At 47.3% G+C, this 144,179-nt stretch overlaps 2 long non-coding RNA genes across 2 annotated transcripts; both read right to left on the bottom strand.

The window, feature by feature from the left end:
* Positions 1–1,882: 1,882 nt before the first annotated feature.
* LOC119965592 lies at positions 1,883–3,124 on the bottom strand. The gene is made up of 2 exons (XR_005460557.1): positions 3,078–3,124; positions 1,883–2,608 (listed from the first exon to the last, which is right to left on the bottom strand). It is a non-coding gene; the product is annotated as an uncharacterized LOC119965592 (long non-coding RNA).
* A 27,036-nt stretch (positions 3,125–30,160) lies between these two features.
* LOC119965593 lies at positions 30,161–93,099 on the bottom strand. The gene is made up of 3 exons (XR_005460558.1): positions 93,037–93,099; positions 92,793–92,879; positions 30,161–30,231 (listed from the first exon to the last, which is right to left on the bottom strand). It is a non-coding gene; the product is annotated as an uncharacterized LOC119965593 (long non-coding RNA).
* Between the last annotated feature and the right edge of the window lie 51,080 nt (positions 93,100–144,179).

A 144,179-nucleotide genomic window follows, 5' to 3' on the forward strand; every position in this document is an offset into this window, starting at 1 on the left:
GGGCCGAAAGGACTTAGCTGGCCGGCGTAAGTCCGCGCATGCGTCGGAGCGTCAGCCTTCGCCATGGTGAAGACCATGGCGAAGGCGGAAAAAAAAGAGTGCCCCCACGGCACAGGCCCACCTGCCGATCGGTGCACCCCGATCGCCGGCCAGGCCACTGTGGGGGCACCCCCCGGGGTCAGATCGCCCCCTCCCCCAAAGACCCCGGCGCCCGCCCGTGCCGCCAATCTCGCTGGTCAGGTAGGTGATTTAATCCACGCCGGCGGGAGAGGCCTGTCAGCAGCGAGTCTTTGGCCCATTGCGGGCCGGAGAATCGGCGCGAGGGGCACACCGACCGGCGTGGCATGATTCCCGCCCCCGCCGAATCTCGGGGGGGCGGAGAATTCAGGACATGGCGGGGGCGAGATTGATGCCGGCCCCGGGCGATTCTCCGACCCGGCGGGGGGTTGGAGAATCCAGCCCCAGTTGTTCTTGAGGTCTAAGGGGCGATTGCTTTTTTAAAAAACTTGCTGACATCTTATTTTAAAAAGGTTGAGAACTTCTCTTATTTTGATTGAAGCCCATCAGTGCAGGGATTGCTGCCACAGAACCCACGCAGACTCTCCTCCAATCACGCGGGAGCTTGTCAGTTTCAGCCCCTTGATTGTTCCCGAGTTTCTGGACACCTCACTGCGTCTCCCTTTGGCCATTTATTATTTTCACTTAAAGCACTGTGGGCGCGATTCTCCGCAAATGCGGCGAGTCGTAAAGGCTGCCGTAAAACTGGCCGTGTTTCACGGCAGCCTCCGTGCTCCCTCCCGGGACCCGATTCTCCCCCCCGGGCGGGGCTAGCAGTGACTAGTCCATTTTTTTTCTTCTTTTTGATGTGCAGTTCTTCTTTGTCAATTTCACTTGGAGACCATGGCCGGGAATCTCCCCGTGAAGCACGGCATCGCGGGTTTAGCGACCGTCGCTAAGCCCGCGCGCCAAGCGTCACGGCGGCTGACGCGCACGATGACGTCAGCCGCGCATGCGCGGGTTGGACAGCTCCAACCCGCGCATGCGCGGATGACGTAATCACGCAGATGCGTCAAACCCGCGCATGCACAGGCCGTCATGCCCCTCAGCCGCCCCTCAGACTGATGCTGCGGGGCGGCGGAGGAACAAATAGTGAGCGGTATCGGACCCGCTGCCCGTGATCGGTGCCCACCGATCGCAGGCCCATGTCACCCTTCGCACGGCCGTGGTGCGGCCATGCCAATCGGTGCCATGGTTGTCCGGGACGGCACTTTGCGGCCGTTTTCACGAACGGTGAGAGCAGGTGTGTTTGGATTCGTGAAAACGGCTGTAAAGGCCTGGGAACTCGGCCCATCAGCCCGGGGAGAATCTCTGTTCGCCGTAAAAAACGGCAAGCAGCGATTCGTGTCGTGGGGCGGCTGTGGGGGGGGGGAGGAGAATAGCGGGAGGGCGGGAAAAATGTCGGGAAGGTCCTCCCGCTATTCTCCGACCCATCATGGGCAGCGGAGAATCGCACCCACATGTGTGCTTTCTTTGTGAAAAAATACTTTTACAGCAACTAAATTGTTTTTTCTTAAACTTAAGTTCCATTTTTTTCAAACTTAAAGCCGCAGCTCTTGCTTCTCAGCGTCATTTTCTCTTCTTTCGTTCGATACATTTCAAAACTTTTGACTCTACCGGCCAGTTCAGATTAGCTTTGCTCCTGTCCCTCAGGGTCTGGTATTATCTCAATATATCAGATATATCTATTCACCCAAAGAGAGGCATTCGGGTGAGTAAATTATGAGACTTTGATTAAAACAGGATACTCAAAGGTGTTGGGCTGTGTAATCATAATCCCATCCTCATCGCCATGTGTAATGATGCACTTTCACAGACTTCATTAGAAACACAAAAGGTATTTATTAATAAGAAAAACTGTACAGCAGCACAGCAGCCATACAGCTGCCCTAGTCCCCTATAGGTCTTCCAGATGTCTTCTGCCAAAGAGAGGGCTCCACCCGTGGGGTGATTACCCATGGTGATTCCTAATTGGTTCACCAAGCTAGGTTACCCTTACTCTGCTGTGTTGCCCTTAAGGGGACAAAAACCACACACATCACCGTCTAATATTGAGTGATGTTTCAACATCAGGGAGTTAAAAAACATGGAAATAAATTGCAAGCAATAAAATAGAAGTGCATTGCAACATTGACAAATCATCACAAATGTGAAAATATTTAAAGTTTCATCAGAGGTTGCAGGGCTGTTATTCCAGGTGAATGCATAATAAGATATAAATCGATATTCATACATATAACATTCCTGGAGTGGAATGTCGAAGAGTGTTCCGTAAAGGCAGGCAAAGTAGTACAAAACCTGTTCAAAACAGTCCAAATAGGACAGTGGAAGCTGAACAACGCACAGCAATGCAAAATGGAATCTGTTGCGGCAACTGGAAAATGCACATTCCCCATTGAATTCACAGACATGTAACAATCATCAGAGGACAGCAATACTTCACAGGAACCCACAGAAAGATGTCCCACTAGACAGCATCAGATCAACTTAGCTTTATCCTTAGAATCATAACAGGCAGCTAGACGTTACCCTTGATAGTTGAGCTTTATTCCTAAGGAAAGAAAAAATAGAAAATCTTTACAGAAGTACAAGGTCAAAAATGAGAAGGTGCTGACAATAATGGAAACAAAATGTAAGAGGCTGCTCGATGAATCAATGAATACTGAATGCTCTCCAGTACTTTAGAGGTGCGGGAAATAGGGTGGATATTCATTCTTCTTATTCATTTTAATATTTAAAAAAAACTTATTTGATAATAACCATCTACATATTGTGGCTACAAGAGCAAGTCAGAGGCTCGGAATCCTGTGTAACTCACCTCCTGACTCCCCAAAGTCTGTCTACCGTCTGCAAGGCACAAATCAGGAGTGTGATGGGATACTCTCCACTCGCCTGGATGATTTCACCTCCAATAACACTCAAGAAACTCAACACCATCCAGGACAAAGCTGCTCACTTGATTGATCAACACACAGTGGAAGCCGTGTGTACAATCTAGAAGATACACTACAGGAACTCACCAAGGGTCCTTCAGCAGCACCTTCCAACCTCATGACCACTGCCATCTAGAAGAACAAGAGGTTCAGACACATATCAACAACATGACTGGAATGTTCCCCTCCAGGTCACTCACCATCCTGACTTGGAAATAAATCATTATTCCTTCACTGTCGCTGGGTCAAAATTCTTGAACTCCCTAACAGAACTGTGGGTTTACCTACACCACATAGAGTGCAGCGGTTCAAGAAGGCAGCTCACCACCACCTTCTTAAGAGGAATTAGGGATGGAAAATAAATGTTGGCACAGTCAGCGAAGTCCACATCCCAAATATGAACAATAATAAAAAAGCTGTTTTGGCAGCTAGGACAAGAACACCAATTTAAATCTGGATTTATTTCCAACACCAGTTGGTTTGTTCATGCAGTTTTAGTACGTTTGTTCATGCAGTTTTAGTCAGAAGTGGAACATGCATATTACCTTCCATGATAACAAATAAACTCGTGTGAGTTATGAACAGGAACACCATGCATGTATGTCACCTCTCCATATTTCATATTGATGAAACATTATCAGTTGGAATTCCTTCCATAAATAGTCTTGTTTATTGGCTCATGTCAGTGTTTATGTTCCGTATGAGCCTTAGAATAGAATCATAGACTTGTTCCACATTCTTCATTGAACCCATCAACACATTCTTCTATTCTTGTCTCTGTAGTAATCCAGGAGACACAAAGACGAAACAGGTCGATTTCAGCTCAAAAGATAAAGCCGCTGCCTCAGCGTACAACACAAATGTCCCCGCTCGGGATTATCGCAATTCCCGATCCAGGTTTGGGAGCACCATTTATAGGGTTCACTAACGAGTCCCAGCTGGGTGGTCCTCTGCCCGCTTCCATGGGAACACGTACTCTATGAGCCCCACATACCCCACCGTGCTTCCCCCAAGCCCTGACCATTTGCCCCCCACTCCCACAACGATGTGGCCTCCTTCGCTTTTTGGCCTCGGGTAAATAAGCAGTGGGGCCAGAACGAGGAGAGTGAAGAGAATGGGGGATAATGGTTTCCTGGCAGAGCGCCGAAGGGCTACTGATGGGGGCTCCCCTTTGATGTTAACCTCCAGCTCAGGGTCAACTGGTCCCGAGTCTCCGTCTTTGAGGAGAATGACTCTTGAGATTCCCGTGGACTGAGTCCCCTGCCTGGAGGTGGGTGAAAAAGACATTGGACGCTTTGTCCCATCCAGAGCCATTTTAGCAATGTTCCCTGCTCCTAAGATGGTTCACGTGCTTCCATGTGGCCTTCCCTTTCGTCTCAACCTTGTAAAAAATGGGCCAGTCTTTTAGCCAGTTTGGTATCTAAAGGACAAGCGTTGTGGTTCTTCATGCCACTGTTAAACATTTGGACCACCTGTTCATCTGGGTCGTTGGAGGATGGATAGAATAGCGCTGTTCAGGTGGATAGCATAGAGCTGTTCAGGTGGAGAGCATAGAGCTGTTCAGGTGGATAGCATAGAGCTGTTCAGGTGGACAGTATAGCGCTGTTCAGGTGGATAGTATAGAGCTGTTCAGGTGGATAGTATAGAGCTGTTCAGGTGGATAGTATAGGGCTGTTCAGGTGGATAGTATAGCGCTGTTCAGGTGAATAGTATAGAGCTGTTCAGGTGGATAGTATAGAGCTGTTCAGGTGGATAGTATAGAGCTGTTCAGGTGGATAGTATAGCGCTGTTCAGGTGGACAGTATAGCGCTGTTCAGGTGGACAGTATAGTGCTGTTCAGGTGGATAGTATAGCGCTGTTCAGGTGGATAGTATAGGGCTGTTCAGGTGGACAGTATAGAGCTGTTCAGGTGGATAGTATAGAGCTGTTCAGGTGGACAGTATAGCGCTGTTCAGGTGGACAGTATAGAGCTGTTCAGGTGGATAGTATAGGGCTGTTCAGGTGGATAGTATAGAGCTGTTCAGGTGGATAGTATAGCATTGTTCAGGTGGATAGTATAGAGCTGTTCAGGTGGACAGTATAGCGCTGTTCAGGTGGATAGTATAGCGCTGTTCAGGTGGATAGCATAGAGCTGTTCAGGTGGATAGCATAGAGCTGTTCAGGTGGATAGTATAGAGCTGTTCAGGTGGATAGCATAGAGCTGTTCAGGTGGATAGTATAGAGCTGTTCAGGTGGATAGCATAGAGCTGTTCAGGTGGATAGTATAGGGCTGTTCAGGTGGATAGTATAGCGCTGTTCAGGTGGATATTATAGAGCTGTTCAGGTGGATAGTATAGAGCTGTTCAGGTGGATAGTATAGAGCTGTTCAGGTGGATATTATAGAGCTGTTCAGGTGGATAGTATAGCGCTGTTCAGGTGGATAGTATAGCGCTGTTCAGGTGGACAGTATAGCGCTGTTCAGGTGGGCAGTATAGGGCTGTTCAGGTGGATAGTATAGAGCTGTTCAGGTGGGCAGTATAGGGCTGTTCAGGTGGACAGTATAGGGCTGTTCAGGTGGATAGTATAGCGCTGTTCAGGTGGATAGTATAGAGCTGTTCAGGTGGATAGTATAGGGCTGTTCAGGTGGATAGTATAGAGCTGTTCAGGTGGACAGTATAGAGCTGTTCAGGTGGATAGTATAGGGCTGTTCAGGTGGACAGTATAGCGCTGTTCAGGTGGACAGTATAGGGCTGTTCAGGTGGATAGTATAGAGCTGTTCAGGTGGGCAGTATAGGGCTGTTCAGGTGGATAGTATAGAGCTGTTCAGGTGGATAGCATAGCGCTGTTCAGGTGGATAGTATAGAGCTGTTCAGGTGGACAGTATAGGGCTGTTCAGGTGGATAGTATAGAGCTGTTCAGGTGGATAGTATAGGGCTGTTCAGGTGGATAGTATAGAGCTGTTCAGGTGGACAGTATAGGGCTGTTCAGGTGGATAGTATAGAGCTGTTCAGGTGGACAGTATAGGGCTGTTCAGGTGGACAGTATAGGGCTGTTCAGGTGGATAGTATAGCGCTGTTCAGGTGGATAGTATAGGGCTGTTCAGGTGGATAGTATAGAGCTGTTCAGGTGGATAGTATAGCGCTGTTCAGGTGGATAGTATAGCGCTGTTCAGGTGGACAGTATAGAGCTGTTCAGGTGGATAGTATAGGGCTGTTCAGGTGAATAGTATAGAGCTGTTCAGGTGGACAGTATAGAGCTGTTCAGGTGGACAGTATAGGGCTGTTCAGGTGGATAGTATAGGGCTGTTCAGGTGGATAGTATAGAGCTGTTCAGGTGGATAGTATAGAGCTGTTCAGGTGGACAGTATAGGGCTGTTCAGGTGGATAGTATAGGGCTGTTCAGGTGGATAGTATAGGGCTGTTCAGGTGGACAGTATAGAGCTGTTCAGGTGGACATTATAGAGCTGTTCAGGTAGACAGTATAGCGCTGTTCAGGTGGATAGTATAGGGCTGTTCAGGTGGATAGTATAGGGCTGTTCAGGTGGACAGTATAGAGCTGTTCAGGTGGATAGTATAGAGCTGTTCAGGTGGATAGTATAGAGCTGTTCAGGTGGATAGTATAGAGCTGTTCAGGTGGACAGTATAGCGCTGTTCAGGTGGATAGTATAGAGCTGTTCAGGTGGATAGTATAGCGCTGTTCAGGTGGATAGTATAGAGCTGTTCAGGTGGACAGTATAGCGCTGTTCAGGTGGACAGTATAGAGCTGTTCAGGTGGATAGTATAGGGCTGTTCAGGTGGATAGTATAGGGCTGTTCAGGTGGATAGTATAGAGCTGTTCAGGTGGACAGTATAGGGCTGTTCAGGTGGATAGTATAGAGCTGTTCAGGTGGGCAGTATAGGGCTGTTCAGGTGGATAGTATAGAGCTGTTCAGGTGGATAGTATAGGGCTGTTCAGGTGGATAGTATAGCGCTGTTCAGGTGGATAGTATAGGGCTGTTCAGGTGGACAGTATAGCGCTGTTCAGGTGGATAGTATAGCGCTGTTCAGGTGGATAGAATAGGGCTGTTCAGGTGGATAGTATATGGCTGTTCAGGTGGATAGTATAGAGCTGTTCAGGTGGATAGTATAGGGCTGTTCAGGTGGATAGTATAGCGCTGTTCAGGTGGACAGTATAGAGCTGTTCAGGTGGATAGTATAGGGCTGTTCAGGTGGATAGTATAGAGCTGTTCAGGTGGATAGTATAGCGCTGTTCAGGTGGATAGTATAGCGCTGTTCAGGTGGACAGTATAGAGCTGTTCAGGTGGATAGTATAGGGCTGTTCAGGTGAATAGTATAGAGCTGTTCAGGTGGACAGTATACAGCTGTTCAGGTGGACAGTATAGGGCTGTTCAGGTGGATAGTATAGGGCTGTTCAGGTGGATAGTATAGAGCTGTTCAGGTGGATAGTATAGAGCTGTTCAGGTGGACAGTATAGAGCTGTTCAGGTGGATAGTATAGGGCTGTTCAGGTGGATAGTATAGGGCTGTTCAGGTGGACAGTATAGAGCTGTTCAGGTGGACATTATAGAGCTGTTCAGGTAGACAGTATAGCGCTGTTCAGGTGGATAGTATAGGGCTGTTCAGGTGGATAGTATAGGGCTGTTCAGGTGGACAGTATAGAGCTGTTCAGGTGGATAGTATAGAGCTGTTCAGGTGGATAGTATAGAGCTGTTCAGGTGGATAGTATAGAGCTGTTCAGGTGGACAGTATAGGGCTGTTCAGGTGGATAGTATAGCGCTGTTCAGGTGGATAGTATAGAGCTGTTCAGGTGGACAGTATAGCGCTGTTCAGGTGGACAGTATAGAGCTGTTCAGGTGGATAGTATAGGGCTGTTCAGGTGGATAGTATAGGGCTGTTCAGGTGGACAGTATAGAGCTGTTCAGGTGGACATTATAGAGCTGTTCAGGTAGACAGTATAGCGCTGTTCAGGTGGATAGTATAGGGCTGTTCAGGTGGATAGTATAGAGCTGTTCAGGTGGACATTATAGAGCTGTTCAGGTAGACAGTATAGAGCTGTTCAGGTGGATAGTATAGAGCTGTTCAGGTGGACAGTATAGCGCTGTTCAGGTGGATAGTATAGAGCTGTTCAGGTGGATAGCATAGAGCTGTTCAGGTGGATAGTATAGGGCTGTTCAGGTGGATAGTATAGGGCTGTTCAGGTGGATAGTATAGCATTGTTCAGGTGGATAGTATAGAGCTGTTCAGGTGGATAGTATAGAGCTGTTCAGGTGGATAGTATAGCGCTGTTCAGGTGGATAGTATAGGGCTGTTCAGGTGGATAGTATAGCGCTGTTCAGGTGGATAGTATAGAGCTGTTCAGGTGGATAGTATAGAGCTGTTCAGGTGGATAGTATAGAGCTGTTCAGGTGGATAGTATAGCATTGTTCAGGTGGATAGTATAGGGCTGTTCAGGTGGATAGTATAGAGCTGTTCAGGTGGATAGTATAGCGCTGTTCAGGTGGATAGTATAGAGCTGTTCAGGTGAACAGTATAGAGCTGTTCAGGTGGATAGTATAGAGCTGTTCAGGTGGATAGTATAGAGCTGTTCAGGTGGATAGTATAGGGCTGTTCAGGTGGATAGTATAGAGCTGTTCAGGTGGATAGTATAGGGCTGTTCAGGTGGATAGTATAGAGCTGTTCAGGTGGATAGTATAGCGCTGTTCAGGTGGATAGTATAGAGCTGTTCAGGTGGATAGTATAGAGCTGTTCAGGTGGATAGTATAGGGCTGTTCAGGTGGATAGTATAGCGCTGTTCAGGTGGATAGTATAGAGCTGTTCAGGTGGATAGTATAGGGCTGTTCAGGTGGATAGTATAGCGCTGTTCAGGTGGATAGTATAGAGCTGTTCAGGTGGACAGTATAGAGCTGTTCAGGTGGATAGTATAGAGCTGTTCAGGTGGATAGTATTGTGCTGTTCAGGTGGATAGTATAGGGCTGTTCAGGTGGATAGTATAGAGCTGTTCAGGTGGATAGTATAGAGCTGTTCAGGTGGATAGTATAGGGCTGTTCAGGTGGATAGTATAGAGCTGTTCAGGTGGACAGTATAGATCTGTTCAGGTGGATAGTATAGAGCTGTTCAGGTGGATAGTATAGAGCTGTTCAGGTGGACAGTATAGAGCTGTTCAGGTGGATAGTATAGCGCTGTTCAGGTGGATAGTATAGAGCTGTTCAGGTGGATAGTATAGAGCTGTTCAGGTGGACAGTATAGGGCTGTTCAGGTGGATAGTATAGAGCTGTTCAGGTGGATAGTATAGGGCTGTTCAGGTGGATAGTATAGAGCTGTTCAGGTGGGCAGTATAGGGCTGTTCAGGTGGACAGTATAGGGCTGTTCAGGTGGATAGTATAGCGCTGTTCAGGTGGATAGTATAGGGCTGTTCAGGTGGACAGTATAGCGCTGTTCAGGTGGATAGTATAGAGCTGTTCAGGTGGATAGTATAGCGCTGTTCAGGTGGATAGTATAGAGCTGTTCAGGTGGATATTATAGAGCTGTTCAGGTGGATAGTATAGCGCTGTTCAGGTGGATAGTATAGCGCTGTTCAGGTGGACAGTATAGCGCTGTTCAGGTGGGCAGTATAGGGCTGTTCAGGTGGATAGTATAGAGCTGTTCAGGTGGGCAGTATAGGGCTGTTCAGGTGGACAGTATAGGGCTGTTCAGGTGGATAGTATAGCGCTGTTCAGGTGGATAGTATAGAGCTGTTCAGGTGGATAGTATAGGGCTGTTCAGGTGGATAGTATAGAGCTGTTCAGGTGGATAGTATAGAGCTGATCAGGTGGATAGTATAGGGCTGTTCAGGTGGACAGTATAGCGCTGTTCAGGTGGACAGTATAGGGCTGTTCAGGTGGATAGTATAGAGCTGTTCAGGTGGGCAGTATAGGGCTGTTCAGGTGGATAGTATAGAGCTGTTCAGGTGGATAGCATAGCGCTGTTCAGGTGGATAGTATAGAGCTGTTCAGGTGGACAGTATAGGGCTGTTCAGGTGGATAGTATAGAGCTGTTCAGGTGGATAGTATAGGGCTGTTCAGGTGGATAGTATAGAGCTGTTCAGGTGGACAGTATAGGGCTGTTCAGGTGGATAGTATAGAGCTGTTCAGGTGGATAGTATAGGGCTGTTCAGGTGGACAGTATAGGGCTGTTCAGGTGGACAGTATAGGGCTGTTCAGGTGGATAGTATAGCGCTGTTCAGGTGGATAGTATAGGGCTGTTCAGGTGGATAGTATAGAGCTGTTCAGGTGGATAGTATAGCGCTGTTCAGGTGGATAGTATAGCGCTGTTCAGGTGGACAGTATAGAGCTGTTCAGGTGGATAGTATAGGGCTGTTCAGGTGAATAGTATAGAGCTGTTCAGGTGGACAGTATAGGGCTGTTCAGGTGGATAGTATAGGGCTGTTCAGGTGGATAGTATAGAGCTGTTCAGGTGGATAGTATAGAGCTGTTCAGGTGGACAGTATAGAGCTGTTCAGGTGGATAGTATAGGGCTGTTCAGGTGGATAGTATAGGGCTGTTCAGGTGGACAGTATAGAGCTGTTCAGGTGGACATTATAGAGCTGTTCAGGTAGACAGTATAGCGCTGTTCAGGTGGATAGTATAGGGCTGTTCAGGTGGATAGTATAGGGCTGTTCAGGTGGACAGTATAGAGCTGTTCAGGTGGATAGTATAGAGCTGTTCAGGTGGATAGTATAGAGCTGTTCAGGTGGATAGTATAGAGCTGTTCAGGTGGACAGTATAGGGCTGTTCAGGTGGATAGTATAGCGCTGTTCAGGTGGATAGTATAGAGCTGTTCAGGTGGACAGTATAGCGCTGTTCAGGTGGACAGTATAGAGCTGTTCAGGTGGATAGTATAGGGCTGTTCAGGTGGATAGTATAGGGCTGTTCAGGTGGATAGTATAGAGCTGTTCAGGTGGACAGTATAGGGCTGTTCAGGTGGATAGTATAGAGCTGTTCAGGTGGGCAGTATAGGGCTGTTCAGGTGGACAGTATAGGGCTGTTCAGGTGGATAGTATAGCGCTGTTCAGGTGGATAGTATAGGGCTGTTCAGGTGGACAGTATAGCGCTGTTCAGGTGGATAGTATAGCGCTGTTCAGGTGGATAGAATAGGGCTGTTCAGGTGGATAGTATATGGCTGTTCAGGTGGATAGTATAGAGCTGTTCAGGTGGATAGTATAGGGCTGTTCAGGTGGATAGTATAGCGCTGTTCAGGTGGACAGTATAGAGCTGTTCAGGTGGATAGTATAGGGCTGTTCAGGTGGATAGTATAGAGCTGTTCAGGTGGATAGTATAGCGCTGTTCAGGTGGATAGTATAGCGCTGTTCAGGTGGACAGTATAGAGCTGTTCAGGTGGATAGTATAGGGCTGTTCAGGTGAATAGTATAGAGCTGTTCAGGTGGACAGTATAGAGCTGTTCAGGTGGACAGTATAGGGCTGTTCAGGTGGATAGTATAGGGCTGTTCAGGTGGATAGTATAGAGCTGTTCAGGTGGATAGTATAGAGCTGTTCAGGTGGACAGTATAGAGCTGTTCAGGTGGATAGTATAGGGCTGTTCAGGTGGATAGTATAGGGCTGTTCAGGTGGACAGTATAGAGCTGTTCAGGTGGACATTATAGAGCTGTTCAGGTAGACAGTATAGCGCTGTTCAGGTGGATAGTATAGGGCTGTTCAGGTGGATAGTATAGGGCTGTTCAGGTGGACAGTATAGAGCTGTTCAGGTGGATAGTATAGAGCTGTTCAGGTGGATAGTATAGAGCTGTTCAGGTGGATAGTATAGAGCTGTTCAGGTGGACAGTATAGGGCTGTTCAGGTGGATAGTATAGCGCTGTTCAGGTGGATAGTATAGGGCTGTTCAGGTGGATAGTATAGAGCTGTTCAGGTGGACAGTATAGCGCTGTTCAGGTGGACAGTATAGAGCTGTTCAGGTGGATAGTATAGGGCTGTTCAGGTGGATAGTATAGGGCTGTTCAGGTGGACAGTATAGAGCTGTTCAGGTGGACATTATAGAGCTGTTCAGGTAGACAGTATAGCGCTGTTCAGGTGGATAGTATAGGGCTGTTCAGGTGGATAGTATAGAGCTGTTCAGGTGGACAGTATAGCGCTGTTCAGGTGGATAGTATAGAGCTGTTCAGGTGGATAGCATAGAGCTGTTCAGGTGGATAGTATAGGGCTGTTCAGGTGGATAGTATAGGGCTGTTCAGGTGGATAGTATAGCATTGTTCAGGTGGATAGTATAGAGCTGTTCAGGTGGATAGTATAGAGCTGTTCAGGTGGATAGTATAGGGCTGTTCAGGTGGATAGTATAGAGCTGTTCAGGTGGATAGTATAGAGCTGTTCAGGTGGACAGTGTAGAGCTGTTCAGGTGGATAGTATAGAGCTGTTCAGGTGGATAGTATAGAGCTGTTCAGGTGGATAGTATAGGGCTGTTCAGGTGGATAGTATAGAGCTGTTCAGGTGGATAGTATAGAGCTGTTCAGGTGGATAGTATAGGGCTGTTCAGGTGGATAGTATAGGGCTGTTCAGGTGGATAGTATAGAGCTGTTCAGGTGGATAGTATAGCGCTGTTCAGGTGGATAGTATAGAGCTGTTCAGGTGGATAGTATAGAGCTGTTCAGGTGGATAGTATAGAGCTGTTCAGGTGGATAGTATAGGGCTGTTCAGGTGGATAGTATAGAGCTGTTCAGGTGAACAGTATAGAGCTGTTCAGGTGGATAGTATAGAGCTGTTCAGGTGGATAGTATAGAGCTGTTCAGGTGGATAGTATAGGGCTGTTCAGGTGGATAGTATAGAGCTGTTCAGGTGGATAGTATAGGGCTGTTCAGGTGGATAGTATAGAGCTGTTCAGGTGGATAGTATAGCGCTGTTCAGGTGGATAGTATAGAGCTGTTCAGGTGGATAGTATAGAGCTGTTCAGGTGGATAGTATAGCGCTGTTCAGGTGGATAGTATAGAGCTGTTCAGGTGGATAGTATAGCGCTGTTCAGGTGGATAGTATAGAGCTGTTCAGGTGGATAGTATAGAGCTGTTCAGGTGGATAGTATTGTGCTGTTCAGGTGAATAGTATAGAGCTGTTCAGGTGGATAGTATAGAGTTGTTCAGGTGGATAGTATAGGGCTGTTCAGGTGGATAGTATATGGCTGTTCAGGTGGATAGTATAGCGCTGTTCAGGTGGATAGTATAGGGCTGTTCAGGTGGATAGTATAGCGCTGTTCAGGTGGACAGTATAGAGCTGTTCATGTGGACAGTATAGAGCTGTTCAGGTGGATAGTATAGAGCTGTTCAGGTGGATAGTATTGTGCTGTTCAGGTGAATAGTATAGCGCTGTTCAGGTGGACAGTATAGAGCTGTTCATGTGGACAGTATAGAGCTGTTCAGGTGGACAGTATAGAGCTGTTCATGTGGACAGTATAGAGCTGTTCAGGTGGATAGTATAGAGCTGTTCAGGTGGATAGTATAGGGCTGTTCAGGTGGATAGTATAGCGCTGTTCAGGTGGACAGTATAGAGCTGTTCATGTGGACAGTATAGAGCTGTTCAGGTGGATAGTATAGAGCTGTTCAGGTGGACAGTACAGAGCTGTTCAGGTGGATAGTATAGAGCTGTTCAGGTGGACAGTACAGAGCTGTTCAGGTGGATAGTATAGAGTTGTTCAGGTGGACAGTATAGGGCTGTTCAGGTGGACAGTATAGAGCTGTTCAGGTGGACAGTATAGGGCTGTTCAGGTGGATAGTATAGAGTTGTTCAGGTGGATAGTATAGGGCTGTTCAGGTGGATAGTATAGGGCTGTTCAGGTGGACAGTATAGAGCTGTTCAGGTGGATAGTATAGGGCTGTTCAGGTGGACAGTATAGAGCTGTTCAGGTGGATAGTATAGAGCTGTTCAGGTGGATAGTATTGTGCTGTTCAGGTGAATAGTATAGCGCTGTTCAGGTGGATAGTATAGGGCTGTTCAGGTGGATAGTATAGAGTTGTTCAGGTGGATAGTATAGGGCTGTTCAGGTGGACAGTATAGAGCTGTTCAGGTTGATAGTGTAGAGCTGTTCAGGTGGATAGTATAGAGCTGTTCAGGTGGATAGTATAGGGCTGTTCAGGTGGATAGTATAGAGCTGTTCAGGTGGATAGTATAGGGCTGTTCAGGTGGATAGTATAGAGCTGTTCAGGTGGATAGTATAGGGCTGTTCAGGTGGATAGTATAGAGCTGTTCAGGTGGATAGTATAGGGCTGTTCAGGTGGATAGTATAGAGCTGTTCAGGTGGATAGTATAGGGCTGTTCAGGTGGATAGTATAGAGCTGTTCAGGTGGATAGTATAGAGCTGTTCAGGTGGATAGTATAGCGCTGTTCAGGTGGATAGTATAGAGCTGTTCAGGTGGATAGTATAGGGCTGTTCAGGTGGATAGTATAGAGCTGTTCAGGTGGATAGTATAGGGCTGTTCAGGTGGATAGTATAGAGCTGTTCAGGTGGATAGTATAGAGCTGTTCAGGTGGATAGTATAGGGCTGTTCAGGTGGATAGTATAGAGCTGTTCAGGTGGACAGTATAGATCTGTTCAGGTGGATAGTATAGAGCTGTTCAGGTGGATAGTATAGCGCTGTTCAGGTGGATAGTATAGAGCTGTTCAGGTGGATAGTATAGAGCTGTTCAGGTGGACAGTATAGGGCTGTTCAGGTGGATAGTATAGAGCTGTTCAGGTGGATAGTATAGGGCTGTTCAGGTGGATAGTATAGAGCTGTTCAGGTGGACAGTATAGGGCTGTTCAGGTGGATAGTATAGCGCTGTTCAGGTGGATAGTATAGAGCTGTTCAGGTGGATAGTATAGGGCTGTTCAGGTGGATAGTATAGAGCTGTTCAGGTGGATAGTATAGGGCTGTTCAGGTGGATAGTATAGAGCTGTTCAGGTGGATAGTATAGGGCTGTTCAGGTGGACAGTATAGAGCTGTTCAGGTGGATAGTATAGAGCTGTTCAGGTGGATAGTATAGGGCTGTTCAGGTGGATAGTATAGGGCTGTTCAGGTGGACAGTATAGGGCTGTTCAGGTGGATAGTATAGAGCTGTTCAGGTGGATAGTATAGGGCTGTTCAGGTGGACAGTATAGAGCTGTTCAGGTGGATAGTATAGAGCTGTTCAGGTGGACAGTATAGGGCTGTTCAGGTGGACAGTATAGAGCTGTTCAGGTGGATAGTATTGTGCTGTTCAGGTGAATAGTATAGCGCTGTTCAGGTGGACAGTATAGAGCTGTTCAGGTGGATAGTATAGAGCTGTTCAGGTGGACAGTATAGGGCTGTTCAGGTGGACAGTATAGAGCTGTTCAGGTGGATAGTATTGTGCTGTTCAGGTGAATAGTATAGCGCTGTTCAGGTGGATAGTATAGAGCTGTTCAGGTGGATAGTATAGGGCTGTTCAAGTGGATAGTATAGCGCTGTTCAGGTGGACAGTATAGAGCTGTTCAGGTGGATAGTATAGAGCTGTTCAGGTGGATAGCATAGAGCTGTTCAGGTGGATAGTATAGGGCTGTTCAAGTGGATAGTATAGAGCTGTTCAGGTGGACAGTATAGAGCTGTTCAGGTGGATAGTATAGAGCTGTTCAGGTGGATAGTATAGGGCTGTTCAGGTGGATAGTATAGAGCTGTTCAGGTGGACAGTATAGAGCTGTTCAGGTGGATAGTATAGAGCTGTTCAGGTGGATAGTATAGGGATGTTCAGGTGGATAGTATAGGGCTGTTCAGGTGGACAGTATAGGGCTGTTCAGGTGGATAGTATAGGGCTGTTCAGGTGGACAGTATAGGGCTGTTCAGGTGGATAGTATAGGGCTGTTCAGGTGGATAGTATAGAGCTGTTCAGGTGGACAGTATAGAGCTGTTCAGGTGGATAGTATAGGGCTGTTCAGGTGGATAGTATAGAGCTGTTCAGGTGGACAGTATAGAGCTGTTCAGGTGGACAGTATAGCGCTGTTCAGGTGGACAGTATAGCGCTGTTCAGGTGGACAGTATAGAGCTGTTCAGGTGGATAGTATAGCGCTGTTCAGGTGGACAGTATAGGGCTGTTCAGGTGGATAGTATAGCGCTGTTCAGGTGGACAGTATAGGGCTGTTCAGGTGGATAGTATAGCGCTGTTCAGGTGGACAGTATAGCGCTGTTCAGGTGGATAGTATAGAGCTGTTCAGGTGGATAGTATAGCGCTGTTCAGGTGGACAGTATAGAGCTGTTCAGGTGGATAGTATAGAGCTGTTCAGGTGGATAGTATAGAGCTGTTCAGGTGGATAGTATAGAGCTGTTCAGGTGGATAGTATAGCGCTGTTCAGGTGGACAGTATAGAGCTGTTCAGGTGGATAGTATAGAGCTGTTCAGGTGGATAGTATAGAGCTGTTCAGGTGGATAGTATAGCGCTGTTCAGGTGGATAGTATAGGGCTGTTCAGGTGGATAGTATAGCGCTGTTCAGGTGGATAGTATAGAGCTGTTCAGGTGGATAGTATAGGGCTGTTCAGGTGGATAGTATAGAGCTGTTCAGGTGGATAGTATAGAGCTGTTCAGGTGGATAGTATAGGGCTGTTCAGGTGGATAGTATAGCGCTGTTCAGGTGGACAGTATAGGGCTGTTCAGGTGGATAGTATAGAGCTGTTCAGGTGGATAGTATAGAGCTGTTCAGGTGGATAGTATAGGGCTGTTCAGGTGGATAGTATAGAGCTGTTCAGGTGGACAGTATAGAGCTGTTCAGGTGGATAGTATTGCGCTGTTCAGGTGGACAGTATAGAGCTGTTCAGGTGGATAGTATAGAGCTGTTCAGGTGGACATTATAGAGCTGTTCAGGTGGACAGTATAGAGCTGTTCAGGTGGACAGTATAGAGCTGTTCAGGTGGATAGTATAGCGCTGTTCAGGTGGATAGTATAGCGCTGTTCAGGTGGACAGTATAGGGCTGTTCAGGTGGATAGTATAGAGCTGTTCAGGTGGACAGTATAGATCTGTTCAGGTGGATAGTATAGGGCTGTTCAGGTGGATAGTATAGGGCTGTTCAGGTGGACAGTATAGCGCTGTTCAGGTGGATAGTATAGCGCTGTTCAGGTGGATAGTATAGGGCTGTTCAGGTGGACAGTATAGCGCTGTTCAGGTGGATAGTATAGCGCTGTTCAGGTGGACAGTATAGGGCTGTTCAGGTGGATAGTATAGAGCTGTTCAGGTGGACAGTATAGAGCTGTTCAGGTGGATAGTATAGAGCTGTTCAGGTGGATAGTATTGAGCTGTTCAGGTGGACAGTATAGAGCTGTTCAGGTGGATAGTATAGGGCTGTTCAGGTGGACAGTATAGAGCTGTTCAGGTGGATAGTATAGAGCTGTTCAGGTGGACAGTATAGAGCTGTTCAGGTGGATAGTATTGCGCTGTTCAGGTGAATAGTATAGCGCTGTTCAGGTGGACAGTATAGAGCTGTTCAGGTGGATAGTATTGCGCTGTTCAGGTGGACAGTATAGAGCTGTTCAGGTGGATAGTATAGAGCTGTTCAGGTGGACATTATAGAGCTGTTCAGGTGGACAGTATAGAGCTGTTCAGGTGGACAGTATAGAGCTGTTCAGGTGGATAGTATAGCGCTGTTCAGGTGGATAGTATAGAGCTGTTCAGGTGGTTAGTATAGGGCTGTTCAGGTGGATAGTATAGAGCTGTTCAGGTGGATAGTATAGGGCTGTTCAGGTGGATAGTATAGAGTTGTTCAGGTGGACAGTATAGAGCTGTTCAGGTGGATAATATAGAGCTGTTCAGGTGGACAGTATAGAGCTGTTCAGGTGGATAGTATAGAGCTGTTCAGGTGGATAGTATAGCGCTGTTCAGGTGGACAGTATAGGGCTGTTCAGGTGGATAGTATAGCGCTGTTCAGGTGGACAGTATAGAGCTGTTCAGGTGGACAGTATAGGGCTGTTCAGGTGGATAGTATAGAGCTGTTCAGGTGGACAGTATAGGGCTGTTCAGGTGGATAGTATAGAGCTGTTCAGGTGGACAGTATAGGGCTGTTCAGGTGGATAGTATAGAGCTGTTCAGGTGGGCAGTATAGGGCTGTTCAGGTGGATAGTATAGAGCTGTTCAGGTGGACAGTATAGGGCTGTTCAGGTGGACAGTATAGGGCTGTTCAGGTGGATAGTATAGCGCTGTTCAGGTGGATAGTATAGAGCTGTTCAGGTGGATAGTATAGAGCTGTTCAGGTGGATAGTATAGAGCTGTTTAGGTGGACAGTATAGAGCTGTTCAGGTGGATAGTATAGAGCTGTTCAGGTGGATAGTATAGAGCTGTTCAGGTGGATAGTATAGAGCTGTTCAGGTGGATAGTATAGAGCTGTTCAGGTGGATAGTATAGCACCGTTCAGGTATGTTTAAACCCATTGGACTTCACAAATGCCTGGAATTCTCCACGGGTGAAGCGGGTCGCGCTGTCTGACACAAGGATCTCCTGTATCCCATGGATACAGATGATTGCCGGAGTTCCTCAGTGTTCACATTGGAAGTTGTGGTGGACATCCGGTCTATGTTCATCCATTTAGAATGGGCATTGACCAAGATTAAGAATATCGATCCCATGATCGGCCTGGTTATGCTTGCAAGTACCCTCACCCCCAGTATCCCCGGCCATTTCCACTGGTCCAGCGAGGTCGAAGGTGGGAACCTCTGGTTCTTCTGACTCAAAGGGCTCTGTTTCTCCAAGTTCTCAATATCAGTTTCAAGCCTGAGCTACCAGACGTAGCTCCTTGCGTGTGGAGACACCTGGGTGACCGCTGCTCTGTTAAAATTGGGCGCTAACCTGGGCGCGCGATAACCACTAGGGTTTCCAGTAGAACATACAGTGCAGAAGGAGGCCATTCGGCCCATCGAGTCTGCACCGACCCACTTAAGCCCTCACTTCCACCCGATCCCCGTAACCCAATAACCCCTTCTTAACCATTTGGGTCACTAAGGGCAATTTAGCATGGCCAATCCACTTAATGTGGAAGGAAACCGGAGCACCCAGAGGAAACGCACGCAGACATGGGGAGAACATGCAGGCTCTGCACAGACCGTGACCCAGTGGGGAATTGAACCTGGGACCCTGGCGCTGTGAACTCACAGTGCTAGCCACTTGTGGTACTGTGCTGCCCCGTAGGATGATGCCAACTTCCACGTTCAATTCATGGTGTTTGGATGTGGAATGTTTCATCTCCTCTGTGAGGTGTCCTCGAATTCCGCCACTTAGGATCACGTGATGGAGATTTGCCAGCGTAGTGTCCTTCTGGGCCCACACCTGGACTTGTTTCACGGATACAGACAGGGTATCCTATTACTGGTGGAGTGGTAAGGCATGTGGGCAGTGGTAGGTAACTCAAGGTATCAGCATTGGTGATGTTTGTCCCAGGATTGTGCTCAAAGAAGTACCCATAGGCCACCAACAAGAGTGCCCAGAGTTGGATCCAAGCCAAGGCAATGAGGAGGATCACTTTATCCTCCTTAAAAAGGCCTAACAGGGATTTATGGTCTGTGATCATCGTGAGGTGCTAGCCGTAGACGTACCGGTGGAATTTTTTTGTCTAAATATCACAGCCAGTCCCTTTTTCAATTTGGTCACAGTGTCTTTCCGCATGTGCTTTGGTTTGGGATGCACTTGCACTCAGTCACTCGATGCCATCATCCCATTGATGGGGAAGGACTGCCCCTAGTCCGCACGGAGAGGCATCGCACACTAGTACCAGCTGTCTTGTGGGATCATAGTGCACCAAGATGTTGTTTCACTTTGTGAATGTTCATCCTGTGGTATCTGCGACAAACACTTCTGGTGCTTCATCATCAGTTCATGCTGGGGTGCCAATAAAGTAGCCAATTTGGGGATGAATTTCCGATAATAATTTCTGAGGTTTAGGAATGACTTCAGTTGGGTTGTGTTCCGCAGGGTCGTCATTTTGTCCTCTGCAGGGTGTCTGCCGTCTTTATCGATGCGGTACCTGAGGTATGTTAGCGCGCCCATTTGGAACACACACAGTTCCCCTTTGAGGCAGACGCTCGCGTTATGGAATCATCGTCGGACTTCCTCCAGGTTTGTCAGATGTACGTTCTTGGTGGCTCCTGTGATTAACGTGTCATTTCGGCACACTAGAACATAGAACATAGAACGATACAGCGCAGTACAGGCCCTTCCGCCCTCGATGTTGCACCGACATGGAAAAAAAACTAAAGGCCATCTAACCTACACTATGCCCTTATCATCCATATGCTTATCCAATAAACTTTTAAATGCCTTCAATGTTGGCGAGTTCACTACTGTTGCAGGTAGGGCATTCCACGGCCTGACCACTCTTTGCGTAAAAAACCCACCTCTGACCTCTGTCCTATATCTATTACCCCTCAATTTAAGGCTATGTCCCCTCGTGCTAGCCACCTCCATCCGCGGGAGAAGGCTCTCGCTGTCCACCCTATCTAACCCTCTGATCATTTTGTATGCCTCTATTAAGTCACCTCTTAACCTTCTTCTCTCTAACGAAAACAACCTCAAGTCCATCAGCCTTTCCTCATAAGATTTTCCCTCCATACCAGGCAACATCCTGGTAAATCTCCTCTGCACCCGTTCCAAAGCTTCCACGTCCTTCCTATAATGAGGCGACCAGAACTGTACGCAATACTCCAAATGCAGCCGTACTAGAGTTTTGTACAACTGCAACATGACCTCATGGCTCCGGAACTCAATCCCTCTACCAATAAAGGCCAACACACCATAGGCCTTCTTCACAACCCTATCAACCTGGGTGGCAACTTTCAGGGATCTATGTACATGGACACCGAGATCCCTCTGCTCATCCACACTACCAAGAATTTTACCATTAGCCAAATATTCTGCATTCCTGTTATTCTTTCCAAAGTGAATCACCTCACACTTCTCCACATTAAACTCCATTTGCCACCTCTCAGCCCAGCTCTGCAGCTTATCTATGTCCCTCTGTAACCTGCAACATCCTTCCACACTGTCTACAACTCCACCGACTTTAGTGTCGTCTGCAAATTTACTCACCCAACCTTCTGCGCCCTCCTCTAGGTCATTTATAAAAATGACAAACAGCAACGGCCCCAGAACAGATCCTTGTGGTACGCCACTCGTAACTGAACTCCATTCTGAACATTTCCCATCAACTACCACTCTCTGTCTTCTTTCAACTAGCCAATTTCTGATCCACATCTCTAAATCACCCTCAATCCCCAGCCTCCGTATTTTCTGCAATAGCCGACCGTGGGGAACCTTATCAAACGCTTTACTGAAATCCATATACACCACATCAACTGCTCTACCCTCGTCTACCTGTTCAGTCACCTTCTCAAAGAACTCGATAAGGTTTGTGAGGCATGACCTACCCTTCACAAAACCATGCTGACTATCCCTAATCATATTATTCCTATCTAGATGATTATAAATCGTATCTTTTATAATCCTCTCCAAAACTTTACCCACCACAGACGATAGGCTCACCGGCCTATAGTTACCAGGGTTATCTCTACTCCCCTTCTTAAACAAAGGGACCACATTTGCTATCCTCCAGTCCTCTGGCACTATTCCTGCAGCCAATGATGACCTAAAAATCAAAGCCAAAGGCTAAGCAATCTCTTCCCTGGCTTCCCAGAGAATCCTAGGATAAATCCCATCAGGCCCCAGGGACTTATCTATTTTCACCTTGTCCAGAATTGCCAACACTTCTTCCCTACGCACCTCAATGCCATCTATTCTAATAGCCTGGGTCTCAGCATTCTCTTCCACAATACACTGTCACCCTTGAAGGATATTTTACATTTATGCGCTGTAAATGGCGTACACTGATGAGACTCCAAAAGGCAGGTGAGTGTATTCATACAAGTCCTCATGGGTAATGATAGTTACGTATTTTCTGGATGCCGTTTCAAGCTCTAGCTGGAGGTACACGTGACTCATATCAAGCTTGGTAAAACTGGAGTCTCCTGCAAGCTTTGAATAGAGGTCCTCGATGCATGGCATGGGGTACTGGTCTAGATAGGAGGCTCTGTTAACAGTTGGTTTATAGTCCCTGCAAAGGTGGTCCAACTTGTCAGGCTTGAGCACTGGCACGACTGGCATGGCCCATTCCGCACATTGAAATGGGAGTATGATGCCAAACACGCAAAACACTTGAGTTCGATCTCCACCTTGGTGAGCAAGGCATAGGGGACCAGTACTACCCCTAAAATACTAATGTAGGGCATCGGGGTATACATCGAGTTTTGCCCTTGCTCCCTTGATTTCACCTTGGCCTTCCAGAAATACTTCGGTGTATTTTCTGATGACCTCGTATAGGCCTGCAGTTCTCATTTTGAAAATTTGCCGGCATCCAAACAGATCCATTTGAGCCCGTCTCTGATCAGAAGACTAGGCCCTGGCACTCGAGCGACAATCAGAGGGAGGCGGACCATTTGCTGCCCATGGGTAACCGGGCTTAGTGGTCCCTACAATCCATAGAGGTTCCCGTATACGTGGCCAATCGGGCCCTGGGGTTTCACAGGGTTAGGGGAACGAGGTGCCTGAAAGTCTATTCCCCGACAATGGGGGCTCCTGTGTCCACTTCCATTTCCAGGGAATGACAGTTAACCTGGAGTTTGATTTTATTCGGGCAACCTTGAGGCAATAAGACAGTTCAATCGATATAATTTTGCCCTGCTGGAGCTGGTGGATTTGTAAGGCATGGGCCTGAGGTGGCTTTCTGCCTGGGTAACACGCGTACTGTCGATCCTGGCAGCCTTGCAATTATTCCTTGATGTCCTCTGGAGAAGCGTCCCTCATATTTCTGGGATTTCTTTGCCGTCCATCCATATTCTTGAGTTCCGAGTGATGGCCAGGCAGTGCGTGGGGCATGTGAATGCTCTCGGTGGGGACACTGGTCTTCCCCGTCACTGAGCACATTACCATCCACTGACTCTTGCAGGCATGAATTCCTTTCTCGGTATTCTACAGGGACAACACCAGTTCTATGGCTCCTTTAAGGTCTAGGGTGTGTTCTATTAGTAGCTAATTCTGTGTTGTGACGTTGTTTATCCCACATACCAATCAGTTCCGTAGCATCTCAGGAAGGGATAGCCTATGCTCAGTGTTCGACCAGTCTCCTGAGCCTGCTGAGGAATTCTGCACAGATTCTCCAGGGATCCTTCCAGCCATGTTGAATCTGTAATGCTGGAGAATGATTGCTGGTCTTGGGTCATCGTGCTTTGTAACTAACTCGACTCGTTAGTTAAAAGCACAGTCTGGGGTTGCAGAGTAAGCCAAACTCTTAACGATGCCAAACGCCAGGACTCCACAGGCAGCCGGAAGGATTATCTTGCGTCAGTCATCACCTTCTATGCCATTGGCACGAAAAGAAAAGTACATTCTTTGAGCATACTGGGGCCAGTATGCTGCTCGGTTCAGCTCCCCGGTCGGGGCTAGCATCGCGCGGCCGTGAACTCCGGCATCACGGGCTTAACAAATTTCGTTAAGCCCGCTAGCCAGAGTTAGCGATGGCTGACGCGTCAGATGACGTCAGCCGCGCATGCGCGGATTGGACGACTCCAACCCGCGTATGCGCGGATGACGTCATCACGCATATGCGTGAAACCCGCTCATGCGCGGGCCGGTATACCCCTCAGCCGCCCCGCGAATGGATCCAGCGGGGCGGCGGAGGGAGAAAGAGTGCGCGGGTTAAGTACCCGCTGCCGTGGTACTGCCGTGCCAATCGGTGCCATGGTTCCCCAGATCGGGACTTTACAGCCGTTTTTACGAACGGTCAGACCAGGTGTGTTTTACGTTCATAAAAACGGCCGTAAAGGCCTTGGAAATTGGCCCATCGGCCAGGGGTGAATAGCTGCTCACCGTAAAAAAACGGCGAGCAGCGATTCGTGTCGGGGGGCGGCTGTGGGGGGGGGGGGGGGGGGGAGAATAGCGGGAGGGCGTCAGACCAGCGTGTCCGTAAAAATTTACGCCGCCCGCTATTCTCCGAATTTTCGTGTGAGCGGAGAATTGCGCCCTTAGTTCCTTACCAGAGTTCCAAGGAAGGCTATACAGAATCTCGTACTTGATTCTCGACACTAATGTAGTCACCAGGGAGACAAAAAGAAGAAGGCTGAACAAGTTAATTCTAACTCAAATGATAAAGACTCAACAACACTAATATCCCAACTCCAAACTATTGGGACTTTCGGTCTGGGTCTGCAAGCAGCACTTAAAGTGCTCACTAACAAGTCCCAGCTGGGTGGGGATCTACCCACTACCACGGGAACCTATACTCTACAAACCCCACAGGGTGATGGGTTTGTGATCCCCTGTGGATCTTGTGAGAGTTATCACATTTCTCACTCATTGTTTCTTTAACTTTCCTTTAAATTCGTCTCTGCTGCTCATCTCAACTCCATCACCACCAGGCCCCACAAGAATGTTGGCAACCATGGACCTCCAGTGCCACTATCAGCATCCTTTTCAGCCTTGATCACCCCCACTTACATTCCCTTTGTCCTTCTGTCCACGACAGCCCCACTGCACCACACACACACACCCCCTCACACCACCCGTCCCCCTCCCACCCACTACAGTATAAATCTGACCATGGGCGGGATTCTCCCATTTGGCGGCAGAGTGTCCACGCCGTCGGAAACACCGTTAGCTCCATTCTTTGTCCACAGGGGCACAGATTCAGAATCAAACCTGGGTCCCTGGTGCTGTGAGGCAGCAGTGCTAACCACCGTGCCACCATGTGCATAGTCTATTACAACTGTAAGAGGCAACAGGTTATTTACAGAGTCCTTTGCTCCTCTACATATCAGCAAATCACAAACACATCATTGCTCATTGAGCGCAGGAGACTAGTTGTTGGGGTTTATTGGCAAAGTCATTTGCAAGTCACAGAGGTGCTATTGGCCTGTGCATTAAGGTTTATGACAGGGTTTGGTGACTTCACCCAGCTCCCTATCAGTCTAATTCACCTGGCTGGATTAATTTTGACTAAAGGTTGTCACGGCAATTCATTCATAACAGAAACAGGGAGAAATCGATCTGAACAAAAAACAGGGAATACAGAATTAAATTGGAATGCGGATGGGGGAGATTGAAATTCAGCAGGTGAGACACGACATCAATGGTATTATTTCGATAGAAATGTGTAGAAGATAAAGATGTTATCTGTGATGGATTTATCTTGTGATCACTGATTAATGATTCGATCCTGCATTGCCCTGATGTGTAAATACAGGATGAATATTTATATGAAAATATGTTGTGTAGATACACCGAAGATTGCTCTTTCATACTTGACTGGGGATGGCCATCATGCGCTCGCGTCTGTTAGCGTTTCTAAACTGTGCTCTCATATTGCTCTCTGTTTGGTTCAGGACAGTACAATTCCAAAGTTGGGCCAAAAATAATGCCTTCAATGTATCTCCACAGTGGAGGCGAGCAATTGTTCAATAAGGTTTACACAGCTTCACTCAGTTGCAGAACGATGTGTAGTGTGTGCGACGCGAGTTAACACTCCTGCCCTTGCATGACAGTGTATCAGTCAAACCAGATGACCCAGGTAGTATTATTGTATATGCACACAGTTGCATTGTATAAATCAAAAACCCATTTAAAAAATGAATGAAGGAACAAAGGCAATTATTAACAATGTCGGGCAAGATTCAACGTTAACCTTTGAAAGGGAATTTGCAACACCTTGAGTAGGAAGACTTTCCAGTGCTCCAAGGTTAATAAGGGGGTGTGACTAATTAGATAGCTCTTTGAAAGTACCAGCAGAAACACAATGGTTGAATAGTCTCCTTCTGTGTTGTGCAATTCCATGAGGCGATGGCGTCTGCCAACTCTTCCCTTTCCTGATCAGCGGCAACTTACTGGGCTAAATAAACTTCAAATTTCCTTTTTGAGTACACTGTCAGAAGTCGCAACTGAGCTGCTGATGGGGGAATAAGGATAATCAATTTTTAGTCTACTCAGTTTCTAAACCAACTATTCCTTCAATTTGATTTTGGCAGTATCTTCTTCCTTACGAGGTAGTCATTTGTTACCTCAGCCACGCCCTCTGCCTCCACCCGTGGATACACTTTCTTGCCCCCACCTCGTTACCCTTTTACTATGAGTGGGATTTTCGGGTCATGCCCGCCCCAAGGCTGGAATTTCCCACCTGTGGTCAATGGACCTTTAAATGGTCAGCCAAAGGTTCCATCCCACCGTGACAATGACCCCGATGGGCAGGACGAGAACATTTGCCCCAGTGTATGCATTTATAGAAGACGTTTGAATTCCTTTTTACACAACCAAACATCACTTCTCATAGATCTTACTGGTGGGGTTTTCCAACCTGTCCCTTGCTTCTTGGATTGCCTGGTCTTGTGGACAATTAGTGGACTATTGACTGGGCTGTTGGATCTTCTCCGGCGTGTTCCACCAGACAGGGCTGGAAAAGCCTGGCCTTTGCCTCTCTAATTTATTTTATCACTTCCCCACTCAAGTCTGATTCTCACTCGGATTTTCAGCCTGACATCTGTCATCTTCCCCCTGTTTTAGGCTCACCTTAACCTCTGAGCTCAACTGGACCAGCCAGTGTAAATACTTTGGCCCCAAGAGCAGGTCAGAGGCTGGGAATTCTGTGCAAAGTAACTCACCTCCAACTGGCCAAAGCCTGTCCACCATCAGCGATGCACAAATCAGGGATGCAATGGAATACTCTCCAACAACCCTCAAGAAGCTGAGCACCATTCAGGGCAAAGCAACCTGCTTGATTGGTTTTGTGAGGGCCACAAAGAATCCAGCACGAGTTTGTATAATAGAAAGAAATAACGTTTATTTACAATGACAGATATATACAACAGCAGCAACAGTTCCCTCTTGCTGCTCACTCCTCTCTAGTTGGTTCCATATTGGCCAGCTCTATTTATGCAGGGACACTGCTAATGATTTCTCCGCCGAAGCTCATACTCCCGAAGGATTGTGGGATTGCCATTAGTCCCCAGCCAGTAGTAAGCAGGCAGGTTATAACAATTGGCATCTCATCCACCTTAAACATTCACACCCTCCACCACCAGTGGCAGCAATGTAAATGATCTACGAGATGCAATGCAGCAACTCACCTTCGATAGCACCGTCCAACCCCACAACCTCTGTCACCCAGATGGCAAGGGCAGTGGATGCATGGAAATAGCATCACCTGAAAGTTCCACTCCAAGCAAGACACCATCTTGACATGGAACTATATCACTGCCCCTTCACTGTCATAGGGTCAAAATCCTGGAACTCCCTTCCTACACCACATGGACTGTAACGGTTCAAGAAAAAGCAGCTCACCACCCCCTTCACAAGGGACAATTAGGGATGGGCAATAAAGGCTGCCCTAGCCAGCAATGCCCACCTCCCATCAAAGAAAAAAAATAAACCCGTTTGTCATTCTGGGATAAATGCAATGGTTATATATCATTGCAATATTTCCACTACCAGCAAGTGCCGATTTTCACAACTTTGCAATGCATTTCCAAAAGAAATGTGAACCTGTGTGAAATTACTTTTACATCATTATCACTAATCAGAACATAAATGAATTAGAGCTGCATAACAGGCTCCTAATAACATAAAAATATGTCACCAAGCTCTGCGATCACAACAATGGAATTATGATAGCAAATTGCAGATATAAGGCTCATGTCTTCTTGCATTAAAACCACCCAAGGAGACTATTTATTTTTAGGCAACCTGAAAAGTTTCACCAGTAAAGTGCCCTCCATTTTACCTGTGCGTCACTGTTGCACTAAGTTGAAAAAACATATTCACGCCATGCTATCACATGAAAGGGATTGAAAGTCAGTGAGGTTTTTGATTCACAGAAACACAGAACTCCCTGAATGGTTAAGTGGGCAATGATTCACAGAGCTGGGACATCCCAGGGTTTGGATTCTGCTCTCTCTACGACGTTTGCTGCTCCCAGCAGGTGAAAACACAAAGGTGGTCCAACTCATTTCATTGACCCTGGCATTAAAGGGGGAGATTTAACATGTCGGTTAGCCGCACGTGTAGGTCCTGTAATGGCCACAAAATATCGCAGGAGGCCAAAAATGGGATTTCTGAACGCGATCTTCCCAGGCCCTCCCCTACGACGTGATCAGGTTCACATCCAGGAAGGGGAAAACTTGATTTTCACCAATTTGAATGCATCAGAATCTACTTCGCGAGAGTAAAGTTGAATCTCGAGGCCTCATTGAATCTCACCACCCACTAGACCGTGGGCTGTTTTAAAATGGGAACCAGGCGACACAGTCTCCGAGAAGGAGGAAGCAGGTGAGCGCCCCTTTTCCACCAATAACAGGGAGTCAACTTTTGCCTTTTTTACCTACTGTGAATCTGGCAATTAATGATGTTGCCCTTCTTTCTTTGCATGTCAATATTATATTGCTCAGAGTCGCCAGGTATCAAATGATACCAACACAAGGGTCAACCTGGACTTAACTTCATGCGTCCAGCTTAGGTCAGAGGAACAATGGCCTTTGTTCGAGTTTGAAAGTATGGGTCTGTAGAAGTAATTGCTGCTCAGCTGGGCTCATCCGTCTGGTAGCGGGCGGTGAAGTTGAACTTGCTTCTGGTGGCGCTGCAATTGGAGCGCCAGAGTCCAAGAGAGACCGAACACATGGTGGTCTCTCTTTTTATCCTTGGGGGTTTTTGCGCTCTTCTGGGCGGTCCTTCAGTTTGGACCCCACTAATTGGGTAATTCCTGATCATTGGATTTGATTTGAACCAAAAAAGGGGCGGGTGCCGTGATGGCTGGGCGTGTCCTAAGCGGTCATTGACCCTGTTGTTTACGCTTCCTGAGTACAGGGAGTGGCGCCGTAATGTCTAGGATTGTATCGGTCGCTCGAGTATCAGTCCTTTGTCTGACGGAGATGGGCCATCAACATGCTAATCGGTTGGGGGTTTCGATACCGTCTGGATTGTTCGCTTACAAATAGGCATTCAGGCTCTGAGCCTGCCTGAACCATGCATTGTCCATTTTTCCCGTAATGCTTTGCGTCCGTCCATGTTCCTTATTGTAAGTAGCCATTCCAGGAGCCTCCAGCTTAGCTCTGTGGGGTAGGGGTGTTCAGGGGTTTCTGGGATGGGCGTCAATGCTGGTGTGTGTGGTCCTGAAGCCTGCTGCCTGTGTTGTATCACAAGTTCTCGGAGCGCTGTGTGATTCAGCTCATCATGACATGGAGGTAGGCGTGATGAGAGGAATGAAGGCAGGCCTTCCGGGCTGGGTGCAGGATACCTCGAAAGAGAAGGCAACATGGTGCCCGGCCTGAGGGAGGGGTGGACGCACAAATAAATCATGGAGTGGTGTCTGGGAGGCTTAGGTGTAAAGGCCTGCCAGGAATGAAATCCTGGAATGATGCAGCCTGAGTAAGCAGGGTTCCTATTAGCTTTGCCTATCCTTGAAGCAGAAAATAATTGTGTCCTCTTACATTCCTGAGACACATGGGGCGGGATTCTCCGCCAACCGGTGGGGCGGCTGTACCGGCGCCGAGGAGTGGTGTGAAACACTCAGGCGGCGGGCCGCCTGCAAGGTGCGGAATCCCCCGCACCGTCAGGGGCTAGGCCGGTGCCGGCGGGCTTGGCACCCGCCAACTGGTGCCGAAGGGCCTCTGCCAGCCGGCGGAAGTTGGAGCATGCGCGGGAGCGCCAGCATGTGCTGGCTTCATCCCAGCGCATGCTCAGGGGGGTTCTTCTCTGCGCCGGCCATGGTGAACCGTTACACCGGCCGGCGCAGAGGGAAAGAGTACTCCCACGGCACAGGCCCGCCCGCGGATCGGTGAGCCTCGATTGCGGGACAGGCCACTGTGGGGGCTCCCCCCAGGGCTACATGCCCCCACGCCCTCCCAAAGACTCCGCAGGCTGCCCGCAGAGCCAGGTCCCGTCGGTAAGGACCTGGTCTAATTTATGCCGACGGGACCAAAAATACACAGGACGAGCCCATTGTCACCACCCAAACCTCTTTCCAACATGCTAATTGGTACTGAGGACAGAGGTCTGTAGAAATAGAAGAAATGAAAAAATAGAAGAAAAGTGGGTCAAAGTGCATTTGAAAGCAGGAACAATTGGAAGGACGAGGTACCAGAGGACATTAAATAGGAACAGAAATCACTTGCCATACCTGCAAGAGAGAATTGTCGGAGCAATGGAATATTCCTGAATTCTGGTGGTGATGAAGGGTTGGAAAATATCTGGAACAAGTACTTTGTTGGAGCAGTTTTGCGTCAGTAAATATCACTGTCAAAGCAAGCAAACTTCTTTAGTACAGGGTTCTATCCTACAATGCTCTATAGTACAATGCTCTATAATACAATGCTCTATAATACAATGCTCTATAGTACAATGCTCTATAGTACAATGCTCTATAGTACAATGCTCTATAGTACAATGCTCTATAGTACAATGCTATATAATACAATACTCTATAGTACAATGCTATATAATACAATACTCTATAGTACAATGCTCTATAATACAATGCTCTATAATACAATGCTCTATAGTACAATGCTCTATAGTACAATGCTCTATAGTACAATGCTCTATAGTACAATGCTCTATAGTACAATGCTATATAATACAATACTCTATAGTACAATGCTCTATAATACAATGCTCTATAATACAATGCTCTATACTACAATGCTCTATAGTACAATGCTATATAATACAATGCTCTATAGTACACAGCTCTATAGTACAATGCTCTATAATACAATGCTCTTTAGTGCAATGCTCTATAATACGATGCTCTATAGTACAATGCTCTATAGTATAATGCTCTGTAGTACAATGCCCTATAGTACAATGCACTATAATACAATGCTCTATAAAGCAATGCTCTATAATACAATACTCTATAGTACAATGCTCTATAATACAATGCTCTATAATGCAATGCTCTATAATACAATGCTCTATAATTCAATGCTCTATAATACAATGCTCTATAATACAATGTTCTATAGTACAATGCTCTATAATACAATGCTCTATAGTACAATGCTCTATAATACAATGCTCTATAATACAATGCTCTATAGTACAATGCTATATAATACAATGTTCTATAGTACAATGCTCTATAATACAATGCTCTATAGTACAATGCTCTATAATACAATGCTCTATAGTACAATGCTCTATCATACAATGCTCTATAATACAATGCTCTATAATACAATGCTCTATAATACAATGCTCTATAATACAATGCTCTATAGTACAATGCTCTATAATACAATGCTCTATAATACAATGCTCTATAATACAATGCTCTATAATACAATGCTCTATAATACAATGCTCTATGGTACAATGCTCTATAATACAATGCTCTATAATACAATTCTCTATAATGCAATGCTCTATAATACAATGCTCTATAATACAATGCTCTATAGTACAATGCTCTATCGTACAATGCTCTATAGTACAATGCTCTATAGTACAATGCTCTATAATACAATGCTCTATAGTACAATGCTCTATAATACAATGCTCTATAATACAATGCTCTGTAATACAATGCTCTATAGTACAATGCTCTATAGTACAATGCTCTAAAATACAATGCTCTATAATACAATGCTCTATAATACAATGCTCTTACCTGTTACTGAGTGCGGCAGAACTCAGGGATGCCAATAACAGAAGTGAAATGGAATCTCACAATTTGTAATGTCTAAGGGCAGAAGTGGGCTAAAAGCTTGAGAGAATGTAAGCCTGTCTCTGGGACTGGAAATCTAGGTACTATTAATCTAAATTGATGGTTAGGAAGACCTCAGAATCTCTTGGAATGCCATTTGCTAAATAACGCTCTGCTGAATTCAGTGGCGTGTGGATTCAGGCAAGGTGTAAGAACTAATGCTTAACCCGATCCTGTCGCATTTCCAACTGGTGGTTTAGGTTAAATCGATCACATCAGACCAAACATGCAAGGGCACCACACTGAGCTTTAAACATGCTTTACTCTTCCAGTCGTTAGCAGAGCGTTTGCACATTGGATGGTTTGAAAAGGGGGCAATTATAACCTGAAACCCAGGTTGGGAAACAAAGACAATGCTAGTTTTGCACCCCACTCGGTTTTAATCTTCATTATTGTTACGACACCCTGGGCCAGTGCGTGGTCAATTCCAGCCCCACTTGACCCAGAGTCACAACACAAATGAAAACAATATTTCAGGGTCTCGAGGCTTCTCTGCACTAAGAAACAGCAGGTAGGAAACATTTGGGAGAAAGAGAGAGAGAGAGACACACACGCACACACATACATGCTCTTCTCTCAGCGTCAATGCACTTTCTGCTGAGTTCTCTGAAATACCCAAAACCCTACCTGTTAGGACCTGGTCGCTGTTTGTCGCCAAGCAAGACAGAGTCCTTGGCTAATTCATTGGCTATGATGCAACCATAGAACATAGAACAGTACAGCGCAGTACAGGCCCTTCGGCCCACGATGTTGTGCCGACCACTTATCCTCATCTAAGATCAACCTAACCTACACCCCTTCAATTTACTGCTGTCCATGTGCCTGTCCAAGAGTCGCTTAAATGTCCCTAATGACTGACTCCACCACCTTCACTGGCAGTGCATTCCACACACCCACCATTCTCTGTGTAAAGAACCGACCTCTGACATCTGGCAGCACGGTAGCATTGTGGATAGCATAATCGTTTCACAGCTCCAGGGTCCCAGGTTCGATTCCGGCTTGGGTCACTGTCTGTGTGGAGTCTGCACATCCTCCCCGTGTGTGTGTGGGTTTCCTCCGGGTGCTCCGGTTTCCTCCCACAGTCCAAAGATGTGCAGGTTAGGTGGATTGGCCATGATAAATTGCCCTTAGTGTCCAAAATTGCCCTTAGTGTTGGGTGGGGTTACTGGGTTATGGGGATATGTTTCCTACCTGCTGTTTCTTAGTGCAGAGAAGCCTCGAGACCCTGAAATATTAGGGTGGAGGTGTTAACCTTGGGTAGGGTGCTCTTTCCAGAGGCCGGTGCAGACTCGATGGGCTGAATGGCCTCCTGCTGCACTGTAAATTCTATGGTTAAATTCTATGATCTCCCTTATGCCTTCCTCTGTTTAGCACAAGGCTAAATCGCTGGCTTTGAAAGCAGACCAAGTAGGCCAGCAGCACGGTTCGATTCTCGTAACAGCCTCCCCGAACAGGCGCTGGAATGTGGGGACTAGGGGCGTTTCACAGTAACTTCATTTGAAGCCTACTCGTGACAATAAGCGATTTTCATTTCATTTCATTTCCTTAAAATTACGTCCCCTTGGTGATGGCCATTTCTGCCCTGGGGAAAAGTCTCTGGCTATCCACTCTATCCATGCCTCTCATCACCTTGTACACCTCTGTCAAGTCACCCTTCTTCTCTCCAAAGAGAAAAGTCCTAGCTCCCTCAACCTTTCTTTATAAGACATGCCCTCCAGTCCAGGCTGCACCCTGGTAAATCTCCTCTGTACCCTCTCCATGTCCTTCCTATAATGAGACGACCAGAACTGTGGTCTAACCAGGGTTTTATAAAGCTGCAGCAAAACATTGTGGCTCTTAAACTCAATCCCCCTGTTAATGAAAGCCAACACACCATATGCCTTCTTTACAACCCTATCAACCTGGGTGGCAATATTGAGGGATCTATGTACGGGGACTCCAAGATCCCTCTGTTCCTCCACACTTCCAAGAATCCTGCCTTTAACCCTGTATTCAGCATTCAAATTCGACCTTCCAAAATGAATCACTTCACATTTATCAAGGTTGAACTCCATCTGCCACTTCTCAACCCACCTCTGCATCCTGTCAATGTCCTGTTGTAACATTCAACAGCCCTCAATACTATCTACAACTCCACCAACCTTTGTGTCATCGGCAAACTTACATAGAACATAGAACATACAGTGCAGAAGGAGGCCATTTGGCCCATCGAGTCTGCACCGACCCACTTAACCTTCACTTCCACCCTATCTCTGTAACCCAATAACCCCTCCTAACCTTTTCTTTGTGGTCATTAAGGGCAATTTATCATGGCCAATCCACCTAACCTGCATATCTTTGGACTGTGGGAGGAAACCGGAGCACCCAGAGGAAACCCACGCAGACACGGGGAGGACGTGCAGACTCCGCACAGACAGTGACCCAGCAGGGAATCGAACATGGGACCCTGGCGCTGTGAAGCCACAGTGCTATCCACTTGTGCTACCATGCTGCCCCTTACTAACCCACCCTTCCACTTTCTCATCCAAGTCATCTATAAAAACCATAAAGAGCAGAGGTCCCAGAACAGACCCATGCGGGACACCACTGGTCACTGACCTCCAGGCAAAATATTTTCCATCCACTACCACTCGCTTTCTTCTTTCATCCAGCCAATTCGGTATCCAGGTAGCCAAATTTCCCTGTATCCCATACCCCCTGACTTTCTGAATGAGTCTACCATGGGGAACCTAATCAAATGCCTTACTGAAATCCATATACACAACATCCACTGCCCAACCTTCATCAATGTGTCTCGTCACATCCTCAAAGAATTTAATGAGGCTTGTGAGGCATGGCCTGCCGCTCACAAAGCCATGCTGACTATCTTTCATCAAACTATGTTTTTCTAAATAATCAGAAATCCGGGATTCTCTGAGCCTCCGTACGGCAATCGCTCTCAGCGCGGGGGCGGAGAATGGGGCGTCAGACCTGCGATCGGGTCCGACGCCTTCCGGTGATTCTCCAGGAACTGTGCGCCCGGTCAATGCAGTACCGTCGGGGGGGGGTCATTGAAAGAGACCCCGCGATGATTTTCTGCCGGCAACTGCTGGCGTAGTTCACTCATGGTTCCACCCGGCGGGAGCTTGCAGTGGGGGGAAGGGGGGATCTGTCACCGGCCGGGGGGTGGTGGGGGGTGGGGGGGAGGCTCCAGGATGGCCTAGCTCGCAATCGGGGGCCAACGATTGTCGGGCACGCACGATCTTGGTGGAGGGCGGGAGTCTATATCGTCGGGGCCCGGCCGCCGTGTGGGACCGCCATGTTGCTTAGGGCCACCGCCAGAGGCAGCCACCGTGCGCATGCGCAGACCCGCTGCCGGAAGTGCAGGGGCCCCGTATTGGCAGCCGGAGCTGGGAGGTGCAGTCGGGTGTCCTGCTGGCCCCCTTCAAAACGGAGAATCCGAGCCCGTTTTCTAGCGGGCGTGGGGACATAGCCCATTTTCAGAGAATTCCGACCCTTACTCTCAGAATCCTATCCAATATTTTGCTCGCCACAGACGTAAGACTGACTGGTCTGTAATTCCCAGGGATTTCCCTATTCCCTTTCATGAACTGGGGAATAATATTTTCCTCCCTCCAATCATCCGGTACTACTTCAATGGAGAGAGAGGATGCAAAGATCATTGCCAACGGCGCAATAATCTCCTCCCTCGCTTCCCATAGTAACCTTGGGTCTACTCCATCAGGCCTAGGGGACCTATTCTATCCTGATGCTTTTCAAAATTTCCAGCACATCCTCACTCTAAATATCAACCTGTTTAAATGTTCAAAACCAATGAGAACTGATTCCCTCCAATCTCCCGGGTGCCAGAAAATCTGAGTTCTTTTCTTCAAAATCCAAATCTCCAATAGCACAGTGTATCATTTTGCAACTTTTGAGTTCCTCACTTCCTCTACTTGACTTAAAGGGTGGATCAAAAATGATAATGACAAAATGAAAGATATAGGAATTAAGGGAATCAACAGTTGATTCCCTTCCAATTGATGTCGGCCGACCTTGTGAACAGTTCGGTTAAAATTGCTTCCATTGCTGCGTTATTGATTGGTATTGTGTGCATTTTGGAGATTAGGGGTGAGGAATATGAAGAGAAACTAACAATTTGCAAGTGCAGCATCAAACAAGTCAATGGTTCGAAAGGAAATTACAGCGGAGCATCTTCTTGCAGCCACAAATCATTCAATCATAGACTCAGCTCAGAGGAGATGTTTCACGTCATCTTATTTTATCTTTATTAAGGATGAGATACAATACTTCAAAGGTGAAATCTGTTACAGCATCTCAAACATTCTGTTTTGTACTGTGAGTTTTAGATTGCCTCACATAATCAGTGAATAAGAATGCAGACCACATCTCACAGCAGCTCGAATTCAGCACTGAACAGAGCATACGCACAACAACCCATAACAGCCGGTTTCCGCGGGTTACTCTCTGATTTCTGTCTGCTCTTAATCAGGCTGGCAAATGAAACCATGGTGTGATTCACCGTACCCAATCCCTCACTTTCAATTACAAAAAATAAGCCTCATCTGTACAGAAAACAGGTTTTGAAGTATCAGTGCTACTTGGCGGAAAACACGGCCCCAAAACTGGCTGAATATGAATACTTTCAGCTCTGAAGTGCACATCAGAATAACATGACACAGCAGCTTGTGGTATTCACCAAAGTAGGGATTTTACATCTTTTTCTAGGTCATTTTGTGCTTTGTAGAATGCTGCCATCGGCTTGAAATTTCCGGGATGGAGAGGAGGAGGGAGTAAAAAGGAATTTTCAAACGGAGGGTCAGGAATGTGGGGTTGAATCCTGTCACGTCTCCATCCTGCCAAATGGTACCTCATTCTAAGTTGTGGGAAAGAGCTAGGGACCCTCCCTTCCCCCACGGCCAAAGAGTGTGACGGAGTAATCCCATTCTCAGCCTAGGCCAAGCACAATGTGAAGACAGTCAATCCCAAGCTCCTTAAAAAGCTGTAGTACCGAAAACATTTTACCTTTGGGATAAAGGGGCTTGTGATTCACCCCTAGTCGTGGAACCTGAAGACTATTTCCCAGATGTGGCCACTTTAAGCCGGCTGTGGTAATTATTTGCTGGATTTAGCTCATGAAGTTACTGAATATTGGATTTTGTTTGGGGAAACGGGGGGCTGTTGGGGTTCTCCGTTTTGCCGGCAGCCCGGACGTTTCCTGATGCACTGATTTGCACATAGTTCCTCACATTATATAGAAAGAACACATACACCGCTTCAAACTGGGATTCCAAATTACATTTCTGGGTTTTGGGATACCCTTGCATTTAACGTCGGCATGTTTTAGAATAGAGCTAATAATTCAAATTGATGCAAATCAGATTTGCTCCCTTCCTGGAGAGGGCCCAGTAATATTGTGATCTGAAATATCGCTGGCACAAATCCTATTTGGCCTCGAGTGAAATTTTGTGGACATGACATGTTTTGCGTTCATGGCTGACGGGACCACTAAATAGCGCCCCTACTTTTGAGATTCTGTCTTGCTGAAACAGTTGACTAATTTTTGACTGTAGGGGGAAATGTAGAGTAAGAGGTGCTGAGTAGTTAATTCTTTCCCTCACCCCATCCCTTCTTTCCACCCTCTACACGCCTGGAAAATAACAACAGAACCCTTGTCAACAGGCAGCTGGTGTAAACCCTACTGCATCCCAGGGAACCTTGTCAGCCGAAGGTCACCCATAATGGAGGGAATCTATTAATTTAAATTGTGATGCAATTTCCCTTTCGAAACAAGCTTTAAAATTTTGGCCATAGGCCACTGAGGAGCTTCTGGGACCAATGGTGTGAGCTACGGCCGATTGTCCGGATTGCTGCTATAGAACAATATTGAGTCATTCTTACAGACGTGACATACTTACTCTGAGTCTAGTGACAACTTACTCCCTTAACTTGGACTTGCACAATGTTGAATGCTACACTGATCTACTTGGATTTGCAGGTCCTGGCTGCTTGAAGCACGTTGAAGGTTCTTCTATCAGAAATCTTCCTATTGGTCTCTTATGTGAATGTGGCGACTAGGGGCTTTTCACAGTAACTTCATACTTGTGACAATAAAAGGTTATTATGTTATTATTATTATGTTAATGAATTATTCCATATGGTGACATCAGCTTTAGGTGGTCTGGGGTAGTGAATTTGTCAAAACATCAACTGTGTTGGACAACTTAAGTAGCAATTTTAACTGGCATCACTGGATGAAATGCTATGCGCACTCAATGGAGACAATTTGAGTCCATCCTCCTGGTCATGAAACTGACTTGGGGAGTTAGAGTTAAATTGTTACAATTGCAGTTGGGTCTCGGTCGCTTCAATCTCAAGACGTATTTTTAGCACTTTAATTGGAAGTTTGAGCTGTAATCTATTTGCTTGGTGCCTCAAAATGGCATTCCCTTGCAGAATGAGTGTTTGCCAAATCTTCAGGATTTTCCTCTGGGTGAACAGTTATGGTTTGAGTTCTGATTGCTCGCTTTCTTACCCTTGTGCATTTTACCGATTGTTCCTGTTGTGTGTCACTCACTCTCCTGGCACAACTGGCAGTCATTCTTTGGTGCTGTGATTGGTCATTCCCTGAAGTTTAGTATTCAAAAAATTCAAATTAAAAAGGAAGAGGTGTATATGGTATATACTGTTGATAAGCTCAAGATATTCCAACTGTATCGATAGAAAATGAAGTACGCTCGTAATGTAGTCACTGTTGTAAACTCAGGATATGCAGCAGCCCATGCACGCACATGCAGCAAATGTGGCACATGCAGCAAATGTGGCACATGCAGCAAATGTGGCACATGCAGCAAATGTGGCACATGCAGCAAATGTGGCACATGCAGCAAATGTGGCACATGCAGCAAATGCAATTAATGGTCAGATAACCTATTTTTTTGAAGTGGTGTTGGCTGGGGCGGGAGACGAGGAACCTTGTTCCGTACAGCAAAGGTTCACTTCAGACTGCCAAAGTTATCGTGTTGGTACCACAATGCACATTTTTGCAGGCATAAAGATGTACAGGTTTTGATTGTATCAATTTTTTTTTTTAAAATTCACATTGGAGAATTTGCATAACATGGAGCAATGGTTTCAGTTGCATTAATTGTTTCAATAATTTTCCCTTGGTCTATTGGAATGCAAATATTATACTTGCAGAATTTTTTAGCATCATCAAATATTCAGTGAGCATTATTACGGCTATTAGGCTGTTCCGATTCTGGGAGTTTCCAAGAATTTCATAAATGCATATTGTTGAATTATTTATGAAAGCACATCTATTCTGTAACATTGCCCTCGTATCAAACACAGTGCCGACATGTTAAAATTAGTGGTTCCATTTTCCTCATCACATTCAAATGAAGCTGAGGCGACCAATAACTCAAACACAAGAGGAAAACCATCGCCGCCATTTTTTAGCAAATGTTTAAAGCAGGCGACGCAGCTGGAAACACAGTTGCTGTGTGTTTAAACTGCGAGCCTCATCACTAGTAAACTGAACAAAGATTCATGACACACGTAGCTCTGAGCAACCCAGCTGCACTGCTCAAAACAACCTGTACGAACTGCTTTCAGCCATCGCTTACCTGCTTATCACAGAACTGTCATGGTGCAGAAGGAGGCCATTCAGCCCATCTTGTGTCAACGGCTCTCCCAATGAGCATCATGATTTAATGCCATTCCCTGCTTCTTCCCCATATCCTAATGCATTGTTTCTGTTCAAATAATCACCTAATTCCCTCTTGAATGCCTCGATTGAACCTACCTCTTTTTTTTTATTCGTCATGGGATGTGGGCATCGCTGACTGGGCCAGCATTTGTTGTCCATCCTGGGGGCATTTAAGAGTCAACTACGTTGCTGTGGTTCTGGAGTCACATGTAGGCCAGACCAGGCAAGGACAACAGATTTCCTTCCCTAAAAATGAAAATGAAAATCGCTTATTGTCACGAGTAGGCTTCAATGAAGTTACTGTGAAAAGCCCCTAGTCGCCACATTCCGGCGCCTGTCCGGGGAGGCTGGTACGGGAATCGAACCGTGCTGCTGGCCTGCTTGGTCTGCTTTAAAAGCCAGCGATTTAGCCCAGTGAGCTAAACCAGGATAGCCTAAAGGACGTTAGTGAAGCAGATGTTTTTTTTACAATCAACAGTGGTTTCATGGTCATTATTAAGACTTCTAATTCCAGTTGTTTTTATTGAAATAATCTTCCACCATCTGCCCTGGCGGGATTCGAACCCTTTGCCCCAGACAGAGCATTACTCTGGGTCTCTGGATTATTAGTCCAGTGACAATACCACTACGCCACTGCCTCTCCACTGCCTCTACCACACTTCCCGCCAGTGCATTCCGGACCCCAACCACTCGCTGTGTGAAAAGTTTTTTCTCACATCACATTTGCTTCTTTTGCAAATCATTTTAAATCTGTGCCCTCTCGTTCTTGATCCTTTTCTGAGCGGGAACAGTTTCTCCCTATCGACTCTCTCCAGCCCCCATGATTTTGAACATCGCTATCAAATCTCCTTTGGTATTCCTCTCTCCGAAGAGAACAGTCCCAATATCTCCAATCTATCCTCATAGCTGAAGTTTCTCATCTCTCAGAACCGTTCTTGTAAACCTCTTCTGCGCTCTCCCCAATATGTTCACATCCTTCCTATAATGTTGCATCCTGAACTGTACAAATTATTCCAGCTGAGGTCTAACCAGTGCCTTTTATAAGTTCAGTATAACCTTCTTGCTCGTGTGCTCTGTGCCCCTATTAATGCTTTATTAACTGCTTTCTCCATCTTTCAATTATCTATACACATATACACCCAGGTCCTTCAGCTGCTGCACCCTCTTAAGATATATACTCCTTATTTTATACAGTCTCTCCATGTTCCTCCGACCAAAATGCATCACCTCACACTTTGCTGCATTGAACATCATCTGCCACCTATTTGCCCACTCCACCAACTTGTCTATGGCCTTTTCCATGGTTTGCATCATCCACAAACATTGAAATTGACCCCTGCACACCAAGGTCTGGATCATTAATAGATATCAGGAAAAGCAAAGGTCCCAATACCGACCCCCTGGGGAAGTCCAGTGAAAACCTTCCTCCAGCCCGAAAAATACCCATTAACCGTTACTTTCTGCTTCCGATGATTCAGCCAATTTTGTTTCCACGCTGCTGCTATCCCTTTTGTTGGCATGAGATGTGATCGTCAGCTTATGTTTATGTCAATTAGAAAACATGGATTGGATTAGCACTTTGGCACTTCCACTTCCTGTCATTGCTGCTACTTTTAACAACTGTCAAGCATAGACTTACCCTGACTTTATTTCTGAACCAGCATGCCAGATGCTTAATTGGCTGTCAGTGTATAACTGATCAGTCAGTTCCATTAGAACTGATGGAATTTAGTTTTATTGCTGAAACAATAAATATGTTGCTGAAGCTTTTTGACTTGCACACTTCAGGACAAACACAAGAATGGCAAACTTCAAACGATCACAGCTATTTCATACCACAGGTGAATCGGGTGCTGATGCATCGGCAAGTTGACTTTAATCCCCCAATGTTGATTTCAGCCATTGGTGCATCCTGGTGTGTGGTCACTGTCGGAAATGCAGCAATTACTTTCTGCATAATAAGCCTCCCCAGACCAGCAATACACCAACAAAGAGCTCATCTGTTTTTTTCTGAAATTGATTTGAGAAATAAATATTGACCAGAAAACCAAAGGATAACTCTCCTGCCCCTCTTCAAAATACCTCCGTGGGATCTTTCCTGTCCACCTACAAAGGCAGACTGAGCATCGGTTTAAGGGGTTGAATTTTATATTGTAAAGATAGAACAGCCAAACCCGCAGAAGCCTAATGTCCGGCACAATGGCTTGGGCTTGCAAACCCGATGTCATTGTGCCGGTCTCCAATAAGGCCATCGGCAGCCCACATGGCATTTTGAAAGTAATTTTTAAAAAATTGTTTTTATTGGTTTGCATTTTATTGTTACATTGCAGAGGACATTTAAGCAGCATCATAGAAATCTTTAAAAACTGTGTATGTATTTACATATGTTCAGGAAGAGAATATGATAATGACGTACAAGTCCTGGAGGGGGACAAAACCACGCGTGTAAAGGTAATATTGTTGGTTTTGAGCTCCTCCTCGCTGGTTTTGAGGTCCCCCCACCTCGGCCACTCCCTCTGTGCCATTCCGGTGTTGGGCGCATTGCCTCCCACTACTAGAACTGACCAGGGGCCCTGTGGTGCCACCGAGGCATACCGCTGGCGAGGTTATACCTGCATACTTCACTGCTGAGTGTTCCCTCTGGTTCCCCTACCTGTTTGCATTGTGCCCTGGTCCCTTCTGCATCCTTTACCCCCCTCCTCATTCTGCTAAGTCAGACAGCCTGTCTGAGGCCGTGCGTGGTGCCACTGATCTCCAGCAACTCGTTCCCATTCGATACTGAGGGTTGTCCGTCAGTCCCCCCAGGGTCGCTAACCTGCCATCTATATATATATAGGTCCTCTACTCTTTGCGTCCCCTCATCCTGTCTCCACCGTTTAAAGGTGGCGTTTAGTGTCACCAGGGGGGGAATCTATGGTTCTAGAACTATAGATGGGGGCCATAGTGAACATTGCTTTCAGTCTGAAGTGGTTCCTAAGCTGGTTCCTCATTCTCAGCGTGGCCACCACCACTGGGCAGTGGGAGTGGGAGTGGGGCCGTGGCCAGGGCCCAGAGTGATGTTCCCGCACTGGGATGTTCCTCCATCTTTATCCATTCCGCCCCCTGATTTGCGACCCTGCCCCGCACTCGCTCTGCAGTGGCCGCCCAGCGGTAGAATTGTAGGTTTGGAAGGGCCAGGCCTCCCATGTTTCTCCTTCTTTGCTCTTGCGGAGCCAAGGGGTCTTCCGCCCCCACACAAAAGCCAAGACTAGTTTTTCTAACTAGCAAAGAGGGCCTCGGGGATGAAGTCCTGCCCCCCCCCTCCCCCACAGCACACCCCCCCCCCCCCCCCCCCCCGCCCAACCCCTGGGGTTCACAGGGAATATCTCACTCTTGCTCAGGTTCATGTTTGTAATCTGAGAAGGTCATAAACTCACCTCGACGTTGCACTACTTCTCCCATGCTGGCTAGGGAGTTTGTGACATAGAAGAGCAGGTCATCCGCATGGAGTGAGACTCTGTGCCCCCTGACTCCTCTCTGGATGCCCCTCCATACCTTCACAGATCTGAGAGCGACGGCCAGTGGTTGAATTGCCCGAGCAAACAGCAGCGGGAACAGAGGGTATCCCTGCATCATGCCTCTGTGCAGCCAGAAGTAGGCAGAGCTGGTGTTATTTGTCTGCATGCTCGCCATGGGAGCGCTGTACATTAGTTTCACCCACGAGGTGAACCCTGGCCCAAACCAAATCCTTTCCAGTATCTACATCCACTTGGCTCTGTCAAAGACCCTTCTCTGTGTCCAGGGAGATGATCAGTTCTGGTGTCTTCTTCCTGGGTGGGGCCATGATCACGTTCAGCGGGCACCAGATCTTCATCATTAGTTTCCTGCTCTTGACAAACCTCGTCTGACATTCCGTGACTACGTGTGGCACGCGACTCTCCAGCCGCCTCGACAGGGCCTCCAACAGGACTTTGGCATCAGTATCAGGAGTGAGATAGGTTCATATGACCAGCACTCCATCGAGTCTTTGTTTTTTTTTTAGGCATCACTGATACTGAGGTAGGTGCAAACATTTCATTCAAGTCCAGTGGGAATCAGTTCGGACCCGCTCCTTTCCCACCTGCGTGGAGGTAATGATCTCCACGAATCCCCCAGTTCCAGTGGTGCTTCCAGTTCCTGCTCCTTTTCCTTCCCCACGACTGTTATGTCCAGTCCATTGAGAAACTGTCTCACCATTGAGACCCCTACCGGGACTCGGAGGTGTACAGTTCCCGGTAGAAAGCCGCAAAGGCCTCACTGACCTTGTCAGGCTCCGTGACATGCTTGATGCTATTTCCCTCGTGACTGGCTGCTTTCTCAGCTGGTGAGCCTGCAGGCGGCTTTGCCTCCATACTCCTGGAAGATCCCCCATGACTGGCGGAGTTGGTGCACAGCTTTCCCGGTGGAGAACAGGTCAAACTTGATTTGTAATTTTTTTCCTCTGTGCCGGTAGTTCCAGGGTCGGGCTGTGGAGTACCAACCATCCACCTCTGATTTGGAGTTGACCAGCCCTTGTCTAGCTTCCATCTGTTTTCTGTCCCTGCGGGACTTCTACGCTATTATTTCCCCGTTATCACCATCTTCAGTACCTCCCAGAATGTGGAGGGTGAGACCTCCCCACTCTGGTTGCAGTTTATTTAACCATGGATGGCTTGGGAAATTCATTTGCAGAGCGCCGTAGAATCACTACAGTGCAGAAGGAGGCCATTCGGCCCATCCTCTGAAAGAGCACCCTACATAGGCCCACTCCCCCACTCTATCCCCATAATCCTGGACACTAAAGGACTATTTTAACATGGCCAATCCACCAAACCTGCACACCTTTGGACTGTGGGTGGAAACCAGAGCACCCAGAGGAAACTCATGCAGACACGGGGAGAATTTACAGACTCCGAACAGACAGTCACCCAAGGTTAGAATTAAACCTGGGTCCCTGAAGCTGTGAGGCAACAGTGCTAACCACTGTGCCACCGTGCCACCCCCTGTCGGCAAGAAGGGCTGTGTCCTGCCTCCAAGGAGGGCACTGGGTCCAGCCCGTCTCCAAACACACACCCACGTAGTGCGGAGCTTGATCGGAGATTACTATTGCAAAGTATTCCACTTCCACTACCCTTGGAAACATCGATTTACCTATTACAAAGGGGTTGATGCGGGAATATACCTTGTGGATGTGGGAGAAGAAGGTGAACTTGTTTTTCCTCGGATGTGCGAACCTCCACGGTTCCATCCCCTACCTGCTCCACGAAGGATTTTAGTTCCCTTTAGGGTTGGATTATGGGCCCTGTATGCAGTTAAAGTCTCCTTCCCATGATGAGTAAGTGAGTGTTGAGGTCGGGGATTGTTGCCATGGTCTGTGTCATCCCAGTTAGGGGTATACACATTCACAAGCACCACCTCTGCCCCATCCAGTACGCCACTGACCATGACATACTGTCCCCCCTGGGTTTGTCACCGTAAAGGTTGCCATAAAGGTCATCCTCTTATCAAACAGTATGGCCAGCCCCCCTTGTCCTCGCCCCATAGCTCGCTTGGTAGGTTGGTCCCATCCAGCTTTTTCTTACCCTCAGTTGGCCCTTCTTCCTCAAGTGTGTCTCTTGGGGGAAGATTTTGTTTGTGGGCTATCCAAAATGGCCAGCATGTCCGCCAGTGTGGTGGCTGCCCCACTGGGAGCATCACTCTTACCCTTCACCCATTTTGTTCAGCCCCCCCCCCACTTCTCAGCTCAGTATTTTACTGCCCTTCACCCCCCAGAGTAGTGTTCTTTGTTGGCAAATGTCACCCAAAGTGTTTCCAAGTACAGCATGCCAAATCATGTCTTCCTCTTAAATAGGGTTGCCATGGTCATACTGAACTCCACCTGACACTTGGCCAGATTGGCCCCAATGTCCTGGTAAATTCTGATCATGTGCAGGACAGCCTGTCCACGCCCAATTCAGGATACACTTCTCATCATAGAATCTGTGGAGTTTAGCAACGATCGCCCTTGGTAGTTCTCCTGCTCTGGGCCTCTGGTAGATGACCTGCGGGTCCTATCTACTTCTGGGGGCTTGGAGAGGTTTTCTCAGCCAACCAGCTTCCCCAGAATCTGTGCTATGTACAATGTTGGGTTTCTGCCCCGCGTGCCCTCAGGTACCCTGACGATCCTGAGATTTTGGTGGCGAGACCTGTTCTCCCCTTAAGAACTCCCGAGGCCACCACCAACCTTGCCACTTCTAGATGATCCTGTCATTCTGATTGGTGGTCATTTTCTCCAGTTCCCAGACGGTCGCTTCTTAGGTCTCCAATCGCCGTTCCTTCCCCTCCAGTGCCTCCTTAAAGAAGGTCATCGCAATCACTACGGCCGCCTGCACGGTTACCATGAGGTCCTCCTTAATATTGCCCCTATGGCTTCAGGAGCCCTTGCGTTAGAAGGTCCATCGATTATTCTGTCGGTGGGTAGGTCGATGTTTGCGTTGGCGCTCCCTCTTGCCCTGCCCTGTCCTGCTCTACTTTGCTCCTCTGTTCCTCTTTTCTGCAGTTTGGGCTATCCTCTCCTGGCATTTGCTACTTCTCCTGTCTTGTTGGCTTTTCGACTGGTTTGAGGGCTTTCCCTTGGGTGGTAGCTTGTTTTGGGGCGGTGGTGGGGAGCGGGATGGGGGGGGTGGGGTTGATGGTTTTTTTAGCCAATTGTTCAGTTAAAAGGTCCAAAGTTGCAGTTTCTGGGGAGAGCCACCTTTCGTGCAACTGTTCAGCTCATCGTCACCCCCTGAAGTCCCCATTTTGAAAGAGTAATTAAAAACCTTTTAGTTAATGTTCGTTAATGACATCACTAGAAAGGAAATTGAAGACGTTTAAACAGTGTACAGAGCTGGTTCCTTGATTCAGGTGTGTATTAACCAGACCACCAAGCCATAACATTTTGCCTAGCAACTGAGAATGAAGGCCGACACAGGCGGAACACATTAGGATTAACAAAAGAAGACCTAAAGGATCCCAAAAGGTCATAGGGCGGGATTCTGTGGTCGCTCAGCCACGTATTTCTTGGCAGCGCGAGATGGCATGTCATGTCTATTCCCATCGCTGTCAGTGGGAATTCAAAAAATTGGTTTCACACCACCGTGAATTTCCCACAGGATCTTCCGCTGGTGCCTGCAATAGCAGATTGTGAAACCCACGGGAGGCTGCTGTGAAACTGATTTGCATTCCACCAGCGCATCGCGGATGGTAAGCCCGACCAGGCTCTTCCGCCCAATCCTCTCCTGCACCGATGGGAAAACCACACTGATGCAAAACACGTTTGGAACAACGTTACTTGCAGCTGGGTGAATGAACCTGAACAAAGCCTGCGGCTGCCTTCAGATACTGCGGGCCTTCTAGGTTTCGTGTCGTCAGGTAAGGTCCACCTTCCACCCTCGGAATGTCCCTGGAGATCCATCTTCTTTCTTCGGGTGTCCATCTTCATTTTCAGGAGGTTCAATCTACTTTCTTTCAGTGATATTGGACTCCTTTTCAATAGGGTGCCCAGGCACGATGGTGGGCTACGTGCCATCAGGAGACCCCCCCCCCCCCCCCCCGCCCCCCACCAACGGAATACCAGGTGTGTAATGTGTAATTAATGAGGCCATGTTCTGGAGGACATGGCATGGTGTCCTGCTGGCCTCTGCTCTGGAAAACCATCCATATTCCTGCCCCAGTCAGTGAACTTCATCTCCAGATGGTTGGATTCCACCCCAAAGCTCTGTGCAACTGACCTGTCACTTCCCCACTTTTTTTTAAGCAATCCTCTCCATGTGTTTCACAATTGAGGAGGAAGTGAAAAAAGCCAGTGATTCGTTAACACATGCCCAATTCACGTGTCTCGAAAGTGGAAACCATAACCTGAATAAAACTTTAAACGCCTCATTCCTATCAGGGGGTCTATCTATGATTTATTTTCTTTTTAAACTGTTCCTAATCAGATTAATTGCTTTCCTAAATTCCAGCCCATTCCATCCTATTATTTTAGCCACTGGCACTTCTGCTGTACTGAAGGTACATTTCAATTAGCATTTTAATATGTTTCTGAAGTTGCATAATCCCTTGTTTCGATGTGTCACTTGAATATGTGTCTGGCACCATGGCAGACAGAATCACTATTAGTGTCAGTGCTAACACAGAGGGTAATAGTCTTAATAACATTTCGCCAACATGAAGAGAATCCAGTACCAAACGCCGCACATTTCAAAATCCAATTACTTTTATTTAAAAATTTATTTTGGTGAGTGTTTGCTGTAGCTTTTGATTTGCTGATTGAATTATTTAATAAGCTGTGGCATGGACATTTGGAAATTGCATACTTTAACTTCTAGTTAATAAGACTCACAATCAAAATGTAAGATCACTTGTCAAATTAATTCTGAATTTATCAATTTCATTAAAAAAAAATTATTTTAATAATTGTGGGTAACCTTTAGCAACTTGTCACCCGAGCCAAGCCTATCACAAGAATTATTGTCCGAAAGCTTATTGAAAGGGAATAGGTAGTTTAAAAATGAACTTAACGAGAGAATCCTTATAAATAACACCTGCGTATTTATTCAGAATGAGCCTTTTACAATGGCTGGAATCAAATTAGACGAGAAAAAGAGAAATGAGAATATATTTCCATATTGCCAGTGTGCCCAGAGGGACATTTGAAAGTAACGGAGAGGGGTGGCGAAGGCTGTGTGGCATCAACTGCATGTTGGTTCAGAATATCAAGTGATGTGTACCATTGATGTTATAGAAATGAGAAGACCCATTGCTGATGCGTTACTGAAGAAAGAATTATATGTTAACCTGTTGTTGACCATCTTTGACCAATAATGCATTTGTTTCATGGTGTGGTTGATTGTTGAACAATTAGAACATAGAACATAGAACAGTACAGCACAGAACAGGCCCTTCGGCCCTCAATGTTGTGCCGAGCCATGATCACCCTACTCAAACCCACGTATCCACCCTATACCCGTAACCCAACAACTCCCCTTAACCTTGCTTTTTAGGACACTACGGGCAATTTAGCACGGCCAATCCACCTAACCCGCACATCTTTGGACTGTGGGAGGAAACCGGAGCACCCGGAGGAAACCCACACACACACGGGGAGGACGTGCAGACTCCACACAGACAGTGACCCAGCCGGGAATCGAACCTGGGACCCTGGAGCTGTGAAGCATTTATGCTAACCACCATGCTACCGTGCTGCCCCCAATTGATCATCAATTGGGACATTAGGCTGGGTTTCTCCATTTCCCCAGCCACGTATATCTAGGTGGTGTGGGATTCTATCTCCCTGCCACTTGTCAACGGGATTTCCCATTGAATTCACCCCACGGGTGCACTGCCAGCGGGAAAACTGAATCGGAACAATCAGGACATTTCAGCCATTGTATCAGACTTACCCTGATCTCTTCTTCGTCAATCACTTGCTAACGAGTATGATTGTCCACCTTCAAACCTTCATCTTATAGATCTATAGAACACAGGTATGTTCTCAGCATTTGCTTTTCCTTCCTTCATTCATTCCTTCTTGCCTTCCTTCCTTCCTTTCTCCTTTTCTCTCTTCCTCTCTTCCTTTCTTCCTCTCTTCCTTTCTCTTCCTCTCTTTTCTTCCTTTCTCTTTTTCTCTCTTTCTTCCTTTCTCTCTTTCAATCTTTCTCTCCTTCTCTATTTTCTTGCTTTTTCTCTTTCCATCTTTCTCTCCTTCTCTATTTTCTTCCTTTCTCTCTTTCAATCTTTCTCTCCTTCTCTATTTCTTCCTTTCTCTCTTTCCATCTTTCTCTCCCTCTCTATTTTCTTCCTTTCTCTCTTTCAATCTTTCTCTCCTTCTCTATTTTCTTCCTTTCTCTCTTTCACTCTTTCTCTTTGTTAACAAAATCTGAACACTATATTGCTCCGTGCTGGGCATTGAGATGGGAACAGATGTTGCTACAGAGGCAACTCAGTGCCAGGCATCCCAGGAAATCAGTAAAATCAGCCACTGAGCTTCAAGTGCAATTTACCAATGCCTACATGACATGTAACCTTCAAGAAACAATCCACAGTCAATTCGTACAGTCAGATTTTTTTTTAAAAAGCTGCACAAGAGGCGAGCAAAGTTGGTTCTAATATAGAAATCATTTTATGTCAGACATTCTGCACAGAATCCAAATCTGCTTGCTGCTGTGATAATTCCATTTGGAAGCTCTGCATTTCATATATTTAGGAGTCAACAGTCGGAAAATTAATGAATTTTAGCAACATACAACATACAGTGCAGAAAGAGGCCATTCGGCCCATCGAGTCTGCACCGACCCACTTAAGCCCTCGCTTCCACCCTATCCCCATAACCCAATAACCCCTCCTAACCTTTTTGGTCACGAAGGGCAATTTATCATGGCCACTCCACCTAACCTGCACATCTTTGGACAGCATTTCAGGCTGGTAGCCTTTTGTCGGAACTGGGGAAAGTTGGAAATGTTAAAACAAATGAAAGACCAGAGAGAGGGGCAAAGAACAAATGATAAAGGGCAAAATCTTCCGGCCATTGCGATTTGCTTTTGCCGCTGGTAGAGCACCATCGCCAGTGGGTTTCCGGGTGGCGCGGGATGGTTGCAATGGGAAATCCCATTGCTGAGCGGTGTGAAGATAGAATCCTGCCTCCGGCGAATGATGCACTGCCAAGAAACGCGCGTCTGTGGACCTGAGAATCCAGCCCAACGTGGGTAGTAGGCTGGAAAGAAAGAGAGAATAAATAGCAAACAGTCCATATTGTAAGGTCAAAGTGCTTGGCGATAGGGCAAGAAACAAAAGGAATGTCTAGAAGATTTGTGAATGGCCGATTGCTGAAACGCTGTGTGGTAGCTTGGCCCCTTTAAGGGGGCGACTCCAGTGACCATATGATGGGCTCCAGGCCAATCCCGTGGGAGCCCACAAACCCCGGTCAATGGGAAGTTTGCATGTGGCCCTGGGAGTAGGACCCCGGACAGCGTGGCCCCGGAAGCTGAAGTGTAAAGACCCCTGTTGTATAGTTTTGTTTGCCTGTTATATAACTGCCTTTGCCATTCATCAGTAAACCCTTTTGATATTACTCGAAGCTTCCACTGTCTGTCTTGAGCAATTGCGAGGTGAAAATATTTGTTCCTAGCTGACAGTCATTGTGAAGTGAGGAGGGAAGGGAGGAACAATTGAGAAAACAAAGTGGCTCCAGCAAGAGTCGGAATCATTTAAACTGTGTGGAAATGCCTATCATTGGGAAATCAGACCAGTTACACAAGGAGTTCAGTCATGGCACCAGGACAACGAACGCCCCATTTCTTCTTTACCATGAACGCGATCACAAGCAAGGACAAGCAGAGGGTGACACTTCTGATAATCTGCAGGCCCCAGACCTATAATTTGATTGGGAAGCTCATTTGCCCTGATGCACCCGACTCGAAGAACATTGACCAGATAGTGAAATTGGTTAAAGAACATTACAGCCCAAGGTCGTTGACTATCCTCCAATGTTGTAAGTTTAATTCTGCAGTGAGGGGCCATGCACAGTCTATCACAGTCTTCATAGCCAGGCTTCTCCAGCTTGCTGGGCACTGCGAGTTCCAGGATCGCACTCAGTGACACGTTGCATAATCGGCTGGTTTGTGGGATCCAAAATGTTAATCTCCAGATGAAGCTTCTGGTGGAAAACGCGATCACAATTGCTCAGGCGATGGAGTGCACTGAAAAAGGCACCATGGAGCTTCAAAGCACAGCTTAAGGGAGGTTCACCAAGTAAGGGGTGGTACGATCGTGAGGTCTGCGGCAGAACACGATGTAACAGGCCATTACTCTCCAGCTCCATGGTCCAGATTACCCGAGGCCCTGCTCCCAGGGTACCATGCAAACTCCCCATTGGATGGGATTTGCACGCTCAATTGACCACAAGCCGCTAACATGGTCAATAGAGCTTACCCCCTGAAAGGTGCATGTGACCACATTCCGCCCAGTCAGGCCTCCCAGTCAGAGGTCAGAGCAGAGGTCAGGACTGGTCGTTCCAGATGGGAGACCAGTTTTTGGTCCGTGATTTAGCAGCAGGTTCGCCTTGGTTAGAAGGACGGTTGTGGGCAGGTCAGGGCCGGTGTCATATGGGGTTGATGTTAACAGGAGACAAATAAGAAGCAAGTCGACCACCAGAGGAATCGAGGGATGGTAACCCACAGCGTGGAGTCAACAAGTCCGACGAGCACCATGAATATTCCTGTAACTCAGTCCAGCCAGACACTTCCGCTTGTGTTCAAGCAGCTGTGTCTGTCGAGGGGGGTGAGGCTAGTTCACTCTTCGGTGAAGTGGTCATGCCCGAGTTGGCATCAACTGTGGGCCACCCAATCACCTAAAGGAGTGCCAAGCCAGTAGCAGCTGTTCAAGCAGCTGTGTCTGTCGAGGGGGGTGAGGCTAGTTCACTCTTCGGTGAAGGGGTCATGCCCGAGTTGGCATCAACTGTGGGCCACCCAATCACCTAAAGGAGTGCCGAGCCAGTAGCTGGTCTTCGGAGGACCCGGAGTGATCCAGACCGACTGACTTTTTTATGGACTCTCTTTCCTCGGTTGCCTTGTTAATGATTGGGACTTTTGTGCATTGTGATGTGGAAGTGTATTACGGGACTTAAGGGAGGAGGAAATTTGTAGCATGGCCCTGATGAAATGAAAATCACTTCTTGTCACGAGTAGGCTTCAATGAAGTTACCGTGAAAAGCCCCTAGTCGCCACATTCCGGCGCCTGTTCGGGGAGGCTGGTACGGGAATCGAACCGTGCTGCTGGCCTGCTTGGTCTGCTTTCAAAGCCAGCGATTTAGCCCAGTGTGCTAAACCAGCCCCTTGATCTAAACCAGCCCCAGCTCCACTGACCACATGACCTGCTCAGGGCCAATCGCGTGGGAGCACGGGAACCCTGGCCAATGGAGGGTTTGCACGAGGCTCTGGGAGCAGGACCCTGGGCAGCATGGCCCCAACTAACTGAAGTGTAAAGACTGTTGTACAGTGCTCTGTGCCTGTTATCTAACTGCCTTTGCCTTTCATCTATGTGGTAGTCACCACTAGTAGTATATTACATGTATTACGGCACTGCCCGTATGGTAGAGGTATATGGGTAAATCCCTGCCTGCTGGCTCCGCCCAGTAGACGGCGTATAAATGTGTTTGCTCGCCGGTGCTGCAGCCATTCTGGTTCCAGCTACAGGAGGCACCACATCTTTGCTTAATAAAGCCTTGATTAATCCACTATTCTCGTCTTTGTGGTAATTGATGGTGCATCAATTTATTGAGCAAGGATTTGTCAACAATGGATCTCCACATCAAGCCTGATCGCCTGCAGTTGAGCCCTCAATCAGCAAACGCTACGTCCACCTTTAACCATTGGCTAGCCTGCTTCGAAAACTACCTCCGAACATCCGCTGAGGAATCCTCGGACTCGCAGAAGCTCCAAGTCCTCTATTCATGGGTGAGCCCTGACATTTGGCCTCTCATCCGGGATGCGCCCACCTACTCTGAAGCGATGGAGCTCCTGAAGGGACATTACGTTCGACCAGTCAATCAAGTATACGCCAGGCACTTCCTGGTCATGAGACAGCAACTCCCCGGGGAGTCAGTGGATGATTTCTGGCGTGCCCTGCAAATCCTGGGGAGGAACTGTGAGTGCCAGGCAGTTTCGGCAGTCCAGCACACAGAACTTTTAATTCGAGATGCTTACGTTACGCCAGTGGCTACTGGAAGGGGGTACGCTTGATCTTGCGGGAACTAGGCACCTCGCTAATTCGTTAGAGTTGGCCTCCTGTAACGTCCAGTCTTACGCCTCCGATCGTGCAGCACCCTCGTGGGCATCGTGGGCCCCACCAGCTGCCGACTCCAGCTCACTGCAAGCCTGCGCCGCGCGGCAGCCAGCCAATTCCGGGGGACCAAAGTGCTATTTTTGTGGGAAAAAAACACCCCAGGCAGCGCTGCCCGGCACGGAGCGCGACATGCAATGTCTGTGGGGAGAAGGGACACTTTGTTTCTGTTTCCAGACCCGGATTACCGTTCCTACACCCCCCCCCCCCCCCATGTGGGAACCAGGGGCGCCGCCATTTTCCCCTTCGCAAGCCACATGCGGCCCATGGGGGCTGCCATCTTTGATGCTGACCGCCATGTGCGCCTCGTGGGTGACGCCATTTTGGACGGCGCCTCAGGACCCCTGCTCGTTTGGCCGTTCATCGCCTGCTGCTACCTCCACCACCGCTGACCAGCCCGGGACCTCTCAGTATCTGCTGCAGCTCACCTCTGTCACCCTGAACCAGTCCCTGCCCCGCAACCTCGCGACCGCGATGATGACGGTGAAGATCGATGTGCACAAGACGACCTGCCTTTTTGACTCCGGGAGCACAGAGAGCTTCATCCACCCCACTCCGGTAAGGAGCTGCTCCCTCCCGGTACACCCCGTTACCCAGAAAACTTCACTGGCCTCCGGATCACATTCCGTGGAAATCCGGGGGTACTGCACCGCGACCCTCACCGTCCAAGGCGTAGAGTTCAGCAACTTCCGGCTCTACGTTCTCCGCCACCTCTGTGCTGCCCTGTTACTTGGCCTAGACTTTCAGTGCCATCTCCAAAGCCGAACCTTAAAATTCGGCGGCACCTACCACCCCTTACCGTATGCGGCCTCACGATCTTTAAGGTTGATCCACCTTCCCTGTTTGCAAACCTCACCCCAGATTGCAAACCCGTCGCCACTTGGAGCAGACGGTACAGTGCCCAGGACAAGACCTTTATCAGGTCGTAGGTCCAACGGCTTCTGCGGCAAGCGGTCATTGAGGCCAGCAACAGCCCTTGGAGAGCCCAAGTGGTAGTAGTGAAGACTGGGGAGAAGCACAGGATGGTCATTGACTACAGTCAGACCATCAATCATTGCACGCAGCTCGACGCATACCCCCTCCCACGCATATCTGACATGGTCAATCAGATTGCGCAGTATCGAGTGCTTTCACAGTGGACCTGAAGTCCGCCTACCACCGGTTCCCTATCCGCCTGGAGGACTGCTAATATACTGCACTTGAAGCAAATGGCCGCCTCTATCACTTCCTTAGGGTTCCCTTTGGCGTCACTAATGGGGTCTTGGTCTTCCAGCGAGAGATGGACCAAATGGTTGACTGGTACGGACTGCGGGCCACCTTCCCATACCTAGATAATGTCACCATCATGTCAAACCTTCAAAAATTCCTCCAGACCGCCAAACTCCTTAACCTCACATACAATAAGGAGAAATGCATGTTCCGCACCAACCGCATAGCCATCCTTGGCTATGTCATGGAAAATGGAGTCCGAGGGCCCGACCCCGACCGTATGCGCCCTCTCATGTAACTCCCCCTCCCCCACTGCCCCAAGGCCCTGAAACGATGCCTGTGGTTTTTCTCCTATTATGCCCAGTGGGTCCCTAACTCTGCGGACAAAGCCCGCCCACTCCTTCGTTCCACAGTTTTTCCCCTGATGGCTGAGGCCCGCCACGCCTTCACCGTATCAAGGCAGACATCGCCCAGCCACGATGCACGCGGTCGACGAGTCCCTCCCCTTCCAGGTAGAGAGTGATACATTTGGACGTAGCTCCGGCCACCACCCTCAACCAGGCAAGCAGGCCCTTGGCCTTCTTTTCCCGCACCCTCCATAGCTCCAAAATTCACCATTCTCTGTCAAAAAGGAGACCCAAGACATTGTGGAAGCTGTGTGACCTTGGAGGCATTATGTGGCCGGCAGGAGATTCACTCTCCTCACTGACGAACGGTCGGTTGCCTTTATGTTTAATACACAGCGGGGCAAGATCAAAAATGACAAGATCTTGAGGTGGAGGATCGAGCTCCACATATAATTATGAGATCTTGTATCGCCCGAGGAAGCTCAATGAGCCCCCTGATGCCCTAGTCCGCGGCACATGTGCCAGCAAACAGGTGGACCAACTCCGGGCTCTCCACTATGACCTCTGCCATCTGGGGGTTACCCGGTTCTTCCATTTCATCAAGGCACGCAACCTGCCCTACTCCAGCAGGACCGTCACCATGGACTGCCAGATCTCCGCGGAGTGCAAGCCGGACTTCTACCGGCCAGATCTAGCGCACCTGGTGATGGCCTCCCGTCCCTTTGAGCGCCTCAGCATGGACTTCAAAGGGCGCCTCCCCTCCACCGACCGCAACACGTACTTTCCGAATGTGATTGATGAGTACTCCCGCTTCCCTTTCGTCATCCTATGCCCCAATATGACTTCTCCCGCGGTAAGTAAAGCCCTCCACAGCATCTTCACTCTGTTCGGTTTCCCCACCTACATCCACAGCAATCGGGAATTCTCTTTCATGAGCGATGAGCTGCGTCAGTTCCTGCACAGGAAGGGCATTGCCTCGAGAAGGACGACCAGCTACAACCCCCGGGGAAACGGGCAGGTGGAGAGAGAGAACGGGACGGTCTGGAAGGCCGTCCTGCTGGCCCTGCGGTCTAAAAGCCTCCTGGTCTCCCGCTGGCAGGAGGTCCTCCATGACGCGCTCCACTCCACCCGATCGCTCTTCTGCACCGCGACTAATGAGACCCCTCACGAACGTGTGTTTGCCTTCCCCAGGAAGTCCACCTCCGGGGTCTCGCTCCCAACATGGCTGACAGTTCCTGGACCCGTCCTCCTTCGGAAGCATGTACAGACCCATAAGTCGGACCCCTTGGTTGAAAAAATCCACCTCCTACATGTGAACCCACAGTACGCCTACGTGGCACACCCCGACAGATGCCCGAATTCTAAAGGAGGGAGCTGAGAGGGTTGTGGAGATGGTGATTTTTCAGGAATCACCAGAAGTAGAAAGAGTCATAGAGGACTGGAAAGTGGCTAATGTAACACAACTGTTTAAGAAGGGAAGGAGGCAGAAGAATTCACTCACACCACCGGGAAACCCACAAGGGCACAGAGAAGGGTGGGTGTGGGGAGGGGGGGGGCATTGACAGAGGGACCGGACGATACCACGGGCATGAACAGCTGGAAGACCTCGCCCATGAATTCTGGCTGTGACAATTATGTTGTATCAGATTGTATAAATTGCAATTTGCCAAGGCCACTCACTGGACATCATGTGTTGCCACAGCCCGACATCGCCAAGTGATTCTCCGGAATAGCATTCGTGAAATTATCATGAAGGTAATATTCAACTATGGTGCAAATCAGTCACGGGTCAGTTGAGATGTCTGCTGAACTCATCTGAAAGAACCAATGGGAGTCCAGAACCATTTTCACAGGTCTCACTGGCATATTGTTGGCAGGTTTCCAGCCCCCAGCCCAACTCTTGACACTCAGATCACCCCTGGGAGGGGATTTTGGTCAAGGAATCTGAAAAGCAACAAGCTCCTCAAATAGAAGGTGCTGGCTGTCTGGGCGGACTGGTGGTGGGCGGGGGTTCGGGCACAGATGGACCAACAACATTCATTCTGTGCCAGCCCCCTTCCCCTCACTCGTTCTCCGCATCCCCCTCAACCCCATCCCTCTCCCAAGAAAATAAACTCATATGGCGAATATGGTGCCCGAAGATAACCCTTTAAGAAGGAGCTGATCTAGCCAATCCACAACAGCTGGCAAACACAGTCCATGGTACATTCTCTGCCCATCAATAGCGAGCATATGACCAGTACAGGCTTGGAGGACCGAAGGGCCAGTTCCTATGCTGCAATGTTCTTTGTTCTTTATTACACAAGGGCCCTACAACTGCCGTAAGACTTTGGTTTAAACATTGACACAACGTCCCGTACTCTAGTCAGCCAGGTTCCTTTTTAAAAGAAATGTTGTGCGAGTTTTCAGTTTTCGGATTTTCATTTCTACCACCCTTTCTGTCAGATCGGCCATGCTCTTGTTAAATGGCAGGCTCGATGGGTTAAATGACCTACTCCTGCAGGAGAAAACGACCTTCACTGTCTGTCTGATGGATTTCAATATTTAAACCACGAAAATGAAGACACAGGCTGAGCAACAATGCTCTCGGATCACTCACATAAACTTCTTTTAATCTTGCTTCAATCAGAATTTCTGCCTTGCTCAGTCTTCCCTTTTCCCCAGATGGTCATGCATAATCCAATATCAAGAACATGAGAACACCAAACATCAGCAGAGCAACTGTATTTTGTAATGAACTGAGATGTGGGCTCTGCGGCACAACTACTTTCGAAGGTTAATTAACAAGCGTTATTATGTGCGCCCTGCAAGTCAATACAATTCTGTGCCCAGTAAGTTTTTGTTTCCCGGCTATTCTTGATTCCAGCTGCCCCTCCCTCTTGCCTCTCATCTTCTGCTATCACGAGCAATCACCCGGGATCAGGCCGGAGGAACTGCAGGCAGTCAAACAACTTTGATCTGCCGTTCTGCATCCTCCATTTTTAAGGGGCCTAATTAACATTGCCAGTAAACACCAATCACATCCTTTTCTCCCTCCAACCAAATCAACAACAGAATTAAGAGGAAAACTCAGAGGGCCGTGGAACGTAACATGTATTTAAGTACTTTCAATTTACATTTCAAAGAGACTCACTAAATCCACCACTGCATTTAAATCAGAAATCGCTAAAACAGGGAAAGCTGATCTTCTCCCAAGGCGCCTTTTGTAATCAGCTGATGTTGTTTGCACATTCCCCCCAGCTGAGATAGTACCAGTGACAGTGAGGAAACAGACAATCGTGGCTTCTCCTCCCCACCCCCAGATTTCCAGGGCAACATTTGGCTTTTTAAAATCAGGATTGTGTGGCCTGTTCTTATGGTTGGAGAGCATAATTTTCTTTTTGTTCGTTTATGGAATGGGCTGTGCCAGCATTTATGGCCCATCCCTAATTGCCCTTGAGAGGGGGTGGCGCAGCTAAGAGTGAACCACAATCAAACCTAGGTCAGACCATGTTAGGTGGCAGATATTCCCGTGTTTGCGTGGGTTTCGCCCTCACAACCCAAAGATGTGCAGGGTAGGTGGATTGGCCGCGCTAAATTGCCCCTTAATTGGAAAAAAAAATGAATTGGGTACTCTAAATTTAAAAAAAAAGATGGTAGATAGCTTTCCCGAAAGACATAGAATTGACAGTGACATCAGTGAATCAGATGGGGTTTCTTTTATGACGGCCAACACTGGTTCCAGATTGTTATTGAATTCAAATTTCACCATTTGCAGTGGCAGGATCTGAACCTGGGCCCCGGAGCATTACTCTGGGTCACTGGTTTACAAATCCCGTGACAATACCACTATGCCACCGCCTCCCCTTAATGGAAAGGGACGGCCTTCCACAAACTCGTGGCCAAACACTGTCATAAGCATCGAGATCATGGTTCATGTTATTATTTTGCCGGCAACTTCTAGTTTTGGATAGGTTGGTGTGATGTAATTAAAACGCTAGACTTTAGAAATTTCCAGAATACCTCAAATAACGGCAGATAAAAGGTTGGGAGATTCCGGACGTTCCCACCGGCAGGGTATTCCGCTCCCGCCGAAGGTAACCCCACCCCCACTCCGTGGTGAGCTCCCCGATGGCAGGGCCATGGGTGCCTCTATCACCAGAAAACATGCTCCTGGGAAGCGGGAAAATCCCACCCTCTTGTGCACTTGTGAGGTTAGTGGTCGGATAGTGAAAGCCATTAAAACAGCAGGTGGCCTTATTTAACTGCAGACAGTAAGTCTGAGAATACCTGCTCTGACTTCACTGGAATTTTGAATTATTCAGGTGGGTCCCAGAATCAAAGGGCGCGATTTAACACGCAAAATCCAGAGTCCCGTTTTGGGCATCTTTCAAATCTGCAGTGCCAAGAATGACCACAGCTCACCAATGCAGGAAGAGAATTCACGGATCGGGGCGTGATTTTTGAATACCGCCCTGATCCTTTGGCCCCCACTCTGCTCCTCCACTGTGGCCTCCGGACCACCAACAGCCCCCTCCCCAATCCTCACCACTGCCCCAACATACCTCTCAGGGCCTTCAAATCCCCCACACCCCACCTCTTAAGGGCTCGATCCATGGCACGGACAACCTGGCACCCAGGTATCTTGGCAGTGCTGCACCGACACCCTGGGTGGCAGTACCAAGGTGCCAAGCTGGCAATGCCAATGTGGCTGGGTGCCAGTGGGAGTACAAGGATACCACCCTTCCCAGAGCCTGACCACCCGGGGGCCTCCGATTGCCTGAGAACCCCCTGCCCCAGGTGCCACACGTTTGTGTGGACGAGTGCTGAACGGCACCACGGCTCAATCCCCCATGTGAGGCCGTTATTTCCTGGGCATTGGTAGAATCCACAAAGATATATTTAAATGAGCCTAATGGCTCATTTAAATATGTTAACCTGGACCTCGCTCAGTAAGGGCAAGGTCCAGATCGCAATGTCTCATTAGGTCTCGCGAGGCATTACTGGTGTCGCAATGTGTCACCGAGTCGGGCGCGAGGAGGCCATTAGTTCGCATCTGTAATGGCCTGATATTGAAGCTGAACGTGACTTAATCTAAAAATCGTTTGGACATCTCAACTAACCTCTGTTGCCACGGGGATTTAGAATTCAGGGTGGGGCCTTGGTTAGAACTCTGAGATGTTGAGGGATGTTTTCCAGAGGAGCTTTGGGATTGGGTCGAGCAAAGTGTACTCAAGTTGGTGCAGGTCAGCCCTGAGTTCAGCAGGCAGAGACAGAACGAAAGAGTCTGCCAAGAGCTGAAATGCAGCAGTAGAGCAGGCACAAAGGGTTGTCAGAAATTAACGGCACTTCTGAAGTTCAGACACTGAGCAAGAGTGCAGTGGAGCACTGCACTTGAGCTGGAGTGTCCACAGCTGTGAGGTGCGGAAGGAGCACTGACGGATCTTTCAGATGGAGGATAATGTGGCCAAAGAAAGCTCATACCTCAGAAGACAGCAGGAACATCAAAAAGGAATCAAAAGGAATCCCTGAGACTGGTAGCACTTTGGTTTTGTCCCAGGAGGTGAAGGAACATTAAAGGAGCTGATATGTAGCAGGAAGCTTTCTGAGAATGTCACCAGGACTCAGTTGAGAATTCTATGCTGAAGTATCTGTGATTTTGTTCGTTGTGTTTTTCTCTAAAAGATTTTAATTGTCACCCAAGGCAGTGGGCTGGAATCTCTGCCTTCCACCAGTAGTAGCAGAGTTCCCAATGTGGTGGAGAATCCCGCATCGAGCAAAAAATAGAATTGCCGTCGGGAGGGGGCAATGAGTTACACACCCCGCACTGGCGAAAGAACGCATATTGGTCATTTGAACCAATTTGAATCCGATTAACGGGCTGGACATTGAATTCTCTGCTTCCGTGATGCTCTCCTGACATCTCAGCCTAGATTCACACAGGTGTGGATTTGGGCAAGTACTTTTAAGCACAGCCCTGGCACGGTGGATCTTGCTGTTAGCCAAGGGGGGGGGGGGGGGGGGGGGTGGGTATTTAATGTCAGTGCTCCTCGAGTCCATTGTAGGGCCCCCACAATGCAAATACTGCCCACCCCAGCCCTCATCAGAATCCCCCCCCCAATCAGACCCCATATCAGAGACCACAATGTTTATATAACATCTCGTAGATAAGTGCTTTCACTTCCTATTTTCTCAGCAGAAAGCACTTAACTGCTTTTGATGTGGTGATGGACTGTCAATTATAGTTAGATGTTTATGAATACTGTGGTTAGCTTCAGAGCAGGGCACTGGAGATGCATTCAAGCGTGAAGGGAAATGAAAATAAATAATCCAGACACCTGGGCCTCTGGAAGCTATTACCCTGTTAACTTCAACCTAATAAAAGCTATTGCTCTTTGAAAGTGAATAGAATCCTCACAGATCAAAGGATCTGGTGAGGCTTAATGCCTTGTGATGTGGTCTTGGTTTTCTATGAAGGACCAGCTGCTGCTTTCTACACCTCTATCTGAGAGTTACATGGGGCAGGTCAGTGAAAAAGCAGCGATTAACTTCCAGGCAGGAGTGACTGATGGAGGGGGTATCTCGAATATGGAAGTCTGATGGTGGGGGTCTTATGGGGGAGTCTGATAGGGGTCTTTGATTATGGGGGTACAATGGGGAGGGGTCAATGGGGGATCACCCAGCATGAGTTCTGTGCGAGGATGACCCAGCAACTCCCCTGGGTGAGGAGGGAGGATTTGCATTGTGGGTGGGTGGGTGGGGGGTTGGGGGGGTTGGGGAGTGCCAGCCAGCGGACCTCAGTATTGGGCCACCTGCTCAAAATGGTGGCATGACAGTGGGATTGGGAACAAAATCCTGGGAGCTTCACGCTATGCATAAATTTGCACGACAAGGTGGGGAGGGAATCGCTCCTGGGTACCGCTTCAAATGCCGCCACAGACCAGGAGCGATCATACTCTGGCGGGAGAACTTAGTCTCCCAAACGGTGAATCTAGCCCAGTCTTTATTCGGTCGTGTTTACTTTATTTGTTCCTTGTGCGATAAAATTAATTTCTTTTAAGCTGTGGAATCCTGTGGCATAACTCCTTTCAGTTGATAATTGGGTGTTTGAATTTCTTGTTAAAAGCTAACGATCCATAGTGGGATTAACAGCACTCAAATACTTCCCATCCTGTAAATGTGACGATTCAGACAGGGTGTAATTGGACACTGCCCAGGCTTTTTTTTTGGGACGCAGAATAGGCTGGGGCAAAGCAGCAATTTCACGGGACTATGTTCCGCATCCGAACAACGTTGCACATTTCCACAGGAAAAGAAAATGGGGAGGGCAATTGGACAATCGATTTGTATGATTCCCCCATCTTGTGCTATTGTCAAAGACCAGTCCCACCCACTTTGTTTTTCTGCCTTTGAATATGGCGATGGCTAAATTCTGTAATCTTATTAATTCTAGAAATAAGCAACAATAAATAAGGATTCTAAATGTCAGCACCGGCTGTGTATTGTGACTATAGTACATGGAAATTTGGATACAGCAAAATTGTCTTGGTCAACCCCACCTGTAGCAAATGTATCTGTTTGAAATCCATAGGAGATCCATAGAATTCCTACAGTGCAGGAGGAGGCCATTTGGCCTATCGAGTCTGTACCGACCATCCGAAAAAGCACTCTACCGAGACCCACTCCCCCACCTTATTCCCGCAACCCCATCCATAGATCAAGACCAATTCCTTTAATCTACAGATTTTTGGACACTAAGGGGCAATTTATCATGGCCAATCCACCTAACTTGTGTCATAATATCCACTCATGTATATCATGAGATGCAGACAGGCAGTGATTGACACACAGGATAACCAATGAACACATAACAACGACACAGAACAACCAATCACCAGACAGGACACCACCACTATAGAGCCCGCAGGGCATTAAGGCTCTTCCTCTCTCACAGGACACAGCTAGGGAGATAGTCACAGTGCACAGGCCAATGAACATCATCACCATGTCGTTGAGAACTATTCTGGTCAAGCCAATAGGAGGTTATCAGTTAGGTTAATAGAGTGTCAACCCACAGCAGATTATGTACAACAATCAATAGGTTCAATAAAACAGTGTTGGACCATCTCCTGTGTCGGAAGCCTGTTTCTCGTTTTACTGCATCCAGTTGCAATCGATGTTAGATGAACACATCAACCTGGACATCTTTGGACTGTGGAAGGCAACCGGAGCACCCAGAGGAAACTGGCGCACACACTGGGAAAACGCGCAGACTCCGCACAGTCACCCGAGGTCGGAATCAAACCTGGATCCTTGATGCTGTGAGGTCCGACCTCAGAATCCTTGAGCTTAAATCTGAGCCATACTCATTCCAACATACAGGGCAGTAGTTTCTGGATAATCATCTTCCATGTAATAGTTATTAAGCTTCACCACATTCAGTGTTCTATGAAGAAGCAAAGATGTTTTGGTTTACGTGCTCATATCAATATACAGATTGGTTATGAGCAAAACGAAGCCATCTCTTTATTTCTCAAATAACGGGCGGGATTTTCCGAACCCCCCCGCCGGATCGGAGAATCGCTGGGGGGTGACGTGAATCCTGCCCCTGCCGGCTGCCGAATTATCCGGCGTCGGAGATTTAGCGGGGGTGGAAATCACGCCACGCCGGTCAGCGGCTGCTGGCAGCGGCCCCCACCCCCGGCGATTCTCCTGCCCCTGATAGGACGAGTGGTTGCCCGTTTTTTGCCGGCCTTGCCGCCGTAAATTAGAGTAGGTACGTACCGGTGGGACATGGTGGCGCGGGAAGCATCTGGGGTCCTCGGAGTGGCGCGGGGGGATCTGGTCCCAGGAGGTGCCCCCACGGTGGCCTGGCCCGCAATCGGGGCCCACCGATCCGTGGGCAGGCCCGTGCCGTGGGGGCACTCTATTCCTCCGCGCCGGCTGCTATTCCTCCGTGATGGCCAACACGGAGATGAACCCCCCCCATGTACATATGCTGGGATGAAGCCAGCACACGCTGGCGCTCCCGCGCATGCGCCAACTTGCGCCTGCCGGCAGATGCCCTTCGCCGCCAGTTGGCGTGGTGCCAAGCCCTTTCCCCGCCGGCCTAGTCCCTGAAGGTGCGGCGGATTCGCACCTCCGAAGATTATCCCAGAACATCGTCCATCTGACCAACAAAATTACAGGTTACTGAGGAGGAGGCAATTTGGCCTTTCATGTCTCCACCAGCTCTTCAAACGAGCATTATGACTTGATACCACTCCCCTGCCTTCTCACCGTGCTCTTGCACATTGTTTCTCTTCAAATAATCATCTAAAGCCCTCCTGAAAATGACTTGATTAAAGCTGCCTCCATCACATCTCCAGGCAGTGCGTCCCAGATCCCAACCACTCGTTCTTGGAAAAGGTTTTTCCTCACATGGCATTTGCGATAAGCCAGACTGCCAGATAGGATAGAACTGCGCAGGGAGCTTTGTGCGGTGCCCTCATACCACCTACACCTGGTTCGAGACTGTCATTTAAAATTTAAACCTTTGGCCAAGAGTTGAAAGAGGAGAGTGCAAGCACACCAGACACCAAATACGAATCGAACTTGAGTGATTTAACATTCAGCTTGTGTTACACTTCGACTGATATTCTCTGACAAGAACTGTCCTTTAGCGAACACCTTGTTGTAAAACAATTCACTTCTTTACGTACAGAATAAATTGGTTTTGAGCATTAACCAATGGCGTAAATAAATTCAAAGGCCTGAATCATCTGTTGGAATATTTAAGATTCATGGTTAATCTTGTGATGAACTACCCCTTGCTTTCATCATCCATCTATTAGCGTGGCTCTTTGAGTTCATTATTGTTTAATTGCTTACATGGATTCCAGGACATGTATTGCTGTACAGATTGTTTGCCTTATTTTAACATGCTGTTCAAACCTACGTTTTGATATGCATTATAAATAATAGTGAGCTGGGGCTCTGTTTGTCTTTTCCAGAAGTGTCGAATTGAACAAAGCAGAAAGCCACCAGATGCCTGCAACATATGTGACACCTCGTTTAAGCATTCTTCCCCGCACTGGTGGCAGGTTGCAATGGAATACTAAAAGAGACCATCTTTCTGAATATTTCTTTAATAACCTGCAGGGATATCTGAAATCAATCAAATTTACTGCCTGTCATATCAGGGGAAGGTGAAGTGGACTGGATGGAATATATGCAAGCAAAACAGAATTCAATATAAGGTCACTGATCAAATTTCAGAGAGATTTAGAGCATCATGCAGTATCTAGGTTATTTCCTGGTGGATTTATGACTCATTTTATTCCACTGGTCTGTCAGTAAATCACCTGCAAAGTACACGCCCACTGGGAAGGGAACATGACAGTAATTTAGTTCAGGATTTGAATATTCGAAGCTCAGGTGTTTGATAGAGTGCAGGGTTCAATAATGGACCATTGCAGAGCAAAACCAGCTGCTGAATGGAATTGAAATTGGGGTGAAAAATTAAAGGTAATGAGAGTGCAAGCCGAGAAACAGGTGGAGCTGGAAATGGAGTGAAATTCCTTTATTGCCATATATTAATGATTCATTTATGATGGTACCAAATCATTTATATTCTAATTGTCAGGATTGTTCAGGGGAAAAAAACTGAACAGTCCAAAAATATTACAATTTTTCTCTCTGCCACTTTTAAAGCAATCATTGCGAAGACAATTGTGGCAAGGCTTCGGTTTGCTGTTGGAGATTGAATGTCGACGGGGATTCGATTGATCCACTATTTCTCCAGGATTTCCACGGCAGAGGATTAGCAGTAAATTCAACTCCGTGACGTAGGAATTCTTCGCAACTATACACAGTGTTATTAGACATATCGACAGCAGAGAAATGCTTATCCATCATTGATAGAGACCTGTGCTTAGGATCTTGTTTATTTCTTTGGGTCAAAGTGCGCTGCAGGACGCAGAATGGTCTGAACAGCAGAAGAGAGACAATAAATGCTCAGAAATGAGGATCTTTTTAACCCTGCTTGTTCTGACTGCATTTATTATGATCTGCCCGGAGTTGGGAGGGAGATATTGTAACTTTTCCATCTGGTGAATGCTGAGGGAAGAGGATTCTGCACGAAAAGAGCCAATTGAAGATACATTTTCCTTTATTAAAATTTCCTTCGGGACGTGAGGAACAGGAGTTCTCTCTCATCGTCATTGCGTCTGCCTTCCACTTTAGCCCCATTCAATCCCTCCATTCAAGGCTTATTTGAAGGTTGCTGTAGTCAGGCAGAATGACCGGGATTCTCCATTGCAATTCCGCCCTGTTACCGGTTCTTGCGAGGGTGGTGAATTTTGGGGCAGCGTTTGCTTTGTGGCGGGATTCTGCGCTGCCGTCGCTTGTCAATGGGGTTTCCCAATGAAGCCACTCCCCTGCCGTCGGGAAACCCGGGAAGGGTGGTGCGCTGCCGGAAGGATCAGAGAATCCCGCCACCAGCGAATGGCTGGAGAACCCCGCCCATTGTCTGACATTGAAGTCTTCGCCTGAGTGGTCTGCCTGGGAATGGGTGCCCAGCTCGGGCAGCTCCCTAGGGTTACCAACTGTGATTAAATGTATTCCCGAAGGGTTTATCACATGACTTGCCCCCATGCTCCGGCAATGGTCAGCTGACACATCCATCCTTGTGACAGTCCTCCAACAGCAGTTGGAAAACAAATAGACTCATGACCCAATTGGATGGTGCTTGACTCTCAAAGCCAAATCATGTTTTTATTATGCGTTTTCAATATTTTAAAATCTGATGAAGAGAAATCTTTAATGAAATTTACAAAAAAAAAAATCTTCTTTACCAGCCTGGAAACTTGCCTCCGGGATTGCACACAACAGTATTCTCACTATTGATCTTCAATTCCTGGAGCGTCCAGGCCAATCCTGAAGGTTTGGCAACCCAACAAGCTCCTGGTGAGTACATTGATGGAGGAGCTAATGATTCAGATTCACCAATCCTTGGGTCTTTAGGTTCGGCTGTGCGCTATTGGCAGATTTAACTCTTATCATCAAATCTTACCTTCCCTCTATCCCTATTTCTCTGGGAACTTCTCCTTCTGCCATTTTATCCTCTTCCATTCTTCTTCTTAAACATTCTGCATTGCCTATTTCTTCCAGCAACTTCAACACGATGCTGGAGTGAGAGACATTTCCTCGTCCAGTAAACCTGATCCAGGATAATGTGTCCTGAATTTTGGCTTTTTGTTCTGGGGTGATGGAGTTCTCTCCATGTCAGGCCAAGTGATCCCCGAAACCAGTGTAGAAGCTGCCAGGCTTCGGAGATGAGGCGGGCAGAATGCCTATCTTGGTGCTCCAGCACCCCGCTGCGGTTTTTTAAAAATACAATAAAGCATAAAACAGCTCTCCATCCCCCCACTCTCACCCCCTCTCACCTCTCCAAACACCCTATGCCCAATCCTTGCCAACACTCTGGTCGCCACCCATCTCCCATGGGTCCCTCATACTGTCCCTGTCACCTAATCTTCAAGGATCCTTGTACCCTCCATGTCAAACAATGTCACTCTACCCAGCTGCATGGCTCCTCATATCCTCCATTTCCCCTTTGTCCACATCGAATGGGCCATTTGTCTCCCTATGACAACCTATGCCAATGAATTCCCCCACACAGTGCCCTTTGCCCTTACACCCTCCATGACAATTGACCCAGTGTCCGCTGTGGGCACACCTCGGGAGCCATGCTGAGATGAAAAATGCATTCACTTAAAAACATTTACTATATTTATATTTCTTCAATGACATAATCTCTTACATTTGCAAACATCTCATTCAAATGCCTAATCCCTTAGAAAAACAGGCATTAGAATTTCTAGTCCAACTTCGTACAGTCTATAACCACTTCAAGCTATTAATCAAACTGTGAAATTGCAGGCACCATATGGTGATAAAGGAAGGCCATGAAATCAGTCATGCAGCACTAATCTGTGATGGCATTTGTCAAAGACAGAGTGAAATGGCAAGCATGTTTTGTAATACAGCGACCCCAGATGGCAGCTCACCTTCTCAAGGGCATTCAGGGACCAGCAACAAAGGCTCACCTCGCCAGTGACGTTCACATCACGAGAACAAATAAAGCAAAAGTCGAGATGGTGGGCGCGCAGTTTGGAATTGGCGGAAGAAACTTGACCGTGGGCTTTTACCCAATTAATGAGCAGTGAACCCCCACCCCGTTGGCCAATAGATCTCATTCTGCACACTCCCCCCCACCCCCATTTTTGTAATGAACTCGATGGGCTCCCAGATAACAATGCAATTTGAAATATTTGCAGAGGGAACGACTATCTTTTCCCATTTTGCCGTTCTGTTCCCTTGGAGGGAGAAATGCAACCGAGAAAATACTCTTGTTTTCTTAGAGTGTTCTAGGCTTCCAGCCCCTGTTCTTGGGAAGACTGGGGTCACTCAGGCTGCCTCTGTAGGGCAGGCACACCTCAGTCACACTGTTGCAGTATGGCACTCCCTCCCCTACTCTTCCACCTCCCCCACCCATATACTTAAATGGCTGCATCCGGGGGGGGGGGGGGGGGGGGTGGTGCCTGGAAGCTCTGCACTCCCACAATTCCAGCAGGGCGACCATATTGCAGAATCTCACCCCTTCCAGATTTGAAGTTTCCTGTGGTGATTTCATTGGCGGCGCTTCGAAACGAACCCTTCCCACAGTACAGAAGGGGACCTGGCTGTTACTAACGCAACAAATAGAATCATAGAATTTTACAGCACACAAAGAGGCCATTCGTCCCATCGTTTCTCCCCTGGCTCCCGAAAGAGCTACCCGGCCCTCTCTCCGAAACCCTCTCAATTCGTCACTTTCAAATATGTATCCAGTTCTCTTTTGAAACCTCCGATGGAATCCGCCTCCACCATTCTCCCAGGCAGCGCATTCCAAACCCCAACAACTCTCTGAGTAAATCTCCTCATCTCACTCCGGGCTCTCTCGCTGACCATCCTGAAAATGTAACCTCTAGTCACTGACCAGTGGAAACAGGATAAACACAGTCAGAATTGCTCATGATTTGGAACACCTCAATCAGGTTGTCTCTTAATCTTCTCTGCACCAGGGAGAACAGGCCCAATTTCTCTTATCTTTCCTTGCCTGGTAATGTTGTGAAGTGCCTTGTGTGTGTGTGTGGGGGCGGGGGGGGGGGCATTTACTATCTTTGTGGCGTAAATATAAACGGAAGTTAGAAACATAAAAAACGAGGCCATTTAAGGCACAGAAGAAGGCCATTCTGCACATCATATCTGTGTCGGTTGAGGAGTTACCCAGCCTCTTTCCACCTTCCAACACTTGGTCGGGAGCTCTGTAAGTTATGACACATCACGTGCATATCCATGTATTGTTTTTATCACTGCAATGATGTCTCCGGCCTCCGACCACCCTTTCAGGTCGTGGGTTTCAGACCACCACCCTGCCTGGGTCTCAATATTTAGTGTTGTTGAGTGAACCGCATCATTGGCCTTTGAAGCTGAGCTCCCCTCTCGGCTTTTATGCAGCAGGAATGTTCAAGCTGCTGGGAACCGAGCGGCACATCAGGGGTCTCTCCTCTTGAAGTAATTGCTGGCTTTGGCAAGGCTGTTATAGCAGTTAGGGTTGGCTGCTTGTGATGACTGCAGAATAACGACACAACTGGCTCCTGCTCGTGCAAAGGTCACATTCATGGTAAATGATTGTCATGCGTCCATATTATTTCAACCATACCCCAACAACCGTACCCCTTGTTGGTGCACATCAGGCATGACACCTTTCCCCTTTTCCACATTGCAGTCCAGCTATGTGAGTGGGCAGGCAATTTAATGCCATTTGCTGCTAATGTGCACCATTTTGTACTGCGATCTTGTGCTGGGAGCTAAAATGTGTGACTCTGTGGAATCCCACATCAAGCCTTGACAACAAACATTTCCAACCGTGGAACATTTAATGATGAAAATTGAGATGAGGAAAAAGCCTGCCCCACCTTGCAGATTCACCCGATAGGTTCCGGGTGAAATCCAGGCATGTCTGTGATGACTTTGAAACAATTTGCGCGTGTGTGTGTTTTGTTTTGCTTTTGCTGTTGGCAAACAAGTAGTCGGGCCGCAGTGCCGAGCTTTGAGAATGCAAGGTTCGTAATTAGAACGATCCGCATTAACATTCTGATGTAGTGCATTAACATTCTAATCTTTTGGTACTTGGGCGATGTGCTTCTCCCGAGTTGTCACCTCGCCTGGTTGTTATTGCTTGATGAGGAGACCCGGCTAGTGTTTTCAAGTGACAACCTCATTACACTGCAGACAAACATTTGCTCTGCTCCCGTCAAACCGGGCATGCTGGTTTCGAGAGTGTGTGTCCGACCTAACAGCCACGCTCTTATTCTCCAAGGAGCCTGTGGTGTCCTGGTGCTGTGCATAAGGCATTTCATGACAACCTTAAGCCGATCTATTGTGGCAGAGCATTTAGGATAACAACAACTTGCACTGATACGCCTTGAGCACAGTGAACTGCCATAAAATGACAATTGAAGAGCAAATGGGCTTCTTTTTATGTAATGTAAGAACTAATCAATTGTTAAGCCATTATAAGATGTGTTTGTTCCAACAGCGTCGTGCCACTGAACAATTCTTAATAATAATCTTTATTATTGTCACACGCTAGCTTACATTAACACTGCAGTAAAGTTACTGTGAAAAGTCCCCAGTCGTCACACTCCAGCACCTGTTCGGGTGCACCGAGGGAGAATTCAGAATGTCCAATTCACTTAACAAGCACGTCTTTCGGGATTTGTGGGAGGAAAGCAGAGCACCCGGAGGAAACCCATGCAGACACGGGGAGAACGTGCAGACCCTGCACAGACCCGAGCCGGGAATCGAACCTGGGACCCTGGCGCTGTGAAGCAAAACGGCTAACCACTGTGCTACTTAAGCCAATCTATTGTGGCAGAGCATTTAGAACAATAACAGCTTGTACCGATATCTCTTTAGCACAGTAAACCGCCACACAACGGCAACTGAAGAGCAAATGGGTTTCTTTTTATGCAATGCAAGAACTAATCAATTGTTAATCCATTATAAGATGTGCTTGTTCCAACAGCACCGTGCTACTGAATAATTCTTCGACTGAATGTAGAGTTACAAAGCCTAAAATAAGTAGACACGCTGAAAGGAGTTAAATTGCATGCCTTATTTGTATTGTTATCCAGCAAATAGCTTGCTCAAATGGATGCCTGCTTTTATATGAGAAACTGAATGGAGACTAAACCGTGGCCGCCTGTTTTATTTACCCTGTCACTTTGCGGAACTGTTTGTGTTTATTGTCCTCTCTCCCAATTGGCTGCCTGTTCAGCCATTTCTCATTGCTTTTCTCTGCCCTCTGCCAGGCAAGTAAATTGGGGAGAAAGTTCATGTTCTGCAGAGGACAATGACAGCCCTCACTCAGAAAAACAGGGGGGAGTTTAAAAATGATCAGTGTGCTTAACAAAACCTAATTAGACTGTGCGGTGAGGAGCAGGTGTTTCAATGCAGTGGGTATGTTACCTGGATAGACGGCCCCCGAGATGGGAGTCCAAACACCACCAAGACAGCGGAGGAATTTAAATTCACTTCATAAATATATCGACAATAAAAGGCAGCAATGGTTGAAGAAAATTAATGGATTGTTATTAAAAGCTGTTGGATGGGATTTTTCTGTCCCTGGGACGCCCAGAATCGGGGGTCACGACAAATTCGGGGAGCAGATGGTTTTTACGAGCTGTCAATCATTGAGCATTGCCTTGGGTGAGGGGTTTGTCATAATATACACACAAGTATATGATGGTGCAGAGACACACACTGACTGACACACTGAAAGACCAATCAACACACAGAACACAGCAGCCAATCACCAGATAGGACACGGTCACTATAAAGCCAGAGGGCACTAGTTTTCCCCCTCATTCGGGATGGAGCCTCTGAGACAGACAGAGCCCGTAATCAGTAGCACGAACATCTACCATGTGCTAGGAGTATAGTCTGGTCAGGTTAGCCATAGGTCTTCAGTCAACCTAACATAGTGTCGACCCACAGTGCAAGTATGTTTAACAACTCATAGTTAAATAAAATAGAGTTGTACTTCTACAAGTGTTGGTAGCCTGTCTCTCTCACTGCTCTGGTAAACGCAGTCCTCACAGACCCAGCATACCCAACACATCACAGACCACTACTCGAAAGCCATGAATGGATTGCAGACAGTGGATCTGTGGGAACCAGACGCAGAGGCGGTACTGATCTTCGAGGAATGGACACGTGGAGCTACAAGGTAAGTATTACAGCTATAATGCCACCCACAGCCCCTGTCTGGACTGCTTTCCAGCTTCCAGACAGGGGTCTCTTGTCTGGAGGGGGGGTGGGGGTCAGGTCACCCCAGTATTCAGGGGTAGGGAACAACCCAGGCAATTTGGGGATGGGGTCTGCCGTGCGATGGGGGTGGGGTGGTGGGGGGAGAGGTCGGCGCCAATTTGCAGTGCGGGGGGTGGGGGGGGGGGGGGGTCGGGGTCGATTTGTAGTGGGGGGTTGCAGGCTGCGGGACTCTACTATCGGGCCACCCATTCAAGATATAGGTCCGATAGTGGGACCCCTGGGAATTCCATCGTATTCCAAACCATGCATAAATCTGCATGGCGGAGAACGCTGAATTGCATCATGCTTCACGACCACCAGGGGGGCCGTAAAACTCACGCAATTCAGCTCCGGTGGGAGAACAAGTCTGCCAAATGGAAAATCCTCCATTTCACTCATACCCTTTAGGACAGGAAATCTGCTGCCTTTACCCTGCCTGGCCTAACTGTAACTCCTGACCCTCAGGTGTGTCATTAATTCTGAAGTGGCCTCTGAAAATGGCCCATCGGGCCTCTCAGTTATGGCCATGAGTACTGACCATGCCCAATGCCACTTGCTCCTCAGCCATCAGCAAACCTGCGGCTGAGGCAATAGTTGGAAGGTCTTGGTGCCTGATAGAAAATAAACAACCAGGAATGTTGAAAATCTGAAATAAAGACAGAAAATTCTGGAAGTACTCAAGTCAGGTACCGCCTGTGGAGAAAAATGCAGAGTCGATGTTGCACATCTGTGACTTTTCGCGAGGTACACAATGTAAATACATAGACACCGGCATCGGGTGAAGCATACAGGAGTGTAGTATTAATCAGGTCAGTCATAGTATAGATATTGTATAGACAGGATGTATGGGGGCTGGTTTAGCACAGTGTGCTAAACAGCTGGCTTGTAACGCAGAACAATGCCAGCAGCGCAGGTTCAATTCCCGTACCGGCCTCCCAAACAGGCGCCGGAATGTGGCGACCAAGGGCCTTTTCACAGCAACTTCATTGAAGCCTACTTGTGACAATAAGCAATTATTATTATGTATTGCCAGTGAAATTTTAATGTCTTAGATGTGATCTGTAAAATAGGTATTTGTTTGTATCAACAATAAATTAACCATTTGATGGCATTTACAGTTCTGAATGGGTTTCATGAATGAAAATGATTTTTACAGTATAATGGGCTATATTCTCCGATTGCCGAGGCAGAAATCCCGTTTGCGATTGACCAGAGAATCCGCTTTTACATCGCAATCAGGGGCGGTGCTATTTTTCGGATGATCCAGCCCCTCAAAAATGGCGTAATCGCTGGGTACGCCATTCGAATGACCTCAGGATTTCACCCAAGACTCTACCCCGATGCTCTGCCCCCGATGGGCCAACATCCCGATGTCCACTCAGTTTTCGGGGACCTCTCGTGGTGGCTGTGGACCGTGTCCAGCACCGCCACAGTTGGGGAGGGGGGAGGTAGCCCTTCCGCTGGCAGGGGGGGCTTTGTTCGGGGCTGGGGGGACTAGTGATGGGTGGTCCGGTGGTGATGAGGGGGGTTACAGGAGGGCACAATCTGGCAGGCCGGATCCGCACACGGCCAGCGGCATGAAGTACAACGCGGCCGCCACAGGTCACGCCCTGCGTATGCGTGGCCACGGACCCGGCCAGTCTCCGTCAATATCTGCAGGTAAAGCCTGGCGTAGCATGGCTGCTAGCCCCCCAAACGGCAGGAGCATCGGTGTGGGGGCGCTGCCGACGTTTTGGTCGTAAGACCAGATGCTTCCTCCGGACATAGCCTCAAAATCAGAGAATCCAGCCCACGTCTGTTTGAGTGATCGCACTGGGTTGATATAAACTGAATTTTATTTCATCTCCACATAGTTCTTAAGGCCTGTCCATAGAGGATGCTGGATGAGGGCCTATGAAGGACACATTGGGGGCATCACGAAGGGTGGAGCATCAGGGAGAAGCGGGGCATCACAGAGGGGTGGGCCATCACCAAGGGGTGGGCCTTCGCCAAGGGGTGGGGCATCACGGAGGGTGGAGCATCACGGAGGGTGGAGCATCACGGAGGGTGGAGCATCACAGAGGGGTGGAGCATCACAGTGGGTGGAGCATCACGGAGGGGTGGAGCATCACAGTGGGTGGGGCATCACAGAGGGTGGAGCATCATGGAGGGGTGGAGCATCACGGAGGGGTGGAGCATCACAGTGGGTGGAGCATCACGGAGGGTGGAGCATCACAGAGGGTGGAGCATCACAGTGGGTGGGGCATCATAAAGGGTGGAGCATCACAGCGGGGTGGAGCATCGGACTTCCAGCTCATTAATCATATTAAAACCACGTAAATCGCGGTGTTGCATGATGCCACCAGCGTGCGGTCTGTGACCCGCTGCCACCACCGTTGGAACGGGATTGGCACCCTGCGCTCATCCCATTTTCCAGCCAGCGCCTGGTTCTCCACCGGATCAGGAAACCTGCTGCCCACGGCAGCCAATAGAGCTCTGCCTGTTTTGTTTTGGAAGAGCTGGAATATACTGAATGACTTTCCTCATCTCTATTTATCCCGGGAAGCATGTAGAAAATTACTTTCATTTGTCATCTCTCAAGCCTGTTTAGAAGCTAACACTTCATTATATCCAGCTTTCTTACGTGAAGGCGTGGCTGCTACCACAGCACACTGAAATCTGCAGCCTTTTGTGGTGAATTGTAATTTTATATCAAACCATTTGGCCTATTTACCATCCATCTCCAGATTCTCATTTTAGCAGTCTAATTCTGATTGTTGAAGTTGCAGTTGTTTTTACGTTGCTGTCTGCTGGGAATCGGAGCTCTCTGAGCTCTCTCTGCTCTTCCTCCCGCGATGTGCATGGAGTACACAGTCTGAAGCAGCAGAGGGCCGAGCAGGAGGTTGAGACTAACACCACGGATAGGGCGGTGGGTCCCGAAGTCACAATGGCATTCCAAAGATATGGGGCTGGATTCTCCGATTCCGAGGCTATGTCCTCACGCCGACGTGGGAGCAGTGGTGTTTTACAACCAGGAAAAAGGCCACCGATCCTCTGTTGGGTGGGGGGGGGCTAGCATGCTGGCAGCGCAGAGCACCCAGCTCTATCTGCCGATACAGGATCTAGCTGCTGCCGATATGGCCCGGAGAGTTTCCGGGTCCTTGCGCACGGCAGCGGCCGCTCGTGGACCCAGCCTGCAAAATAGTGACCCTCCCCTTTGGCCTTTGGCCAGCTTGGCGTGTCGCGGACCACGCCCCAACTGTGCCCCAGCCCCTGGCACAGTCGCCTCTCCCAATGGATTGGCCCTCCCCTCACTGTGGCGGCGCTGGACTGTGTCCGCAGCTGCCTCGCCGAGTTGCCAACAGATGAGACTACGAGAGACTCACGCCGTTGGGAACTCTGCCGACCCGAGGCGGAGCATCGAGAGGTGGGCCTCAAGCAATGCCCTGATGTCGTTGATACATGGCATGCGACGTACTCGGGGAATACGGCGATTTGGAGGGGGCGGAGCATCACAAAAGCAGCGCCGCCCCCAATTTGGTCAGGAACTTTGATTCTCCAGTCGATCACCGAATGTGATTTTGGCGTCCGCGACCGGAGAACACCATAATCCCAGCCAAGCTCATATCAAAGCTCCAAAACCTAGGACTTGGCTCTCCACTCTGCAACTGGATCCTTGACTTTCTGACCAACAGACCACAGTCAGTAAGAATGAACACCAACACCTCCTCCACAATAGTCCTCAATACCGGTGCCCCACAAGGCTGTGTACTTAGCCCCCTACTCTACTCCCTGTACACACACGACTGCATGGCAAAACTGGGTTCCAGCTCCACCTACAAGTTTGCTGACGATACAACCACAGTGGGAGGACCTCGAATAACGACGAGTCAGAATACAGGAGAGAGATAGAGAACCTAGTGGAGTGGTGTAACGACAACAATCTCTCCCTTAATGCCAGCAAAACTAAAGAGCTGGTCATTGACTTCAGGAAGCAAAGTACTGTACACACCCCTGTCAGCATCAACGGGGCCGAGGTGGAGATGGTTAGCAGTTTCAAATACCTAGGGATGCACATCACCAAAAATCTGTCCTGGTCCACCCACGCCAACGCTACCACCAAGAAAGCACAACAGCGCCTATACTTCCTCAGGAAACTAAGGAAATTCAGCATGTCCACATTAACCCTTACCAACTTTTACAGATGCACCATAGAAAGCATCCCATCGGGCTGCATCACAGCCCGGCATGGCAACTGCTCGGCCCAGGTCCGCAAGAAACTTCAGAGAGTCGTGAATACCGCCCAGTCCATCACACGAACCTGCCTCCCATCCATTGACTCCATCTACACCTCCCGCTGCCTGGGGAAAGCGGGCAGCATAATCAAAGATCCCTCCCACCCGGCTTAATCACTCTTCCAATTTCTTCCATCGGGCAGGAGATTCAGAAGTCTGAGAACATGCACGAACAGACTCAAAGACAGCTTCTTCCCCACTGTCACCAGACTCCTAAATGACCGTCTTGTGGACTGACCTCATTAACACTACACCCTGTATGCTTCACCCGATGCCGGTGCTTATGTGGTTACATTGTGTACCTTGTGTTGCCCTATTATGTATTTTCTTTTATCCCCTTTTCTTCCCATATACTTAATGATCTGTTGAGCTGCTCGCAGAAAAATACTTTTCACTGTACCTCGGTACACGTGACAATAAACAAATCCAATCCAATCCAATCCAGAATCCAGCCCGTGGAATAGTTTGGGATCCATTTTGGCTTTCCAACAAAAAGATGCTGGGAATCGGGCAACTCGAAACCGATTGCAGCCCCGGCGAATAGCACGCTTTGAAAACTGTGAATGTGGTTGTGCCATGGGTAACCCATGTGTGGGCAGTGACCCTACTCCTGACTATTTCTAAATATGCAAAAAGTGAAGAAACTGCTCTGGAAAGCAAGGCGTCGGTCAGCAGCTTAGCACAGCAAATTGGATAATGTCGCTGGCAACATGTGTTATCTTTGAAGGGGCAGTGACTGAGACTATGCCATCTATAGAAATTGACTGCAGGGCAAAAGTCTGCCACTGTTTGCCTGACAAAATGAAGCTAAATGCTCTTCTAAACTGCAGACCGCTCTCTCCGGGTGTAATAGTTTACCCCTTCCTTCCCTCTCCTCCCAAAGAGAAACTCTTTGAGGTACTTCTACAGCAACAACAACAATTTGCATTTATATAGCTCCTTTGACACAATCTAATGTCCCCAGGTGCTTCACAGGACCATCATAAACCAAGTAAGACGCTGCACCACCGAAGGAAACATTGGCCGAAATTTCTGATCACTCACGCCGACAGGTTTCCCAGTGACGAAGGGTGCGTTCAACAGGAAACCCTGTTAACCCAGTGCCTTAAATAAGGAAAGTGAGGAAAAGAGGTGGCGTGGCGTGGGAAGGAAATTCCATAGCTTCAGACCCAGACAGCTAAAGACGCAATTGTGAAGCAAGAGACCCATTCATGTTCAGAGTTTGCAATTGTGGCTCAAGGAATATTCAACCATTTTAAATCAAAATACCCACAACTATGTGTGCAAAAAGTGGATCCGAAAGCCTCCGACAGCTTTACAGGAGCACATTGAGGATTCCTTTAATTAGTGCTTGAAATGGCTGCTGTTATGATTCCTTGTCAAGACTGTCAGTGTTTAAAGAGAAATTGTAACACCCAGTCATCAGCTGAAAATATTGCGTACAAGTTTAAAACAAATGAATCTTAACGAACAAGGCGCAAGCAAAGTGAAGTCAGCTAAATAGACATCATCTTAGGTGAATACTTACACTTCACATTGAATCACAGAAGCATAGAATTTACAGTACAGCAGGAGGCCATTCAGCCCTTCGAGTCTGCACCGGCCCTTGGAAAGAGCCGCCCGCACTTCCACCCTATCCCCATAACCCAGTAACCTCACCCAACCTTTTTGGACACTATGGGTAATTTAACATGGTCAATCCACCTAACCTGCACGTCTTTGAACTGTGGGAGGAAACTGGAGCACCCGGAGGGAACCCACGCAGACAGGGGGAGAACGAGCAGACTCCGCAAAGACAATCACCCAAGCTAGGAATCTAACCTGGGACCCCTGCGCTGCGAAGCAACTGTGCTACCTGATGTGTTGGGTACTCTGTATCTTTGGAGACTGCATTTACCTTAGCAGTAACATAGACAGGCTACCAACACTTGTAATGGTACAACACTACTTTATTAACTTAAGAGCTGTTGAACATACTTGCACTGTGGATCGACACTATGTTAGATTGATTGAAGACCTATGCCTAACCTGACCAGCCTATACTGCTAGCACATGGTGGATGTTTGTGCTACTGACCACGGGCTCTGTCTGTCTCAGAGGCTGCATCCCGAATGAGCGGGAAAACTAGTGCCCTCTGGTTTTATAGTGACCGTGCCCTAGCTGGTGATTGGCTGCTGTGTTGTGTGTGTTGATTGGTCGAGCGGTGTGTCAGTCAGTGTGTTTCTCTGCACCATCATATACTGATGTGTATATTATGACACTAACCACTGTGCTGCCCGTAGCATAATTAAATAAATTCACACTTACTTTAAAGTAACATTTTCACTGAACTTTCCTTTTTTACTTCTGACGTCCACCAGAACATCTTTCACAACTCATCAGGTTTGTGAAGGTTACCCACTTTCTTGGAACTAGGTCCAAACTTTTCCCCACTTCCTTTGTGAGACTCGGGACTTTTCAGCTCAAGCCTGAGCTTCACTCGCAATTCCTGCGCAGTTTAACAGAATATTAATAAGTCCACGGTGTATTCCCTTGGTCCACAGCTATTCAGCAGCTCCTGGCAAATTATTTTCCAAACAATTCTGGCTTCTCCAAGTTGAACTGCTTCTCTGTTCTCAACTAGAACTTGGATTTCTACCTGTATTCCATGTGGTGAAGAAGAAAGTTAGAATTTCTCTGCTTAAGGTACAGGTCTGGCTAACGTTTGTCTCTTTAGGGCTGCCTTAACTCAATGAACTACAAACTACCCAAGACCACAGCTGAAGTGCATCGGGCTTTGATATTTTGGAGTTTAAAGGAAATTCTGTAACTTCATCCGAAAAATAGGGCGGCACGGTAGCACATTGGTTAGCACTGTTGCTTCACAGCTCTAGGTCCCAGGTTCGATTCCCGGCTCGGGACTCTGTCTGTGCGGACTCTGCTCGTTCTCCCCGTGTCTGCGTGAGTTTCCTCCGGGTGCTCCGGTTTCCTCCCACAGTCCAAAGATGCGCATGTTAGGTAGATTGGACGTGCTAAATTTCCCCTTAGTGTCCAAAAAAAGGTTAGGTGGGGTTATTGGGTTACGAGGAGAGGGGGGAAGGTGTGGGTTTAGGTAGGGCACTTTTACCAAGTCCTGGTGCAGACCTGATGGGCCGAATAGCCTCCTTCTGCACAGTAAATTCTATGATTCCCTTCTCCAATGCAACAGGACTCACCTTGGCACTGCCTCAATGTTAATCAGCTATTTTTGACCACAACAGTCTTTCATCTTAAAAAGAAAGAGACAGATTTCAAGCGCAACTATTTATAACCTTGATAGTCGTAACAGTGGGTTTGTTAAAGTCTAGCGATTTTGAACATGGCAACAGCTATGATTGCGCTCAAATGTAAATATCAGTCGTCTCCCCTTCAGTAACTCAATTTGAGACTTCCCTTTGAGCCATGACGTGAGGTGTTCTGGCAATTTTTAGAGGAGACTGTTTCAATTCCCATAGGCTTACAAGCTTAATCTTTCCATAAGCAAAGATCACCTCTAAAATATTAATATAACCTATGAAACTGGATGATTGCAACACCATTGAGCAATTTCTACCTCCCTGGGTTTGGAACAGGATGTTAGGCAGTCGGATTGGTAAATTGAAATGACACTGTACGAATGTGACAGGACTGATTTGCGAGCTTCAGAATCATAAAATCAGAGAATTCCTACAGTGCAGAAGGAGGCCATTTTGTACCCACTCTCTGAAAGGGCCTCTTAAGCTAGGCCCACTCCCCCCAGCTCCACTTCCCTGCCCTACCTTAATAACTCCACCTAAACTGCACACATTTGGACACTAAGAGACAATTTAGCACGGCCAATCCATCTAACCTGCACATTTGGGCTGTGGGAGGAACATGAGAACTAGGAGCAGGAGTAGGCCATCTGGCCCCTCGAGCCTGCTCCACCATTTAATGAGATCATGGCTGATCTTTTGTGGATTCAGCTCCACTTTCCCACCCAAACACCATAACCCTTTATTCCTTTATTCTTCAAAAAGCTATCTATCATTATCTTGAAAACATTTAATGAAGGAGCCTCTACTGCTTCACAGGGCAAGGAATTCCATAGATTCACAACCCTTTGGGTGAAGAAGTTCCTCCTAAACTCAGTCCTAAATCTACTTCCCCTTATTTTAAGGCTATGCCCCCTAGTTCTGCTTTCACCCGCCAGTGGAAACAACCTGCCCGCATCTATCCTATCTATTCCCTTCATAATTTTATATGTTTCTATAAGATCCCCTCTCATCCTTCTAAATTCCAAAGAGTACGGTCCCAGTCTACTCAACCTCTCCTCGTAATCCAACCCTTTCAGATCTGGGATTAACCTAGTGAATCTCCTCTGCACATCCTCCAGTGCCAGTACATCCTTTCTCAAGTAAGGAGACCAAAACTGAACACAATACTCCAGGTGTGGCCTCACTGACACCTTATACAATTGCAGCATAACCTCCTTCATCTTAAACTCCATCCCTCTAGCAATGAAGGACAAAATTCCATTCACCTTCATAATCACCTGTTGCACCTGTAAACCAACTTTTTGCAACTCATACACTAGCACACCCATGTCTCTCTGAACAGCAGCATGTTTTAATATTTTATCATTTAAATAGAAATCCCGTTTGCTGTTATTCGTACCAAAATGAATAACCTCACATTTGTCAACATTGTATTCCATCTGCCAGACCCTAGCCCATTCACTTAATCCATCCAAATCCCTCTGCAGACTTCCGGTATCCTCTGCACTTTTTGCTTTACCACTCATCTTAGTGTCATCTGCAAACTTGGACACATTGCCCTTGGTCCCCAACTCCAAATCTTCTATGTAAATTGTGAACAATTGTGGGCCCAACACTGATCCCTGAGGGACACCACTAGCTACTGATTGCCAACCAGAGAAACACCCATTAATCCCCACTCTTTGCTTTCTATTAATTAACCAATCCTCTTTCCATGCTACTACTTTACCCTTAATGCCATGCATCTTTATCTCATGCAGCAACATTTTGTGTGGCACCTTGTCAAAGGCTTTCTGGAAATCCAGATATACCACATCCATTGGCTCACTGTTATCTACCGCACTGGTAATGTCCTCAAAAAATTCCAGCAAATTAGTTAGGCACGACCTGCCCTTTATGAGCCCATGCTGCGTCTGCCCAATTTTTATTCAGATGCCTCGCTATTTCTTCCTTGATGATAGATTCCAACATCTTCCCTACTACTGAAGTTAAGCTCACTGGCCGATAATTACCCACTCTCTGCCTACTTCCTTTTTTAAACAGTGGTGTCACATTTACTAATTTCCAATCCACCGGGACCACCCCAGAGTCTAGTGAATTTTGGTAAATTATCACTGGTGCATTTGCAATTTCCCTAGCCATCTCTTTTAGCACTCTGGGATGCATTCCATCAGGGCCAGGAGACTTGTCTACCTTTAGCCCCATTAGCTTGCCCATCACTACCGCCTTAGTGATAACAATCCTCTCAAGGTCTTCACCTGTCATAGCCTCATTTCTATCAGTCACTGGCATGTTATTTGTGTCTTCCACTGTGAAGACCGACCCAAAAAACCTGTTCAGTTCCTCAGCCATTTCCTCATCTCCTATTATTAAAACTCCCTTCTCATCCTCTAAAGGGCCAATATTTACCTTAGCCACTCTTTTTTGTTTTATATGTTTGTAGAAGCTTTTACTATCTGTTTTTATATTTTAAGCAAGTTTACTCTCATAATCTATCTTACTCTTCTTTATAGCTTTTTTAGTAGCTTTCTATTGCCCCTTAAAGATTTCCCAGTCCTCTAGTCTCCCACCAACCTTTGCCACTTTGTATGCTTTTTCCTTCAATTTGATACTCTCCCTTATTTCCTTCGATATCCACGGTCGATTTTCCCTCTTTCTACCGTCCTTCGTTTTTGTTGGTATAAACCTTTGCTGAGCACTGTGAAAAATCACATGGAAGGTTCTCCACTGTTCCTCAACTGTTCCACCACAAAGTCTTTGCTCCCAGTCTTCCTTAGCTAGTTCTTCTCTCATCCCAATTTAATCTCCTTTGTTTAAGCACAAAACACTAGTGTTTGATTTTACCTTCTCACCCTCCATCTGTTGGGATAAAGTTTGGGAACAATGTAAAAACCGGAGGAAACCCACACAGACACGGAGAGAACGTACAAACGCCACACGGAAAGTCACCCGAGGTCGGAATCGAACCCGGGTCCCGGGAGCTGTGAGGCAGCAGTGCTAACCACTGTGTCACCGTGTCGCCCCAATCGGATTGAGTTGGCTGCCCAGTTTCCATGGTAGACAAAATGGGAAGTGAAATCAAGCGGGCAACTTTGCAGTTGGGGCAGTTTATATTAAAATGGTCCCCTTCCCATTTTCTGCTGTCACTTTCATGATTAATTAGGCCCCACTTGAGTTTGATGACAGTGCACGGAGTAAACTTGACTTTGTCCAATCGTATCACTCACATAGAAAACCAAAGTGCTCTTGAAGTTAACAGGGATAAAGTTTGGGAAAAATGTAGAAACATCTGCCCGTTTTACACAAACACACATCATAATTAAACTCCTTTAACTTGTCGCACTGCCTCTAAATCAAAGGTGTGGCTATGGATACCCGCATGGGTCCCAGTTTTGCCTGTCTCTTTATGGGGTATGTGCAACATTCCTTGTTCCAGTCCTACTCAGGCTCCATCCCACAACTCTTTTATCGGTACATCGACAACTGCTTCGGTGCCACTTCATGTTCCCATCTGGACCTGGACTAATTTAACAATTTTGCTTCTAATTTCCACACACCTATCACCTTCACATGGTCCATTTCCAACACTTCCCTTTCTTGACCTCTTTTTCTCCATTTTTGGGGATAGACTGTCCACTAATATTCATTACAAACCATTGACTCCCACAGCTATCTCGGCTACAGCTCTTCACACCCCACATCCTATAAGGACTCCATCTCATTGTCCCAGTTCCTTTACCTCAATCACATCTGTTCCGATGATGCCATATTCCAAAATGTTGCTGCCGACATGTCTTCATTCTTCCTTAATCGTGGTTTAGCATCCACTGTGATTGACAGGACTCTCAGCCGTGTCTGACCCATCTCCCGCATTTCTGCTCTCACCCCCTTTCCTCCCTCTCAGAACCAGGATAGGGACCCCCCTTGTCCTCACTTTTCACCCCACCAGCCCCCGCTTTCAAAGGGTCATCCTCCGCTAGTTCTGCCAATGCCAGCTTGATTCCACCATCTTCCCCCTCACTCCCCCGTCTACATTTCACAGGGATGTTCCCTCTGGGATACTGTGGCACACTCCTCTATTACCCCACAACACTTCACCCTCTTCCCATGGCACCATCCCATGCAATCACAGAAGGTGTAACACCTGCCCCCTTACCTTCTCCCTGCTTGCCATCCAAGGCCCGAAACATCTTTTCCAGGTGAGACAGCATTTCACATGCACCTCCTTCAATCTGGTCTATTGAATTTGCTGCTCCTAATGCGGTCTGCACTACATTGGAGAGAGTAAATGCAGACTGGGTGACCGCTTTGCAGTACATCCCCCCCCCCCCCCCCCCCCCCCCCCCCCCCAACCCCCCTCCCCGCCATAGGACCCCCCCCCCCACCTTGTCTGTTGTTGGCCGCCTTTTTCCACCAATCCCCGTCTGCTCTCAACCACACTGTCCCGTCCTGGCCTGCTGCGATGTTCCAGTGAAGCCCAGCGCAAACTGGAGGGACAGCACCTCATCTTCCGATTAGACACGTTACAGCCTTCCGGGCTTAACATTGAGTTAACAACTTCGGACTGTGAACTCTCTCCCTCACCTTCACCCCATGTTGCGTCCTATCAATTTATTTTCATTTCTTCCATTAGTCTGTTATTCCCTCACCTTTATTCCCCCCGCCAACCCCCTCACCCTCCCCCACCCCACTCAGGCCACCTGTTTCCTGTTCAGCTTGTCCTTTGACACAGTACTCACCATTCTCCAGCCCCACCGCTCCCCCCCCCCCCCCACCACTCCCCCCACTACAGTATAAATCTGACCCCATTTCCAGTTCCTCCAGCTTTGACAAAGAGTCATCCAGACTCGAAACATTCTCTCTCCACAGACGCTGGAGGACCTCCTGAGATTGACCAGAATTTTCTGTTTTTGTTTCAGATCCCAGCATCCACAGTAATTTGCGTTTATCAAAATTAAACTTCTCTCCACCTACCGCCCACTCACACTAGTCACGTCTGTAATATTGAATATTTCTCAGGAGACAGGCAGCAGCTCAGGTGACCCAGTAACTCTGCTTCGATGTGGCCAATGCCTGAAGAGCAAAAATAAAAGCAATTTCAATCAACCAAATGCAATTATTGTTTGATTGCAGTGTGTGTTTCTTCCGTCTGTGTAACTTTCTGTTGTCATTCCACACAATAGCTGGAATGCTTTTTTGTTTAATATCAGAGCTCGCGAATTTCCAGCTTATTTTCCAGGTCTGGAGGCAACAGGGAGGAAATAACATGAGTGGGAGATGCGTAACTTGTGAATCGCCACACTGTCCCATGCAACAATTGGCGCTCCGTCCATTTGGGCTTGGTGGTGGCCATTGCTAATGTTACACTGATGTTGTTGCCATTTGGCACTGAAATAAAGGGGAAAAATAGCAAGAAATTGGCAAGAATCCTGAGTGGCATTTTCTACCTTTTCAGTAACCATCATAATCTTTATTAGTGTCACAACTAGGCTTACATTAACACCGCAATGAAGTCACTGTGAAAATCCCCTTGTCGCCACACCCCGGCGCCTGTTCGGGTACACTGAGGGAGAATTCAGAATGTCCAATTCACCTAACAAGCACATCTTTCGGGACTTGTAGGAGGAAACCGGAGCACCCGGAGGAAACCCATGCAGACACGGGGATACCGTGCAGACCCAAGCCGGGAATCGAACGTGGGAGCCTGGCACGGTAAAGCAACAGTGCCGACCACTGGGCTACCGTGCCACCCACACTCTGATGCCGGCACACGTAGCAATGGCCCAGGGAAGGCAGCAAGCAGTTTGTGATCCTCGCTGGTTGCATTGCACAAATTTTAAAGATGAATCTAGCCTGTGACGCTTAAAACCGCGGTCCCTCTGAATCTACAGCTGCAGTTTCAGTGCAGGAAAAAGCACACTTTGTAAAAAACAGCACATGGTGCCACAGCTGCTGTGTGACTTCAGAGCTACTGTCACTCCACCAGGCCTTTTACAGATTATGGCTTTCTGTTAGAAAACGGAATAAAAGGCAAATTGCACTCAAGGGGGCTGCTGACTGTATTGTTAACACTGACTGTGAAATTCAGCGAGCTGTTGTTACACTGCACTTATTCTGCTGCAATACTCCTTTCACTGTCTGCACAGGTGTCCTTCAAAGCCTCTGGTGTCATGGTTGACCGGCACCATGCTAATGTCAGAGTCTATTGATTCATATTGAGGGCAATGGCTGCAGGAAAACCGAAATTGCACTCAGTGTTGAGTGGGGTTACTGGGTTATGGGGATAGGGCGGAGGTGTGGGCTTGGGTAGGGTGCTCTTTCAGGGAGCCGGTGCAGACTCGATGGGCCGAATGGCCTCCTTCTGCACTGTAAATTCTATGATACAATCTTTGTGTCTCCACAGCTGAGGACTGGAGCATCCCGGATGAAGAAACTCCATGGACGGCATTCTCCATTAGCCGGTGCTGAAATCGTGGCAGGGGCCGGTTTGACGGTGAAACGCAGTGCTACGCCTCCCCAAAAGCGGCGTCAATGAGAAACATGCCACGCATAATCACATATGGTAGGGCGTACAGACAGTGTCCAGCACCGCCATACTTCGCCGATAGTCATGCCGCTGGCCGGGGGGACTTCTGCCAGGAGGTGGGCTGTGAGGTTGGAGTGGATGGGCACACACCATTACCGCAGCCGGTTTCATAGGTCTTGATGGTGTTCCACATACCGCCGGTACTAGCTGCTCACTGGTAACAGAATCGGTGCGGGTTTGGCGCCAATTTGTCTGACGTGAATATTTACAGATTCTCCATTGGTGTCAACACTTAGGGCTGGATTCACCGTTTTTGAGCCAAAGTGCAGAGGATTTATGGTGTTTTACGTCAAGAAAATTGGCACCGATCCCTCACCGGTCCATAGGCCGCGTTTCGTGAAACTCCCGGCTCCCACGATTAAAAACAGCTGGAGAATGGCCAGGTCCGTGGCTGTGCATGCACACGGTGATGACCTGCAGCGGTCGTGCCGTAATACGCGGTGCCGGCTGCGCGTGGACCCGCCCTGCCAGATAGTGCCCCTCTTCACCAGTCCCCCCAGCACTCGGAGAAGCTCCCACCCGATTGTAGCGGTGCTGGACACAGTCCGCAGCCACCACGCCGGGTTTCCCAGCCGCTGAGACCACACGTCAACCACGCGGTCGGGAACTTGGCCCATCGGAGGCAGGGCATCGGGGGGAGGGCGTTCAAGTGACGCGCAGAGGCGTCCCCATGGCGTGCAGTGTGCTCTGCGACTACGCCATTTCGGAGGGAGCGGAAGAACCTGTGTCAAATAGGCGGCGCCCCCAATTTCGGCATGGGAAGGGATTCTCCACCTGATCGCCGATTCTGAAATCGGCATTGGGGAACGGTGAATGCCGCCCTTAGACTGAGAAATGGAGAATCTGGCCCCATGACCGGGATTCTCCAGACTGCCAGCCGCTTCTTCCTGGGCGCCGTGACCTTGCCAGCAGCAGGATTCATCCATCCCCCCATGATTCGTCTCTGGGTGTCCATGTCAGGATTTCCGCCATGGTTTTCTTTCCAAATTCCATGTCATCCCCGTTGGGCATGTACACGTTCACCAGGACCACCCGTGCTCCGTCCAGGGCACGGCTGATCAGAACGTAATGTTCCCTGCCCTGGTATGTGACCTAGAGCCTGGCTGGGTGCAGCATCCCGATTTTGATATTGTTCCTGTACAGGGCCGACTTCACCCTGTTAAAATCCGCCTGGCGCCTTACCACGTTTGCCCCAATGTCCTGATAGACTGTTATGGGCCAGGGTTTAGAGAACCCCAAAGTGTATCATGGAGTTCACCTGACCCACAACTTTTAATAGATTGTGGTATGGGGAGCACACGGCCCACTCTACAGGTGTGGTACAGCAGAAATGGAAAAGTATTTTTTTAAGCATAACAATGTTTATTCTATGAATTCAAGTTCACCTTTTTAAAACAAGCAGTGAACATCTTAGCAACCATTAATTTAAATACAACCCCCAAAGACTATAACACTATGTAATCCTTAAGCTGCCCTTTTAACATCCATAAGACTTAAAAACAACCTTTAAACAAAAGCACATCAGGTTAAAGTCACTACTGCGAGCAGTTATCAGTTTTAAATCATCAAAGGATCGATTTACATTCTTTAGATTGCAGAGAGAGACTCTAATACCCCTTCTGGCTGTGACTGCAGCTATCCAGCTCTGAAAACGAAACTAAAACACACCCTGCAGCAAACAGCCTAAAACAAAAGTAAAAAGCTGACAGACAGCCCAGCTCCACCCACTCTCTGACATCACTGCAGTAATAAACACCCATTTCTTAAAGGTACTCTCACTACAGATACTTATATACACACCCATTTATAAACACCCATTTCTTAAAGGCACTCTCACATGACAGGACTCTGATCTTGTGTCCCTCCCAGCTGCAAGCTTTCGTCTGTCTAGCCCAGCGAAGGATCCTTTCCCATTCACGGTATCTACAGCTTGACAAACACTGCTCTCGGCTGCTTCACCGCCTTGGGTTTCGGCCGGAGCGACCTGTGGGCCCTGTCGATCTTGGCGGCTTAGCGAAGCTGTCTCTCTCCCCACTAGATTACCCAGCATTTGGGCTGAGTAGTCAGTCCGGTCCCTGCAGGCCCTTTTGGCAGGCCCACTGTTCTGCTATTTTGTCGTCTCGAACAATTTTCTTGGTACTCCACCTTCCCGTTCAGGCTCCCCTGGGTCGCCACCAACCCCTTGATTTCGGCCTCCAGGGTGACGATTCGGTCGCTCTGGTCCAGCGAGGATTTCTGCAGCTCCTTTATTGAGCTTCCCTGGGTCTCCAGTTTCTTTTCCATATTTTCGAGGGCCACCTGCATGGTGGCCAGCGCCCCCACCGCCACCTTGACCGCCGTTTTTATTTTGGCCTTAATATTGTCTTTCATCTCCTTCAGTCCCCTGGTGAGGAAGGTCCTCCATCCATCACCTGGCAGTGGTGGGGGGGGACCTCGTTTTCCGGGTCGCTGGTCTCCCTCTCTCGGGAATGGCGGGGGTCCCTTGCCTCGCGGGTCTGCCGATCCGCTTGTTCGCCGCTCCTGTCCCTTGCTGCAGTTTTTGGTGTCTCTGCTGCCTCTCAGACTGCTACTTCCCAGCATCCTTGCTGTATTTTGTGTTGTTGAGGGTGAGGGGATGTTTTAATCAGATTTCGTGGGCAACTCTGTGCAACTCTGGCATGTGGGGCGGGGGGTGGGGGGTGGGCATTATGGGTTTGGTGTGAGATGGGCCCGTGGGTCTCCTTAATCTATATGCACCTTGTGATTTTACAGCATGCAATGGGATATTTTGCTTATCTCAGTGAAGTGAGCAAGGTAAACTGTACATTCTTAGATACAACATTTCCATGTATTTAAATTTCAGAAGGGGGAATAGAACTGTTGTAAACCAAGATTGATTTGTCTCATAATCCAAATAGGTACAATATCAATTTATCTGGTTTGCCATTGGGCGTCCACCAGCACTACGAGAGGCGATTGATAGATCTCTTGTGGACTTTTGAGGCCCAAACATTTAGTTCTTTCATAGAATTTACAGTACAGAAGGAGGCCATTCGGCCCATCGAGTCTGCACCGGCTCCTGGAAAGAGCACCCTACCCAAGGTTAACACCTCCACCCTGTCCCCATAACCCAGTAACCCCACCCAACACTGAGGGCAATTTTGGACACTAAGGGCAATTTATCATGTCCAATCCACCTAACTTGCACATCTTTGGACTGTGGGAGGAAACCGGAGCACCCGGAGGAAACCCACGCACACGCGGGGAGGATGTGCAGACTCCACACAGACAGTGACCAAAGCTGGAATCGAACCTGGGACCCTGGAGCTGTGAAGCGATTGTGCTATCCACAATGCTACCGTGCTGCCACGTGAAGCTTACGTGAAGCATCTAAAACTCACGCACCCGGATTATCTGATGGTAGATTTAACCTTCTACGTAGGGAACTGAAGCTCTGCGTGACGCGATAGAGCAGTCGCAGCTCTGTCGATGAGCTGGGTAAAGATCAGACAGATACAGGATGGCAAGGCCTTCACACTGAGCTGCCAGGGACTCAATCCAATTTGCACCAAGTTCAAAGCAGCACTTAAGGAATGTATTTGCATTGATATAGTGCCTTTTCTGTCCTCAGGGTAAACCAAAATGCTTCACAACCAGTGGAGCAGTTCTGAAGGACAGTCACATTTTAATGTAAGCAAACACTGCAGCCTATTTGAATGTGCAGAAATGGCTGAGAATGATCAACCATTTCTTCACGGTTATTCCTCCCACTTGACCGAGCATTATTGAATATTAATGCACTCTGTCACTGGGCCACCTAAACGAACATATTTCTCACGTTGACATTCCATGGCACAACAAAAATCCACACAGACACTGCCCTGGCAGTGTTAATATTTTTAAGAGAGATTTAACTGCTCCTGGTTGTATGTTTCCTTCAGCAGTTTTATTTCATGTGTTCATAACAAAGAGACAGTTCCCCAGATGATAACCCGTGTCTTCTTCTGAACTCAAACTAACAATATATTTTTTCCATAGAACTAAACACCAAGGATCGCACGTGCCAACCATCACACTCTCATCCGCTCGGAAAAGCCAGTAAATATCAAACTGTCGGGTGGTGACATTCCAGTTGAAAATGAAGAGACAAAATTTACTTACGCGAGCAGAATTGCACAGGAGCATGAAAAGACACAAGTTGAACTGAATATTGCAGGAAAGGGCCTTGCAGGCATTGCCAAATCACCAGGCCCCCAAACGAAGATCTGTCAATTAAGCTGCTCCAGAGACACAGGGGAGGAGGAAATTGCTGGGTCACTGTTTACAGGCTTCATGACTGACACCTCCATCATTCTTCAACCAATCATCACCACAGGACAAAACATAACCATTCTGACCAACCGAATATTAGGCTTCAATCTTTACCATTACCGGGTTGAAAAGTGAACACAACAGCGTGGGCTCTAAATTAAAAAGCCAGGAATAATGGCTGATAAGTGATTGGTGCACAGACCTCGGACAGCACGGTAGCACATTGGTTAGCGCTGTTGCCCCAGGGTCCCAGGTTCGATTCCCGGCTTGGGTCATTGTCTGTGTGGAGTTTGTACGTTCTCCCCGTGTCTGCGTGGGTTTCCTCCCACAGTCCAAAGACGTGCAGGTTAGGTGGATTGGCCATGCTAAATTGCCCTTCGTGTCCAAAAAGGTGAGGTGGAGTTACTGGGTTATGGCGATAGGGTGGAGGCATGGGCTTAAGTAGGGTGCTCTTTCCAAGAGTCAGTGCAGACATGATGGGCTGAATGGCCTCCTTCTGCACTGTAAATTCTATGAAGCCCCCCCCCACCCCCCCCCCAAGCCAAAGAAAGAGACATGAGTGGCCCGCCTTCATCTCAATGGGCCGCAAGACTTAAAATCGTCCTCGTGCCTCCATAAACAACTTTGTCAGCACCGAATGAGACCATTCGGCACATCATGTCTGTGCTGGCCTTCAAGCACCCATCTGCTCTCAGCCCATTTTCCAGCAGTTGGCCCGTATCCTTCTACGCTTTGCCATTTCAAATACTCACCGCAACTCAAAGACTCCTCTTCTGGATCAGGAGGTGCCTCGTGGAGGGAAAAAAGGAAAACACTTTCTGTCCCCAAAGATCTTCACTGATTCCAAAGAGTTCTGCATGACAATTCTCTGCAGCAGCATAGGGGTGACAGTGCACCAGTTGCGTAGCATTGTTGTAGATGGCTGTGTCAGTGTGCGCTTTGGAAAGACCCATTCCTGGTTACCCTTAAGAAGATGGTGGTGAGCCAGCTATTTGAACCGCTGCAGCCTGAGTGAGCCAGGGCTCCCATGGGTGATGTTAGGTTGGGAATTTCAGGATCTTGGCTAAATATCATCCTAACTTCCCAGTTAGGATCGTGTGTAACTTGGCGGAGAGCTTGGAAATGTTCCCATCTGTCCTTCCAGCTGGTAGAAGTGCTGTCGAAGAAACTTTGGTGAGTTGCCATGGTACATGTTGTAAACCAGTGATGGGCAGCCTAGGCCAGTGAGTGGCCCGCCTTCATCTCAATGGGCCGCAAGGTTTCAATCAGAGCTTGTTCACTAACCTTGACTCCATGAATAAGGTCAAATACATTTAGAGCACGCCAAATATTTGATAACCAGTTTTTGAAAATGCTTAATCATTTATAAAATAATAGAACTATCATCAACTTCAAGTGGTTAAAACAAAATAAAAATTTCACTTTGGAAGCAGAGCTGTTGCAGTCAATGTTGTGAGCAATCAGCACCTGTCCCACTTCACTCGCCCGTGTTTGTACCTGCAGATCACTCCAGCCATACCGGTAGGAACAGAAAAACTACGGAAATCAGTGGAAGGTGGCAGCCTTGCATGTGAACAACCGTCAACAAAATAATAATAATAATAATAATAATAATCTTTATTGTCACAAGTAGGCTTACACTAACACTGCAATGAAGTTACTGTGAAAAGCCCCTAGTCGCCACAATCCGGCGCCTGTTCGAGTACACTGAGGGAGAATTCAGAATGTCCAATTCACCCAACAAGCACGTCTTTCAGGGCTAGTGGGAGGAAACCGGAGCACCCGGAGGAAACCTACGCAGACACGGGGGGAACGTACAAACTCCGCACAGGTAGTAACCCAAACCAGGAATCGAACTTGGACCCTCGCGCTGTGAAGCAACAGTGCTAACCACTATGCTACCGCGCTGCACAATGTCTGGTAGGCTGCAGTCAGAGCTTCAATTGGCCACAGATAGCCCGCCATTGTTGTAAACGGTACAACTGCAGCCACTGTGCGCAGGTAATGAAGGGACTAGAGGTTCAAGGTGGTGGATGGGCTGTTGAGCAGGTGATTTGCTTTCACCTCGGTGGAGTACAAATACAGTCGCCAGGTCTTCAGCTCAGAGTTATGAACAGTCTAAATGATTAATTTTCCAATATTCAACAGGTTCAAGTGGGATTCAAAGGTGTTGGCTGAATGCCCCTCACCCAATTCAATAGACATCTTCACTCTCCTCTGAACTGGTAATCGTGCAGATGTCCCGTCAATGTGCCTGGACAGAAAAACAGCCTTGACTGGAAAGGAAAAAAAAGTTACTTCATTAATTTATTTGCACTCAAAAACACTTCTGCAAAACAGAAGGACTGTTACAGATATCAGAGACACGGAATAATTTAAACAGTTTCATAAACAGTAACTTAAAGGAAGATGATAAGAGATAGTGCAAACTACCTCCGTATGAGACAACTGGTAAAAAACAGCTTTACTTTCACACTCAGCAGGCAGTTCCGATCCTTTGGAAAAAAAAGTGTCTTTCGCGTCAAGAAATGTAGTGACACTTCTATCGAAGGCGGATTTTATTTTGATACTTTCCATTCCTTTTCTGTGGCACTCAGTACATATTGTTCACCTTTGTCACCATTATTAGATACATTTATGGCACTAATGTACTTCACTGAATTGCAGAAACCTTGTTGACTTTCTGCACTCCAGGTTTCCACGCCTTTTGTGGCTGGAGTTTAGAGTTGAAAAGCTTTCAATGCAGTCAATGAATTCAAAGACAAGTAATTCCAATTTTGTAAAGCATGGCCAACTTTATCCATTTAATTTTGGTTTCTATTTACTGCTCCATACCAAAACCAAGATGCAATGTCCCTAGCCCAAGTATCTCTTTCCATTTGTTGAAGCAGCACATTTGAATCATATCAGTTAACATCTGATAAGGTGTCAAAGTTCCCGCTTACTTTTTGTTAAGATGTTGAGTATCGTAACGTAAGCATTCACTTCCAAGACAAATGTGTGAGCATTGTTGCCTTCAGTCCAACAGACTGAAAACGGTCCTCCATACGTCAGTCTAAAGTTACATCCGCAATTCGTTCTGAGCTGTTACACTGCACGGATGACATTTCAGAGACTCCACAGAGTATTTGATCCCTGTCATCTACATCTCCAATTGGTTTTTTTTTTCCAATCTAGGATCCTCTTATTCCCCCTGGCAATTATCCAGCTGTTTTAAGGTGATGAGCAACACAGCTTTCAGGGAAGAGCTTCACTGACAAACACAGACTGATAAAATTACCCCCGAATTGGATTTCCTTGAAACCTAATTCAACATATCAATCATGTTGTAGTGAAAACATCTTCTAATCTCTGCATTTAGCCGGCTCTTGTTAATTTTGTAGGCATGTCCTCATTGTACAATCTGCTCCTATTTTAAACATTGGGTGGATTAACTTCCTTGGACAACTTGTAATGAATAAAGGCTGGTTCTGTTAAACGCACTCTGAAGTCAGTGTGCAGCTTACTTTGAAGTTTGCATTCCAGTGTTTTTGTGTGACATGGGGAATGCTGGCAAGTCTTTATTGCCCATGAGAAGCGGGGTGGTGATGAGCGGCTTTGTGACAATTGTGTGGTTTGCTAGACCACTGACACAGCATTTAAGGGTCAATCAGATTGCTGTGGGTCTGCAATCATATATAGACAATCATATCTATATCAGACCAATTAAGGGCAGGAGATTTCCTTGAGGACACTTTCAGGGTCATCCAGTTGTTTCATGGTCACCATTACTGGCACTTGATCTTTATTCACTGTTTATTTAATTCAATAAATGTTGTAACCCACAGGGGTTTCACGGGTTAGGGGTGAATACAAGCTCCCCCGATAAGGGGGCGGGTGATGCACCATCGATTGCACGTGAGGCGAGTGATTTACCAATGTCAGGCTTTAATTAACTAGAACACAGCCTGGCGATCGTCTACAGTGGAAAGGGACGATCGTCAGGCTTCTGAGCATTTATACCTCGTTGATAGAGGCGTGGTTAACTCAGCCTCTCGGCCAATCGGTCGAGAGGCACATGACCGACCAGGGCCAATGGTAAGCCGACGTTCTGGCCCAATGGCAGACGAGTATGCAGATAATATCATCACAGAGGGGACCCTTAATACAGTTCATGTGCCTTTGTGTAAATAGTCGGCCAGTCAGGCACCAACAAGAGAAGACATGGTAGGGAACTACGACAACTGTATATAATAGTTAATGTGTCAAATAAAATAAGTTTTAGGGCAGCATGGTGGCGCAGTGAGTTAGCCCTGCTGCCTCACGATGCCAAGGTCCCAGGTTCGATACCGGCTCTGGGTCACGGTCCGTGTGGGGTTTGCACATTCTCCCCGTGTTTGCGTGGGTTTCGCCCCACAACCCAAAGATGTGCAGGCTAGGTGGATTGGCCATACTAAATTGCCCCTTAATTGGAAAAAATTATTTGAGTACTCTAAATTTATTTAAAAAATATATAAGCTTTGTTTTTCTCTATAACTCAGTGTGGCTTCCTTTTGTTGCCCCCGTACAACAACCAAATTAAATTTTCCCACTGCCTTACCAGGATGTAAGCCCACATCTTCAGAGTGCCAGTTCAGTAACTTTGCGCAGGTGAAGGAGACACAGCCTGCGTGAGTGAGACACATCCAGAGTGGGAATTGGAATTGGTCATTTGGTGCAGTGAGGTAATTCGGTGCAGAGTGGGAGAAGGTGCTTTTTTCCTACCATTTTGTTTTCTTTCTTCTGGCCTGTAACTTTTACTCTGCAGGGAGAGAACCAGATATCATCCTGGGAAGGTAAGTGATTTTAATTTTAATTTTTATTACCTTTTCAAATTGTGTGTGTGCGAGGAGGGACTGTAAGTGACATCACAGCAAAGCTGTGACCTGATTGGCTGGTTGGGAATATGTTAAATTTGGAAACAAAATAATATTGCCAAAAAGATCTAAGTGATTTACTGGATAGTGGAGTAACTAAACCTAAGGGCAGAGATCGGTATTTAGCATTTAATCTTCCAGTAAAAATAATCTAGTGTCAGAGCCATATAGTTAATTGTAACTCAATCTAACAATAATTCAAGTGTTTATTTTAAATTCATTAATTAGTGCTTAAATGTCACTCAGCGGGGTGCAGTGCTCCAACTGTGAGATGTGGCAGATCTGCGACACTTCCAGCATTCCGGTCGATTACATCTGCAGCAAGTGCAACCAATGGCAGCTCATCACAGACCGTGTGGTTTGGTTGGAGCAGCAATTGGATGCACTTAGGAGCATGTAGGTGGCGGAAAGAGTCATAGATAGGAGTTATAGAGATGTTGTCACACCCAAAGTGCAGGCAGAGAGATGGGTGACCACCAGTAGGGGCAGGCAGTCACTGCAAGAATCCCCTGTGGTTGTCCCCCTCTCGAACAGGTATACTCCTTTGGATACTGTCTGGGGGGATAGCCTATCAGGGGAAAAACAGCAGCAGCCAGAGCCGTGGCACCACGGCTGGCTCTGATGTTTAGCAGGGATGGTTAATGCGCATAAGAGCAATAGTCATAGGTGACTCGATAGTCAGGGGCACAGATAGGCGCTTCTGTGGACGTGAAAGAGACTCCAGGATGGTATGTTGCCTCCCTGGTGCCAGAGTCCAGGATGTCTCCGAATGGGTAGTGGGCATCCTGAAGGGGGAGGGCAAAAAGGCAGAGGTTGTTGTACATATTGGTACTAACAACAAAGACAGGAAGGGGGATGAGGTCCTGCAGCAGGAGTTCAAGGAGCTGGGCAGAAAGTTAAAAGACAGGACCTCTAGGGTTGTAATCTCGGGATTGCTCCCTGTGCCACATGCCAATGAGGCTAGAAATAGGATGATAGAGCAGCTAAACACGTGGCTAAACAGCTGGTATAGGAGGGAGGGTTTCTGTCATCTGGACCACTGGGAGCTCTTCCGGGGCAGGTGTGACCTGTATAAGAAGGATGGGTTGCATCTAAACCATAGAGGCATAAATATCCTGGCCGCGAGGTTTGCTAGTGTCACACGGGTGGGTTTAAACTAGTATGGCAGTGGGGTGGGTACCGGAGCAATAGGTCAGAAGGTGAAAGCATTGAGGGAGAACTAGGGAATAGGACCAGCATGGCTCTGAGGCAGAGCAGACAGGGAGATGTTGCTGAAAACAGCGGGTCTGGTGGCCTGCAGTGCATATGTTATAATGCAAGAAATATAACAGGTAACGCAGATGAACTTAGAGCTTGGATTAGGACTTGGAGTGGCAATGTTGTTGCCATTACAGAGACCTGGTTGAGGGAAGGACAGGATTGGCAGCTAAACGTTCCAGGATTTAGATGTTTCAGCCGGGATAGAGGGAGATGTAAAAGGGGTGGCGGAGTTGAGCTACTGGTTCAGGAGAATATCACAGCTGTACTACGGGAGGACACCTCAGAGGGCAGCGAGGCTTTATGGGTAGAGATCAGGAATAAGAAGGATGCAGTCACAATGTTGGGGGTTTACAACAGACCTCCCAACAGCCAGAAGGAGATAGAGGAGCAGATAGGTAAACACATTTTGGAAATGAATAAAAGTAACAGGGTTGTTGTGATGGGAGACTTTAACTTCCCCAATATTGACTGGGACTCACTTAGTGCTAGGGGCTTAGATGGGGCAGAGTTTGTAAGGAGCATCCAGGAGGGCTTCTTAAAATAATATGTAGATAATCCAACGAGGGAAGGGGCTATACTGGACCTGGTATTGGGGAATAAGCCCGGCCCAGCTGTTTAGCACAGGGCTAAATCGCTGGCTTTGGAAGCAGACCAAGCAGTCCAGCAGCACGGTTCGATTCCCGTAACAACCTCCCCAAACAGGCGCCCGAATGTGGCGACTAGGGGCTTTTCACAGTAACTATATTTGAAGCCTACTCGTGACAATAAGTGATTTTCATTTCATTTCAGGCGGTAGAAGTTTCAGTAGGGGAGCATTTCGGGAACAGTGACCACAATTCATCAAGTTTTAAAGTGCTGGTGGACAAGGATAAGAGTGGTCGTAGGGTGAATGTGCTAAATTGGGGTAAGGCTAATTATAACAATATTAGGCAGGAACCGAAGAACCTAGATTGGGGGCGGATGTTTGAGGGTAAATCAACATCTGACATGTGGGAGGCTTTCAAGTGTCAGTTGAAAGGAATTCAGGACCGGCATGTTCCCGTGCGGAAGAAGGATAAATACGGCATATTTCGGTGACCTTGGATAACCAGAGATATTGTAGGCCTCGTCAAAAAGAAAAAAGAGGCATTTGTCAGGGCTAGAGGGCTGGGAACAGACAAACCCTGTGTGGAATATAAGGAAAGTAGGAAGGAACTAAAGCAAGGAGTCAGGAGGGCTATAAGGGGTCACAAAAAGTCATTGGCAAATAGGGTTAAGGAAAATCCCAAGGCTTTTTACACGTAAATAAAAAGCAAGGGAAAGGGTTGGCCCACTGAAGGACAGGCGAGGGAATGGGTGAGGTACTGAATGAATACTTTGAATCAGTATTCACCAAAGAGAAGGAATTGGTGGATGTTGAGTCTGGAGAAGGGTGTGTAGATAGCCTGGGTCACATTGAGATCCAAAAAGATGAGGTGTTGGGCACCTTGAAAAATATTAAGGTAGATAAGTCGCCAGGGCCTGATGGGATAGACCCCAGAATACTGAAGGAGGCTAGAGAGGAAATTGCTGAGGCCTTGACAGAAATTTTGAATCCTTACTGTCTACAGGTGATGTCCCGGCGGACTGGAGAATAGCCAATGTTGTTCCTTTGTTTAAGAAGGGTAGCAAGGATAATCAAGGGAACTACAGGCCGGTGAGCCTTACGTCAGTGGTAGGGAAATTACTGGAGAAAATTCTTTGAGACAGGATCTACTCCCATTTGGAAGCAAATGGGCATATTAGCGAGAGGCAGCACGTATTTGTGAATGGGAGATCGTGTCTCACTAACTTGATAGAGTTTTTCAAGGAGGTCACAAAGGTGATTTATGCAGGCAGGGCAGTGGATGTTGTCTATATGGACTCCAGTAAGGCCTTTGACAAGGTCCCTCATGGCAGACTGGTACAAAAGGTGACGTCACACGCGATCAGGGGTGAGCTGGCAAGATGGATATAGAATTGGCGAGGTCATAGAAGGCAGAGAGTAGCGATGGAAGGGTGCTGAAAATGTAACTGGTCTGATTGGTACGTTTGCAGACGACACAAAGGTTGGTGGAATTGCGGATAGCGATGAGGATTGTCAGAGGATACAGCAGAATTTTGATCGTTTGGAGACTTGGGCGGAGAGATGGCAGATGGAGTTTAATCTGGACAAATGTGAGGTAATGCATTTTGGAAGGTCTAATGCAGGTAGAGAATATACAGTGAATGGTAGAACCCTCAAGTGTATTGACAGTCAGAGAGATCTAGGTGCACAGGTCCACAGGTCACTGAAAGGGGCAACACAGGTGGAGAAGGTAGTCAAGAAGACATACGGCATGCTTGCCTTCATTGGCCGGGTCATTGAGTATAAGAATTGGCAAGTCATGTTGCAGCTGTATAGAACCTTAGTTAGGCCACATTTGGAGTATAGTGTTCAATTCTGGTCGCCACACTACCAGAAGGATGTGGAGGCTTTAGGGAGGTTGCAGAAGAGATTTACCAGGATGTTGCCTGGTATGGAGGGCATTAGCTATGAGGAGAGGTTGAATAAACTCGGTTTGTTCTCACTGGAACGACAGAGGTTGAGGGGCGACCTGATAGAAGTCTACAAAATTATGAGGGGCATAGACAGAGTGGATAGTCAGAGGCTTTTTCCCAGGGTAAGGGGTCAATTACTAGGGGGCATAGGTTTAAGGTGCGAGGGGCAAGGTTTAGAGGACATGTACGAGGCAAGTGTTTTACACAGAGGGTAGTGGGTGCCTGGAACCCACTGCCGGAGAAGGTGGTGGAATCACGGACGATAGTGATGTTTCAGGGGCATCTTGACAAATACATGAATAGGATGGGAATAGATGGATACGGACCCCGGAAGTGTCGAAGGTTTTAGTTTATATGGGCAGAAAGGTCGGCACAGGCTTGGAGGGCCGAAGTGCCTGTTCCTGTGCTGTACTTTTCTTTGTTCTTTGTGACATAAACATTATGTTGCCATAACCTGTATGAATTTACTGCTATTTGCAGGTTAGTCCTTCCATCAGTATCCTAATTAATACGCTGATACTTTCAGTGGACTGTTCTCAATGGACTACTTTCAACTGTGTTACCATGGGTGGCATGGTAGCACAGTGGTTAGCACTGTCGCTTCACAGCTCCAGGGTCCTAGGTTCCCTTTCCGGCTTGGGTCACTGTCGGTGCGGAGTCTGCACGTTCTCCTTGTATCTGCGTGGGTTTCCTCTGGGCCTCCAGTTTCATCCCACAGTCCAGAGGCGTGCAGTTTGGGTGGATTGGATATGCTAAATTACCCTTAGTGTCCAAAGGGGTTGGGTGGGGTTACTGGGTTACGGGTATGGGGCAGAGGTGTGGGCTTAAGTGGGATGCTCTTTCCAAGGGCTGGTGCAGACTTGATGGGCTGAATGGCCTCCTTCTGCACCATAAATTATATATCTATGTTTATGTTAACACCCATACAAACAAATACTGCACAAAATAAAGTCCAGTTTATCTTGGGTATATAGTGTTATTAATTGAGTATACTTCAGTAACTTCTATTATAGGCTTCTGATATAGGTTCGACATCCTAACAAACAGTCCAAGACAAATAACTAACCAGTCTGTTGCTGCAGTCTTGTGACTTCCAAAGGTTACTGAATTTCTCTGACACCCTAAACTCCAATGCTTTCAACCCCTCAGGTCTTAAAGTCATTTCACTGGAGTTTTATGAACTGATTTTAATTGTTAAGCCAAGCGACTGGAGAAATGCTGTTCGCCAGAGCACTGACCACCTCCCCATTCCTTCAGACCCACAGTACAAATGTGGAGCAATTACAAAGCTCGGTCTTAAAATAGAGAGATTATTCATTAAATAAATTATCACATAATAGTGCAGATAAGGCAATTTTTTCCACTTTCGGTGCTTTGCAATGGACCTGTTTCAATCTGAATTGATTGCTTTGGGATTGCTTGGGATGCATTAATATATTGCTGTATTTGACGTTCTTTAATGGTTCTAATTAGCTTTTTTTTCACTTTGCATTTTGGCTTCAAAGATGCATCACAAGTACATGTTTCCAATTTTGGATCCTTTCTGCAATGAAGTAGAATGACTCTTGGCTGTTGTACATTCAGAGCGCGGAAGTGCAAATAATAGACTCATTAGAACCTTCATTTGAAAAGAACAATTTTTTTTCCAGTAAAATAGTGCTGCGATATTAGAAATGTGATAATGTAAACAGCATTTATTGCAGAATGATTATGATGACTTAGTGATATCAAAATAATTACGCTTTGCTTGAGGTGCATAAAAATTGCATTAAGTAACTTCATAAATTATCCACCAGTTGGCCACAAGCAAAGATTATGAAACGTAGTTGAAGCCTGTTAACACTGTCGGGACTGGCAGTCTGTGCAGATGCTAACAGTCAAGGTCAGGAAGTAAATTGGAAAATTATGCAGCTTATTATGGCCGAGGCACCATTTTGGTAGTGCCGCCCGAGAGTTTGGAGCACCTTGTCTTACAGCAGGCAAGACTACTTTCAGCTTAACATTGGTATCAAACGTCACAAAGTGGTTCACTGGCCACCTCCCCACCCCTGTCCCCCCCCCCCTGTCCTTCCCGTCATTCAGCTGGGAAACGGGACAGATAATAAAATGCTGTAAAATGGGGTAAACCGGAAACCTTGGGCTGGATTATCCATACCCCGACGTTGAAATTGCGTCCAGTGCCAGGGCGGAGAATCCAGTTCCACGCATGGATTCGGGACTGGCGATGGTTCCTCGACACTCCGGCCCAGCGCCGCGTACCTGCGGCCATGGCCTGAGGCCCGCCCTGCTATTCTCTCCCCCCCCGACCGGCCAAAATCCCGATGGCGTGGACCACTCATGGTGCTGCCATTCGGGATACTCGCGTGATACTGACTCATGGTCGGCGGCGGGCCGATCGGAGGGCTGGGGGGGGGGCCTCATACTGGACCGGGGTATTTTTGAGCGGGCGGTCCGGGTCGGGCACGCGGCCGATCGGATGCACTATTTGCGCGGTCCTGCCCAAGATCTGAGTCCACCGTGGAGCACGGCGCAGCCACTAGAGGCCGCCACTGTGCGCAAGCGCGGCCTGTGGACCCAGAAGTGCGGGAGGCCGGATCGGCAGCTGGAGCTGCGAGCTCCACTGCAGCTGACTGCTAGCCCCCTGCCCTGTGGCCTTTCGATGACAGTTTTTATGGCATAAAAGACCAGAGTTTTCACGATGGCGTGGGGACATAGTTCCTGAAATGGAGAATCCAGCCCCACAGCAATCACGTTTAATCTGTGGAGACCAAAGTCTGGCTCAGCAAATGTGTCATGATTTAACACCCCAGTATCAGCCGTGACCTAATTGAATGGCAGAGCGGTCTTGAGGGGCTGAATGGCCTACTTCTGCTCCTGTTTCTCATGTTAGTATCACTGCTGTAACTGTCTCCAAGGAAAAGCTGGAATGATGGGTGGCACGGTAGTACAGTGGTTAGCACTGTTGCTCCACAGTTCCAAGGTCCCATGTTCGATTCCCGGTTTGGGTCACTGTCTGTGCGGAGTCTGCACGTTCTCCCCTGTGGTCGTGGGTTTCCTCTGGGTGCTCCCGTTTCCTCCCACAGCCCAAAGATGTGCAGGTTAGGTGGATTGGCCATGATAAATTACCCCTTAGTGTCCAAAGAGGTTAGGTAGGGTTACTAGGTGTCCTGTCTGGTGATTGGCTGCTGTGTTCTGTGGGCTCACTGGTCATCCTGTGTGTCAATCACTGCCTGTCTGCACTCCATCATATACATAGATGTATATTGTGACAGGGTGCTCTTTCCATGGGCCGGGGCAGATTCGATGGGCTGAATGGCCTCCTTCTGGACTGTAAATTCTCTGATTCAATGAGTAATGTTGATGTGGAAACAGGTGCTGTTTTAATATTTAAAAGCACTACCCTAGACAATCCGAGGTGGTAAGATTAACTATTGTTAAAGGTGCTGTATTTAATTTAAGCAAGGCTTAGTCTCTCCTCACTTTTGGGCTACAGAGAAATGGATGTCAAAAATGTTTTACTGAACTGTCATTTTTATTTCCATTGGAAAGAATGAAGCCTCCTCTCTTTAGCTGCTTGTAGATATTTTAACGTGTTAATATTGTGGGATTAGACTAGTGGTCCTTGCATGTTAAGTAACATTGAGAATCAATACCGTTTGACTGATGATCTCAAATATTTAAGTGTGAACAGGTTAACGCGGTTTGCTTTGGAAACACATTTGCTCATAACATCATACGCTCATGCGGTTAAGATGCCTGCATTAATTCACAGCAAATCTTGGCACCTGTGGTGCAATTATTGCATAAATTGAAAGCTGCAGCATAGCTCGCACAAGAGATAAAGCTGAACTTTCCAACAATTATTTTGACACCTTGACAGCCTTATCGAGGTGCCCAGCTATGGTTTTGTGAAGTAGCAACTACAACTCAATTGACTTTGGAGGAAAACGTGGCAAATTTTGTTTAACTGTACCGTGGTAGGATATTGTGCGTTTAGTTCAGATTAAAATGAAAATGATTTCAAAATTAATCCTGGAATCTTTCGGAGAGCCTAATTCCAGTCACTTCTGATTGGAGTACTTTTTTGGCAATGCATCTCTCAAATCAATGGAATATGATTAAATTGCTGCAATTTATATTCCTATCTTTGTGATGCTGCAGAATATTTCTGCCAAATCCTATTGTTGCCGAAAATACATTCCGGCAGAGCCTAAAATTGTTTTTCCATAAATTTTCTAAAAAATTCAAAGCGCCTTAAAATGAAACATGGAGGCCTTTTGGTACAATGAGTAGCAACCCTGCCTCTGAGCGAGATGCTCTGGGTTCACACCCCACTCTGAAACTTAATGGTCAAGGAAGGTACATTCGTCATGTGGCCACACAGGTTAAGTATCAACTTGTAAATTCTTCCAACATACACGAATGGCGGGCTGTAAGAGTGGGAGAGTTTCTCGGTATTGAATAAGAAAATTGGAGCCTCTGCCATCATCATTCACAGCTCCTCCAGTCCTCAGCATGCATGTCTATACTCGATGGAGTTTAGAAGGATGATGGGGAATCCTATTGAAACTTACAGGATATTGCGAGGCCTGGATAGAGTGGACCTGGAGAGGGTTTTCCACTTATAGGAAAAACTAAAACCACAGGACACTATCTCAGACAAAAGGGAAGATCCTTCAAAACAGACATGAGGAGGAATTTCTTCAGCCAGAGGGTGGTGAATGTGTGGAACTCTTTGCCGCAGAAGGCTGTGGAGGTCAAATCACTGAGTGTCTTTAAGAGAAAAATAGATAGGTTCTTGATTAATAAGGGGATCAGGGGTTATGGGGAGAAGGCAGGAGAATGGGGATGAGAAAATATCAGCCACGGTCGAATGGCGGAGCAGACTTGATAGGCCTAATTCTGCTCCAATGTCTTATGGTCTTATGGTCATATTGCATTGCAATTTGGACTTCCTGGAGGGGGGGAGGGGAGGGGAAATGCCATTTTGATGGCATGGATTTGGGACCTGCCTCCTTGCCCTACCGTGGTGGACTTCATGGCGCTGTGGGTTCGGACCTACCTCTAGGCAGAGAGCAGAGGAGAAGAACATAATTTTTTTTTAAAGTTCTGGTTGATGTTTATCATGGTAACCCAGATCACATTGTTTATTGAAAGGTTAGAGTCTAGGAATTGCAATGGATGTAAAACGCAAACTTTGGATCAACATTGATAAGAATAATTGCATGATAAAGCACAAAAGGAGACCATTCAGCCCATTGTGTCTATGCTTGTTCTTTGATTGAGTTCCCCAATTAATTACACACCCTTGCTCTTTCCCCGTAAACCCTAAATGAATCCCCTGCAAACACTTACTGCTTTTCAATGTTGCTCATCCACAACCTCTTCGGCAATGCATACTAAGTCATGACAAGACTGGAAGTACACTCTATTGATAAGATATACCTCATAAAAAGGTATTCACATGAATTGATGGTGGAAGATTCTGGCTGTTTGAAGATTATTACAGATAAATAGTGTTAACAATTGCATTGAAAATCCATACAGAATAAACAAGAATAAAGTATCTAAATGATCAGTAAAGCATATTTACTGGATTAGCGTAATATTTCACAAGTTGCATCACCAAGTGGACAGCAAGCAGTCAGTCACACTATTTGTTCCTGGTGTTTCAATTTCACAGATAAATCTCTCATTCAGTAAACCTGAATGATATTTGCTCTGTAAAAATATTGTTAAAGTGATCTAAGAAGTTCCTAGACAAAACAAAACCTAATAATTTCTTCCAACATTTGGCTAACAATGTCCTAAACATTAATCTTTGAAAACGAATGCTATTGGTATATTCCGCTCATGGATGCACAAGCAAAAGCGACCTGCATTTGTATAGAACCTTTACCATGGCCAAAATCTCAAAGCGCTTCATAAGGGCAATATCAAGCAGGATTTGACAATGATCCACATAAAGAGATATCAGCACAACTGAAATAATCCAGGGCAGATATAATAGGGGTACTATTACACATAATTAATAGGATGATAGAAAAAGGTATTGTGCCAGACGATTGGTTGGAATCTAATGCAATCCTTAAATCAATGGAGGAAGATAGAACATGCTCAGGGAAAGACAAAGCAGTCAACTTAACACCAGTAATTGGAAAAATAATGGAAACCCTACGAAATGGAAATTAAAAAAAAAAAACTCCAGAACCGAAAATACAATGAAGAAGATCCCACGTGGATTTCTGAAGAGAATATCTTATTGATCAATCACTTTAAATTCTATGAAGAACTAACAGAGGGATGAGACAAAGACTAGTCATCATTATCATCAGTGGTCCCTCAATTTGACATCCACCGAGGGTCATGGGGTTTCTGCCATGGGTCGTTATGTGAATGAACAGGTCAATTCTCAATGCGCAGATATGCGTCTTTGTCGGAGCTTGTCCGTGACTTTGTTTAACACGGAGACCTTGGGACATTCTCATTGTGCACAGGATGTTAAAGAGTAGGTGGTCAGACTTAGTAACGTGTTGAACCACAATAACTGAGACCACCTTGTTGCTTCAGCCTTTTTAAACCTTTGCAGTCAGAGATATACACAGTCTGCCTTTGCCAGTTTGACAATTGAGATACTTTTGGACAGAACTTTGTCTCGAACCCCTCTCTGATCTCACCGGCATTGTGATACTACCATGACTAAGGCTTTCTGGTGGCACTGCTTGAGGAATTGTCAGAGAACACAAGCCTCACCAACGTGCAAGGGCATGAGTAATGCAGTAGATGTAGAATATTGAGATTTTGCAAAGGATTTTGATAAAGTGTTAATAAATAAGGGCAGGTTATTCAGAGTCTCTGAGGGACAAAAGGTTACTCAGTGGCAGAAGTTCAGAAGTGGGGTTACACAATGATCAATGCGGGGACCTCTGTTGTTCACAAGTAAGATTTTGGAATCAAAAATCAGGGGCGGGATTCTCCCCTACCCGGCGGGGCGGGGGGGTCCCGGCGTAGCGGAGTGGCGCCAACCACTCCGGCGTCTGGCCTCCCCAAATGTGCGGAATTCTCCGCACCTTTAAAAGGCCAAGCCTTCACATTGAGGGGTTAGGCCCGTGCCAGAGTAGTTGACACCACGCTGACTGGTGCCAAAACCGGTGCCAACGCCCTTTGACGCCCGGCGCCGGGGCTGGCTGAATGGCCTTCGCCGGTTCGCGCATGCGCTGGGGGATTCTCTTCCACCTCTGCCATGGTGGAGGCCGTGGCGGCGGCGGAAGAAAAAGAGTGCCCCCACGGCACTGGCCCGTCCGCCGATCAGTGGTCCCCGATCACGGGCCTGGCCACCGTGGGGGCACCCCCCCCCCCGGGTTCCGATCGGCCCGCGCACCCCCCAGGAACCCAGGACTCGCAACGCCGATCCCGCCGCCACCAGAGGTGGTTCAAACCACGGCGGCGGGATTGGCCTCTCAGCGGTGGGACTTTGGCCCATCGCGGGCCGGAGAATTGCCGCAGGGGGCACGCCGATCGGCGAGCCGCGATTCCCGCCCCCGCCAGCCCCGGGCGATTCTCCGACCTTGCGGGGGGGGTCGCAGAATTTCGCCCCAGATATCTAAGTTTGCAGATAATGCCAAATTTGGAGTGATATTGTAAGGGTCCTTATTCCCTATTTCTTTTATTTTGTCATTATCATTTTTGATCCATGGGATCTTTTATGGAGACATACATTTACATTGAGCAGGGGAACTGAGGAACACAAAAGTTACTAAATAGTACACTGTGCTCTGAAGATTTAGATTTTCAACAGAAGAACCCAAGAGACTGGAATGATTTGGTTCGATTGGCCAGGGATTGGGCTCTGCCAGGTGGGGGTTTTCAGAGGACCCATCAAAGAAAGCTCCTGGATGCTGAGAGGGGAGGCTCTCTCTTCCTTTCAAATGTTTCCTGCCTGCTGTTTCTGAGTCTGCAGAGAGGTTTTGAGACACTGACGAGTCCACAGTGAAAATTATTGCAGATTGAAAGCAAATACATCATCCAACTAGAGGCCTAGATCGAAGAAAAATCTGACTGGAAATCTTCCATCCGAAACAGAGACGTTATCCTTTTACTTTTAACATAGTTTTTACACCCCTTTTTCCCCTCTGTGTTTGTCTGCCTTGTGTGCGTGTCGAGGATGGGGTGTGTTAAAAGAGGGGGGGAATTAGAAATTAGATAGCAATTAACCAGTTGTATTTGTTGCCTATTGGATTATAGTTATTGTTATTAATTAGATTTAATTGTATTTAAATTTACAAACCTGGTAACTGGAGTTACTGGACAGCCAAAGACTCCAAAGCTCCAAAACCTAGGACTTGGCTCCCCACTCTGCAACTGGATCCTCGGTTGTCTGACCAACAGACCACAATCAGTAAGAATGAACAACAACACCTCCTCCATAATAGTCCTCAATACCTGGGCCCCACATATCTGCATGCTTAGCCCCCTACTCTACTCCCTGTACACACACGACTGTGTGGCAAAATTTGGTTCCAACTCCATCTACAGGTTTGCTGACGATATGACCATAGTGGGCCGGATCTCAAATAACGACGAGTCAGAATACTGGAGGGAAATAGAGAACCTAGTGGAGTGGTGTAACGACAATAATCTGTCCCTCAATGCCAGCAAAACTAAAGAGCTGGTCATTGAATTAAGGAAGCAAAGTACTGCACACACCCCTGTCAGCATCAACGGGGCCAAGGGGAGATGGTTAGCAGTTTCAAATTCCTAGGGATGCACATCTCCAAAAAGAGTCGTGAGCACCGCCCAGTCCATCACACAAACCTGTCTCCCATCCATTGACTCCGTCTACACCTCCCGCTGCCTGGGAAAAGTGGGCAGCAATCAAAGACCCCTCCCACCCGGCTTACACACTCTTCCAACATCTTCCATCGGGCAGGAGATACAGAAGTCTGATAACACGCACAAACAGACTCAAAAACAGATTCTTCCCCGCTGTTACCAGACTCCTAAATGACACTCTTATGGACTGACCTCATTAACACTACACCCTGTATGCTTCATCCGATGCCGGTGCTTATGTAGTTACATTGTATATCTTGTGTTGCCCTCTTAGGTATTTTCTTTTATTCCCTTTTATTCTCATGAACGTAATGATCTGTTGAACTGCTTGCAGGAAAATACCTCGGTACACGTGACAATAAAAAAATCCACTCCAAGACCAGAGACTTGGATTACTTTTTAAAACAAAGAGTTAATTTCAACGATTCTGGGTCAAGTGGCGCTGGAAATGACCGTACGCTAGCCAAGGGTGTCATAGCAATAATTAACATTATTAATAGTACTAATATAACAAATATTACTCGGGGAATGAGGACACGTATTACTTGGGGAATGAAGACACATATTACTCGGGGAATAGGGATCTGAATGAGATAGAGAAGCAAATGGGTTCAGGAATTACCCAAACCACTAAAAGTTGTGACAGATCAACAGAGCCGTCGCAAAAGCTAAACCTAGCCCTCGGCTGTATTTTTAGGTTAGAACGGAAAAATGTAGAAGTTATGCTGACCTTCCGCTGAAGCTTGACTCGACGACACTTGGGGTGCTGTGCGCAGTTTTGATTGCGATATCACCGAACAAATAAAGGGCATTGGAGGCCCTTTACAAGGTGACAAATATCAAGGAAAGATGAACAGCTGGGGACTTTATTACTTTATTCACTTGTCAACAGAAGGCTGAGTGGTGACCCGACTGAGGGCAGCACGGTAGCACAGTGGTTAGCACAGTTGCTTCACAACGCCAGGGTCCCAGGTTCTATTCCCAGCTTGGGTCACTGTCTGCGCGGAGTCTGCACGTTCTCCCCGTGTGTGCGTGGGTCTCCTCCTGGTGCTCCGGTCTCCTCCCACAGTCCAAAGGTGTGCAGGTTAGCTGGATTGGCCATGATAAATTGGCCTTGAGTGTCCAAAAAAAGTTAGGTGTGTTTACTGGGTTTACGGGGATAGAGAGGAGGTGTGGTCTTAAGTAGGGTGCTCTTTCCAAGAGCCGGTGCAGACTCGATGGGCTGAATGGCCTCGTTCTGCACTGTAAATTCTATGATTCAATGAGGTCTTCACATTTCTGAAAGTCATTGACAGAGTAGACGCAGAGTGTATGTCCCTCTTATGGGGAAGACCATTAGTAGAAAGCATTAATGAAAGATAGTCACCAAGAAATCCAGCATTGAATTCATTAATGTATTAACCCAGAAAGTAATATTTACTACAGGGAGTAGTTTGAAATAATTTGTGTAAATGCAATTAAGAGTAGGTTAGATAAATACATGAGGAAGAAGAGAATAAATGATTATGGCTGCTGGAGTTAGATGGGGAAGGATGAGACGAGACCCACGTGGGGCTGGCATGCAACATATGGCTTCCTTCTGTGCCATATATTCCATGTAATTCCATGTAACGATCTGAAGTTTGGTTAGAGAGGGAACGTTTTAAAGAGGGCTTGAGAAGGGAGAGCAAGAGGTTCGAGAGGCAAAGAAGTCTGAGGAAGGCAACGTCAGACTTCAGGGATGTGGCAGCTGGAAACATAGCTGGCATTGGTGGCACGATTAAAACCAGGGGGCACAAGAGGCAGAACCGGAGGAGACAACAGAAGGTCATCGGGTTGGAGGGGATTGCCGAGGCAGAGAAAGGCAAGGCCATGAAGGAATTTAAAACAGAGGGCGAGAATATTTAAATGAAGGCATTCCCTGACGAGGAAACAATGTAGGTCAGTGAGCACAGGCTAGATGGGTGAACAGCAATCACTCTCCGCAAAGATGGTCCCAGGTGGCAGCAACATAGGCGAGGAATTGAATAAAATAATACCATAGATTGAAGAGAATCTATTCCTGGAATAATTTTAACTTGATGCTGCAATCTCAGGACCATAACCTTGCTTGAGATCGGCACACACATTCACAATATCATCAGAAACTGTTGATTAGATTATTGCCTTGTTGTTACTCCCCAGTCAATACTGTTTCACAGGAATAAAGAAACTATGAAATGGAAAAAGTCGAGATAAAGGGGCATAAAAATGAAGTGACAAAGAAAGTCATGATGGATTCCTGACAGAGGGCAATTTAAAATATACACTTAAAATGACTATCTGGGCGAATGCTCAATAATCTGCTGTTTCATGTGCTACTATTTCCTATTGATAAAAGCTACATTCACATTTCTATTATCTGATTGGCTGCTTTCATAACATCACATGTCAACATGAAATGACCTACAAAGATGCTTCCTCTCAGATCAATCCAATGTTAGCACGATTTGTCATGAGCCAGGGTTTCAATTGTCAATGTTTTATTGGCTGAAGGGGTCATAGTGATGTTATCAAATCCAAGGGAAATTCTCCCTCCTATACACCATAATGTATGTTCTTCATATATTTATCGTTTACTTGAATGCAGGACACGGACATCACTGGCAAGTGAGAATGAGCTGCCTTATAATCTTTATTGTTGACACAAGTAGGCTTACATTAACATTGGAATGATGTTACTGTGAAAAGCCCCGAGTCGCCACACTGTGGCACCTGTTCGGGGACACAGAGGGAGAATTCAGAATGTCCAATTCATCTAACAGCATGTCTTTCGGGACTTGTAGGAGGAAACCGGAGCACCCGGAGGAAATCCATGCAGACATGGGGAGAACGTGTAGGCTCCGCACAGACAGTGACCCAGCCGGGAATCGAACGTGGGTCCCTGGCACGGTAAAGCAACAGTGCCAACCACTGGGCTTCTGTGCTGCCCCAATAGTTACGGGGGTTGCATGTGCCCAGAATCCATAATCATAGATCATAGAATTTACAGTGCAGAAGGAGGCCATTCGGCCCATCCACCCTGCACAATCCCTTGGAATGAGCACCCCACTCAAACTCAAGTCCACCCCCCCCCCCCTATCCCCGCAACTTATCAACCCCACCCAACCAGAAGTCAACTTGAATGTTCCTTCCGAGGGGAGGCTAACTGATTGTAGAATGCTCCACATTTCCAGAGCGAGACTTCCACAGCGGGCGAAGGCACGTAGAGCGAGTCAGTCGGGAGGTCCAAGGTTTCAGGTTTGATGGCGGTCTGAGTTCAGTCTGCAGCCACCGCGATGCTTGCTGGTTGTTGCCTGGAGTTCTGTTCACGTTGGGGATCAAAGCAATAACTGTCGGAATTCTGGATGATATCACAATGCAACTTGTGGGAGTCCTGTGACATTCCACCTCAATGTTGGACACAGGGTGCATTTACCCATGTCTGGGGACGAGATGATTAATTGCAGTCAGGGTGCCTTTATTCTGGGAGACACTGATTTGTGGATGATAAACAGGCTCTCACGTTTTGAGAATAACATGAGCATCAATTGGGAAGACAAAGTGCTCAACATCGAGACACTTAAAAGAGCAAAAATATCTGAAATTGAAGCACTCATCACCAAAGCTCGGCATATATGGATTGGGCATGCAGTATATATTTTCTCTGTTCTAAATGGTGTGGGGTGAAGGGGATCAAAGGATATGGGGGAAAGCGAGATTAAGCTATTGAGTTGGATGATCAGCCATGATCATCATGAATGGCTGAGCAGGCTCGAAGGGCCGAATGGCCTCCTCCTGCTGCTATTTTCTATGTTTCTATATATGAGAGATGATAAAATCCCAATTAGGCTATTATGTATTCACAATTTAAACTAAGGTACCACCTGTGAGGTCGGCTGGGATTCCGATGAACTTCAGCACATCTGGCATGTCCAAAGGAACTGGGGAGAAAAATGTGCAAGAAGTGACCTCAAACACCAGTGCTGTTTCACAGTAAAGGGCAAAAGGCAAGCTCAAAATACCAGACAGCCCCAACAAAATTAGACAATTGACAACCCCTCCCCTCCCACTGCGCCCCACCCCCTCCACTCCCCATCCCTTCGCACATTGGTAAGCCATGCAGTTTTGTATTTAGGCTCGATAGACATTCTTCGATGACTCTCTGCCCACGTGGAATGGCCCTCTCCGATAACAAAGGGAGGCCATCAACAAGAGGAAATGTTTTCTCCCAATCTATCCCTTCTGTTCCACAGGATGATCTCTTAAAAGCTGCAATGTCTACTGCGCCTCCCTCCAACATTTCATGATCCAACAGTCTTTTGTCCAAAAGCCTCCTAACCTCCCTCCACTGTTAGTGGTGGCCTGTGTTCCCCAGTTACCAATTTGCTTGAAAGACAGGCTACAGAAAGATAACATGGGGTTACGGAGAGCTTGCTGAAAATGATGGATGTATGGGGCAGCAGGGTAGCATGGTGGTTAGCATAAATGCTTCACAGCTCCAGGGTCCCAGGTTCGATTCCCGGCTGGATCACTGTCTGTGTGGAGTCTGCACGTCCTCCCCCTGTGTGCGTGGGTTTCCTCCGGGTGCTCCGGTTTCCTCCCACAGTCCAAAGATGTGCGGGTTAGGTGGATTGGCCATGCTAAATTGCCCGTAGTGTCCTAATGAAAGTAAGGTTAAGGGGGGGGTTGTTGGGTTACGGGTATAGGGTGGATACGTGGGTTTGAGTAGGGTGATCATTGCTCGGCACAACATTGAGGGCCGAAGGGCCTGTTCTGTGCTGTACTGTTCTATGTTCTATGTTCTATTATTGGCCTAATCTGAAGATTATTTCGTCTAAAACCAGGCCGAATGCAATATTACAGAATACGGGATTTTTATCAAATTAAATTGTAATGTCTCTTCATCAAAATTGTCTATCATAATTAATTCACAGTTTTTGTCTCACTGAGATGAGGGATGTCTATGTGAACAGATGATGATTTATATCATTCAGTTTAAAGTCAAGAAAGGTAATTTGAATCATGATGGTTGACTCTTCTCATGGTGCATTCATATCACCTCACTCATTGCAGGTCCTCTATCCATTTACACCACTTTAAAATAAATTCTACATGGATTTACTCTTACAACAGTCGTTTTTTTGTAATTCATCGGACGTGAACTTTGCTGGCATATAATGCCCATCCCTTATTGCCCTTGGAAAAGGTGAAGGTGAGCTGCCTCCTTGAACCTCTGCAGCCCAATTATCAAAGAAATGTCTATCTCAACCTATTCAATGGCCCAGCCTCTACAGCCCTCTCCGGTAAAGAATTCCAGAGATTCACTACCCTCTTTAATCAGTGTGGGAATCAAGGTTTATGGAGATAAGGCGGAATTGCGGAGTTGGGGATTTTATCAGATCAGCCATGATCTCATTGAATGGGTGAGCAGACTCGATGGGCCGAGTGGCCTTCTTTTGCTCCTACATCATCTGGTCTTATGACCCGCTGAGGGAAGAAATTCCTCCTCATCTCTGTCTTAAATGGGTGACCCCTTACCCTGAGATTATGCCCTCTGTTCCTAAATTCTCACACAAGGCGAAACAACTTCTCAGCAACTTCCCTGTCAAGCCCCATGAGAATCCGATATGACTTGATAAGGTCACCTATCAGTTTTCTAAACTCCAATGTTGACAGGCCCAACCTGCTCAACCTTTCTTCAAAAGAAAATCCTTCCATACCCGGGATCAACCAGTTCTCTGGACAGCCGTCAACGTCAGTAAATCTTTCTTTCGATAAGGAGACCAAATTCGATAAGGAGGCAGCCCGGTAGCATGGTGGTTAGCATAGCTTCACAGCTCCAGGGTCCCAGGTTCGGTTCCCGGCTGGGTCACTGTCTGTGCGGAGTCTGCACGTCCTCCCGTGTGTGCGTGGGTTTCCTCCGGGTGCTCCGGTTTCCTCCCACAGTCCAAAGATGTGCGGGTTAGGTGGATTGGCCATGCTAAATTGCCCGTAGTGTCCTAAAAAGTAAGGTTAAGGGTGGGGGGGGTTGTTGGGTTACGGGTATAGGGTGGATACGTGGGTTTGAGTAGGGTGATCATTGCTCGGCACAACATCGAGGGCCGATGGGCCTGTTCTGTGCTGTACTGTTCTATGTTCTATATAAAATTGTTCACAAATTGAGAATCAACCTGCAAAACCCTTCCAATGCATCCTAATGCCAATAAAAGTGGGAGAGGTTCCTGGGCAGCAATGCTTGATGCAGAGTGGCGCCCCTCAAGCTACAAGCATTTGGTGACTGGCTAGCGACCTGTTCCAGGTAAAAGCTTGCTATGGGAACAGATTAAAGTCTGCCTTGAGCACCACCAGGTGTGGGAATTGAAGGAACAACAAGAACTGACGAAAGCAATGGAATGAAACGTATCTTTCACTTGTTCTGGAGATAATGGGGGGTGGGGGGGGTGGAGATTTTCTGATTGTTCTCGCCAGCGGAATCTTTGGCGGGAGGTAGATTCAATGGGGAATCATTGACAGCGGTGCGAGTCGGAACATTAAGCTGCCGGCCAACGGCTGGCCTCCCTCCACCGGGCAACGCACCATGAAGATGTGCGGAAAATCCCCCCTCCCAATGAAAGTTTCCCCCAGCAACTGCCTTAAGCTTCCCAAAAGTAATTCTACTTTGGCCCGTAAAACAGCCAGAGGAGCGCACTCTCATCTCAACAGTCTGGCTGGCCTCGATTCAAAAATAATGACAGAATATTCATGAGACATTTAAGACTAAAGCAATATTAATCCAACTGATAGGACATGAAGATTCTTACTCTTCACTTTGATTTCTCAAATCGATCATGATGAGCCGAACATGACAGCACATTGAAAGAAAATAACTAAATACGCTTCTCCTTCAGCCACTCTAAGTGGATCTTCCTCAGGGTTTTGTTACAATTATCATCACTAAGAACTGTGCTCCAAGCACTTTTCTAAATTAACCATAATTTACTTTGGTCTTGATTGAGAAATTGAAATGTCAAACGAGCCTGAGAAACACTTCCTAGACAAGGTCTATCAATAAAATTGCATGGAATAATCTTGCACTCAAGCTCTTAACGCGTTAGGATATTGCTGTAACTTTGCCGGTTATTCTCAATGATTAATCAGTAGCGGCTTGTCAGCAAACCACAGTTCAGAGAGCCGAATTGTTTGCTTTTAAATTGAAAAGTTGCTCGCTTAAGAAAGAAAAAAAAAATTCCAGATGTGACATCTGCAGCAAAAAAAAACCACTCAAACACTTCTGTTCCTGCTCCAAATTCAGTAGTTGGGCTTTGTGCCAGGGTTGGGGAGCTGCAGCTGTGGGCAATGTGCCTCCTGTAGTCTAGCCCTATTTTCTCCGATTGCTGCTGGTGGTAAAGGAACACACATGACGGCCTCACCACATCTGTCTTTGCGCCTGACTCTTGATAACCACGGGGACTGGTCGAATTCACTTGCAAACGAAAATCTGAATAATATACAGTTGTGCAACCATCAAAATGGCGGGTGTGTCTACAGCACTCTCTGAGGAATGTGAACTACCAGTAAGGCTGAGACTAAAATTAGTGAGCATCCCTCAAAAGATAAATAAGAGTATTACTTGTTTAGCCTTGGGTGAATATTTGCCATCAGCTGAAAAATATCCATAATTTTGCATATCCCGGTAGTATAGTCAATGGAAAACCTGCCTTCCATCCAGATGGTCAGGAGTTTAAGTTCCTGAGCATCAGGTTCTTGTCATTTATGCCCACCTGCAACTGTTGGTAATTATTTTTGTCAGTTCCCTGTGAGCTCTATCTGCTAAGAGGTAGAATCTGGGGAATATTTTCTTTTCCTATGAAAGTTGCACCAGTCAATCACTCCTGGAGCACGAGTAATGATAGGAAGGGAGAACTGAATGACTCAGAGAATAATATTTCCAGCCACATGAAAAAAGATTCAGGGCAGTGAGCATCTCTAGTCAATATTAATGAGTTATATCAGCTGTTAAAAACACTGAATAACTCACAATGCCATACTCCTCGGCTCTGCACACACTGGAAATCCAATTGATTTCACAGAAGTCAAAATGTGATATCCACAAAGTTCGAACCGTGGTTTGGGGTAAAATTACAATGCAGGCTACAGTGTGAGTTGCTATAATATATTGTTCTGGTTCTCTTAAATATTTGATGCCATTATTTCAAAACTTACCATGTTTATTGCTGAATTCCTGTGACTTGCTGAGAGTAATTCTGACTTTATCGATACTGAATAGGCCCCTCATTCTACATCACTCTCAAATGAAAGTTGGGTTGCGTGTATAATCGATAACTAATCCAATATTGCCCACTTAACATAATCACCTAAAGTCACACTTACCGCCACTTTGATGTCTCGCTACTCATCTCTGCTAACAGTGCAGGCAGCATGGTAGCACAAGTGGATAGCCCTGTGGCTTCAGGGTGCCAGGTTCGATTCCCCGCTGGGTCACTGTCTGTGTGGAGTCTGCACGTTCTCCCCGTGTGTGCGTGGGTTTCCTCCGGGTGCTCTGGTTTCCTCCCACAGTCCAAAGTCGTGCAGGTTAGGTGGATTGGCCATGCTAAATTGCCCTTACTGACAAAAAAGGTTCAGAGGGGTTATTGGGTTACGGGGATTTAGTGGATCGGTGCAGACTCGATTGGCCGAATAGCATTGTATGTTCTATGTTCTCACAAACTGACTTTAGCTCTGTACTCATAAACACAACCCTGCAAATCAGTCAAGAGTTAGTCATTATTTCACGCATCATTTGTGTTCTAAAACACTTTGTAGCATTTGTTTTGGCTTCATTCCCTCTGGATATGTTAATTACAAATCTAAATTGGTATAAGCATGCTATTTACTTAGGGAGGGATTATATGAATATCGATTTTATGTTTAAAGGGTTTAGATTCTTTAAATAATCAAGGTTGTGAAACATTTAGTGATTTTATGCATGCTCGCAATTTAACACAATATGAACTCTTAATATTAATCTTGGAAAAGACATTGGCCACAGGAACAGGTCAGCCCCTGTAACCTACCTGTGGCAAAAGCAATGTGATGCAAGCCATGTAGATACATTCAGAAAGCTTTACACAAGAGATGAATTTCCCAGCGACTGAGGAACTTACCAAAGGACTGATCTTTTTTGTTTCCAAACTGTCATTGTAACACCAAATCTTTTCACTGTGCACTGCACTTTTGGAGCGTGTGCACTATTCTGAGGACAAGCATACAGTGTCCTTCGAAAATAGTTTCAGATCCAATTTTTATTAATAAGTCACACGTTTGGCCACACGCCATTCTGTGGGAACTGACACAGCTGCTCTCCTTCAAGAAATGGACATGTGAAGCTGCAAGGGAAGTATTCCAGCCGTAATGCCACCCACAGCCCCTGTCTGGACTGCTCTCTAGCTTCCAGATTGGGGTCCAATTGTGTGTGTGTGTGGGAGGGGAAATCTGTGTGGGTTGGGGGCGGTGTCTGTGAGTGTGGGCGGGTCTGTGGATGGGTTTCCTTTAGGGAGGGGATCCGTGGGGGCTCCTCTATCACAGGCATCCCTGTGGGGGTCCCCCTATTACAGGCATCCCTGTGGCGGTCCCCCTATTACAGGCATCCCTGTGGGGGTCCCCCTATTACAGGCATCCCTGTGGGGGTTCCCCCTATTACAGGCATCCCTGTGGGGGTCACCCATATGAACCTCATCCATGTGATTCTGGGCTGTGGAGACTGGGGAATCATGGGAGGGCAGAGCATAGGGCACCGGACCTGCCACATAGATGCAAATAGATCAGTACGACCCATTTGCCTTTATTTCCATGCTCCCACTGCTGTGCGGTGTGGAACTCGTTCATGCCACCTGCCCCATCGGGGAATGCATTCTGGGCATCCCAGGGATGGAGAATCCTGTCCAGTATGTCTGTGAAAGCTGTAATTAAGGTGTAATAAAAGATTTGGTACTTACGAATGGAACATTGTTTTGATTGCAGGGGATTCCCTGGAGTGTAGATGATTTATCGGAGAGTGGTGCTCTGTCCTAGCTCAGTGGGTCATGTAACTTTTTTTTTAATTAAGGGGAAATTTAGTGTGGCCAATCCACCTACCCTGCACATCTTTGGGTTGTGGGGGCGAAACCCACGCAGACACGGGGAGAATGTGCAAACACCTCACAGACAGTGACCCAGGGCCGGGATTCGAACCCAGGTCCTCAGCGCTGTAGGCAGCAATGCTAACCACTGTGCCACCGTGCTGCCCATGGGTCATGTAACTTAATGGGATAGAGATGATGCAATTAGTGGGAGGAGCCAAGTTTATCTGTAGTTTAGCAGTCTGTTGTAGGATTTTAAGTTGAACACCAGTTTTTGCCAAATGCTGTTAGGTTTAACAAAGGTGGACTGGATCTGTTCTTGAAAGGCACTCTCTCCAAAAGGGTCTCCACAGCAATGCAAGTGACCTTTTTGTTAACTTTATTTAAAATGGTTTTTCAAATGTATTGGGTTGCTCAATTGAAATTAGTGACAGGGGTAGATAGAACATTCAATTTTTTCCTTTTGTTCAATAACTGTTTAACTGTTCATTGTAAAACTATTGTGCGGCATGGTAGCACAGTGGTTAGCACTGTTCTTTCACAGCACCAGGGACCCAAGTTCGATTCCAGGCTTGGGTCACTGTCTGTGTGGAGTCAGCACGTTCTCTCCGTGTCTGCGTGGGTTTCCTCCGGTTGCTCCGGTTTCCTCCCACAAGTCCCGAAAGACGTGCTGTTAGGTAATTTAGAAATTCTGAATTCTCCCTCTGTGTACCCGAACAGGCGCCGGAATGTGGCGACTTCCCAGTAACTTCATTGCAGTGTTAATGTAAGCCTACTTCAATAATAATAAAGATTATTATTATGTGATATTAACTTGATCAATTCTGTGTTAAAGTTAAAGTGTGTTTCCACATAAAAGATTGGTCAGAGTCATCACTCCTGGGGTGAAGTACCATTTCCTCCCTGTTTTACAAAGAACAAAGAACAATAACAAACAAAATTACAGTACAGGAACAGGCCCTTCGGCCCTCCATACCTGCACCGACCATGCTGCACGTCTGAACTATAACCCCCTCCCATTCCAGACACCATATCCCTCTATTCCCATCCTATTCATGTATTTGTCAAGGCGCTCCTTAAAAGTCACTATTGTATCTGCTTCCACCACCTCCCCCAGCAGCGAGTTCCAGACTCCTGTCACCCTCTGTGTAAATAACTTTCTCGTACATCCCCTTTAAATCTTGCCCCTTAAACCTAAACCCCCCCAGTAATTGACTCTTCCATCCTGAGAAGAAGCTGCTGACTATCCACTCATTCCTCATAATTTTGTAAACTTCTATCAGGTCGCCCCTCAACCTCCGTCATTCCAGTGAGAACAACCCACGTGTCTCTAACCTCTCCTCATCGCTTTTTCTTTGAAAATTAAGTGACCCTATCATTTTTTTTCAAGTAAGGAGCAATTTAGCATGGCCAATGCACCAACCAAGCACATAGAACATAGAGAACATAGATAAATACAGCACAGAACAGGCCCTTCGGCCCATGATGTTGTGCCGAACTTTCGTCCGAGATTAAGAACAAATTAATCTACACCCCATCATTCTACCGTAATCCATGTACCTATCCAATAGCCGCTTGAAGGTCCTTAATGTTTCCGACTCAACTACTTCCACAGGCAGTGCATTCCATGCCCCCTCTACTCTTTCTGTTGTGGGGGTGAAACCTACGCAAACATGGGGAGAATGTGCAAACTCCACACAGACAGCTCTCCTCATAGCTAATGCCCTCCATATCAGGCAACATCCTGGTAAATATTTTCTGCACCCTCTCCAAAGCCTCCACATCCTTCTGGTAGTGTGGCTACCAAAATTGAACACTACACTCCGAGTGCGGCCTAACTAAGGTTCTATAAAGTTATAACATGGACTTGCCAATTTTTAAACTCAATGCCCCGGTCGATGAAGCCAAGCATGGCGTATGCCTTCTTAACTATCTTCTCCATCTGCGTTATCACTTTCAGTGACCTGTGGACCTGTATAGTCACATCCCTCCGCCTGTCAATACTCGCAAGTGTTCTGCCATTTACTGTATATTCCCTACCTGTATTAGGCCTTCCAAAATGCATTACCTCACATTTATCCGGATTAAACTCCATCTGCCATCTCTCCGCCCAAGTCTCCAAATGATCTAAATCCTGCTGTATCCTTTGACAGTCCTCATCGCTATCCGCAATTCCACCAACCTTTGTGTTGTCTGCAAACTTACTAATCAGACCAGTTACACTTTCCTCCAAATAATTTATATATACTACAAACAGCAAAGGTCCCAGGACTGATTTCTGTGGAACACCACTAGTCACAGCCCTCCAATCAGAAAAGCACCCTTCCATTGCTACTCTCTGTCTTCTAATTGAAAAATTGTTTGGCGTTCTCGTCTGGTATCGTAACACTCCAAATTTCCTGGGTTGGCCGGAAAGTGCATCCATATTTAAAAACCTCATCCTGCAAATGTGCCATGATATCTGTTGAATTTGCACTCAGGAGATTTCCACCATTAATTCCATTCAGTTCCAGAATATTCTTTTGCTCTTCACATGGGACTACATTCTCTGACGAGGTTATATGACTTCTACCTTCCCAAGAACCCTTGAGAATGTCAATTACTATTTACAAGGCAAAACGTATTCTGTTTTTTTCATCAAGGCATGAGTGTTCGGTTAAAGGGGAAACTCATTGAAGTATTCATGCTGCTGTTCCTTTGGACAGGGTCCCAGCGAGAGAGTTGAACCGCTCTCAAATGTTGCTGCACTGCAGAGTTGTGGGGTCTGCAGCTATTTCAGTTGCCTGTGACACATCTTGGAAAGGTTGGCACAAAGTTTCCTTTGCTGTTTGACTCCCTGGTGCCATTTGCCATTCCATGATAGGGGCCACAGTTCATTTGCTTCTTCTGTCTACTCTGTCCCTCACAACTTGATAAATCTTCATCTCCAATATCAATAGTTCCTGTGTGGGTGTCTCTGGGCTACTGATGCACAAAAGAGCGCAGCAATATCAGGTAAAAGCAAATTATAGCGGATGCTGGAATCGGAAACAAAAACAGGGAATACTGGAAAATCTCATCAGGTCTGACAGCGTCTGTGGAGAGAGAAGGGAGTGAACGTTTCGAGTCTGGATGACTCTTCGTTAAAGCTGGAGGGAACTGGAAATGGGGTCAGATTTATACTGTAGTGGGGGGGCATGGAACGGTGGGATTGGAGGGGGCCAGTGATAGGCAGAGATTGACAAAGATGGCGTGGGCAGGAAGACAAAGAGAAGGTAAATGGGGGCGAATAAGGCTAAGAAGGGGCTGACAGTGGCACATAAAGAGATTAGAATGTGCGATGGCAAAACAAAGGTGAGCAGCGTGTCAAAGGGCAACTTGGAACAGTTGGCCCCAGTGGAGTGTGGGGAGGGGAGGACAATGGTGAGGCAAAAACAGATTGATGGAAGAAAGGAAAATAAATTGATCGAAATAAAAATGGGTGAAGGGGAGGAGAGTCTGAAGTTATTCAATTCAATGTTAAGTGCTGAAGGCTGTGACGTGTCTCATTGGAAGATGAGGTGCTGTCCCTCCAGTTTGCGCTGAGCTTCACTGGAACATCGCAGCAGGCCAAGGACGGACATGTGGACGTGGGAGCAGGGCGGGGAGTTGAAATGGCAGCGGCAGGAAGGTCTGTGCCCTGCTTGCGGACGGACCGGAGGTGTTCTGCAAAGCGGTCACCCAGTTTGGGTTTAGACTCTCCAATATCGAGCAGACTGCACTGGAGCAGCGAATACAACAGACCAGATTGAAGGAGGTGCACGTGAAGCGCTGCCTCACAATATACGATAATTGGTGGGGATAATTATTATTTACCTTGACAGTCTTGTGCTCATCCTTCCCAGCACAGCAGGGTGTTGAGACAATGGTGACCTCCTATACGATTTCCCCAGCCTTAACTTAGTGTGTGTCAGATCCAGATACTTTCCCTGCTCCGTCATTACATCCACGGCAATTTGCATAACCTCATGTTTGAAGTGAGCCTCTGAGCTGCTCATTGCTTCCATTAGTGCTTCAATTTGCATATTCTATAGCAGGATTGCTGCACTGACCATTATTTATCCTGCACAAATGCAATTAAGACCGAGAAAAAGTGGTTTGGCAATGTTAATAGGGTGCTAAACCATTTGCTGCTCTGATTGACTGCTGAATTGCAGAGTCACATTGTGACAAGCCACGATGATTAAACCTATACATCTCCGCTTGATCCGAAGAAGAAATGAAAAGGTGGACAAAACACATATACACAGAGTGCCATTTTAACTCATTCAAAACCCACGCAGTTGGGTGGGGTTAAAATCAAGCCCAGACATTGCCTTCGGTGTGTTCAAGATGCAATGCAGCAAGTCCTCAAGGTTCCTTCAACAGAACGTTGACCACTGGTGCCATATCCTGGGCCAGGCCGAAGTCCAGAAAACCATCCTGTATACACTCCAGACATTCCTCCGCTATTGTACTGTGAGTAATTTGACTCACCGAATCTATATGCAGATTAAAGTCACCCATAATCACAGATGTTCCTTTATCACAGACGTCTCTGATTTCCTGTCTAATGCTATTCCCAACATTACCACTGCAGTTTGGTGGTCTGTGCACCACCCCTATGAATAGTTCCTTGCCCCTTGGTGTCTCTTAGCTTAACCCATACAGATTCCACATCATCTGTGCTGATATCTTTCCTCCATATTGTATCAATATCTTCTTTAATCAACAATGCAACTCCACCGCCTTTTCCTTTCTGTCTGTCCTTCCTAAAAACTGAACAGCCCTCAATGTTTAGTCCCCATCCTTGGTCACCTCAGAGTCATGTCTCCATAATCTCAACTATATCACATCCCTTTACATCTATCTGCTCAACTAATTCATCCATTATCTTATTGTCACAAGTAGGCTTCAATGAAGTTACTGTGAAAAGCCCCTAGTCGCCACATTCCGGCGCCTGTTCGGGGAGGCCGGTACGGGAATTGAACCCGTGCGGCTGGTCTTGTTTTGCATTACAAGCCAGCTGTTAAGTCCACTGTGCTAAACGTTCCTTGATTGTCCCTACTATTTGGGGCAGCATGGTAGCACAAGTGGCTTCACAGCGCCAGGGTGCCAGGTTCGATTCCCCGCTGGGTCACTGTCTGTGCGGAGTCTTCACATTCTCTCCGTGTCTACGTGGGTTTCCTCCGGGTGCTCCGGTTTCCTCCCACAGTCCAAAGCTGTGCAGGTTAGGTGGATTGGCCATGATAAATTGCCCTTTGTGACCAAACAGGTCAGGAGGGGTTATTGGGTTACAGGAATAGGGTGGAAGTGAGGGCTTAAGTGGGTCGGTGCAGACTCGATGGACCGAATGGCCTCCTTCTGCACTGTATGTTCTATGTTCTATTTTTACAGTGTCATGATCTGATACTGACCCTTGGTTTCTCTGCCTATCACTTTTTTCATTCTTCTTGTTGTGATTTTCTCTTGTTCTTGATTCCCCCTGTTCTGAATCCTGACATAGGTTCCCATTCCCCTGCCATTTTAGTTTAAACCCTCCCTAACCATTCTAGCAAGCACCCCACCAAAGGACATCAGCTCCGGTCCTGCCCAGGTTTAACTCCTCCAGTTTGCACTGGTCCCACCTCCCCCAGAACTGGTCCCAATACCCCAGGAATCTGAAACCCTCCCCCTCACACCATCCCTTTAGCCATGTATTCACCTGATATATGCTGCTATTTCTACTGTGACTAGCATGTGGCACCGATAGTAATCCTGAGATCACTACCTTTGAGGTCCGACTTCTCAATTTTCTCCCTAACTCCCTCTATTCTGCTTTTAGGACCTCATCTCTTTTTTTAATCTATGTACCTTTGTGTGCCACAACCACTGGCTGTCCACCCTCCTCCTCCAGGATGTCCTGTAACCACTCCAAGGCATCCTTGACCCCAGCACCAGGGAGGCAACATACCATCCTGGAGTCTCATTTGCAGCCACAGAAATGTCTATCTATTCCCCTTACAATTGAAGCCCCTGTAACTATTGCATTCCCACAATTTTTGCTTCTCACCTCTTCAGCAGAACCAACCACGGTGCAACGTATTTGGCTGTTGCTGCTTTCCCCTGAGAAGTCATTCCCCTCAACAGCATCCAAACCGGTATATTTCTTTTGCAGGGGAATGGCCACAGGAGATTCCCGCACTGCCTGCCGAGCTCTCTTGCCCTGCCTGCTGGTCTTTGCTGTCCTTGGGTCAAAATCCTGGAAGGCCCTCCTTTAGTGGCTGTACCACCACCATCTTCTCAAGGGACAATTCGGGATGGGCAATAAATGCTGGCCACATTTGCGGTGCCGATGCAAAACACACATCTTAGAACATAGAACATAGAACAGTACAGCACAGAACAGGCCCTTCGGCCCTCAAATGTTGTGCCGAGCCATGATCACCCTACTCAAACCCACGTATCCACCCTATACCCGCAACCCAACAACCCCCCCTTAACCTTACTTTTATTAGGACACTACGGGCAATTTAGCATGGCCAATCCACCTAACCCGCACATCTTTGGACTGTGGGAGGAAACCGGAGCACCCGGAGGAAACCCACGCACACAGGGGGAGGACGTGCAGACTCCACACAGACAGTGACCCAGCCGGGAATCGAACCTGGGACCCTGGAGCTGTGAAGCATTTATGCTAACCACCATGCTACCCTGCTGCCCCAAATATAAACTAATAAACTAAATTTAAAAATACACAACTAATGCACTCAGGGCAAATTAAACTTCAGGTAGAATTTTTATATTTCAGTGGATTAACTGGAGAGATAACGCACAATAAGTAGTTGATGCAAGTGGGCTATTGAAGGAGCATCTGCGATGGTCCAATCACCTTTCTTGATTCCACTGATTCTGCCGTTTCTGTAAACATTAGCATGTGAGTTTAGAACAAAGAAGATAAGGGATAGGAGCAGGCGTGGGTAATTTAGCTCTCTGAGCCTACTCTAGCAGCCAATAAAATCATGGCCATTCTGATGCACTTGCCTGCCAGTACCCATCCCCATTGACCCTTCAGTAAACAAATCAAAAATCTGCCTTAACAAGCCACGTTGAGGGTTGAATGGGGCTATGGCCGTTTTTAATGTTTCAATCCAATGATAATCATTTGTATTTGTACACCATTCAGGATGAAAAAAACATTGTGACATGCCTTACAGAAGTGTAAGAATATAAAAATAATCTACAAAATCATTACGGCGCAGAAGGCCATTTGGCCCATCCCCTCTATCCCAGCTCTCCAAACGAGCATCATAACTTTGTGCCATTCCTCTGCCTTTTCCCCCCCTGCGCATTGTTTCTGTTCAAGTGAGAGTGGATGTTAGGGCAGCACGGTGGCCTAGTGGTTAGCACAACCGCCTCACGGCGCTGAGGTCCCAGGTTCGATCCCGGCTCTGGGTCACTGTCCGTGTGGAGTTTGCACGTTCTTCCCGTGTCTGCGTGGGTTTCGCCCCCACAACCCAAAAAAATGTGCAGAGTAGGTGGATTTAGCCCCTTAATTGGAAAAAATAATTGGGTACTCTAAATTTAAAAAAAAGAGAGTGGATGTTGAGCAAGTAATAACAGAAAGTAAGACAAAAAGCTTTGTCAAAGAGAAGTTTTTGGCAAGTCTCTTGAACAGCAACTTTAGCAAAGCAAAGTTAGACAACAATGACACGTCTGATGATATTAAGGTGGGTGTCTAAAAGCTTGGTCAAAGAGATAGGTTTTAAGGAGCGTCTCAGAGGAGGAAAGTAAGGTAGAGAGTCAAAGAGATTGAGGAAGGGATTTCCAGAGCTCATACCAGCACAGACAACTCAAAACATGGCCACCATTGGTTGAACAATGAGAATCTAAGGTGTTGAAGAGGCCAGAGCTAAGAGAGTAAATATTTTAGGGGTTGTTGTGCCAGAGGAGATTACAGGGATGGCTAGAGAATTGAGGCAAAGGAGGGATTGAAACACAAAGGTGAGGATTTTAACATTGAGACGTTGCTTGTCCTAGAGCCACTGAAGGTCAGTGAGCACAAGAGTGATGGGTGAATGGGTTTTGATGTGAGTTAGGGCATTGGGCAGCGGAACGTTGCATGACCTCTACGTTTCTGGAAGATAGCAAGTGGGAGACCAGCCAGGGGCACATTGGAACAGTCAATAGAGATTTCAAGAACACACGGGAAAATGCGAAGATAGGTGAAGAGGTCTCAAGCGGGAATACCAGAGCATGGATCTCAGTGGCAGAAGGCACAGCCAGCGTAATAGGTCTAGGGTGGTGAGATTATTTTTGTTGGATTTAGAAGAATGACAGTAACCAGGAGAGAAAGTACAGTCCCCCATTGACCTGAGGAGGACACCACTGATAAAACACCCTTGTAGGCTGTCCAATTAAACTGAAATATGCACAAAATAAAAGTGAATGAGAATCTTATACCCGTAGTCAATAATTATGTCCTAAATTATCCATTGGTCACAAAAGACCTCAAGGGCACTGATCAATACAGCCTGGCCCTCCCCCAAGACCACCTGGCTGTTTAACGTTGACCTTAACATTAACCCTATTTATCTTTCCACATATTGCCTGACCGGCTAAGCATTTCCAGCATTTTCCTTCTTATTTCAATATTAGTGACACTAAATGGCAACCTAATCCATAGGCCAACTGGGGTCATAAAGCAGTTCCTGCATTGTTCAATCATGCAGCATGTGGTGTCACCTATTTAAATGGCCAAATTGTTAGCAGGGATTCAAATCTAGACCATAAAGTATTTAGCAGTCACATCTGTGGGTCTCTGCATATCTTTGGAGCGCAAATTATTCCTTCATGTTCAGTAGGAAAGGTTATATCAGTAAACTAGTAATCCTGAGGACTGAATGAATAATTTGGAAGCATGAAGTCAAATTCAACCTTCTGTCACTTGTGAATTCACAGAATTTACAGTGCAGAAGGAGGCCATTGGGCTTATCGAGTCTGCACTGGCCCTTGGAAAGAGCATCCCACCTAAGCCCACACCTCCAACCTATCCCTGTAACTGAGGGCGGGATTCTCCCCTACCCGGCGTGGCAGGGGGTCCCAGTGGGATGGACTGGCGTGAACCACTCCGGCATCAGGCTGTCCCAAAGGTGCAGAAGTCTCCGCACCTCTAGGGTCCAAGCCCTAACCTTGAGGGGCTAGGTCCACGCCGGAGTGGTTGGCGCCCCGCCAGGCGGTGGGAACAGCCTTTGGCACCACGCTAGCCGGGACCAAAGGGACTTCGCCGGGCAGCGGAAGTCCGCGCATGTGCCGGAGCGTCAGCGCCTGCTGACGTCATCCCCGCACATGCGCAGGGGAGAGGGTCACTTCCGCGTCCGCCATCGTGAAGACTATGGCAAACGCGGAAGGAAAAGTGTGCCCCCACGGCACAGGGCCGCCCGCCGATCAGTGGGCCCCGATCGCGGGCCAGGCCACCGTGGGGGCACCCCCGGGTTCAGATCGCCCCGCGCCCCCCCCCCCCAGGACCCCGGAGCCCGCCCGCGCCGCCTGGTCCCGCCGGTAAGGTAGGTGGTTTGATTCACGCTGGCGGGACCAGCATGACAGCAGCGGGACTTCGGCCCATCGCGGGCCGGAGAATCGCCAGGGGCGGGGGCCCACTGACAGGCGTGGCGCGATTCACGCCCCCGCCGAATCTCTGGTGCCGGAGTCTTCGGGAGACGGCGGGGGCGGGATTCACACCAGCCCCCGGTGATTCTCCGACCTGGCGGGGGGTCGGAGAATCCCACCCTGAGTAATCCCACTTAACGTTTTTGGACACTAGGGGCAATTTAGAATGGCCAAGCCACCTAACCTGCACATCTTTGGACTGTGGGAGGAAACCGGAGCACCCGGAGGAAACCCACGCACACACGGGGAGAACGTGCAGACTCCGCACAGACAGTGACACAAGCCGGGAGTCGAACATGGGGACAGTGGAGCTGTGAAACAACAGTGCTAACCACTGTGCTACCATGCTGCCCTTTGAATTCAATTTGTTGAGTAAATCTGTAAATAAAAAAAAGCAACTATGGTGACCATGAAACGAGCAGGTTGTTGTAAAAATCCATCCAATTCACGGATGTCCTTTCGGGGAGAAAGTTTGCCAACCTTACCCGGTCTGGTCGACAAGTGACTCGAGGTCCACAGCACTGGACCGTCACATGGAAATGGTGTAGCTAGCCTGTCAGGCAACTCACCACCACCTCCTCAAGGGCAGTTACATGCTGGCCCTGCCAACGCTGCCCACAGCCTCGAAACAAATAAATAAAAGATAAAGTGTATTTTATTTGATACCTGGATGCAAAGTTTTCCAGAAACAGAATAGACATGTTTGCACATGGATAACACTACTGAAAGAATTTGCTCAAAGTCAGCAACAGAGGAGGGTTTGATATATCCAGGAGTGACTCTGAATTGAGAATGTTTACAACTCACACCACTATATACGCTAATCCCGTGATGATTACCTCCCCTACTTCTAACAAATCTATACAGAGAACAATTGAAACCAAAGTGAATAGACTGAAATGCAGCACATGTTTCTCTAGAACAAGGAGGAGGTGCATGTTTGTTTTTGACTGTCTAATTAAACTTACACTCTTTTCTCTAATCCAATTTAGAATCTGAAGATTGCATGTGAGATCCTCTTGTTAAAACTGGGATATAGGGCGAAATTCTCCGACCCCCAGCAGGGTCGGAGAATCGCCCGGGGGCGCCTAAAATCCCGCCGTGGCAGAGATTCTCCGCCACCCGGGAAGTGGTGGCGGCGGGAATCTCGCCACTCCAAACGGAGAGGCCCCTGCGACGATTCTCCGGCCTGGATGGGCCGAAGTCCCGCCTCTGGGAGGCCTCTCCCGCCGCCGAGGTTTAAACCACCTCTGGCGGGCTCAGCGGCACGACAGGCCCCCGGGGTCCTGGGGGGGGGGGGGGGGGGGGGGCGATCAAACTCCGGGGGATGCCCCCTCGGTGGCCTGGCCCGCGATCGGGGGCCCCCCCTCAGAGTCCGGGCCAGTGCCCTGGCTGCACTAGTTTCTTCCGCGGCTGCCACGGCCTCCGCCCGGAAGTGGAAGAGAACCCCACAGCGCGCATGTGCCGGCAGTGACGTCAGCGGCCAGCTGCCGCTGACATCACTGCCGGCGCATGCGCGGACCGGCGAAAGCCTTTCGGCCAGCCCCACTGCCGGGGGCGCCGGCTTTTTGCGCCGGTCTTCTGGTGGCGACCGCTCCGGCACGGGGCTGGCCCCCAAAGGTGGGGAGAATTCCCCACCTTTGGGGAGGCCCGACCCCGAGTGGTTGGCGCCACTCCCCTACTCCGGGACCCTCCGTCACGCCGGGTAGGGGAGAATGCCGCCCATAGTTTTCAAAGTTACTCAACAACAACATGCATTTATTAATACACTCGATATTCTTCATGGAATGTTACCGAACAAAATTTAAGATTGAGCCACGCAAGGTGATGTTAGGGCAGCTGACCAAAGATGGGTGTACTGGAACCTGCCGCACTTTAGCCAAGTTGTTCCAGCTCAGCTACAACACTGACATCTACCCGGCAATGTGAAACTTTACCCAGGTGTCGTGTATACGAGAAACAGGGCCGATCTAACCCAGCCAATTACGCCACCCCATCTCCCCCCACCATCAGTCTACTTACTCTCGATCAGCAGACAAAGTGATGGAAGAGGTCATCAACAATGCAATCAAGTGGAACTGCAATAACCTGCTCATGGATACTCAATTTGGGTTCTGGCAGGGTCACTGAACTCCTGACCTCATTACAGCCTTGGTTCAAACATGAGCAAAGGTGAGGTGAGAGTAACTGACCTTGGCATCAAGGCAGCCTTTGGCCGAGTATTGCATCAAGGAGCCCTAGCTAAACTGGAGTCAATGGGAATCAGGGAGGAAACTTTTCACTGGTTAAATTCATACCGGGTGCAAAGGAAGAGGATTGTGGTGGTTGGAGGTCTCAGCTCCAGCATATCACTGCAGGAGTTCCTCAGGGTAGTGTCCTAGGCCCAACCATCTTCACCTGCTTCATTAATGACCTTCCTTCCATCATATGTTCGCAGGTGACTGCACAATGTTCAGCACCATTCGTGACTCCTCAGAAAATGAAGTAGCCCATGCCCAAATACAACAAAACGTGGACAATATCCAGGCTTAGGCTGACAAGTGGCAAGTAACAATTGTGCTGCATAAATGCCAGGAAATGACCATCTCCAATGTGAGAGGATCTAACCATCGCCCCTTGACATCCAATGGCATTACCATCGCTGAATCCCCCACAAACAACATCCTGGGGGTTACCATTGATAAGAAACTGAACTGGACTAGCCATATTGATATAATGGCTACAAGAGCAAGTCAAAGGGTAGGAGTCCTGCGATGAGCAATTCACCTGTTGACCCCCCAATGCCTATCCACCATCTACAGGGCACAAGTCAGGAGTGTAATGGAATACTCTTCACTTGCCTGGATGAGTTCAACTCCAAAAACACTCAAGAAGCTCGACACCATCCAGGACAAAGCAGTCAGCTTGATTTCTACCTCTTCCACAAATATTTAGTCTCTCCACCGCAGATGAACAGTGGCAATTGTGTGTACCATCTACAAGATGCACTGCAGTAACTCACCAAGCTTCCTTAGGCAGCGTCTTCCAAACCAACGACCAATAAAACCTAGAAGGACAAGAGCTGCAGATATATGGGAACCATCACCTGGCTGTCCCTCTCCAAGTCACTCACCACCCTGACTTGGAAATATATCGACGTTCCTTCACTGTCTCTGGTGCGAAATCCTGGAACTCCCTCTCTAACAGAACAGTGGGTGTATCTAGACCTCAGGGACTGCAGCGGTTCAAGAAGGCAGCTCACCACCACCTTTTCAAGGGAAACAAGGGATGGGTGATAAATACTGGCCTAACCAGCGATGTCCAGATCCCATAAATGAATAAAAAAATTTGGCCAAAGAGTTTGTGTTTGCTGTGCACATATTGGCAGCCACTTTCCAGACAATAGTGACTCCACGTCAAAAGAATTTTATTTGGCTGTGAAGAACTTTGAGATACTCAGTGATTGTGAAAAACACGAGATGCAAATTTTCTTTCTATGTTTAGGTTTGTTGGAGTTTGAATGGATCAGGGGAAAAGTAAACAGGCAGAGAGAGTGTGAGAGAATTTAGCTCACAGCCTGGCATTGCCGACAATTGTGGAAGGATTAAAATTGGGATGTGCAATAATGTCTTCATCGTTCTGTTGTGAATCAATATTCAAAAGACGCATGTTATTTCGATGTTTGTATTCATGTATCTTACTTTGCATTCCAGGGATGGGATCCTCCAACCTGCCGGTCCCATTATCCGGCGTGTCGCGCCCCCACCGGCAATGGGATCTTCCATTCCGGCAACCGCCAATGGGGTTTCCCATTGTGGCCACCCCGACGCCATTGGGTAACTCGCAGACGTGGGTGCATTGTTGGAGAAGCGGAGGATCTTGCCGACGGAGAATCCCGCAGAATTTCTTTTCAATTTGTTTAAATAAATGTAGCTGAATTCTCCGCCGGCCGGATTCTCCATTTTGCCGGCAGCCCAGGGGTTTCCCAGCGGCATGGGGCTGCCCCACAATGGGAAACCCCATTAACCAGCCGGTGAAACGGAGCATCCCGCCGGCGTGCTGAACCAGAAATCTGGCACGGCGAGACGAAGAATCCAGCCGTGATTTTTAGTTAGCTAATTGATCTGAACATGTTTAATCGAGCACTCCTCAGTTTTGACGCCATGCTATTTAAACGAAAAAGTGAAAGGCTGAATAATTGTGCCACCATTTTAAAAACTCTGGTGAAATTTCCCAGTCTTGAAGTTCTTTTGATGGATTTGATCCAAGGATCGACCCCCAATTTCAACTAATGTTTAACTTTTTCAAAATGTATTCATTCATGAGATGTTGGCATCGCTGGCGAGGTCGGCATTTGTTGCCCATCCCGAATTGCCCTTCGGGAAGGTACTGGTGTTCCGCCATCTTCTTGAACCACTGCTGTCCATTTGGTGTACGTACATCCACAGTGCTGTTACTAAAAAAGTCCCAGAGAACATCCAGGCGGTTTTATATCTGCTGCCCTTGTCCTCCATGCTGTTAGAAGTTGTAGTTTTAGAAGGCCCTTGTCCACTTACTGCAGTGCATCTTGTAGATGGTACATATTAAGTGTGGCACGCGGTGGTACAGTGATTAGCACTGCTGCCTCACAGCACCAGGGACCCGGGTTCAATTTCAGCCTCGGATGACTGTGTGAAGTTTTCACTTTCTTCTCCTGTGTGCGTGGGTTTCCTCGAGGTGCTCCAGTTTCTTCCCCAGTCCAAAGAATTTAGAATTTTATAGAATTTACAGTGCAGAAGGCCCATCGAGTCTGCACCGGCTCTGGAAAGTGCACCCTACCCAAGGTTAACACCTCCACCCTATCCCCAAAACCCAGTAACCCCACCCAACACTAAGGGCAATTTTGGACACTAAGGGCAATTTATCATGGCCAATCCACCTAACCTGCACATCTTTGGACTGTGGGAGGAAACCGGAGCACCCGGAGGAAACCCACGCAGACACGGGGAGGAAGTGCAGACTCCGCACAGTCAGTGACCCAGCCGGGAATCGAACCTGGGACCCTGGAGCTGTGAAGCGATTGTGCTATCCACAATGCTACCGTGCTGCTTGTCGATGGAGGACAGACATTGCGGGGGGGGGGGGGTGATTCTTGGGAGACATTCGTCAGGAGGCAAATTCTTCACCACAGGATTCCCAGCCTCTGACCTGCTTTTGGAACCAAAGTATTTATATGACTTGTCCAGTTAAGTTTCTGGTCAACAGTAACCCCCAGGATGTTGATACTGGGGGACTCAATGATGGTTTTGCCTTGAATATCATGGGGCGGTGGTTAGATTCTTTCTTATTGGAGAAGGTGATTGCCTGGCACAAGTGTTACTTGCCACTTAACAGCCCAGCCTGGATGTTGCCAGGTGTTGCTGAATTTGGACATGGACTGCTTCAGTATCTGAAGATTCGTGAATGGTACAATAATTATCATCAGCGGACATCAACATTTCTGACATTATGATGGGATGGAAGGTCATTAATGAAGCATCTGAAGGTGATTGGGCCTGGGACATGACCCTGAGGACCTCTTGCAGTGATGTCCTGGAACTGAGATGATTAATCTCGAACAACCACAGCCAATTTGTGCTAAGTATACTTCCATTGTGGGATATGAACCTATGTCCCCACAGCAGTAGCTGGGGCCTCTCGATTACTAGGCCATTGACATTACCACTACGCTAGCAACTCCCCCTATATAGGGGGTATAACCTGCACAAGGTGGTTCTATTCAGACCAGGTCTGCTGAGAGTCCAAATACATCTTGAAATTTTTCAACATTGCCACCGAGTGAGGTCACAAAATCACAGAATTGTTACAGCACAGAAAGAGGCCATTCAGCCCTCTGTGTCTCTGCCAGCTCTCTGAATGAGCAAGGCACCAAGTGCCATTCCCTTGCCTTCTCCCCATAACCCTGCACATGCTTCCTTTTCAGATAACAATCTAATTGCCCCTTCGATACATCGATTGAACCTGCCTCCCCCACGCTCTCAGGCAGTCCATTCCAGTTCTTAACCTTTCTTTACCCGTTTTTAATTAAATAGATAAAAAGAAGAAACAAGTTGTTTGCACAGAGATTGTAAAAGATTCCATACCCTCCCCGCTTTACTCTTTCCCTGTCTCTGAGCACCAAAGACATTTTTCAATGAAGTGTGAGCACACACACACGCACACGTTAGAGTCCCTATCTTTATTTCACTGCTGGCTCATTATATGAAAGAGAGATTGGGGCAAACTGGGTTTGCATTCTCTGGAGTTTCGAAGAATGAGAGGCGATCTAATAGAAACCTACAAACTACTTGAAGGAATAGACAGGGTAGATGTAGGTAAGATGTTTCCCTTGGTTGGGGAATCCAGAACCAGGGGTCTCAATTTCAAAATAAGGGGGATGCCACTTCGGACTGAGATGAGGAAACATTTGTTTTTCACGGAGGTTTGTGAATCTTTGGAATTCTCCAAGCCAGAGGGTTGTGGAAGCTCAATCATTGAGTGTGTTTAAAACAGTGATAGATACATTTTTAACAAGAATATAAAGGGTTATGGGGATATTGGGTGTAAAAGACAATGAAGTGTCGTAACAGCCACAATCATGTTGAATAGCGGAGCAGGCCCGATGGGCTGAATGGCCTACTCCTGTTCCTATCTTCCTATGATCGGTGGCAAGAAAGTGGATTTGAGAAAGAAGATCAGCCATGATCCCATCGAATGGTGGGACGGACGTGAAGGGTTTAGGGCTTATTCATCCTCCTATTTCTTAACTGCAGCCACTGGTGCAATATAGATACATAACCATTACCATCACAATACTACCCATGGGAAACAATACCCTCTTCTTTCAGATCTTCTTCCTTTGAGCAATGGACAATGTGGAGGTTGAGCGGTTTGAAGTTTTTATTCTGTCTAGTTCTGGTCTAGGGTTATGCAGGCAGTGTTCTTTCACATTTCAGCTTCATTCAATGTTAGCACAAGACGTTTATTATCTCAAGAACATTGCTTCACTTTATTCAGGTTCACCGTTTCCCTCTACTTTCCTCCCGTTTCTCACAAGACTCAGACTGAAACTCTTGGCCAGGTGATTGACCTTGGAGTAGATTAACCTGTAAATCCGAGCTTTCGCGAGAAACATTTCCCACTTAACAACTGCAACCTCCTCTGCTTATATGGGGCCATAGGTTGTGGGGGAAAAACTGCTGAGACTCTGTTATTTGGGCACAGATGCTGGAGCACTGCAGGCGAGGGACAGGTGTGTGGGTAAACACAAATGTCGGTGTCTGAAATTGGCCACTTCACCATTAACGTTGTGAAGACAGCATTATGCTGACCTGTTCACCAATGAAATGCATTGAATGGTCTAAAGTTTCCACATTTACTTTCTAAACTCATCCTGGAAAGTTAGAGCTGAGCTGTTTAAAGTCTGTGCATGCTTACTTTAGCTTGGATTAGCTGTCGTTTTATTTATCAACATGCTAAACCTCTCTGACACTGTGTTCTGCGGCAGAGTCACACGGACTTAAAACGTTAACACTGTTCACCTCTCTGCAGATGCTGCCAGACCTCCTGGGTTTAACCAGCATTTTCTGTTTTTATTTCAGATTTACGGCATCTGCAGTATTTTATTTCCATTTTTAAACAGCTGCCTTCCTTCAACAAAAGAAACAAACTTCATCTCACTTCAATATAAATAAAGTAAACTACTTATGGCTTTTTGCCACTATTTCACGTCCCAGATTCCTGGGTATTAACAAGTTGTTTCAAAAGTTGTGATAAGTTTTATAAAGTCCCATTAATTTAACAAACTGATTTTGTTTCTCCTTATTATCCTCCTTTACTTCTCTATCCCTGTTAACTTCTCTTTCTTTCAGAAAACACTCTCCATGCTATTGTATATGTGAGTTATCATTGCTGAGCTGTTGGATGGTCCCTTTAAGAGTTGAGTCACGTGATAGTCTGTGATGTCATCAGCTACTTCACGGTCTTAGAGTCAGTCGCGACCAAGCTCTCGTACGGTTCACAACCATTTAATAAACCTCTGTTGATTATTGCGTTCAACCCACGTGCTTCAGCATTTCCATTCTTTTACTCTGCAAATACAGTACACAATAGGATAACAATAAAACTGGCGACGAGGAACCGATCAGAAAAAAGTTTCCAAGTGAAAAGAAAATCGAGGCTGTCGATGGTCGACGTTGAGGCAGATCAAGAGTGTGTCAGCGATTACACCTCACACATCGCACCCCAAACCTGATATCAGACCAGTAAGGTTGTTGGGCAAAAGTGTCCGTACCTTATTGTTAATCCGGAAATCTGAGGAGTTCAGGCTACAGAGCTCATAATATGCTGTAGAGTAAGACACTGAGGTTGAGAGAGCAAACAGAAATCATGCTGGCATCACTAGCTGGTACAGTTGGCTTATTCACCATTTTAAACTGGACCATTGAAATAAAGGAAGTTGCGAGAGAATTCCAATATCGCTGAAAAATGGTGGGAAAATCTGGCACCATGGTTCCATTTGAGGAAGACTCAGAAAAAATCATATGCAGAGAGATTTCACTATTATATCCTAGCCAATAAAATTTCAGTAGATATTATCATCCCTGCTTTTCTTAGTACAATTGGATGGAAAACAATGTTATCAGAAGTTTGTTGCTCTGTTGCATGGTCCCTTTAAGAGTTGAGTCACATGATAGTCTGTGATGTCATCGGCTACTTCCCGGCCTCAGAGTCAGTCCAGACAGTGTTCTTCAAACTTTTTTTCCAGGGACCCATTTTTACCAACCGGCCGACATTCGCGACCCACGTCGGCCGACCTGTGCAACCCACCATTTTCTCTTACCTTGTTTGCTGCTGACAATAATGGAGGAAATGGTTTTAGGTCCCTTTGGCCCTCGTGCGCGCTCCTCCAATGGAACCAGTTGGATGAAGGTGAAGCCTTCCAGTGTCGGAAAGTACGGAGTCTCCTTCTGTCCAAAGATCTACATTTTTTTCCTGTAAAATTTCATCAAATAAAACCCCCCCGATCTTGTAAAAAAAATTTTAATTAAAATGAATAAAGTAAATGAATAAAACTGCCCCAAACTTGTAAAACAAAAAGCTGCGGCTGTTTCAAATAAAAGCGGCCGCACTCCACATGCGTGCCCAATCATCGGCGAGCATGCGCATAGTTTTGCGTATGCGCGACGATGTTCTGCGGCTGTTGCACGCAGATTTGCGTGCTCGGGAACGCCGTGACGGACGGCTCTGCGAGCCTCCCGACAGCCGTCCTCGACCCCCCCGCGGGTCGCGCCCCGGGTTTGACAATGCCTGGTCCAGACCAAGCCCTTGTACAGATCACAACCATTAAATAAAACTCTGTTGATACAGCATTCAATCCAAGTGCAATAATAACTCACATGTCAAAATATGGAAAAACTGGGTGGCAAACTTATCATGGATTGGTTAAAATATTAAAAGAACATTGGGCGGGATTCTCCCATTGGGCAGCTAAGTGCTGACCTCCGCAGTAAAAATGGGAGTGTTCTAATCTGGCGCCGGCGCCCGTTCTGGGAACCCATTCTGTGGCCCACAGGGGTCTAGGACGGCGCTGGGGAAGCCTACGCCGCTCCAGCTGCCAATCCCGGCCTGAACCCGGGGCTATGGGGGTCCGCGCATGCGCAGTGGCCTTCTTCCCCGCGCCGGCCCTGACACCAAATGGCGCAGGGTTACAGGAGCCGGTGCGGAGGAAAGGAGGCCCCCCTGACAGAGAGGCGCCCACCAATCAGTGGGCCCCGATCACAGGCCAGGCCACCACGGAGTACCCTCCAGGGTCAGACCCCCCCCCCCCCCCACAGTCCCCCCCGGACCCTTCAATGCCAGGGTCCCGCCGGTTCAGAGGATGTTAGAATGGCGCCGGTGGGACTCGGCTTTTTGATGACAGCCGCTCGGCCCATTTGGGCCGGAGAATCGGCGCATACCACGACGGGCGCCACATTGACCACGCCGGCCCCAATAGTGGCAAATTCCGCTCTGCAGAGAATTGCGTCCTGGCATCGGGGCGACATGGCGCGATTCACGCGGCCCGCCGGTGATTCTCAGACCGGCCGGTGGTCAGAGATTTCCGCCCATCATGCACCAAAGCCATTTATTATTGTGAAGAGGGTTTGATTTCACTGAAGGAATTAACTAGGAGGAAAAGGCATTCAGACAACAAATCTATGTTTGAAAACAGCATTAGATATTGCTGTTTGAACGGAGCTTGTTGCTAAAGAGATATCTCAGCTTGGAGCAGGCACAAGGATCCCTAAATTGTCAGTGCCTAGTCAAAGCCTACCCAGCAACAGGCGTGCCATCGCTGTTCAAAAATGGGCCATTCAACAGGTTCTCCAGAGAAGAATGTTCAAGGAAAAACACTTCTCAAAGAAGAAACAAATTGAATTCAACGAAGAAAATTTACAATGCGGAAGAAATTAAGAATAACCACAGTGAAAATGCAGTACATAATTCCGATGAGGAATTGTAATTGAATGCACCGCTAGTACGAGGTGAATCACATCAGTTAATGGAAAATTCCAAAACTGAATGGACAACCGGTAAAAATGGAAGTCGAGGCGAGGACTGCCATCTGCTTAATTTCTGAGACCATCTACGAACAGAAATTGAATCACCTACCATCGAAGCTAGCAGATGTCATCCTGAGGACCTACATTGAGGACATAATGCCTCTGAGAGGGTGCATCACAGTCAAAGTAGAGTTAAGTGGACAAACTGCAGAGTTGCAGCTCCATGTGGACCGAGGATGTTTTCCAGCTCTCGTTGCCCACTGCTGACTGAAAAAGATAATATTAAACCGGAGTGCAGTAAACAGCTTAGTTTAGCTGATTCAAAACACATTCACAGGCCATCCTCAAAAAATACTGTGGTGCATTTGAGGACACATTGGGATCCATGAAAGTGTACAAGTTTAAAGAAGTGCCAAATAGCCAGCCCAAATGTCTCAATTCTAGAATAGTATCCTATGCCATATGACCAAATGTAGAATATGAACTAATGAGACTTGTGGATATAGGAGTCTTAGAACACATCACTACCAGTGACTGGGCAACCCCTATTGTGCCTGTAATGAAGCAAGACACAACAATTCTCATCTGCAGAGACTTTAAAACGACAATCAATCTTGTTCTGTGTGCAGGTCAATACCCTTTCCAATTGATTGAGGATTAGTTTGCCAGCCTAGCAGGATAACAGATTGACCTATTGCTGGCCTACCTACAAATGAATGTTGCAGCTGAACCTTAAATTATGCTCACCGTTATAACACATAAAGGACTTTTCCATTGCAAGAGGTTACCATTTTAAATCACGTTAACACCTGCTTTATGTTAAGGATTCATGGACCAGATCCTGAGTGGTTTTCAGAGGTTACAGTGTTACCCTGATGATATCCTAATTACTGGTATCAATGAACAAGAACACTTAAGTAACTTCAAAACCACATTGAAACACCTTCAGATGCATGGCCTTCGTATCAGGAAAGATAAGTGTGATTTCTTTCAAACAGCAGTCCAATAGTTAGGCCACATCATTGATAGCGAGGGTTTACACAAGGCACCGAAAAAGATGGAGGCTATAAAGGAGTCTCCATGACCAATGAATGTAACACAGTTAAGATCATTCCGAGAGTTAATTAATTACTGTGGGAAATTCATCTTGAATTTAACAACCCTACTCAAACTATCATTAAGTGTGAAACAAGCTTGGCGATGGACACAAAAATGCAGAAAGCAGATAAGACAGAAAAACAAACACTGAAGAAGTCAGAGGTGTTGGTACGATTCAACCCAAAATTACCATTACAACCTGCCTGTGATGCCTTGCTGGACAGAGTTGGAGGGTTGGTGCCACACATTTTAACATCAGGGGACAAAAGATCAATAACTTCTATGTCACGTACGTTGACAAGTGCAGAATCTAACTATGCTCAGTTGCCGAAGGAGGCACTGATTATTATTTCTGATGTGCGCAAATTTCACCAACACCTATCTAGTCGTCACTTCACATTGCTGACAGATCCTGGGCCCTTAACAGCTATTTTGGGGATACATAAAGGCATACCTTCATTGGCAGCAAGTAGACATCAACTTCAGTCTTTATTATTATCTCCACATTCATGTGAGATCCAATAAATCAGTTGAAGAGCCAAAGATGATGCATTGTCATTTTTATCTTTGCCTGGTTGGTCAGATAACACCCAGTAGTGAAAATATCTTCCACCGTGTGCAGATAGAACACGTTCCAGTGACTACAGCTCAAGTCCAACCACATACCAGAAATGATGCCATGATGGAGAAGGCACTGGAAATGGTGTTAAAGGGGAGGATAGCAGGAAAACATCCTGAATTAAAGCTTTATATTTCCAGCAAACCTGGGTTGACAGGAGGGGGCAGATTCCTGTTGTGTGGGATGGGAGCAGTAATTCATCCAAATGTGTGATGACTTTTGGAACAATTACATGAAGGACACACAGGTACAGTTCAAATAAAGGAACTTGCATGGAGCTACTTCTGGTGGCCAGGAATCGATGCCCTGATCGAAGTCCTGATTAAATCAACTACCACGGAACGAACCATCGAAAAACTTGGTGAGTTTTTCGCCAGATTTGGGAAAGCAGAGCTAATCATGAGCAACAACGGTCCACAGGTTTATGACTCAGGAGTTCGAGGGCTACTTAAAGTTCGAGGGCTACTTTAACACATAAAATCACCACTTTACCACCCATCCACAAACGGTTTTCATCTTTGAAATATGCACTGAAAGCTTCTGAGCATCAAGGTTTATTACATCGCTGCTTAAACAGTTTCTTGGTGACGTAATGCAACACGCCTCTTGCAACTGCACAGTGTCCCCCAACTTTCCGACTTAAGTCACGTGATAGTCCATGGGGAGTTTTAAGGAGGGAATTCCAGAGCTCAGGAACTAGGCAGCTGAAGACATGGCCACCAGAGGGGCAGCACGGTAGCACAGTGGGTAGCACCACAGCTCCGGGGTCGCAGGTTCGATTCCCGGCTTGGGTCACTGTCTGTGCAGAGTCTGCACATTCTCCCCGTGTCTGCGTGGGTTTCCTCCGGGTGCTCCGGTTTCCTCCCACAAGTCCCGAAAGACGTGCTGTTAGGTGAATTGGACATTCTGAATTCTCCCTCAGCGTACCTGATCAGGCGCCGGAGTGTGGCGACTAGGGGCTTTTCACAGTAACTCCATCACAGTGTTAATGTAAACCTACTTGTAACAGTAAAGATTATTATTATAAAGAGTGATTAAAACTGTGGATTGCAATATTATTTGAGTAAAAGGCCATCATAACACAGAAAGGTCCTGTCGTTTTCATGCACACACTTTCAGCAGGAGTTGGCGGAGAGCAATCATAGATAATCAACGCAAAATACCGCGGATGCTGGAAATCTGAAATAAAAACAGAAAATGCTGGAAAAACTGAGCAGGTCTGGCAGCATCTGCAGAGGGTGAAACAGAGTTAACGGGTGAGATTCTCTGGCGCACCCTGCGGCGTGTTTTTCGGTGGTGGGAAACATTGGCTGGCTGCGGAATGTTGGGCGGGATTCTCCGCCGCGCCACATTTCCGCCCCGACCGGCCAGCGGAATTCTCCATTACGCCGGCCGGTCAATGGGGTTTCCATTGTCGGGCAGCCCCACGCCGTCGGGAACACCCCCGGACGCCGGTATAATGGAGAATCCCGGCGGCGGAGAATCCTGGCAGTTATGTCGAAGGGATTTCCCATTAAATCCTGGAAACCTGTGGCGGGTGTGTGCCATCGGCGGGGGGGGGGGGGGGGGGGGGGGGGGGGGGGGGTTCAGGGACAGTTCACCGACATGAACAGCCCCAACTTTTCAAGTCGATTTGACTCTCCTTCAGATGCTGCCAGACCTGCTGAGATTTTCCAGCAGTTTCGTTCTGTTGTCCTAACAAGTTTGTCAGTTCATCTTCACTCACTCACCTAGGACATGAACCTGAATGAGGACACCCCCACCCCCCTGCCCATCCTGGATCTCATTCAGCGTCTAACGTCTAACTACATACGATATTGGGAAATGTATTTCCACCCTATTTTTGGTCAGCAAGAACTATTCCATGCATATCTCTGTCTGAGTGGAAACGTTCCAACGCACTTACAAGTTGTGATTGGTATTTCACTGAAATTGATTTGACGAGAACACAAAGATGGTTGTCAATAACTTTTATGTTGTTGTGCAATAATTGAAAATCCAGACCTGTCAGATTGTATATTCCAACGTAGTGTTAGTGCAGCCATAGCATTGCACAATCTTGAGCCAAAAACATCAATTAAGCCAATTACAGAAATGAAATCAATTAATTTGAGCTATGCGGTATATTCGAAGTTTGAAGGGAATGCATGCCACCATTCAGATTCAGACAAGAGGTTTCATTCCACTAACGAGTTTAATTCAAAATGATTCTGCTCCATGCATTAAATTCAGAATAAGCACTTTGCAAATTGATGCAAGCAGCTCCCAAATCACTTTTGTGCATATGTGGTTCTGAGTATGCGGAGCCTGGTTTCAAAACCTTTCCTGTACTAGCTCAGCCACTCTCAGTTCCAGCAGGGCATGGGTGAAAGGCAATTAGCTCAATGTCCTTCAGCAGGAAAAGGTTAAAACAAAAACGGGAAACAGCTCAGATTCCTGCTCCCGATCACAATCAGCAAACGTTGGATGTGAGTGGCGGGGGAGAACTGTATCAGACAGAGCTCTGATGGCGTCGATGGTAAGAATAGCTGGCCAACATCACGTCAAGGCTCAGACCTGAGGAATGGCCACTCGAGTAACGTTCTGGTAGCGCCTGCAGAGCTGTGCTGCATCCTGTCCGCAGGCGTGTTGGCCTTTGCACATCCCCAATGTGAGGAGAAACACTCAAAACCTACTTTGTCGCCTTGTTAAGGCAGCGAATAAAAAAAGAATCCTCATGCGAAATGGGCAAAAATTCCATACACGCGTCATTGCCATGTCTTTTACTTTGCTGAACCTATCCAGTGCACAGAATCTGATGGGAAGAGGGCATCCTTTCCCAATAAATATCTCAATAAGTGAGCCTGCAATTGGCTCTTAGTCTCATTGCTTCGTTCACATTTGAAAAAGAAAATGAAATGAAAATGAAAATCGCTTATTGTCACGAGTAGACTTCAAATGAAGTTACTGTGAAAAGCCCCTAGTCGCCACATTCCGGCGCCTGTTCGGGGAGGCTGGTACGGGAATTGATCCGTGCTGCTGGCCTGCCTTGGTCTGCTTTAAAAGCCAGCGATTTAGCCCAGTGTGCTAAACCAGCCCCATTTGAGAATCATGCTGAAATCCGCAGCAGATTATGAGTAAAAATACATCTTGCGATGTATTAATAAAAGAATAACATGGAAAATTGAAGCACTGCATACCTGCTGGAGTGCATTAAAGGTACAGCTCTGGCAGGAAGCGGGGGTAAAGGTAACTTGTAAAGGAAAAGCTATCAAATCGGCTGAGTAATGAAAGGTTTGCAATTTGTGGCTGCTGTAGAGGAGCAGCTGTTACTCTCCCACTAGTTCAGCTCCATGTAATTTACACAAAGTGCAGAGCATATCCAAGACAGGTTGAGACTGTCAGGCGGGGAAGTTACAGTGGCTTTGTGATTGATTATAGCTCCAGTAAGACAATTTCTTGTTGCTGTTTCTCTTCCTTCGGTGCTTCAGTGTCAAAGCAAAGATTTACTTCATCCTTTTTTGCCGTTGCAATGCTATGAATCAGTGAATAAACATCTCGCAGGGCCGTTTTCATATTCTTCCGCCTACTTTTGGGCTAGCGGCATCGCCTTATATGGGGGTGCCAGACTGAGAAATGACTCACATAAGGTTTATTGCACAAATATGCATTTCTATCTCTACCTTGTAAATATTATTTCTGGAGTCTGTGTTGCCCAGGTGGCAATGTTGATGCATCAGATTGTGCTTATTTTTTATTTGTTCATAGGTCGTGGGTGTTGCTGGCAAGGCCAGGATTGATCTCAATTACTCTTGTGAAGGTAGCGGCGAGCTTCCTTCTTCAACCATTGTAGCCCCTTTGGGTTTGTTTTCAGCAAGGTTTTTTGACGCAAATGAATGGCTTGCTTGCTGGGCCATTGCATGTCAGCTGATGTTGAACAAAGTTCCCATGGTGACGCCTCAGGTGGCTCACTAATATTGTCTCCGCCACCTCCTTCGTCGTGCCAACCATACGAAGAATGGGAATTGATGGGAAGGCAGATAGGTAATGGGTGTGACAAACGTTGAATTAG

Source organism: Scyliorhinus canicula, chromosome 5, assembly GCF_902713615.1.
Source record: "Scyliorhinus canicula chromosome 5, sScyCan1.1, whole genome shotgun sequence".
NCBI lineage: Eukaryota > Metazoa > Chordata > Chondrichthyes > Carcharhiniformes > Scyliorhinidae > Scyliorhinus > Scyliorhinus canicula.